The following is a 120727-nucleotide window of genomic DNA, read 5'->3' on the forward strand; positions in this document are numbered from 1 at the left end:
CGAAATGCAAATTTATTTAGGCAGATAGCCTCCTTCATATTAATTTGCGAACTCGAACAAGCATAAGTAAAATGAATTCAGAGTTGTGACCGCAAATACAGCGAGCTGCGTTCGATTTTTCTGGCAAGAAAAAAGAAAGAGAATTCAACTGAAATTTTGTTCGCATCCTGCGAAACAGATTTCTCGGTTATACGACATCAATAATATTTTATTCTAGACGCTGAGCATACGTGAATCTATTGACACATACTGGAGGGGAAGACTTCTGTGGCGCCGGACGGTAAACGATAAACGAAACATTGCAACTTAATCATATTCTACGCCTGGCGGTAACATACAAAATGACTCTTTCAAAATGATGATTTTATTCTAATACGACGCTTTGTCAAGACAGCACACGAGGCTCGACTTCTACAATAACAGCAAATATAATCGACAATAGGGATTTTAGAAGCGCCGGCATTATCCGTTTTCCTGCTGTCGCATTCATCAACTTGGTTCTTTGGGGAAAGAGAAACGTGCCAGGATTTGGTTTTCTTTTTAGGATCAGCGCAGGAAGGCCTACCTTGAATAATTGTTTTGGTTAAAAGAGGAATACTGTCTGCGGCCATAACGATTCGCAATACAAGATTCATAAGACGTCAATTTATAAGGTGAGAAATCAAGGTGATGAGATATTACTTTCATAAATCTCAAATTCTAGTAATCTAAAGAATACCCGCATTCATACGAAATGTCTTTATTTCACATCATCGGGAGGAAAAATTCAAGTTTTACTTCCATAGCGCGCGCTTAATTTTCAGATATGTTGTTGGCAGTAAATAGCCCGTGGCGGAGAATTAAAAACGATTTGAAAAAAATATAACCCCGCACTATAACATTTAAAAGCAACAGAAGTTTAAATAATTGTTCTCGGAGCGCTTTTTTTTTTCAGTTATCAATCACGTTGGAAAAACATAGATTACGCTTTACTAGGTTCTAAAAAAATGTTTATGCAGTTCGGTAAGGTGTTTATGTCAATATGGTCGTCTGAGTGTACTTAGTATGCATACAAGCTCGGCATACATACATATGTTGAAGATCGTGGCGTTCATCGTTTCCAGCTGTGGGACGTGTTTTATCTTTAGGTTTTAGTAGTTGCTGAGAGGAGCGGAGTCAATTGACAAACTCAGCCGTTTTCATTATGAAAGTTTTTAGCTTGTATTTCGAATGAATTTAAGGTTTCTGCGTCAGCAACATTTTTTCTGAATTTATGGTTGCTAGGGTGCTCTGTTGAAAGAGACTGAATCAAAAGATTCTGTGAACTAACCTAAAAATTCGGTATTAGGCAATTAACTTTTTCATTCATTCACTTTCAAGCCCGTGCAAAACCTCAGATAACTATTTATAAATTCACTGGTCAGCGGGATTAACAATAAGGGCGTTAGGTCGTTTATGTATGGAACACATATTGTATAGTGTTTCTTCAGCCGACGGAGGTCCGCCCGACTAGGCTTGACACTGCCTGTCTCATTCGCTTTGCGCATTCACGAGTTTAAAAAGAAAATTATTTTTATGATTAGCTATTAACAGCCACACCTTGTTATTTGGAACGATGCAGAAAATGTTGTTGTTCTGGTATCAGAAAATCTGTCAGGCCTTTACCGTCGACATCTCTGCAAAGTTTACTTTCGTTTATTTCCCTAGGAAATTTTTTGATTGGCGTTCAATTTTTAGTCTCAAACAGCTAATCTCTGATAGGACTAAGAGATTCGCTTAAGGAAATAGAGCTGATACCTGATTTATATGATTTAAACTGAATTACCTGCCAAGTGGTGGTTTCTATGTGACGATGCCCGATAAAAATAATTTGGTCCCCAAATATGCCGTTCGTATTTGTCTGTTTGTTTGTTTTCTTTCTTTTTTCTCTTTATTTCTTTCTTTACTTGTTTTTATCATTTGTTATTGCGATCGAAAGGTGTCTCTTTTAAATGAAAACACAATTAATGATTTAGAAGTAACATATCAACGACGTGGAGTGCGAGTGCTTCATCAGACGTTCCAAACACTGAGAAACTTGATGAAAGTTTTACTGTTTCCAGTGAAAGCGGGTTACGTAGTCATTGGTAAGACTTCGCATAAGGATCTGACAAGGGAATAAATAAAACAATGCGATTTGTTTTAGAGAGAAACGTTAAATAAATTCTTTGGCACTTTTTACAACTCTGCGTGCGTACATACCTGTTATGTTTAATTTGATTATTTGTTGCCAGTTATTTCTGGGTGGAGTGCCTGTAAGCTAACTTTGGGTAGCTAAGTGCATTTCCACTATAAACAAAGCATTTGACATTTTTGACATTTGGCACACATTGTGTAAAGCCTGAGAAACAAAATTGCTTGCACATTGTTAACGTTGTTTGAAAGTGCAAAGCTACTTTAAGCTACTAGAAACCAAGACAGCAGCCTCAAGAAAAGCATGACTTATAAAGTGAATTTTCTGTGTTTTTGTTCTCCTTTGCGTTTAAAATAGAGAGGGAAATAGAAAATTTTCCCATCTTGTGCTCGCGAGGTGGTCCCACCATGAAGCCTGAAATTTGGTCCCTTTAAATTGTTGTTCACTCACTCGATGTATTCGCCGTTTTGGTCTTTTTAACAACTTTTTTAATAACTCACTTTCAACTTATCCCCATGGTTTCACAATGGTGTATCGTGGCGTCAAATGTTCTTCATGGAGCAATTCTACAGAATTATCATCAATTCTCAGTCTAGCATCTGCGATTAGACAACTAAAACGTGTTTGCCCCTTAGAGCTCCTTGGCTATTCTTAGTAGTTTTTCATTAGAGAAATTACACCATACTGAGTAGCAACAATAGAAATGAGTTGCAAAAGTGGTATGAAAATCTATTTCCTTCCTCGTTAATTTAGAAAACCGTCGAGTGTTTTTGGTTGATAGGCTGTGGTTATTACTGGAGTTGCTGGATAATGTCAATGAAGATTCTATGGCCTTGAGGCTAGAGACATTTCTTTTTGACAAAGACGGCTCCGGCGCCTTCTTAACCATTTCAATGCATAATTAAATTAAACATTAGTGCACCCCAAGGTCTGTCAACCAAATTGGCTCCAGTACGAAAGTGCGATCATTCCATGCAATCAGTCAATGATCCAAATTCCCTTAATCGTACTTGATCATATCAGTCATGCTAAGTCAAGTTGTGTTTGTTCTGTAATTTGACGTTCATCTACATGCAAATTATTATTCTAATGTACTGATATTTTCCCAATTAATCTTTCCACATTCAAACTGGTAACAGTAGGGTTAATACTAGGTTTCACTGAACTTTGTGTGTTGAATGTGCGACGCAATTCGGTCGAATTTTGCAATGCAAACCAGTTTAAACATTAATTTCTTTAATTTAAAAGCAAACGTTTTGATTGTAACGCCACGATTCATTTTCTTACAGTCTGGGTATACATCAAAACAAAAACCTCTAGCTTACTTTTGTCTTAATTCTTACAAAAGCCCCAGTTTAACAACGTATGTTTTGAGCCAAGAGAAAAAAAATGCTCACTTTTGGCGCTACACTCAGTATACGCCCGTAAATTATTTTCTTTGTCGTATTGTGGGGTTCGATTGCCTCGGGCAGTGTAAAATATTAAAAACATTGCTTAATTAATGCAGACTCTTTCTAAGTTCTTTCTGAGAACCAAGCAGGTGTCATTCTTTTAAATTGTGGGTTTGATAAAACATTTCCTACATAATAGACTGTTTCCTTTAATCTGTCTCGTCTTCTTGGTTTCGCCAGAAACAAAACCGTTTTAGTATAACAAGAAACTAATTTTGCCACTAAATTAACAAAAAGGTTGTGGAATATAAATAAGGCTTGAGGTAACTCTTTCAGTTTTAATTCAAAAGTAAGCGACATAAGTAAATAACGCTTCGACCCTGAACTTGACAATGACATGTCGAAAATCATCGAAACGTTAACGTTGTTTGATTATTATCTTTGTATTAGAATAATATCATGGGTGACAAATTACTCCTTAAATTTAGCGCGAAATTTTAGCTTTAATTTATAATTTCACATTTGAAATCAGTACAAAGTTGCTATGGCAACGTTCCTATATCTCAGTGCCAAGATGGCGTCCAGGTTTAAAGACGTTACGAATGAAAGAAGTTACCGTCATAAAAAAAAATCGGGGAAAACCTAATTACACGAAAGAGCCGATTAACTGGGTAAGTGTTTTTGAGAACTGGCGTGATGAAAATGGCCTTGAGATAAACCCTGAGACGGTTCGTCCTGAGCAGTTGGAAAGTACTCGAGCAGTTTCTTGCCTGTGTGTGTAAACAAAACGGAACTGACCGCGATTGTGAGCGTAATTTGTCACCCATGATATGAAAAGGAAATCAAATGGTATTCTCGTGAAATTAGGAAATGATTTCATTTGCGTTTTGTCAAAAAGGCGCGTGAAATTATTAGAATTTTGTTTTTATTTCCTAATTTTTCCTAATGTTCTTATTTCCGATCACCCATGATATTAAAAGGAAATCAAATGGTATACTTGTGAAATTAGGAAATAATTTCACTTGCGTTTTGTCAGAAAGGCTCGTGAAATTATTAGAATTTCACTTGTCACCACTGATTTTATTACATGGACAAATTATATTTGTTTATAATTAATACATTAAGAACCTTTATGGTATTATATTTATTAATTTTTAGGTTGTAAAATCTTCGACAATATTTTACGTGGTTTTAAACTCCATTTTTAGGTGTAAGTCAATGGACTGATTATAATTTCAGCTATATAAAGGAATCCATTATATATTAGTATTTTATTTCGTTTTACCTCTTTTGCCGTTTGTGTTGACTATTTTTTAAAAATATTGCATACATAGCCGGAGCAAAATAGCTAAAACGGAACAATTCTTTTCCCAAATCATTGCCCAAGCGTTACGCCTTTGCGCCCTAAAAAGGTTACGTTTTACATTTAATAATAATAAGAATAAGAATAATAATAATAATAATAATAATAATAATAATAATAATAATAATAATCAAAGATCTCGTAGCGCTTTACAGAATAATGGAAAGTGAGTAGATATGTAGTACAAGATAGTTCTACTTTTTTAAGTCTGTGGATGACATTGAAAACTGTATCCACTCGAATGAAAGGCAGTGGACGGTACTTTTCTAAAAGAGGAGCCCTTCGGACCGCAGTGAAAAAATCCAAAAATGTATCCATTCAGATAAAAGCTAGTGGACGGTAAATTTTTAAGATGTGCGCTTTTAGAAGTTTTACCAAACTAGTCAAACAAGGGTTTTCTCACTACCTTGTATTTTACGTTTCCTTACAGTGTCACTTGTAAAAGAAAGAAAAGAAAAACACGCGATGTCTTCTCCCTCAAAACAGAATAGTTGTTCAGTGCCTACCAAGAAATCTGCACTTAAGGAAACTGTAGACCTTCTCCGAAGACAGGCAAAAATGCAACGGATGAAAGTTTCCAGATCAGCCGAGGAGTTAATGAACTACTGCCTTGAAAATGCTCAGGACGATTGTCTTCTTCAAGGGATTCCCACGGGCGGAAACCCGTACAAGGAAGGCAAAAATTGCCCAGTAATGTAAACTGTTCATAGTAATAATTATTGTGCGGCCGAATCTTCCTCACCTGACTACCTTAGAACCGCGTCCAGTTAGATGATCACCGTAAGGGAGGTTCCCACTTAATGTAGGATAAAATGCATCTTGGGTTTAATCATTTCCATATACAGCTATTTCAATTAACGTTGTCGAATAAAAGCTTATAAAGCTTAAAGACATCTTCAAAAAGGCTGCCACCTCATCCACTTGATATCCTAACATTTTTTTCATCCAAATGGCTCGCCATCGTATATCTTCACTGGACGGACGAGTCATATAGCTGATTTTGATGAACTTATTCATAAAAAAATGCACAGAATCTTGATGTCTTGTATTACAGCTTTATACTTTCCGACAACGTTAATTGAAATAGCTGTAATGGTGGACTTATAGGAGTGCTCCGCCAAAGAGGGGTGCTTTTTTCACCGGCGAGAATGCGAAAGGGTAGCAAAATTTTAAACTTCAATCTTTTACGGGGTCGGAAAATTTTTTACCATAAACCAAAAGAGCAGCAATTAAATCTAATTATTAGAAGGGATACAAAAAACTGTGCTGAAATTCCCTGCATGGCAACTTCAAGGCAAAGATTATCCTTGCGTTGTGTGAATAGTCCTGGACCCGGTTGTTCGAAAGCCGATTAACGCTAATTAATCGCTCGATAAAAATGTTTTTCAAAGCTGATTTTCAGCTAAAGGTGAAGAAAATTTAAGTCAAAACTGAAGGGCAAAAAACTTTTGGAAAAATGCTTATTGATTTGTAACTAAACTCGAATCAAACTTCGCGTTAACCCAGGATTTACTTAATCGGGCTTTGAACAACTGGGCCATGATGTGCCAATGATGTTCTTCTAGCCGACCTTCGCAAATCTTTGAAGGTTGAGACTGAAAGGCTACCATTTTCTGCCTGTGCGCGTGAAAGGGGTACCATTTCAGAGTAGATGTTTCCATGTTAAATGGTAAAAGGGTTAGTTTCATATACAAACTGTGGTACAGCATAGATGGTGGAAATTTGGCAACCGTAAAGAGATTCGAGTTCTGACGTTTTGAGCGTTTGCCCTTCGTCAAGGCGAGTGGATTAACACTGCAAACGAAAGCACTCGAATATCTTAATGGTGGCCATAGTTACTAAAAGACAATGGTTATGTAATGAAGCCTGACAAACTTCTTTCGGATGTTTTTGCTAGATTTTTTGGCCCTGTCCGTGCACAAACCACACTGTTGGAACAACTCACCAACAGAAACGTTTCCGTTAAGATATTCCACTAAAGCGTGATTGTGCAGGGTCGCGGCCCTTTCAACAGAAATTGAAGCACAATTGTTGTCATGGCAAGGTTTCATAACCAGTCCCTCAATTAACTATGCGGTGGCTAAATTACTTCAGTTATCAGTTGGGTTCATTTAAATATGAAAGGTTCATGACTAGTTGGGCCTCTATCCGGGTGGAGCCTCCCAGCATGAAACTTTATTGAGCACCTTCTTGAAAAGGAGGTAGGACCTGTTCCCCTGAGGTGTCCGTTGGGGGAGGTTTGACTAATTCTTTAATAATAATTATAGATGAGTTTTTTCATGCTATTCTAGTAACTTATTTAGTGAAAATTGCAGTGAACTGACGATGAAAATGAAGGGGATGGTGGGCTTTTCATGATGCAGGAGAAATATGACAAAGGGAAAAAGAAATAGAGGCGTTACATTACTAATATGATTGATAAACACTCGATTGAAACAAACGTTGTATCAACTGATAAAGGGTGGTGGTTGTGATCTGTGAAAATATAAGTGCTGGAAACTGATGGAAACCTGTGCCAACGCTTTCCAGAAGACGTTGGGTCTTATCGTTCATAGTTTACAACTTTGACCTGACAACGTTTTTTTCAATGGAGCGTACATATTCGTTTATGATTCTAACCAGCTTAATGCATAACTGAGATATACACGGTAACATTGTGCAGCGTGTATTATCCGTTTACGTACCCGCTGCTGCGTGTGTAATTGAGGTTTCAACACGGGAAAGAATATTTCATCCGCTTTTCAAATGCCGAGAAGTGGGTTGATTTTTTTTTTTTTTTTTTTTTTTTTTTTGTAGCCAACTTCGAGGTGTTTGGAAATCGGATGAAACAAATTCCAGTGTTTGATATAGTTCTCAAACGATGAATAATTCTTGGAGAAATTCAACGCAAATGTTCACCAAATTTTGTGATAATTAAGATCACATTTCTAGATTCCTTTACGCCAGCGATTTCCCTTGTTTCGCTTCACGAATTATTAATGAGTTAAAAGGATAAAAAGTAATTGTCAGCCGCATAACAGTCTCCTACGCAGCCGTTATTAGGGTCGTTACGCAACGTAGGGAGAAGCGTTGTGTGACGACTCTCTTATAAAGGCTGCTCTGAACGACTGCGAAGGAGACACATAACAACCAGCTCGTCCAGCAAGTCTATCATATGAATAATCTCTTGCTATGTGCGTTGTTTTTCAACTGCATCTATGTAAATATTGATCTACGACATCAACCCTTAATCCTTTATGCCCCAGCAGTGACCAACATCTCATTTCTCCTGACAAAATCACTGCTTGGTCAAACATTTAGGTTATGAGAATAAAGAAAATGATCATGAAAGACGAAATTTCTTGATTTTGAACCAATTCTACTACATGGTATGAAAAATGAAATAGAGAAAAAGCAGCACAGGTTTGTCCCATGTTACACCCGCACTGCAACGGTCCGTGAAACTAAAGTTTCGCTCCATTATTCTAATTCGCACCACGATCTCGACATACGGACCATTAGAGGGAGATGTCAGTCCGTAAGTTGCATCTTGCATCTCTCTAAGCATATTTCACTCTGTTTCTGAGAGGGGGCATTCCTTTTGACCGCTCGGTACAGTTCGTTCGGACTGTGATCTTCAAAACTCGACCGAAAGAGAGAGATGACGGTCCGTTGTAGTCCTACGTCATTTTGTGCTCTTTTACAAGGTGTATTTGTGTAAAGCTTACAGTTTGCTCTGTTCCTCGGATTCTTTAGCTCAATTAGGGAAAGGAATCTTATTCCCCGAGCGGAGCTGCCCTTGCCTTTCCGAGAATGCTAGCTGGCCTTTTCTTCGCACTTCTAATGACGTATTGCCCCATCGAAAACAAAATTATGGGGTGAACAGTTTTACTTCACGATTCAAACCGATTGTATGAGGAGAGTAATGTCTTTCCCAATGGAAATTCTACCGAAACGAACCGTTGGGTGCGCCCTAATTATCGCGTCTTCCTATACAAATATAGACGATTTTGCTCGTTACCTATAACATTCCGCAGTTATCGTTTGTACCTCAGGCCCCGGTTCTTCAAAGAGCGGATAACTCTATCCAGTGGATAAATCGTTATCCAGCGGATAAAATGTCCTCCAGCCAATACATTTTATCTGATGGATAGCGACTTGTCCCCTGGATAAAGTTATCCGCTCTCTGAACAACTGGGGCTAGGTCCTTTAGCATTGGTTTTCGCATGGCTGGAATTCTGTTGGTTTTATGCATCGCTGGAAAGAATTCAGAACGTATTTGCAGCCGTTATTGTTGTTATTAAAACTAACGAGACTAATGTCGGTTATTTCAATTCTATGCAGGTTCAGCTTAATTTCTTGTCAGAATTTTCGTTCTTTCAGCAGTAATAAACCAACCTAATACACCAGTGACAACAATTACAAATCACATTGACAGTACAAACAGATTAAGAGTGCCCTATCGCAACCATCATGTTGATTATGTCATCGTATTATTTTGTTCTGATACCAAGTTATCCGTCTGGCTAAAGAGTAAAACGTCATATTAAGAAGTCTTCTTCCTAGAACAGTGCAAAACCGTAAGACAGTATCATCGAAAGGTAATTCTTTGTAGCTTTCAATTAAAAGATCATACTTAGATTTCATCCGCTTGAAAGGCGTTTAATACAGCTCAATAAACACCAGCACTAGAAGCTAATGCTCTTTGAATAGCTTTGACTAAATCAAAGCAGATATGTTCAGGTGACTGACTGAATATGATTGTAACCGCTGGTGCGAAGACGGTGTCTCACAATTAAGAGGTCAAGTAGAAAAATAAATTTCCACTTCACTAGGGCTAAAGCAGTAAGAACTGTGAACAAAAATACTTTGAAAAAGAGACCACTGAATCGGCTTTTTAAGATATTTTTTAACAGAGGGACACCTTAACATTGTCCTGTAAGGGAATTTTGAAGCAGAGAAGCGATGATTAAAAATTCAAGAGTTGCCAGGTGATTCATTTTGGTTAAACGGGTACTTGCCAGCTTAGTCTGCTAGGGTTTTAAGAAAAAGTCTTCAAAACTCCAATGGTTTGCTCTATTCGGAGAGAATCGGTGAATCTTTTCCACAATCTGCGCACTCAAGAAAACGTTTCGTAGTAAGACCTGGATTTGTTGGATATTACAAGTAAGTTATTGCTATAAGTAATTAATTGTTGAAAAAAGCGTTTTATTGGTAAACTCTATTGTTGTGTTGGATATTGCAATGTACTCTAGAGTAATTGATCTGCGCAAATAACGAGCAAAGTTTAAGTGTTTTAAAAATTACGGTCTAGAAATCCACTTTACGCGGACAAAAATGTGCGAAGAGGTCAAGTTCTTTTAAATTGGCAACTTTCACCGTGTTAAAACAATTGACATAAAACCAGCAACATTTGACTTTAAAATAATTAAAATTTTAGACTAATGTCGGAGGATGTATCAAAAAGATACAAATAAAAATATAAATAAGGGCGTTAATTTGGTTAACCCTTTACAAAAACATTCCTCGATGTGCAATGTGAAATAAAAAAAATTGGGTCATTTTCGCTAGAAGCGAAACCAGATTAAAAAGATTAAAAATGTCAGCTAGCTACTAAGATTTCCCAACCGGAACGACAAAAGCTTTGAAAAATGCTTGATATACATGTCCCAGTTCTTCACTCTCTTGGTGCATCACAGAGAAACCTCGTTATAATGATCGAATGATTGTAATGAACAGACTGGGTGGAACCTGTGGCATTATTCTAAAAAACATAAACGGGGGATTGTTACTCTTTGTAAAACTGACGTATGTCAGTAAGCCAATTTAGCGAGCTTGTCACATGAAGTGAAATTAACGCGTCGCATTGTCCAATGATCACTGAAATCAGTCAAAAGGAAATTGTTCTGTGATTAAAAATATTAGTGCCAACAGGTTAACAATAGCTCGTCAATCTATAATGAGAAAACCTTTTACTGTCAGCCTCAAGCGAAAGTATCATCAACAAATCGTTGAGAATTTAACCCTTTAAGCCTCGACAGTGACCAGTGAATCTCATTTCTCATTTCACAATCACTACTTGTCCAAACCCGTAGCAAAATTAGAATAACAAAAATAATCACAATCACGAAAAAGGTTTAAAATGTTTTGATGTTCAACAAATTCTCTCAACTAGTAACATAACTAAGATGTATAAACAAGAACATTAGAAGAGAATACACACGCTTACAATTATAAACGTTGCACGCTGATATTTCTCCTCGAAGCTGGGAGAAAATATTGCCATATTTGATCATCACTGTAATAGTTGCCTTGAGGTAATCTCGAGGTTGTTTGGTTTTAAAAAGTGAACTTACTAACCCTCAAGAATCTCGAGCTCCATTGAGTTTTGTCCACTCTTCAGGGAACTTGTTCATTTTGCATTAATGTACTCTGGCCGCGCGATTGTGAAAAAATTCAGGACCCACAGAACATTATTAAGGGCTAAATAACTTCCGTAGGGATTTAGGTGAGTTCTGGAAACAGGACAACTGCAAAATGTATCAGGCCGCAACACGAACACAAGAGCGTTACAAGAGACCCTTCCAACACTAACGGCGCTTTCCATTTGTCAGAACTAGTGGGCAAAATCGATCTTTCGGTCTTTTAAGCGTAAACTAAAGGCGTTTCTTTTAAATTAGTTTCTATCGACTTGAGACGTATATAGTATTTTATTGAGATCTTCTTTTAAATTGAGTGAGTGAGTCACTTTTTAGTATTTTAATCAATAGTTTTTACATTTATTTTTAGTTTATTTTAGGTTTTAGATTGTTTTTGTTTGTTTGTTTGTTTGTTTGTTTAAGTTATTGTGACTGAAAATCCCCCATTGGATTTGTCAATAAATGTTGTTTGTTTTGTATTGCATCTTTTCGCAAACAGAATGTCCCCTTTTGAACGACACTTTATACGCCACTTTTTGAAATTCTTCAAAATAGCGCACACTACTCTCCGAATGTGCCATTTTGAAGAATTCGAAGAGCCAGTCCTTCAAATGGTGCACTCAATTTCACTTCATGTCCAGTAATGCACCTAACCCTGAATTTGGGTACTTTATATAAAAAAGGCCTTTTTGTCGTTTTCATATGACTTCATGTTTGACGGAATTATTTGTGTTTTAGTGAGAATTAAGATTATAGGGGACACCTTGTGATGTCTATCATACAGTTCATGAATCTCATTAGCGTGCATTTCTGGACATATCTCCGTATTTGTACTTAATCTTATTTTACAAGTTAAAATCAGACCTTGCTGTGCTTTCAATATCAAATATTCAAGTAGAATTACACTGACAACTGTTCTTTCAATTTGGACGGAGTTTTCTTTCGTCTGAAAATGATATGTGTGAGGGGAGCGGGGGTGCTCCACGTTCCACTTCTTGATAATGTTCTCTCCTCTCTGAAACTCCAGCATATCAGGCTCTGTTTTAGCAAGGGAGACAAGGGGTGCTGTACCATCTGCGGGCCTGGTCTCTTTCTTATGACAAAAGTGTAAACCTTACTGAAGTCACGATGTAACAACTTTTATTTATGGTAAATGAAGGGGGTGAATGCCAACTACCAACGTGCCATTCAAATGACTGCAAATTTCCAACAAACGCATGTCCGGTACTTGGGACCTTTTTCTCTTTAATTCTTAGTTTTACTTTATGGAGGTGAGTCCCAGTATTAAAGAGGCCGGCAGTGTCACCGATTTTAGTGCCAATTTGAACAACTAAAAAACCTATTTTTCGGAATGGAAACGTTACAATGATGTTACATTTACTCAGTCTATTAGTGCAACGGAACTAGCATTAGTTATCTTTGGCTGACGGATGGCCAAGATGGAAAGGGATTTGCAACTTGAAAAAATTGGCCAATTTTTTTTCAGTTATTTCTTTATGTGTACTGGGAAAAATTACCAGGAACTGATGACGGATTGTTCCTCCTTAAATGATTACTATATTGAACACTCCCTGTGAACATTTCTGGTCATTTTACAGGCAATGCAGAAATACCTGATATTTTCGTCTAGCTGCTCTGAGAGCAATATCATTTTTGAGCAAGCTACTTTGTCAGACATTCGTGTAGGTTTGACCAAAACATGCCAAAATTCCCATGACATTGCCCCTTTAACCTTAGCTTGACTTAGTCATTATCAGGCTTTTGATGAAATAGGTAAGTGGCCAACGCTTCCTTAGACAACAAAAAAAAAAACAACAATAGCAACAAAACTTTATTACGTCAAAAGCAAATAAATATATACAAAAATTCTTCCACCCGCATGTAGCTAACTAATCGAGGCGGAGGAAGAAGACGCGCTATGGAAGCCTGGAAAGACCTCCAGCTTTGGCTGAATGCATATCTAGTGTTCTCTTACGGCGTTTGCTTCGCTCAAGCAAGGACTGCAGGTACGATTTATACCAAAATGACTTTGAAAATTTTTATTTGGTGCTGATGATACAAAAGAAATGCGTGCTACACCATAGTTTGCTCTTGTCACTTCAAATCGCACTGTAATACTTTAATTTAAATACAAAATTCCAAATTTTCTACTGGCTTATTGCAAAATAAACCATTGCTGTTTGATCTCATTAGCCACACTTAATAATTTCATTCACAAAATCAAAAGATACAACCGTTTTTAACAACATAATAAACAGCATCACAGGAGGAAAGTACTGCTCAGTACCTTTCATTTTAGTTGTCATTCAGGATTTAGGCTTTCGTTGAAAGAGTATAAAGCAATTTCAATTGACGTTGTCGGATCAAAGTATAAAGCTACAAGACAAGACCTCAAGATTCGGGGGAATTTTTGTATGAAAAAGTTCATCAAAATCAGCTATGCCTGATCTCTCCAGTGAGGATATAGGATGGCAAGCCATTTGGATGAAAGAAATGTTAGGATATTAAATGGATGAGGTAGCAGCCTTTTTGAAGATGTCTTTATTGAAATAGCTGTATGCAAAAATTAGAATCACGTTTACAGTATAAGTAATAAACAGTACAACAGGGATTTACATTGGAAAGTTAACAGTACCTTTCCTGTATTATGCAGGTCACATGAAAAGGAATCACACAAGGTTTAACCTCCCCTATCAGTATGAGGAAACAGGAGCGAAAGTAGGTGCGTGTGTGAAATCAGATGTACATAGAGTTTTGGTTTTTAGCATTACAGGTTTTAGTCGCTACAATTTTAGGGGGAACATTCCTTCTTGAGCCAGTGTATTCTCGGCTTTGTAATTCTGCAGAAACTTTACAGGACTCGGCTGCTCGAAAGCCGATTGACACTATTGCAGAAAGACTAAATACATACATACTTTATTTAACGTGAAAAAACACACTTAGCTATTCGTTAGTTTCCAGGTGCTCCACGATTTAAAATAAAATAATGTGCAGTAACTATAAAGAAAAAACTTATTTGCATCGAACTTAAAATTAAAATTCAAATTTAGAATTTAAAATTAATCATAAAAAATATCAAAATATCCGACGAAATAAATGTGATAAATTATACGTCAATGGGTATTAACATGAAAATCAGTTTCTCGAATCTTCTTCAAAACGTCTTTTGATCGAACCTGCCATGGAACGAATATCTCGAGGTAGTGTGTTCCAGTACTTTGCTGCAGCATAACGCCACGACTCATTTAGAAATTGTTAAGCAAATCGGGATTTTCGCTGAAAAAGTGGCCACTGTTTCCTGATGGAATTGGAATCTGAAAATGTTGCTTTAATATACGAAAGGAGGAAAACAGGAGTAGCCGGGGAAAAAGCTCTAAGGCAAGGACGACATACAGCGTCAACTCCGGGAATAGAACGCGCGACATATTGCTGAGAGGCGAGTGTTCTCACTGCGCTCTTCCTGGTCCCCTTCCTCCCTTTGATCGTTGGCCACAACTAAGTATCGTCTTACCAAAACGTCTTGTCTAAACGGTTCGAAAAAACAATATTCCGAAACAATTCCACAAAGTAAAGTTGAGTTTTTTTCAAATCCTCAGTCCTTATAGAACAATTTTCGAAATTTCGAGAGTTACAAGACCAAAGCCAGAGCAATCACTTTAGCGGATCACAGTTAATTAAGCAGATGTGTGTATCTGGTGGACTGCTAACCAAAACACATGACACCAAGAGAGAGTTGATTTTGGATCTTGGTTTTTCCTTGCTTCGTTTTCGTATAACTTTCTCCCAGGCCTTCTCGGTCAATTCAATTCGGTGTGATTTCCGAAGCGGAAAGCCCATTTTCCAGTGTGTGCTTAGTGAAAGAGAGGCTGGAGCTGACATAATTTGGTTACAAGCCTGGCCATATTTTATATGAAAACTGCGTTGCTCTAATGTTAACTAGTTGTATTTACATTTGCAAAGCCCCGAGTTTTATATCAAATCCAGCCTCGCTTTCACTCAAAGGACAGGTGCTATGCACGCGACTATTAAATTTTTATCTAGCTGTTCGTTCTGGAGAAAGGCTTAGGCACTAAGTAAGGTTTTTTGTCTTGCTGGTTGACAAAGCGGCCCAATTTTTATCAGCCAGTCACAAAAACAAAATGAATTACTCACGGAAAACGCATCTTGCTGTTAACAATTTTGGTTGCATATTACATTTTCAGTTTGTCTATCATCATCATTGTCATCATTATTATTACTCTGATTATTATTATCATCATCATCATCATCATCATCATCATTATTATCATCATCATCATTATCATCATCATCATCATCATCATCATTATTATTATTATTATTATTATTATTACTATTATTATTATTATTATTATTATTATTATTATAATTATGATCATTATTATTATTTTATATTCTCAGTGTATACTTTGACGGGAAACGCTAACAACTCAGCTTGCGTTTTTCCTTTCATCTACATGGGTAAAACGTACACGGAGTGCACGTCCATTGACTGTAAACACCACAAGACATGGTGTGCCACCACCAGCAACTACGACAAGGACAAACTTTGGGGGCACTGCCAGACAGATGAAGACGTCATGGACTGCATGGACCGACACAGCAGCTGCGGAGAATGGGCACTAAGGGGGGATTGCGTCACCAACGCTGCTTATATGTGCTCTAGGTGCCCGCGAAGTTGTGGCTTGTGTACTCATGGTGGAAATGGTCAAGGAAGAGGATGCAGTTTCCCTTTTTTCTTCAACGGCAAAGTCATTTACGATTGTCTGCCTTTCAACAAGAAGTCTTGGTGTGCGACCACTACAGACTACAACAGAGACAAGAGATGGGGATACTGTTTTCCTAAATGTAAGAATTGAGATTTTTAATCGTAATGTTCCCAATGTTTATTTTGTGAATGTTGCTGTTTAACAAAAAAGTTCTCGAGTAAGAACATTCAACTGATTCATATCAAGCGACGGCTTATCTTTTTTATTGTTCACACTATTTTATTTCTCCTAAATCATATTTCGAGTGGCCAAGATAACTTACTTTTTTTTTTTGTATAACCTATGAGGTAACTCGTATCTCCTATATATGAACGGGGAATTGGATTAAATAGGGCTCGAGTCAGAAGCTGATTTCGAGTATCAAATCAAGTTTTCAGCTTTGCTACAGTCGATTGTTAATCTCAAATCAACTACCGACCAACTGATAAATGGAAGTTTAATATAGCCGCCATGGTTCGTTGCATCCTTGGTTGTTCGATTACTTAAGGTCCGTTTAAACGGTTTCAACATTTGACCAACATTCGTTCAAATAAAGTTCAACGGATGTTGGGCAAATGTTGGATGAACGGAGTGTTTACACGGTTTCAACGCCGTTCAACACTTTCAAGAACAAAGGAAATGTTGAACGATATTGAATGAAAATTTAAACCAATTCAAATTTGATTTAACACACTTTTAACAAGCTTTCAGCATTTTTTACGCTCTCAACAATGTTGAACGATCTGTTCAACGCCCCCGATATTTGGTTCAACAACTGTGTTGAACGCATGTTGAAGCAAATGTTGAAACCGGGTAGGAAACGTTGATCTCTATCCGAAGAAAGCACAAGGCCATCATAGTTTTCAAATCTTTACATAATGTAATCTCACTCCAATGTATCTTTACAATACGTTTCATAAATATAAAACTAATTATGGTCTTAGAAACTCAGTTGACTAACTTATATTGCCTAAGCCTAGAACATATTACCTGAAGCGCAGCTTCTCCTTTAGTGGTGCCGCCTTATGGAGTTCTATGCCTCAGGATCTCAGGCAATGCGACTCTCAAAGATCAAAACCTACTTTTCTTGTTTGGACTCCCAAACGGCAATCATGTAAACCAGTTGATTTTTTTAAACTAATACTACTAAATTTTTATAGCAGTTTCTATCATACTTGTAACTGATGATTTTTCCGTGTATAAATAAAAAAATACTGAAAAATAAAAGTCGTTATCATCATCATCATAACGTGTTAATTGTCTGGTTGCAGTGTTTAAAGACATGAAGGCGGTTAACAAAATGCATTTTAATTGGGGTGAGTGCGACGACCAGAACAAGAATTGCGAATCTTGGGCAGCGAAAGGCCTTTGTACAAGTGAGCCTCAAGACATGGACAAAATGTGCCCTTGGAGCTGTCACAAGTGTGCCCCTGAAATGCTAGGTGAATACTATGCGTAAATTTTTTGACTGGTTTTATACTATAGAGACATTTTCTGAATGGGAACGTCTTTGGCAATAAGCGTTTACTTCATAACGGTATAATAACGGTTCAAGATGAATTTTGCGTCTTTGCGCGCCCTTTTGAGCTCAGACAATAGAAAATGCACATGCGAATTCTTCATCTTTCAAACTGAATGCAAATGGGTATTAGCTTAACTGGGATCCACATCTTAGCAAGTCCTTTTTGGTCACTTGGTAAGGCGTGCTTTCGAAAGAACTGATCCTAGCCGAGTACTCACAGTGGATGCGTGGCGTGTTCTTGGTTAGACCCTTCTCCAAAATGGTGGCCGAAAATTCAAATAAGTTAAAATTAAAAACATATACCAGCACTAAAAAGAGCACATTAACTTTCGTAACCCTGCAAAGTTTCAGCATATCAGGTGTAATATCAGTTGAGAAAATGTGGGTTGAAAAATGAAAAATTTACAGACGTTTGTATGACTGGGGTTATGACGTATACCCCCACTCACACAAACGTCTGTAAATTTGTCAAATTTCATCTCACATTTCCCAAGCTGATATAACACCTAACATACTAAAACTTTGCAAGGTTACTAAAGTAAAGCTGCTCTTTCCAGTGCGGATATCAGTTTTTCATTCAGTTCAATTTTAACTCACTCAAATCTGTTGCTGCCGTTTTGGGAGAAGGGTCTATTAGTAGCTTACCAAGCTCGCTGCCAGCCCCGCTAAATTCCCACACTAAAGTGACCAAAGTTCTAATCGTAGCTCTTAAGGCTCAAAAATTCATAGCTTGGCGTCGCTTATGGCTTCAATCTAAATGTCAGACAACCACCATTGCTAGATTAATCCTTTTAGGGATGGTCATGAAAACCATGACGAGAAGCGATAAAACTTCCGTGAGCCTGGGACTACGAGCTAACTTATTGCTACAGCCTTCCTACCCCACCCGTACGAAGAGAAGCAAGCCAAGCGTTCGAGAGCGGGTCCCCTCACTTACCTGAACGTCAGGATCCACTACTGGCTCTAACCACTTCTCAAAAACACGTTGCTAGTTTATGTATCTTTTTAGACTTCTTTATAAAATTTCAGACAAGCACCCCGCGGAACTTTTGTGTGGGAGTTCCTTTGGCGGGGTTATAGGAGGAGGTGTGTTTTTCCGATTAAAATCCGTCCTGAAGATACGTCCATGGACTGTTGGGGTTTAGCATTACAAGAGTTTGTTTGCTTTAAAATGAGGTGCTTTTGTGGGAAACTTTCCATTCATTTCACTTGGAAACACCTAGCGAACAGTCTTAATCCACTAGGGATTACTTAACACCGGAAAGATATTTTCTATACTATTTGAGCTGAGGCGCTAATTCTACTTTTGTGGGGAGAGGGAATCTGGTGACATGAGTGCTGGTTTTAGGAATGAGTTACATTTAGAATTTTACAGATTTTGTGTAGCCTCATACGCAGTCATTTGTAGGAGAGTCGGAAGGAGGGTAATAGGACTCTCATATAAACGACTGTGTGAGAGTGCTGGACACACTTTGATCTTTTTCTCCCAGTAACACAAAAGAAATGCAAGGATTATAGCTCGATGTGTGAGATGTGGGCCACAAGAGGTGATTGCTTCAACATGCCAATCTTCATGTTTGCGTTTTGCCGCTGGACATGTCGACGGTGTGCCAAGTCATCAAGTAGGTTATTCAGAAATTCAATTGACATTTACTTAGTTTCACATCTAAATGTGGTTCAAAGCCGCATTGCTAGTGGTGAACAGAATTCAACAAAAAAGATGAAGCGAAAATTTGATCGTCTGAATCAGATATGGAATTTATTAAATTTTCAAATAATCATATAGCATAACTGATCTGATAAAAATGCAGCATCAATTCTGCTTTGTTTAATTACAGATATCACTAAAAGGTATTGAATTACTTTGGAAGTTCGTCATAGTCGTCGTAGTCATAGTAGCAATAGCAGAAGTAGAACATGTGACAGCAGCAGTGGCGGTGGCAGTAGCAGTAGCAGTAGCGGTAGCAACGGTAGTAGCAGTGGCAGTAGCAGTAGCGATAGCAGTGGTAGTGGCAGTAGCAGTAACAGTGGCAGTAGTGGTGGAAGGAACAGTAGTAGTCAAGAAGTAGTAGTAGTAGTGGTAGTAGTAGTAGCAGCAGCAAGTGAAAGTGGCAGTGGCAGTGGCAGTGGCAGTGGCAGAAGCAGTCGCAGTGGCATTAGTAGTGGCAGTGGTTGTGGCAGTAGCAGTAGTTTTTAATAAGTGGCATTGGCAGTAGCAGTAGCAGTAGCTGTAGCAGCAACAGTAACAGTATTAGTAGCAGCAGCAGTAGGAGTTGTAGTAGCAGTGGCAGTAACAGTAGAGTAGTAGCAGTGGCAGTGGCAGTGGCAGTGGCAGTAGCAGTCGCAGTAGCAGTCGCAGAGGCAGTGGCAGTAGTAGTGGCAGTGGTTGCGGCAGTAGCAGTAGTTTTCAATAAGTCGCAGTGGCAGTGGCAGTAGCAGTAGCAGCAGCTTTAAAGCAGTGGCAGTGGCAGTAGCAGTAGCAGTAGTTTTCAATAAGTCGCAGTGGCAGTGGCATTAGCAGTAGCAGTAGCTTTAAAGCAGTGGCAGTGACAGTGGCAGTGGTAGTGTTAATGGTAATGATATTGGTAGTAGTTCTCGCCATGTATGCGGCAGCTTAATCTAAGCACCAATCGTCTCCCTCCTTTCCCCTCTTTACAGTTCAGAAAACAGCGCATGACAGAATGCCAGACCAATGCCGTTCATGGGCGGTCAATGGTGATTGTTTGACCAATGAAGAGTTTATGATGCAGAACTGCAGGAGGTCTTGTAAGGCGGGAGGTTATGTGCACGGTGAGTGAATATAATTCATATCACATGCCAGTGAAGATCTCTCTCAATCTGTATTGCAGTCTTTCAGTGTATTTCAACAAAATTTGGTGCATTGTCCCTTGTCAACGCCTGCAGTACAGATGCTTCACAATTTTTGCCGATTCGGCCAATCATAGCACGCAAATCTTTTAAACATTCATTACAAAGGTTTATCATGATCAATTACCTTAGTTATATTTTTCGTATTTTTGTTTTTATTTTCGTGCAGGTCGAATGTGCCTGGATAATATCGCCAAATGTCCTGAATGGGCTAGGAAGGGCTACTGCAATGATCGTTATAAGAGAAACAACATGAGAAAATATTGCCTGTATAGCTGTGGATGGTGTTCTTATCAGAATTCCCCAGATAATAACCTCTAAAGTAGGGCTAGCTCGACTCATTAGGTTATAGATTACGTTGCTTGATTTGTAACCCCAGAAACAAGCTGCTCACTTTTGTTCTGCAGTTTTTAATAGGTGGACGCTATAAACAGCATAAATCTTTGATTTAAGGGTGAGGGTTATTGGGAGGTAAAAAGTGGTTTCAAATAAACCCCAAAATTAACTGCCTTGAACTTAAAATTTTTACTCTACTTCTGGAGCTGAAAGACAATCCCTTCATGTACATAAAGAGGTGTCCACACCGTAGACAAGCGTTCTCTTCTATAATCAGGAATCTAGAGCCCCTGGGTATCATTTTCTGAAGTGCTCAATGACCGATAAATTTTACTTTATGAAGATCTTAAAACATACATTAGAAGATGCTATTTCCCAAAGCCTTTTACCATACTTAGTGATATTCTTCTAGTAGGAATAGAAAATGTTGTGTTGGAAGCATTTTACCTGCTGATTCTACTTGTAGGATAGTATTTCTATATTCCATTTCATTCTATTCTATTCTATGATTTTCCCTGATTTTGTCCCCACAAGCCATTTTTGAAGTTTAAATCATCTCGAGCATTTGAGGCCCTTTCCTACAATAATAGGGAGCTTTAGCAACGACGACGGCAACAACAGCGAAAATGTCAACCACTAAAATGAATTTCAGTTTTTTAAAACGTCGTTACGGTTATTCCAACTCCCTTTAAATGTCAAATGTAGGTGAAATTTCCTGGAGTTGAATCCTTGGAGACTGCACCCAAGTTTAGAAAGGGAAAGACAAAATCGTCGTCGTGTGCTTACGTACTCTATAAAACGTCCCGTCAGGAAATTTCACGGCCTAATCGTGCAGTGACGGCAAAAAAATTTACCAAAAAGTGCAATGCACGTACAGAGTTGTTCTTTTGGTTATTAAGTATATTGTTTTTTTGTTTTTTTTTTTTTTACTTTCTCGTTGCCGTTGCCGTAGTCGTTTCCAATCAGCAGGCGGTTCATTAATAGGCACATCCCGCCATAAAAGATATGGCACTTGCTTTATTTCAAACCTTTCGGATGTGAAATTGAAATTAAGACGTCTTTATGTAGCATGTTGGTAGTTGGAGCATTTTCTGAGATAAATATGCTTCAAATTTTTATTTGAAAAAATATCCCCAGTAGTTTGTTTGCTTCGTTTTTTGCTGTTGTTTTATTTTTATTTAATTGTTTATTTACCTGTTTGTTTGTTTGTTTGTGTGTTTGTGTGTTTGTTTGTTTTTTTGCTTGTTTTTTTCTCCTATAATCGAAAAGTAATAACGGAAGAAAAAATCCTTGCTTTCTTGCAAGGGTCGCTTGACTAGTTGGTTGACAACTAAAAGTCAGAAATGGTCAAACTTGGCCGCTTTCATTTATGACGAACGTCTTTTTTAAAGTAAAATAGTGTTTCCGTTATAGGACCTATTTTAAAAACCGAGGTGTTGACACGTTTCTCTTTATAATTTAAATGTCTATATAGCTCTTACAGGTCATGTTGTTCGTTAAAGTAAACCATCTCAAGTTAACATGGCAAAATTATTATTGTCCTTTATTGTTGTTTTGTTTATGAAATAAACTACATATTAGCAAGGTGAAGGGTTAAAGTAAACCACCTCCCTCTTCCTCCAGCCAGTGCTACCCTTCTTCTGTTAAAAAATAAGACCGGATCAAACAAAAAGAGCGAAGCGAAATTTTTCGCAACGTAGGTGCTTTTTATTTTATTTTTTTTATTTATTTTATTATTATTATTATTATTATTATTATTATTATTATTATTATTATTATTATTTTATTTTTTTTTGTAGTAGTAGTAGTAGTAGTAGTATTAGTAATAGTAGTAGTAGTAGTAGTAGTAGTAGTAGTAGTAGTAGTAGTAGCAGCAGTAGTAATAATAGTAGCAGTAGCAGTAACAGTAGCAGTAGTAGTAGCAGTAGAAGTAGCAGTAGTAGTAGTAGTAGTAGTAGTAGTAGTAGTAGTAGTAGTAGTAGCAGTAGCAGTAGCAGTAGCAGTAGCAGTAGCAGTAGCAGTAGCAGTAGCAGTAGCAGTAGCAGTAGCAGTAGCAGTAGCAGTAGCAGTAGCAGTAGCGGTAAGAGTAGCAGTAGCAGTAGCAGAAGCAGTAAGAGTAGTAGTAGTAGTAGTAGCAGCAGCAGCAGCAGCAGTAGTAGCAGCAGCAGCAGCAGTAGTAGCAGCAGCAGCAGCAGCAGCAGCAGCTGCAGCAGCAGCAGCAGCAGCAGCAGCTGCAGCAGCAGCAGCAGCAGCAGCAGCAGCAGTAGTAGTAGTAGTAGTAGTAGTAGTAGTAGTAGTAGTAGTAGTAGTAGTAGTAGTAGCGGTAAGAAAAATTAGTACGAACAATTTTGGTTTGGATATGACGTCACTTTCGTCTGTCCGTACGTTCGCCCGTCTATGTAAGCCAATGTGAATTGCCACTATCAATTTAACAATCAATTTAACCCGCGTGTCTTCTGCAGAAAATGGGATGGCCCAACTGCTTTTAGAAAAACAAACGAGAACTTTGAAGAAAACTAATTCTTGTATTCGTTGAATATGTCAACAAACGCGGAAAGAAGAGAAAGCGAGAGAGAAAGAAAACGAGAAAGCAGGCGACTGATAAGCAAATATGATACCAGAGAGCGACGGAGAGGACGAACAAACAGGCAAAATATCAAGTGAAAACAAACCATGTGGTGAGTGGACAGCTAGCAAGTTGCTTAGAAATTAAATGCATTTTGCAGTCAACTGTCGATAATTTTCCATATTTAACGTATTTCAAACTATACACAGATACTTAAATCGTTGCCATACGACAAATATTCGTGGATAAATGAATTTTGACATTCACAGAGTTATTCACAGAGTTGTGAATTGTTTTGAACAATTTCTCATGGACTTGTGTAATTTAATCGCAGCACATACTTGTAAACAGGTAGTAATTTGAAACGCTCAAATATTTCGGACCACGACCAAACATTATTTTTCCTGTATTCTCCTTTTGTTAACGTTTACTTAGACGCTAGAATTATTTCTGTAGGAGAAACATTCACAGAGTTATGAATTGTTTTGAACAGTTTGAAAAAAAACTTGTGTAATTCATTCGCAGCGCATATTTGTAAACACGCCCTAATTTTAAAGTAAACGCTCAAATATTTCGAGCTATAACCAAACATTATTTTTCATATTTCTTTTTTTTGTTAACGTTTACTTTTGAGACTATACATATTTTTGTACGGGGAATATTGACAGAATAATGAATTTTCAAATATTTTTATCTGAGCGGCCAAATAGCACAAATGAAAAACATCACGCGGGTGATGAGCCAACTCACAAGCCGTTTACAAATTAAATGCTTTCTTTCCGGCAACAATTGATAATTTTTGATCATTGCACGCATTTCAAGCTTTACGCAGATGCATTTATCATTTCCACAGGACAAATATTTGTGGAGAACTTAATTGTTTTATCCACAAGTATTTTATGGTCTCAAACGTCATCGGAATTCAGCACTGTGATCTCGGCGCACGAACGATAAGAAAAGCTGGTTCAAAACATTTTCCGCCGACGCGTAAACAGTTTGTAAGCAGTTTGCTTTATATGCACTTAGAATACATATAACTCCAGAAAGGTTGAGGAATCTGTAAGGTTTTTACGTTCATACAATAAGCAGACCTGCATGTATACAGCTGTTTCGACAAAGGTTGTCCAAAAAGCGTAAAAGCGTACGCGACAACACTAAATTTCAATAAAAGCTCAGAAACCATAATGCCTTGACCGTAAAGCAGACTTGAAATGGAGGGCAATATGGATTCTGGGCTTTTATTGAAATTTATTAAGTATTTCCCTTACTACCTTTCGGCATTGTCGTGTACGCTTTTACGCTTTTTTGGACAACCTTTGTCGAAACAGCTGTATACAGTAGAACCCCGGTAACTCGAACTCTGAGGGGAAACGAAAAACTGTTCGAGTTAGCGGGGTTTCGAGTTATCGGGGTTGATTAAAATATTCAATTTTCCAGGTTAATAATTAATAGTTTATTGATTTTCAGCAATTCGGTATACAATACAGTGCAAATTAAACTTATTTCACGAGAAACTAATACATTTTGTATCTGTTCGTTGCACTAATTAAAATCAAATTGCTCCAGTCTTTGATCTAGTGTTAGAAGTCGATCACACGATAAGAAAACCTAATGGGATATCTCAATGGGCATCCGTGGCGAGCTATAAAAACCAGAAATTCGAGTTATCGGGGTAAATTTTGATAAAGGGAAACGAAATTTAGTTCGAGTTAGCGGGGTTTTCGAGTTATCCCAGTTCGAGTTAACCGAGTAAAAATGACTGAAAAGTTGGGTCAAATCCGAGGGAATTGAGACTCAGTTCGAGTTAGCGGGGGAGTTCGAGTTATCCGAGTTCGAGTCCCCGGGGTTCTACTGTAAATGCTATTAAAAAGGAATTGTGGAGCTCCGCTTTTAGGCTTGGCTAAATATATAGTAGTAGTAGTAGTAGTAGTAGTAGTAGTAGTAGTAGTAGTAGTAGTAGTAGTAGTAGTAGTAGTAGTAGTAGTAGTAGTAGTAGTAGTAGTAGTAGTAGTAGTAGTAATTGCTTTATTTGCATGACCACAAGATTTACAGTATTGCAAAAGCTTATATAATCGAATTACTAACAAAAACAGTGTAAAGTATCATAACAATATATAATTAATTCTAAGTTACATCATCAATATCCAATAATAGCCTGTCACGTATAATCATACATGAGGAAATAAACTTCATAACCAGTTTGTTTACATTATAGTCTTAAGAGTTCATCAGTAGTTTCACAATGTCTGATGTCGATTTCGTTGGAATATCAGGTATCATTTTACTTATGTCTTCATAGAATGTCTGCCTCTGTAAAGAGTAGCAACTACATTGAAACAAGAAATGAGTTTCATTTTCCACTTGATTTGATTGACACAACTGACATAATCTTAACTCTCTAGGAAGATGATCTTTCTGATATCTACCAGCTTCAATTCTGAGTTTGTGGTTACTTAATTTAAACTTAATTAGGTTTCGTCTATCAGGAAAATTTCTTAAATGAGTTAAATAATTAGACGAAAAGTATTCATTCTTGAAAATCTTATAGAACTCTAACTTTTTTGAGTGTTCAAGGTTGTGTTGCCAGAAACGTAGATACTTGTTTTTCATATTAGTTTCAGTTTGCCTTATTGTCTCATTGCTAAAATTTTCAGGATTTAGATCAGATGGATAGTATTTTTCTAACATGCCCATAAAATTGGAGTAAAAACCAGAATTATTAATGGAGTGTAAATGTTTTGACATCAGAAAAGATTGCTTAACGATAGAGTCATTCTCCTTATTGTTTAGGTAAACAAAGTATTTCATAATTTTTTGGTTTATTGCAATAAGTAATGGATATCGCCCTAACTCAGCCCTACATGCTAGGTTAGAGGCTTTGTTGTTTACCTCCAAATAGCGTTTGCAAAACTTTAAATGTACTTTTTCTAATGGGGAATTATCCCATGTTTTGAACTCCTGCTTCGTGTACATACCCCAAACCTCACTGTTATAGCTTAAGATCGAGAATATCATCGTGTCGAAGATCTGAGATGCTGTGTTGGGATTTAGTTTACTGAGGAGTGTGTGTTTTTGGATGTTAGAGAAGGCGTGCATGGCCTTTTCTTTTAAGTGATCTAACGCAAGAGTGAAATTTCCTGTTGGGGTTAAACGAGTTCCTAAATAAGTGTATTCCTGAACAATTTCAACAGGTTCGGTGTAGTAGTAGTAGTAGTAGTAGTAGTAGCAGCAGCAGCAGCAGCAGCAGCAGCAGCAGCAGCAGCAGCAGCAGCAGCAGCAGCAGCAGCAGCAGTAGTAGTAGTAGTAGTAGTAGTAGTAGTAGTAGTAGTAGTAGTAGTAGTAGCAGCAGTAGTAGTAGTAGTAGTAGTAGAAGTAGTAGTAGTAGTAGCAGCAGCACAGGCAGCAGCAGCAGCAGCAGCAGCAGTAGTAGTGGTAGTAGTAGTAGTAGTAGTAGTAGTAGTAGTAGTAGTAGTAGTAGTAGTAGTAGTAGTAGTAGTAGTAGTAGTAGTAGTAGTAGTAGTAGTAGTAGTAGTAGTAGTAGTAGTAGTAGTAGTAGTAGTAGTAGTAATTTCTATAGACTCTTGGAATCTACTTAAGGGCCTGTTCACATGGATGTGGGGGACCCCGGGTGGAAGGTGAAGTAACCCGCCTACCTGTAGTCAAAAAAAGCTAACCTTCACATGCAACCCCGAGGCACTGGGGTGAGGTTTAAAACGCTCTCCCGTGTTCATCGCCGACAGGTCTTGTTCGAAATTTTTTCCATTTAGGTCGCATGCAACTTTGTATCATTTAAGATATTTCAATAGAAGTTACGTTCCATCCGTTCCGGAGTCCATGCCCTGACGTTTCAGTTTTTGTTGTTGTTGTTTGATTTGGGCTCGCAAATTTTTAGATCTGATGAAGCTTTTCGTTTTGTTATTGTTTCGGCTAAGACCCAGCAGAGCAGCTTGATTATCGGACTCCACGCTTAAACTGTCGCTGTCACCGTCAACTTCTTCAGCATTTTCTTATTAAAAGTGTTTTTCTCGGCGTTTTGAAGATGGAATCGACGGAAAAGCACGCCAGGCTTGTAGGGGTTGGCAGCCAAGTTGTTCTCGGGTAATTCAGAATTAACTCCAGCTAGGCGGGTTACCCCACGTTCAACATTCACATGGAGAAAAACTCATCCCAGCTTAGCGGGTTACCCGGCCCTGCTGACCGGGCAACCCGCCTTGGTGGGGTACCCCACTTCTCATGTGAAGGCAATCAGCAAAAGAGAGATGGTATCAAGAAGTTGGTTACCCCACCGAGGCGGGGTACCTCACCTTCCCGGAGTCCCCCACCTCCATGTGAACAGGCCCTATGTCTAGTTTAAAGTCGAGGGAATAAACTCCTTGTGAAATTGAACGAATTGTTCATTTGAACGTGGACAGCGCGGGCTACCTGTCTATTGATCGAGTGTTATCTTGATCTCTACCCTCACTGAACTCGTATTTAAAGAATATCCCGTGGCTAGCAGTAAAGGTCACAGAAAAACACAAAATTCAGTAATGGCTAAAAAGTAAGGTGAGAATTGCATATCCAACTAGCGCGAGTGGAATAATTGTCTCATTAAAAAACAATCAAGAAATATTGCTAGATCTTGCTCATTTCGCTTTGCAAGAACAACCAGAAGACAAATTTAATGGTCGCTATTTCTTGGGCATTATTTGGGTATAATGGCTTATATACCAAAGGCCGCTAAGCCAATCAAATGCCTGAAATTACATTATACAAAGATCCATTTTTTAATAAGGACTATTATTAGGTTACTTCCTTACAAGTTCAAAATTGGAATCAACTATTGGAAACAAATGGCCTACAATATATTTGATAGCTGTGCTTTGTTTTCACGGCAGCTCTTTCATAACACATGATGATGCCACAAAGTAAAAATATGTAATAAACCGCATATTTTAGAATATGCGTTTATTAAAGATAGCTGTTTTCATATTGTAAGCTTTTATACAGTTTATTACAGACTGGGAACTGAATTTAAAATTTATGTCATGATTAAATACTAATGTTTTCTGATCCTAGAGTCAAATCCTAAGAAATCTTTAAGTATGACCGTTGAAATTTAAAACTATTTTAAGGCCTTATTCTCCCCGTGGCACTGATTTTTATGCTGGATTAGCTAGGTAGTTTGTGATGGAATCCTGACCGCGACAATTCAAAGGCAAGCTACTAAACACTACTTTTCTGAACAGCACTTTATTATGTTTTACATGGATGGCAGTGGTGAGGGTAGAAGGCGGACTTACTTCAAAATTTAAAAGCGAAAAAGCTCTAGCACAAAAAAGCAGATGACAAGTATATGACTAATTATCGACAGGTTATGTGAAACTATTCTTATCACAAATGCTTTTTTTTGTAAAATTGACGTTCAGGATCTTTACTGAATAGGGGGTTTTAAGGCCTGGCTAAACTAGGAAATATTGTTGCGGAAACACTGTTGCGGAGGCAAATGTTTTCCAGTTTAGCCGCGCGGGAAACATATGTTGCGGAAACAAATTTTGCCGCTCGGAAACAAGAAAATATTTTTGCCTCAGGTCAAAAACATTTTTGTAACCTGGACACAAATTTTGCTTCCGAAACATATGTTTCCCAGTTTAGCCACCATGAAAGCAATGTTGACTAGTTTCCAGTCCTGCTCATTAAAAATGTTTCCTAGCAACAAAGTCAGTTTATTATTATGCGCATGCGTGACCCTCTGTTTTCCGAAACAATGTTTCCTCGTTTAGCCACCGGAGCAGCAAAACATTTTGTTTGCCTCCCGCTAATTTAGCCACCCTGGAAACATAACAAGAAACAATGTTTCCGCAACAATGTTTCCTAGTTTAACCAGGCCTTAAGAAACGAGGACGGCAACGGTAACGAGAACGCCACAAAACAATGGGCTTAATGAGCGAAAACAATCGATTTGCACGTGCGTTTTACATTTTGGTACATTTCTTTGCCGTCCTCTGCAAAACAACCACGTGAAATGACCAAAATTTTAGGTTTTCTCGAGAATGGGAGCGTATGACGCAAAATCTTCGTTATTTTTCCGTACTTTGACGTCGTTCATACTAATTTAGTTCCTGGAGAGTTCGCCAGCATTTTCCAACTTCAACAAATTTAAATGATTGCGAAAGAGTTACAAAAACGAGAAGTTATATTTCTAAATGACGTTCCCGTTACCGTTGCCGTCCTCGTTTCTTAAACTCCCTAATCTCAATATTTGTCATCACAATTTTCCGGCTCATGATAAATGAATCATCGAGCATACAGGGTATGAGAATTGATCCTTTACCGAGGGTTAAAAAGAAGATAAATAAACTAAATGTTAATTATTTGTCCTCAATAAAGGAACAATTTTTTGTCCTGATAAGACTACACGATGCCAAGTTCTTTTTGTCAACCGAAGTCGCAAAGAAAAAAGTGAACATGAATGCGAAAACTATAATCAGTATTCATTGATTTTTTCACCCTCACTTCTTCTTAACCAGCGATCAGACATTTTCTTTCCCAGGCTTGTATTTTCTCATCCTCGATCTGTTGTCTAGTTGTTTAATATTCGCCAAGAGTCCGCAGCATCAAAAAAGCTGCTGCTGTTATAAAATTGGCGCGATAACAGGGCGCACTCTTTAGTTAATTTATTCCCCGCATAAATCGTATCTCGCATAATTATGCCATTCCGCAAACTCATTCCGCCTCTTACCCTCATCAGCTTTCAAGGGCACTCGCCGCGGCGCCAAGAAAAGAAGTGAGCGACACCAAAAAACAAAACGTCAGCGGCGCCAAAAAAGTGAGCGGTAGGAAAAATAGAAAGCGACGCGAAAAAAAGTAAGGAACGAAGACACTGAGAGATGGAATGAGAGGAGGGAAATGGATGTGATTTTAAGGGCACTGTATGTACTCAGTGCGCAGCTTGCGCCCAACCACCGTGATATATTTATTGTAGGCAGCCGTTCTTTATTAGTCCTGAGAAGAATAAGATTGAAATAACACCATCCAACGTTTTTGTATGCGGAATTTAATTGCTTTGTGGGTCTGGTTAAATCGCCTGAAAGACTCTATGTAAGATGAAGAGAAAACGAAGGGACTTGATGTTAATTTAACTAAATGAAATCCAATGATGAAAAAAGCTCAAACAAAGGATTCAATAAATATTTATCTTAGTATTTCAGTGCGTGAATGAACTCCCAAAAAAAAACCTTAATTAATTTGGTTTGATTGAGTCACTCTTTAGAAGTCGTTTTCCGTGTTGCATGCAGCTGTTTTCCGATATCTTGCACAATAAGCTGTCTGCTGTCCGCAATATTTCTTTGTTGTCCAACGCCATAGGTTCTACATGTACATCAACTTTTGAGATTTTCTACACTAGAAACGGAGGAAGCTTGACTGCCGCTGAATTAGTTTTCTTCAGTTGACAAAATTAAGATCCAAATTTATTTTCATCTTGGTATAGACTACAGTGACGGTAAATGTGTTGAAGAAACTTAGTCAAAAACAACAACCTGGGTATAAATAAAACCGGAACAATACCGACATTTCAATAAACTCTGGCCAACGTGAGACTTTCACGCCCTACACCAACATTTAGCCTGCCCTGTAGACGTACTATAACACCCGGTAGTTTTAAAGTCCGTTTTCGGCGCAAGCTAACCAACACTAATAACCTTTATTTTGCCTCAGAAAGCGCCGCTATAGCTGTTCCAGCTATGATGATTTTAGAATAAAATGAGTTCATTTAGTAACACGTCCTCGAGCGCCTTTAAACCTGCCACCAGCTGCTTTTTAATTAACTAAGATTAAAGACACATTAAATTTTGTCAGAACACGTTTGTCCACCTTTTTTCACCCGTGACTCGAAACTTCAAAAAAGTGTTTGAGGAGAGGGGAGAGTCCTACAACACCGCGGTGTTGTTATCGTTAGCCAAGTGTTACAAGTTTTCTCAATTGCTTAATTGAGATATGCCGGTGTAGTTTTTCGACGATAATAATAATTTAATAATAATTTATTCACTTATATTGCGCATTTTTCATGACAAGATGATCAAATGCGCGATACCAAGTGATTGCTTTATTTTCAAATACTTTGTCATGCAAACAAAATTTTACCCCACTTCAGCTATTTATTTTTGAGCAAACACTATTGCCACACAAATGAAAAAAAAAACAAACGCTTTATCTTTCCAGTCTGCATGCAGTTCCTGTGGAAAACGCCTTGACATTTCTCGATCAGTTGACGAATTGCTCCCTTTATGAATAAAGTTCATTGACGAAAGCCAAGTGTGGAAAACAGATATACTGGTCAAACAACAATAGTATTAACAAAGAAAAAGACCAGCCATGCTGTTGTGAAGGTTTATTAACTGTTAGTTGGCCAGTAATTTTATATTCCATTATCAGGGGGTCCTTAACTGGGAATTGACTTTGAAGGGTAACGGCATAACAGTTTGACAAGAGAAGCAGAGACCGATACAACGAAGCATAAAGTGTGCTATATTTCTGCTGGCCAAACAAGCCTTCTTCAGGGACATGCGCTTCTATTACAAGTATCTGCGCAATAATGGGACTACATAAAACTAAAGTGATTGACAGTGTTAACGATGAAGCAAACGAAATAATAATAAAACAGGAAAAAAAACTAGTAAATTTCTTCGCGAATATTCAGGCCATATGGAAGAAGTGTTCTGCTTTTTGAGATTAGAAAGGCTTCCCTGGCCTTAACCCTAACACTAAATCTAAGTGCTCGGGTTAAGGCCAGGAAAGCCTCTCTAATCTCAAAAGGGGGAACACTTCTTCCATATGGCCTAAATATTCCCGATGAGATTTACTAGCCTTTTTCCTTTTTCTATTTTTTTATTTGTATTTGTTAAGCCGATCAGATCAACAATTGATCCAACATATACCAGCAGGATTATCGTCCACGGCTTTTGCTTAGACATCATAACAGTTCTAGATTTTTCCATGATTATCGAGACCGATATGGGCCAAACACAGTCTGTCTATAAAGACGTGGAACTGCAGCATCCATTTGATGGCTTCTTGTGCCGTCCTTAATTGACTTAAGGTTGGTCACAACGACTTCTAGCATTTATAATTTGATGGCGGATTAGTACTACGCCTTTTTATCATTTGATAATGCAATAATGGTACCAAAAAAAATGCCTAAACATTGGTCAAGAACTTAGGGTCATTTTCTTCACTTAAGGACGGTGCCTACTATTTTTACTGCGCATGCGTTCTGCGTATCTTGAGATACTCGGATTCCCTATGGGTGGTGCCTGCTAATACAGGGATATTTTTGCGCGGTTTAAAACTATGCAGAGAAAGCAGAACTTAGCAAGTGCTCTTAGTATCCATAAAGAAAATCGGGGGTAACCATGCATTTTCAGAGATTATAAAGCTTCAATTTGGAAAAAAACGCCATACATTGCTTTGTCTTTTACTGCTTTTTAGAATAATTGTTGCTAAATTATTTCTAAAAATTGCGTGGTTCCCCCTAAATTTCTTTTTGGATTTCCATAGTCCTTGCTAAGATCTGCTTTTCCCGCATAGTCATAAACCGCGCAAAAATACTTCGGTATTAGTAGGCACCGTCCTTAACAGGTTACGATAGCAACAATATGGCCTTTTGAAACAAGCCCTAATTTTAGCCTAAGTTTGGGGACTCCTTTTTTTATTACCAGTCAAATTGGGATCAACATGATAAGCCGCAACTTTTTGCAAAGTTGAAAAAATTTGTAGGGAGGGGTTCAGATCGAGCCACCTTAAATTTTTTTCTTCGTTTTTCTGAAATGAATGGGAAGGACAATTGTTGATCATGAAATTTAAAAAGATCGAAGTCGATACTATCCATCTTTTCAAAATGTGCATTCAATCCTGTTGTTGAGTAGTTTCGTCTTTTTGTTAATGTCCATGGCGCTCTTTCGCGCCCTATACCTATTTCCAAGACCGATGGCTTATTTGGAGAGTATATTACAATTACAAAATTTAAGCAAAGAAGAATTAAATGGCTCACAATATTATATTTCCATTTTTATTTGCATTCAGTTGTTTCACATCCTAACATTTTAACCTCATTTTTCCCTTTTTTATATAATATGTTTATAGAGCATTTATCATTTCATTTTAACCACTTCATTTAACTATCGTCCTTGCGTCTATCACGTTTTCTTTACAACAAATCGCAGCCCAGCGCTCGGGCAGCTAAGCATATATTCCTTCTGGCCAATGGTTTCCCATCCTGAAAAAAAAAGAAGGAAAGAAAATGAACTTTAACAAGTGTACAGGAACATTTTAGAGCGGGGAATTAAATTGCTATGTAATGCTAGTGGAATCTCTAAAACGCGCTGATTGGCTGTGAAACGGAAATTAAAGTAACAACTATGTATATACTATTCCTATCAAAAAGCCAAACAAAGGAATAAGAAATATTTGTCTAATTATATTTAATATTTTACTTTCTTCGATGAACTTTTTTTTTGGAGGAGGGGGGGGGGCACAGGAGAATCTTTGCTGACATCATTGTCTACGACATAAACTAAAAGAGCATGTCGCAATCGGAGTAAGTATCGGTGTGATCTGTTGAACATTCTCGAAGGAAGTAGCCTTCAAAAGCTGTGCAATTGCTATATGGCAAGAGTTGCAAACCAGCCGTACATTCTTTGTAAAATCTTGGCGCTTCTAAAGTTTTCCGGCGGCAAAAACTATTTAAATTAAAAAGGTTTGCTGAACTGAAGTTTTCAATTTGTAGAGTGCAACTACTTGTAGTTGGTGCTAATGTCTTCTAATGAGCTATTCACAACACTTTGTTCGATAATATGTCCCTATAAGACTTAAGCTTACCTGAACCATTCTTTTGCTGCTTAGCGGCATAGATTCTTCAGGTTCTGCAAATCTGAAAATTTTCTTCTGTCAAAAAAAAATAAAGACTGTTGTAACAAGAACTGAAATATTTATCTTCTATTACTAAAATCTAGAAACAAGTTTAGTTCCTAACTACATCTATGTCGAAGAATTAAAAAACGCCCTAACACAAAATAAAACCCTAAAATATTACACAGCCCGTATTTACCTTTATACACTCGGAGTTTTTTCCGCATTTTTTGGGACCTACGCCTTGAATCTCTAGCACTGAACAAAGCAACAACAAACCAACACCAAACACTGTTATAGCTGTCTTCATCTTGATGCTCTTAAAATAAAATAAGTCCTTTTAGTAAGAATTTCTCGCTTATAAAGACTTCAGATTTTGAATTGTTGCCAGCTGGCAACTCCTATTGATAAAGTGGCCATTTGATGACCATTCACTGCCTTATTTGCAATTTAAAACTCTTGTTAATAAACCATCATTTCGATGTTAATTCGCCGCCTTATTTGCAATATTTATCGATATCCTGTTTTGCAACTTCTTTATTCTTAGCGAACAGTCAGTTGCCCGACAAACGGATGATTCAAGTTTCCAATTTCAATTTCAAAGACCCACTTCAACGATACATTCCGGTTGAAAATTTACGAATTTCCTCTCATTCATTGACTAGCCTGACTTACGGACAATTTAAATTGAAAAAAAAAAAAAAACAGATGATGAATGAAAACAGATGTGAAGTTCCTCAAACAATAAGAAACAAAGAAAAATCGTCCGGAAGTTCAGCGCAATACACGTCAGTTGGCCAAGAATTTTATTACCAGCGTCAATTTCCGTGGCGAAAGCAAAATTTCTAATAATCGCCAGTCTATAGTCTACAATAGTCGTGGGTTTACCAACGGTTCACCTCATACGAAAGGGAAATATTCCCTTTTTTGTCAACTGACGAGTAAACTTCCTCATTCTCTCTTTAGATCAAGAGCTTCCGACACTTAAATTTTGCTTCCCTTCTTTCCGTTTTGAACATCTTGACTAAAATTTGCGACGATTTATTTTCTTTGCAGTTTCAGTAAAGCAAGCTAGTTCAGCCTCCTCTTTCGTCACGCGCCATTTATTTTTTCCTTTCATTGGTTTGTTTGTGTTTCCTGACAACGACAATGTCACTTTAAATTTAGACTATCAAATATATTTTCCCTATATCCGGAACTAAGCCTTGCTGTTTATTATGTTATTTCAAATTTTGAAGGTGATTAGAACCTTTGCTACAGGAACTGGTGGTTGTCCGTGCGAATTCAGCAAGATCTAGCGATATTTCTTGATTGTTTTTAACAAAACAATTATTCCTTGCGCGCGCCCTTAAGCCTGCTACCAGCTGCTTATCAATTAACTAAGACTAAAGACACATCCTTCATAACACGTTTGTTTGCTCCTTCCTTCACCCGTGACTCGAAACTTCAAAAAATGTTTGAGGGGAGGGGACAGTCGCGCAAATACCGACATGCTTTTTTTTTTTTATCGTTAGCCAAGTGCGCCAAGTAATTCCATAGTTGAGACGAGTTTGTGTAGTTTTTCGACGGTACAAAATTGTTGCTTTATCTGCAAGTACTCAGTCTGGAAAAACCTGTACTAAAGTGTGCTTGCATACATAATTTTATCCCACTTCAGCTCTTTGTTTTTGAGCAAACACTATTGCCAAACAAATGGAAAAGACAAGTGCTTTTATCTTTCCAGTCCGTATTTCCTGTGGAAAATGTCTTAACATTTCTCGATTGACGAAAATTGCTCCTTTGATGAATAAAGTTCATCCACTGTATAAAAGCGCAATATGGAAACAGCTGCACCGATCGAACAACAATGGTAAACAAAGGAAAAGACCAGCCATGCTGTTGTAAAGTTGGATTAATCGTTAGTTGGCCAATAATTTTATATTCCATTAGAAGGGTCTTTAATTGGGAATTTACTTTGAAGGTTAACGGCATAATATTTTGACCCTTAATTCTAAATTTTTTCCATGATAATCGTGACCGATTGTCGCCAAACGTTTACTATCTGCAATTGATTAACAGTCAATTCATTCGATTCTTCTTGTTTAAGGCCTATAGCAGTCTCGGTGTATGTTAGTATGTATACAGATGACTGTCGACACAAATTTGTTTTGTATTCGATCTCCTAACGTTTTTTCTAACAAAACAGCAGCAAGTCGTTACTTTTGAAACAATTCAATTCAATTCAATTCAATTTTAATTTTCACACGTACAACGAGATTCAATACAATACATAAAAAACAATAAACATTTATATTGCAAAGGAGGATTAAAAGAATTGGGATAAATTTTTTGGTTTAGTGTGAGCAGTGCCCAAAGGAGCATGCTGCTTTCCAGTTGGTCAAAACTATTTCCCACAAAGTCAAAACTGTTTCCCGAATCAACACAGTTTTGATTCAATCTTCTGGTCAAAATTGTTTACAAAGACGCGAAAGAGCAAAATCCATTTGATGGCTTCTTGTGCCGTCCTCAATTGACTTAAGGTGGCTCAAACAGTTACTTGTATTTATAATTTCAAGGATTGATACTTCAGCATTTTATCAGTTGATAGGACAATAACGGTATCAAACAAATGCTTAAACTATGGTCAACCTTTCTTTTTTTCTTTTCTTTTTTTTTTTTTTTCTTTGTAGGTCACGATAGCAACAAATTTAACTTTTTTTAAAAACAGCCCAGATAACACAAGAACGAGCACAGTGAACCCCGTAAAACTGTAGTGTAGGGTTCAGAGCCACATTAAATTCCCATCTTTTGTTTTTCCACAAATTAGTGGGCAGGAAAATTGCTGATCATGAATTTACAAAGATCAAAGCCGCTACTATCCACTAGTGTTTTCAAACTGTGCATTTAACCCCTTTGTTGAGTAGAGCCGTCTCTTTGTTTGTTTCTTTGTTTATCCATGGCGTACGACAGTATATTGGACAGTATATATGAATGCCAGTTACAAAATCAGTAAGCAAAGAAGAATTAATTATAAATGCTCACAATATTCTATTTCCATTTTTATTTGCATTCAGTTGTTTCACATCTTAACATTTTAACTTCACTTTTTCTTTGTTTATATAATATTTTTATTAAGCACTTATCATTTCAACCATGTTATTTGACTATCGTCCTTGGGTCTATCACGTTTTCTTTACAACAAATCTTCAAGTTTTTTATCGCAGCCCAGCGCTCGCGCAGCTAAACATATATTCCTTCTGGACAGCGGTTTCCCATCCTAAAAAAAAAAAACCGAAAACAAGCTTTGACGAGCGACAGGAACATTTTATAGCGGTGGTAGTGGATCGCTATAACGCCGATTGGTTGTGAGACAGAAATTAAAGAAATAACTCTGTATATACTACGGTATTCCTTTCAAAAATTCAACCATAGCAATAGGAAATATTTGTGTAAGTATATTATTTTACTCTTTCAGATGAAATATTAAGCTAGTTGGGCTACAGGAGAATCTTGGCTGTCATCATTGTCCGCAGAGGAGGGTAATTCGCGTATATGAATCAAAAGCGAGTACTACGTTTGCTCAAAGTTAATATAGGAGAATGGTTATGAAGCTAAACAAGTTTCATTGTTGTATGTTTTTGTTAACATTTTTGGCCTTGACCGTGCACAAACCACAACAGATTTTGAAATGTATTGGAGCAACTGGCCAATAGAAACGTTCCTGTCAAAATATTCAGTTGTAGTGTGAAAGTTAAAACACAGGATTGTGCACGGTCGCGGCCCTTCCAACCTAAATTGCAGCACCAATGTTATCAACTTTGAACATGGCAAGGTTTCATAATCAGTCCCTCAATTAATTATGGTTTGCTGAACTGAAGTTCAATTATTTGTAGCTGGTGTTAATGTGTTCTATTGAGGCTGAACATGTAAACAAAAATCGTCCTATTAGTTGCGACTGCGAACTTTTTACCGGCAACACTTTGTTCGATATTAATACGGCCCTATAAGACTTCAGCTTACCTGAACCATTCTTTTGCTGCTTAGCGGCATAGATTCTTTAGGTTCTTGAAATCTGAAAATTTTCTTCTGTCAAAAAAATAAAGATTGTTGTTAATAAAGACGGAGATATTTATCTTGCATTACCAAAAGTTAGAAGCAAGTTAAGTTCCTTTATCTTAATATGAACTAACTACATCTGTGTCATAGAGTTAAAAGACACCCTAACGCAAAATGAAACCCTAAAATGCTGCACAGCCCGTATTTACCGTTTTACACCCTTGGCATTTTCTGCCAGTGACTCCTTGAATCTCCGGCACTGAACAAAGCAACAACAAACCAACACAAAACACTGTTATAGCTGTCTTCATCTTGATGCTCTTAAAATAAAATAAGTCCTTTCAGTATTAATTTCTCGCATATAAAGACTTTAGTTTTTGAGTTGTCGCCAGCTGGCAATTCCTATTAATAAACTGGCAATTTGATGACAATTCACTTTCCGTTATTTGCAATTTAAAGCTCCTGTTATTAAACCATCATTTCGATGTTAATTCGCCGCCTTATTTGCAATATTTATTGATATCCTGTTTTGCAACTTCTTCATGATTGTTAAGGAACAGTTAGTTGCCCGAGAAACGGATGATTCTAGCTTCCAATTTCAATTTCGATGACCCACTTCGGCGATACACTCCGAATGAAAATTTACGAATTTCCTCTCAGTCATTGACTTGCCTGGCCTATGCATAAGTGAAAATTTAAAAAAAAGAAACAGATGGTAAAAGCAGGTGTGAAGTTCTTCAAACAATGGGAAACAAACGAAAATCGTCCGGAAGTTGGTATACTAAACGTCAGTTGGCCAAGAATTTTATCGTCAGCTTCAATATTTCCGCGGTGAAAGCAAAATTTCTAATAATGGCAAGACAACAGTCTACATATTCATGAGTTTACCAACTATTTACTGTTCACTTAAGGCATATATAAAGAAAAATAATCCTTATTTGTCAACTGACGATTGACCCCCCCCCCCCCCCCATTCTCTCTTTAGATCAAGAGCTTGTGGCCTTTATTTATTTTGATATAAGACTTGACACTTGAAACTAGCTCAACTTTTTTCCCTGACACAATCCCCAACGATGAACATCCAAGTTTGCTTTAAAAAAGCTGGGTAAGTTTCATGAAGCAGTGGATTAATATTTCATTTCCCCGCAGGGCCTAAAATTAAGAATTTACCAGGCCAAAATGCTGCATAAATTATGCCTGATCCAGAAACCGTACTACTCTTGTGCCAGAATTAAGTCCGACAAAAGAGCGGCGTCTGAATCGGTTTGGTACGGCAGTTTTATTTGCGTGCGGCAAACATCGTTTTGTTTGACAGTCTCCCGCACTATGCGACACTGAAGCGGCAGCTGATTCAGACGCCGCTCTTCTTATGCGCCTTACATAAGCTTAATGCATAAATTACCCATTGTTTGCCGGCGCTTGTGATTAGCTCAAAGCCCCATACCGTGACAAGTTACGCATGAAGTTTTAACCGTCGAATAAGGACAAACTTGACCATCGCTTGGTCCGGCTCCCTATTCTCGTTTTCTTCGCTTTCAGCTCGCTAGGTTTTGTGTTTTATTTAGAGGGAATTGCTTTGCTACAAGTCTGTTTTGTCCTCTTCATCCTGACACAATATTTAGAATTGAAGGCGTAAAATTATCGGAAAAGGTCAAAATTACCGTACCGATAAAGTTTAGTTTTTCTTACTGAATGACTATTTTAGCGATAACTAAACCAGATCAGCCACATGTACATGTTTGTCCTGAATTCCTGATTTTGTGTATCGGTGAAATTATTTTCTTTTTTCTGCAAGGTTTAGCGAATTAGCTGCGGCAGAAATTAGTACGCCGTCTGAATCAATCGTCGCTCAGAGTCGAACTTAAACGAATTACGTTTGGCACATTAGGGGAGCGGCGTCTGGAACAGGCCTTATTAATTTCTTCTTTTTACCTAAGGGTGATTTTAAGCGGTGTTGATTGCTTTTGCTATTATTTTCAATCCAACGAGCCGACTATTAAATTAATTTTACAAAACAAATCATCAGGTGAAATTTGGAATTATCGGCAAAAGACACGGAGGTAAAAAAAACTGGCTAATTAATCGCTGCAACTCACAGATAAACCAAAACAATTTTTCTAACGGTCTCTTTGTACTTACTGCTCTGTGTTTCCAGCCATTTCCCGCCATAACTTGACCTCGCCTTAGTTTGCGACAACATCCAATTTTTTCCTCGGCCTTACCCCACAAATCAATCTGGCATCTCTATAATTTAGTGCCCCTCTCGTTTTTTATTGCGATCGATCTTTTGTTTCTCCTTGAGGCTTGTCCTGTTACCCATGATAAAGACAAACGACCGAAGAAGTTCTTTGTCGGTGATACAAAACTTGAGTAAACAATTATTTGATGAAGTAGGGAGGAATGAGGTGAATAAAGAGAAAAACTGGAATTGGACCATACCGAAGAAAATATCCCCGCACTGTAAACTTGGTTGCCTTAACATAACTGCATCACGACCACTTACAAATCATGGGACTCGGGAATCCACAGAGCGGAACTTAGTTTTTCAGTGTCTGTCAACCGGCTTTGTCCGAGTTCTCAAAATTTGCCATCCTCTTAGATTACTTTCTCACAGTCTTCTTCGTTCTGTCTGCAAATGGTCACAAATTCTCCGAATCAGGCTTGCGCCAAACCGTCCGACAAGATGTTGGTTTGTAACCTGGCTCCAGTTGTTCAAAGATTGGACCTGATAACCTTATTCAGCAGATAGGTCGCTATCCAGCGGATAAAATGTAATGGTTGGAGTACTAACACTTTATCCGCTGGATAGTGATTTGTTTAACTAAGAGAAAATAGTTTCTCTTGGTGTCACCTGCTTCAGAACGCCATGAAAATGCTGCAAACTAAACTGTCAAGTCTCGTTGAAGTGGTCAACAAACCCTCTCCTACACAGCAATCAGGTAATATGAGCTGAAACTAATGGTTTTGTCATCCCTGTTCACAGATTTTGAATCATAATCGTTGTTACAAGCTAAAAACCTGACGGGAATCAAGGAAGCGATGAGCGCGATAAATATCTCTTGGCGCCATGAAGGTCTAGCCATTTCTGCTTTAGATACACGATTCACGTCTCATACTTTGTGGAGTACTTACGTGCGTTTTATCTTATTCACGGACGTTTTAGCATCGTTATGGAGGGAACAGAATAAAAAAACAAGTAGAAAATAAGGTCTTTCCTGATAAAATCCGGTAACTAACAAGAATACAAAGTCTCATGCAAGTAAATATTCTGCTTTCAAATTTTACCTACATTTGACTTACAAATTTTTCTTTTCCAAAGCTTCAACAAAACCGAAGAGTATACGTTTTTCCTGTTTATTGTCACATAGGCAACATTGGTTGTAAAGATGGAGGGTGGACACTGGCCATGAAGATTGACGGCACCAAGGTGTGCACATATCTCCTTGCCCAACGATATTCACATAGTTTACAATAAACTAATTTTTCTCGTTGTATTTCAGAAAACTTTCGCTTACAAGCAACTGATACAAATGCCTATAACCTTGCAGGAGGAAAAACTGGATTCGACTCTCAAGAGACCAAGCTGCCTACCTACTGGAAGTAGGTAGGCAGCTTCTAGGTAGGAAGGTAGGTAGGTAGGTAGGTAGCACTACCTACCCTTCTCCAAGATCTACCTCGGTATGATGATCGGCCATCAGATCAAGTTCCTCGTCATCAAGAAGCAGGTCAACTCACTGTACGCACTGATTGCTGACGGGAAATACCGCGCCTCCTCACTACATTGAAATTCGTGGAAGACGTTGATTAGATCACAAACCTCCTGGCAGGTCAACTGCAACAAAAAAGGGTCCAATGTTGACAGTGGAAACAAGATTTGTTCGATGTCAAAAGCAAGAATCGTCCTTTTTGCAAACAACGAGAGTGATTGGGCAACCACTAATTCCAGAAACGGCTTTGATACTGATGAATTATCTGATGACTCCAGCATGTGTGGAAATAATTGACACGATAAAAGAAAAACAAAGATCAAAGCCATGGGATACATCTTGGCTCAGCAGAGTGGAAATGACTCGTACATTACTGTACGAAACATCCACTGGTTGAGAGTCAAATTACAAAAGTTTTTCACTGACTCACTGAGTGAGTAACGTTGTACAGAGTATGGGCAAGTGCATGAACAGTGGATTGTTAGCAGTCCCTTAATTTCTGATTAATGCGTTGGGTGAACTATCTTGCGGGTGAGGGAAAGAATCGAATTGGAGCGAACGAGCCAAGGGGCAGGAAGCTAGGCCACACTCCAGTCTTTTTGGCGGCTAATTTAAAACCTTTGCCCCTTGACTGTAATTCCACTGCTGTGCTAGTTTGTTATATATTATCGTAACTACATTCACAGCTTTAAAAGGTACACAATGTTAAATATAATATTGACTCGTATAATTGTCGGAGACGGAAAACCAGCAATTTTGTGTCCAAGTTTTCGGCGCGAGGGAGGTATAGTCAGTGTTCTCTATCGTGATGTCACTGACGCAGTCAAAAAGAAGATTGGACGCTTCAAAGTCCAATCTTTACATTTTTTTTTTTTACTCCTTTAGAAGCCGGTAACTTTCAACGAGTCTTGAAATTGCAAAATTTTCACCTTGTGCCATCCCGTAAGAGGTTAAGATTTACCACAACGGTTTTCTTCCACACTGAAGAAGTGTTAGATAGCAGCAGTTAGCATAGCAGCAGTTTATTGTGAAAATACGCTTAGCTTTTGTGAGACCAGCAAGCTAGGCTCACCAGCTAGTTTACAGGTATTTCACACTAAAAGATTAAAATAACTAATACAAATTAAAAAACATCAAATGGCATACTAGGTAAAATTTAAATTTCTAATACAAATTAATCATCATACATAAAACAAAAATTTACAATAAAGAAATAAATGGATATAAAAAACTACAATAATTCGTATTGTGTGAAAAGCTCACTCGATCATAGTAGACCTGCCAGATCTAGTGTTCCGAAACGTCTGTGTTTTTTTTTTTAAACCATTCCTGGCACTTTTTGATATTTCTTTTTTTATCAATCCAATCAGATATGATTTACCACTACGAAGATAACACAATCGTTTAACTTAGGCCGCTTGTCTAACCGGTAACCTTCGTCACAAAAACAGCTTTTCGGTAATTCCCCCAATTTTAATAGCTGAAAATATCATGGTAATGCCTGATCGATCATTTGCCAACATCTCTACAAATTTTAAGAGCAATCGACTTCACAAATTCAGAGATGTTAAAGTTTAGGAGTGAATAAACATCTACCACAGAAATTTCACTAATGAATTTATTTAAAGGCAATGTTTCTACGCGACCTTAAGGTGACGTCATCCAGCAGCTGCATTACGTATCCTTACCGCGCATGCGTGGGCGTGCTCCTAAACGATCCCGGTGACCTCTCATTTTTCATCTCAAGCTTGTTAAGGTATGGTTCGTTCTTTACTTAAGGCCTTCCGTGAAGTCATAGAAGTTAAAAACAACCTCTTTTAAATCCCCAGAGTGGCCATGAATTTATAGTTGAAGAATTGCTGCTGCCTTTAGTTCGTTAACGCTAAAATGTAGTAGTCAGGTGTTTTATGACGTCACAATTATGCTCAAAAGAAGTTGTCATAAGGACTAGTAATCCGTTAACTAAATATTCTAAATGATATTCATCAAATGTAAGGTCGGCGCGCATTTTCAATTTTCAGTTCGGGAAAAGATATAATCATAACATGTCACGTGACATATATTTTCAACTACGTCGTATAGTTCTATTTCACTAAAATTAAAATAGATAAATGGATTTTTTTAACTGCAATGTATTTGGCGCAGAGCACTTATTCGGGACACTCTCCAGATCGAATTGGAATTTGGAACTGTTTTTTTTTTTTTTTTTTTTTTTTGAGGGGAGGTAGAAAACTTGAGTATTGACCCAGAGAAAAACCTCTCGGAACAAGGACGAGAACCAACAATTCACAACAGACTCAACCCACATATGAAGCCGAGTCGCGATTTATCTTCAATTTTTTTTTGTTTTTGAAATATTACCTTTATCTTCCTTACATGTTCTTACGTCGCTGGAAATTCTGTTTTTTCTCTGTAAATCCTGTTCCTCAGTAAGAACTAATTGGCTCATAGACTCATATTAACTGACGGTATATTAAAAGCCTGAATTGTGGGCTAACTGTGTGAATCGTTTTCGGTGTGCCGTGACCGATTCTTTGCATTGCATATTTCGAAATATTACATGGTACAAACAGAATACAGTTTTTCACAAAATGACAATTTCTTTCAACAGTACGTATTTGCAGTTAGCTACTGACGGATCTTGGAGGAGGCCCCGGAACCCCTTTCAAACAGTTCTGTAGCAGCTTTCTTAAGCTTGTAGTTGTTTTAATTGTGTTAGGGATGGGTGTATTGTTCTGTCGTTTGTTCTATTGCTTTCTCAAGCCAATCACATGAGTAGAGACCTTATGAAAGCTAGCTGTTACGTGTACCTGCCTGTGGTGTCAATTCAAACTTCACTTTGCCTCCATATAATGAAGTGTATTCATACTGAAAAACAACAACAACATGCCAGACCTAGGTTACCAGGAAATTTCATCGAGTATATTCTAAATCCCTAAGTGAGTAAACGACTGCCGCTAGCATTTGACAGGATATGCTTTCAGTTGATTCATTTACAGATCATGTCTTCAACACTGATTTTGACAGATTTGTACATTGTAGGGAAGCTAATTTCGTTTAAGACGCCAGGAAGCGTGAGAAACAGTACAGCTATAAAATACTTTCTGTTAAGGGCTATTTGAACGATCGAACTAAGGAATGACTTAGATAGGAACCACCGCTTCCATTATTGTCCAATTTTTTACAACTGCCCGTCGAAATGTGGTTTCCATGGTTACTTTAATTCCCATGAACAATGGCATATAGTGCCTAATCTGTTCCTGGGAAAATTTCAGAAAAGGTCGTATAATTGGACTGCTTAAAAGCTTGCAAATTAAAACGGATTGAAGTCTATTCACGCAGATTACATCGGCCGCTCCCCGCATCGTAGGAGCAACAGGTGTCATTTTCTAATTGTCATTTCTGTGAGTTTACTTGTAATACCATGCGATACTTTCCACTTTGACCTTACAACTTGTAATGTCTTGCAGTGCTTTGCAATCTCTTGTGGTGGCCTCTATTACCTTGGGTTACCGTGTATGGTGCCTTGTAATGCTTTCAACTTGTACTGTCTTGTAGTGGTTTGCATTGTCTTGTATATGGCGCCTTGTAACGCTTTCCACCTTGACCTTTCAACTTGTACTGTCTTGCAGTGTTTTGCATTGTCTTGTATGGTGCCTTGTAACGCTTTCCACCTTGACCTTTCAACTTGTACTGTCTTGTAGTGCTTTGCATTGTCTTGTATAGTGCTGTGTAACGCTTTCCACCTTGACCTTTCAACTTGTACTGTCCTGCAGTGCTTTGCATTGTCTTGTATGGTGCCTTGTAACGCTTTCCACCTTGACCTTTCAACTTGTACTGTCTTGTAGTGCTTTGCATTGTCTTGTATAGTGCTGTGTAACGCTTTCCACCTTGACCTTTCAACTTGTACTGTCTTGCAGTGCTTTGCATTGTCTCGTATGGTGCTGTGTTATGCTTTCCACCTTGACCTTTCAACTTGTACTGTCCTGCAGTGCTTTGCATTGTCTTGTATGGTGCCTTGTAATGCTTTCCACCTTGACCTTTCAACTTGTACTGTCTTGCGGTGCTTTGCATTGTCTCGTATGGTGCTGTGTTATGCTTTCCACCTTGACCTTTCAACTTGTACTGTCCTGCAGTGCTTTGCATTGTCTTGTATGGTGCCTTGTAATGCTTTCCACCTTGACCTTTCAACTTGTACTGTCCTGCAGTGCTTTGCATTGTCTTGTATGATGCCTTGTAACGCTTTCCACCTTAGCCTTTCAACTTGCACTGTCTTGTGGTGCTTTGTATTGTCTTGTATGGTGCTGTGTAACGCTTTCCACCTTGACCTTTCAACTTGTACTGTCTTGTAGTGCTTTGCATTGTCTTGTATGGTACTGTGCAACGCTTTCCACCTTGACCTTTCAACTTGTACTGTCTTGCAGTGCTTTGCATTGTCTTGTATGGTGCCTTGTAATGCTTTCCACCTTGACCTTTCAACTTGTACTGTCTCGCAGTGCTTTGCATTGTCTCGTACGTTGCCTGTGTAATGCTTTACACTCTTACCTTATGTACGTTGCGATTCCTAGCCTTGCTAGATGTCTTGTGTTGTCTATTGATATGTTGCAGTAAAACCTTTTTCCTTAATTTTTTTGTTTGGTGACATCTTATGATATTTACTTTTGACCTCATATCCAGCGATGCCTGGAGAATTTCAAGAGAATTCTACACTTTTGGCCCCTCGGAAAAGAACATTAAAGATTCCATTATTATTTCTAGCTCTGGGTGTATAATATCACTGATTTGCTGCACTCTTAGTATTGTAGTTGTGAATATTTCCTACTGGACCAAATACAGCTCTAAAAGAAAAAGGTAATAATCAGTATTATTGAAATTTGAACGTCCCGGAATGTGTTATGTAACAATATCTTACAACTTTTAAAATAACATTTAGTGATTTAAGCGGTACGTGGGCTTGAATATTCATCAAATCTGGAAAATGTCATAATTCTTAAAGCTTTTGCATTTCCCCAAATAATTATTCCGTAAATCAAGAATGGGTGGATATCTCATAGTTACATAGTGTCGTAGCTTAGATAAAATACCCACACTTTTCTTCAGCTTGAACAAAAAGATTTATAACGTACTGATCTTGTTGTAATTGCTTGTAATTTAGAATTGGTTAAAAATTCAATGTTAACTTTCTTTGAGGAGGATTAAGAAATTTTCTGTGCTAAGAGAAAATTTATTTTACTATAAACAACACTCATAGAACCACAGATATCACAGGTAACTTGTAAGACCATGTGATACTTTCCACTTTGACCTTACAACTTGTTATGTCTTGCAATGCTTTGCAATGTCTTGTGGTAGCCTCTATTACCTTGGGTTACCGTGTATGATGCCTTGTAATTGCGGTGTTACACTATGACCTAATACCTTGTGATTCCTAGCTGTGCTTACGCAATATCGTGTGATATCTATTGATATCTTGTAAAACCTTTTTCATTTCATTATTTTGTGATATCTTTTGATATTTACTTTGACATCATAGCCTGTGATGTCTATTGTTGTCTGTAGTGATATCTTTTAATAGCTTTCTTATTTGACCAGCTGATAACTTGTGAGATGTGCTAGAGCAGCTTACATCTTGTGATGTCTGGTGTTGTCTAGTGATATCTTGTGATAGCCTTTTCCCTTTAACCACTTTGTGTTATCTTTTGTTTACTTTGAGAGCTTATATCCTCTGGTGTCCGTAGTATTGATATTATTTCCGTTTTAAGGCTGGTTCAAGTTGTCATGCTTTGTTCTTTGTCCCTACCTGTAATATCTTGTGATAATTCTTACTTTGAGTTTTTTTTTCTTTTTACTTTTTTTTTGTTTGTTTGTTTTGGGGGGCGGGGATGGGGAAGGGGGTTATCGTTTAGTCTTCCGTTTTATGGGTTGGTGAAAGGACAATGCTATCAGGGTACAGTCGTATTTACAACGCTTTTGTTGTTGTGCAGAAACGCGACAAGCTTAACAGTGCTGGTATGTGTGAGTTTACTAAAAAAAATTCATACCTAATTCACTCGTTGATGTTTTCTTACTAATTCGATTTTAAGTGTTTATTTATATGATAATACTCAGATCATTGGTTATACGAAGACGACTATAGATCAAAATAACGAAACAACTCACTGGCGTAGAAAAGTGTACTTTAAAAATCCATGGGAATGCATCGGCAAAAACCACATATAAAGCAAGGCAAGCAATCAAAAAAAACAAACACAACAAACATCAAACAACTTTGGCGTAAAAGGAAGACGCAACAAACTTACTTAGGCATGTCCAAGTGGGTTGGAAAAACTCGTGCTTTGCACTGCTTGTAAGATTAGGTCATGGTTTATCATAAGACAGTGGACAGAAGCTTCCCGAATGTTTCTACAGGCAATTCAAGATGGCGACCAATTGGAATTTTTAGCGAAAAAGAATCTATGTATGCAGTCTACTATTTGAAACAATTCCAGTCCGATCCATTCCATCCAAGTCCATTCGAGTGCTATACAGTTTCTTGAACCAGTTTTATTTATTTATTTATTTATTTATTTATTTATTTATTTATTTATTTATTTATTTATTTTTTAAACGTTTCTAACATGCTCTACGCCTGGTTTCATAAAAAAACAAGGGTTTCTAGTCTTAAATCCTTTTCTAGGCGAAAGATATAAAAAGTTCTCAGTTATCTTAAATAATATGCGACTGATTAATAATCAGAAAAGTAATCGGTTATTTAATTGAAGGTAATTTCAATGCAACATGCAGATCGCACTCTTGGAGTGGATGCCAAAACAACAACTCTCAGCTCTCACAGATAACAATTTTCAACTGATTTTTTTCCATAGGGGAAAGAAGGGGGTTACAAGAAGGGGACAATGAAGGAAATCTTTCTGAGGCCTCGTGTGTCCATTCAAATGAAGGCTAAAAAATATTACAGAGGTTCTTTCTAGTTTTTGTCAATTGTGCTGTACGCAATCTGTCTCTGTCTAGCATGGAGTGATTGACCATTTTAATGAAAAGCAGTGAACAGCAATTTCATGTGGTGCAACAGTCTCATGAATGTGGTTCTGTATAAATGATGTTCTAACGCTTAAGATCTTTGTTTTGGTGGAATTTCAAAGGGTGACCATGCATTCCAATGAAACTGTGCGCGGCATTTACTTGTGGTGCTGTTTACTATGCAGCGCAAGGTGGTTCTCATAAGACAGTGGGCAGAAGCTTCCCGAATGTTCCTACAGGCAATTCAAGATGGCGACCAATTGGAATTTTTAGCGAAAAAAAATCTATGTATGCAGTTTACTATTTGAAACAATTCCAGTCTGATCCATTCCATCCAAATCCATTCGAGTGCTATACAGCTTCTTGAACCAATTTTTTTATTTTTTTATTTTTTATTTTTTAAACGTTTCTAACATGCTCTACGCCTGGTTTCAGAAAAACAAAGGTTTTCTAGTCTTAAATCCTGACGGTTTTTTCCAGGCGAAGGATTAAAAAAGTTCTCGGTTATCTTAAATAATATGCGACTGATTAATAATCAGAAAAGTAATCGGTTATTTAATTGAAGGCAATTTCAATCCAACGTGCAGACCGCACTCTTGAAGTGGATGTCTAAACATCAGCTCTCAGATTTTCAACTGTTTTCCTTTTTTTTTTTTTCATAGGGGATAGAAGGGGAGAATGAAGGAAATCTTTCTGAGCCCTCAAGTGTCTATTCAAATGAAGGCTAAAAAAATGTTACAGAACATTTTCTTTTTAGTTTTTGTCAATTGTGCTGTACAATCTGGCTCTATCTAGCATGGAATGGTTGACCCTTTTAATGCAAAGCAGTGAACAGCAATTTCATGAAGTGTAACAGTCTCACGCATGTGGTTCTGTGTAAATGATGTTCTAACGCTTAAGATCATTGTTTTGGTGGAATTTCAAAGGGGTGACCATGCATTCCAATGAAACTATGCGCGGCATTTACTTGTGGTGCTGTTTACTACGCAGCGCAAGGTGGCTCTAGCTTTAAGGTCTTTGTGATTGGGTTTTAAAGTGCAACCTCTCATATAAAAGCTATTGCTAATCACTTTCTTGTGTTCTGTCTATCATGATGTGTATACAACGAAGGTGTTTCTAACTTCGAATGTGGGTGGTGAGATTTCAAAGAGAAGGATTCAAACGTATAAGCTTTGGAGAAGTACCTTTCGTGTTGCTGTTCGTAATGCTGAAGGATGCATATCTAAATATTGCGTTTGAGGCGAAATCCTAGAACTGTATGTGTATTTTTTATTAGGTTTTGGTTTTTCTTGGGATCAAATGGATCAAAAACTTGAAGTACCTCTCAGTTTCTACGCATTTGAAACTCACGACTTAACTGTACTATGTTTGACCTGCCTGTTCAAAACTCTGATTGTACGTGGTTTCGAGTCTATCCAAAGTTCGTTTCTTGTAATCCAATAAGTAGAAACATTCATGGTTCTTAAAATAAATGCATAGCATACCACTGGAAAAAATTTGACAAAACGTTTTCCTACAAGCATAATATGTAAGTTACCACTTTGACGCCCTAAAAATACGCTTTTTGAACCAAAAACTGAAGTACTTTACTGGCAAAAGTTTGTCTAAATTTAACGGGACAAAAAATAAAACAAAAAGAAAAAAAGTGGGCAACTAATCTTTACCTGCCGTTTCACATAAAAAGAGGAGAGTAAGTATGCCGGTAGTCTCAAGGGTCTGAAGTTCGTTTCCTTTTCTAAAAAAAGAAAACAAAAAAACATGTTAATGAACACTCGTTTAATTCTTGTTTATTTTACCACAACTCTTTTCTTTGTAGTCAAATGTTTTTGTTTTTTACCATACTTCCGATAATCCTTGTCTGCAAGCTGCAGCTTTATGAAGGCTATATCAGGTGAATTTGTAAAGTTTTACTGTATAAATGAGGGAAAACAAACAAACAAACAAACAAAGGCAGCTGTATAGTGATACGTGAGAGTATGCTTAGGTTTTTTTCCAGAAATCTTTATTTTCTTTTATCTTGTCAAAGGCAGATATGTCAATCATCCATAAAGTGGTCTTTATCGGTCCGTTTTGTGTAAGATGGTTTTAGGTCATCAATCGTCAATTGAACAAAAATGATTCAAATCTGTTTTTAAATGAAATCTATGCTTTTCGAAATAAAATACAAAATTTCCCTGTCACAAGCCCGTATTACGGATGATAATTAATTAAAACCAAGGACAACTCAATTGTAACCTGCCTTTGCAAAACAAATAAATGGACTTGCTTTTATCAACTGAGATTTGATAACGTAATTTGGCCACCGTAAAAACATTTGAGTGCTAACGCTTCGAGCGTCAGTCCTTTGTCAGAGCGATTCCCTGTGACGAAGGGCTAACGTTAGAAACGTTAAATTACGGCATTCGTTTCCACTCTCTTACCGACGCAGCACCACAGTTTCTTTAGAAACTAACCCCCTTATTTGCAAAGCAAACGCTGAATGTGGGTCATCTTGAGTAACAGTTTGCTTCTCAGTTTCCTCTCAAAAATTATTGGAAATAAAAAATACTTTAAATTTGCATGTGTCTTGTATAAAAAAAAAAACTGATGTCATCTCTATAGCCCAAAGACTTTTTTTGTTGTCAAATTTGTGTAAGTTGATTTTTCCTTTTTTTCCTTTAAAGTTGAATTAAAAAAAAAAAAAAACCAAGCTCAGATGAACGCAATGGTTCGTTTCGGCAGATTATCTGCTTCGTCGGAAGCTAAGACATCAGCCGGCTCAGAAATTCGGATTAAACTGTGAAGTTTAATTCGGATTAAACTGTGAAGAAAAACTAGTGTTTACCTTTTGTTTTTGGTTGAACAAATATTTCGATGAAAGAGCAAAATAAGGCCAGCCCATTGTAGCATTTTGGGAAACCAACAGCAGCTCCACCGGCGGAAATTCGGACGGTCAGGTTTTGTTCGCTAAAAAAACTTTCCGCGATTTTAATTTTTACCAAAGATTTATTTTCACCTAAAGAATTCGAACACTGAGATCAAACTGCGTTAGCTTGCACACATTTATCTTTAAAAGGGCCAAAATAGTTATCTGGAAATACTGGACAAAACGTTTTGAGCACTTTTGTTGAAATGTTCTCGTTGGATGTTCCTGAAAGATGTGCCAAATCTTCTTACTTTAAGTTACTCTACTTTACTCTCTTCTTACTTTACTCTTTTTACTTTGCTTCACTCTTTCTCATACTTATATCTATAAGAAACAATTTTATTGCGATGCTTTCTTACAAATAACAAAGAAAAAAGGCAACCTGTATTTTACACAACGAAGTATAAGTAGAATGAAGAGTCTCAGGATCCACAATTTGTTTCTTTACTTGATTTATTAGAACTATAGAACCGTGGATTTGGATTCATATAATGCCAAATAAACAACCACTTTGATAAGTGACTTTGATAGACGTTCTTATATCCAGATATATGGAACCCTTTTAGTTACCGTTAGGTAGGAGCGTTCATTTCAAGAGAAGATGGCAAGCTACAGTTTACTGAGATGGCAGCCAACTCGCGTGAAAGGGCATGTTTCTGTGATTAATCCCCACGTGCATTTTGCCAAGGTAAGAATTAGTCATTCAAGATTGTCTTGTTGATTGGCGACTGGTTGATTTTTTTGTTTTTTTCAAGTAAGTAAAATCAATTATCGTACCGAATGTAAGTTGTTTTCCTTAGAATTTGGGTGGTCCAGTTACCAAATACGCAATATGTTTACTAGCGCCCAGCGATTTTCTTGAAAACTGAAAAATAACTCGGGAGTGAATGGGTTAACACTTTATGAAATCAGAAATTTTTCGCTCTTGTGCATGAGAGAAAAATCATTAAAACATTGCGCCACCTAATTGTAACCAATTCGCTGAAACTAAGTTGCCTGATGAGTATCTCTGAATTTCCTTTCTTTTCTTCACATTACGGAAGCGTTTCAAAATGCAATATAAACTATCCCGGGTATGAGATCAAACCAGATAAAATATCGGAGAAAACAACCATACACTGTGGTTAGTCAACTGGAAAATTCAGTCAAGCTTCAGCGTCTAAAGATTTCATTTTCGTCGAAAGAGCTGCGATCCTCTCAAAGACGTGAGACTACATATCCTGACACACTTCAACTCGCGCAGCTTAGTTGATCTGTGAGCCTTCTGAAGACCATCGTCAGTGAGCTTTTTGGTGCTCAACTTAATAGCTTTTATTTTACCTGTTGAAAACGTAAAGATTTTTTCTACCGGTTTTTCGAAATGATACATTCATAAACATACAGACATGAACTTTACTTCGATTTGCCTAAGATAAGTCAGTGTCCTTTTTCTTAATGATTTTCGAGAGAGCTTTTCTAACGCCTGCTATTTGCAGCAATGCCTTCGACTTGACCGTAAAGGGTTCTCGACCCAAAGCAGCGTCCAAAGTCCAAGGTCCCATTAGAACGTTTACGAAGGACTGAACATCGTGGCTAGATGATAGACTGCTGCATGCTGTAGGTCTTACCACTGTAATATCACCTTGATTAAACTTATTTTTACTGATTTGAAGATCTTTGAAAGGCAAGGGTCAAGCTTTGCCGTTTGTCCAAAACCCACAAAACATCTTTGGGCCCCGAATGAATCTTGTGCACTCGGCATAGTAAAAAATCTGGCCTCAACTGAAGTTTTATTGTTTTTTGAAACCGCTAAATCATTTTTAAATGAAATATTAAGAGTGAAGTTTCGAAGAGTCTACATGTCATTATTTTCAATGCAATTGTGGGAATTGTCGAGTTTGACCGTTGATACTGTAAAAATACCAACAACACAGAGGAGCTGTTAGACTGTGCGCAAAACTATCTTTTATATCTTTGTAATTCAATTTAAAGTTGCAGTAGTTTTAATTTGCCATAGTTGGTAATATGAGCTCCTTTCTCGTGAGAATGCTCAACTTCTCCCTAAGTTAGATCTGCCTGACTTTATACTTTTATCGCTCTCTTTTCCCTTAAAATGGTTGTCAAAATCTTTTGTTATTAGAAGTCTAAAACCCTTCCACGCGATAATTTTAAGAACTGAAACTTAAGACGAGTTTACCCTGAAACTACCGATGAATCGTAGCTCAAAAATCGATTTGAACAAATTCCCCTCAGGGGGCTCGAAATGTTGTCGGGGCTGACCCGAGACGCACCCCGCTAACCACTAACAGACGAAAATGGGGGCCAACTGAACAAGCAAAGAACGTTCTTAGCATTCTTAACGTTTTTGTCAAAAAGTTTTTTCTGTTTTTCATTTATTTACAGGGAAAGGAAAACTTGTACGAAACATTGATTAAGAACTGAATGTAATATCTCAGAACTTACTACTAAAAAAATTAAACAAATGATTTTACGAAGTTTTTCCCGTCTCGGTAGACAATACTACCGCTAACACTCGTATCTTCAGAAAAAAACTATGTCAGTATTTTGCGAATGAAATTCCAAGCTTTGACGGATTCCCTGTTATGCTTTGTTGTACGTGCTCGTACTTATGGATTGTGACATACTCGTGACGCTCTTGCTATGGCTCAGTTAAGTTGTGTTACCTTATGATAGATCGCGTTTCAATGTTGTGTGATGGCTTGTGTTATCCTGACCTTGGGATGTTTGACGTTGTGATGTCTGATCAGATTTTTTGCTTCCCTTTGACATTTTCCTCTCTTACGAAACCAAATTCGGGTCAAGTTTATGTCACGAGTAGTGAAGTTCGATTGAGAATAATTATTTCACTTTATTGTAATCTATTCCCTCGTTTTGCGTGATTTTTTCCTTTGTAATACGTGAATTCGTTTTGGACATTTGTGGGATTCGCTTCAGTGTGACACGAGCCTGACTCGTGACTTTTTCATTGACTGGCGAGCTTAGTTTTGGCAGTCGTGACTTGCCTTTCGTTTCGATCAAATTCCATCCTGTGATGACTAATGAAAGGCTTGTGATACCTTCGTGATTTCTTATGAAGTCTTGTATCTGCAGAACCTTATAAATAAACCCTTGCTCTCTACAATTTTGCCAAAGGTTTGCTTGGCTTTCATCGTGAAGGGAATAGAAATAGTCACAGCGAATTCCAATCTTATGTGAGAGAAGCGGCTAGGGAAGATACCCGACGGTGAGGAGAAAAGGTCACGGTCTTTGCTGAAGGTTTTCTGCCGTTTCCACGCAGAAGGGTTTTTAAAATCTGCAGAAGGAATACTTTGCAACTCTGGAATTTGCCATCTCCACGTTCTTTGTAATATCCAGGTTAGTTTCAAACCATCGTGTGCTTCTATTTTCTCTCCTAGAATATGATTCGAACAGCTATTGTCATGGTGACAAACCAGTTTACAATGCCTTGCAGTATTGAACAAATTTCACCTTATAGTTTTGACAAAACCTTGCCGTTAAATCGAATGTTTTAGGTCAATTTATTTTTTTGGTTTTAAATATTGTCTACTGATCATATAAACATATGTAAGCTTTAAATCGCTGAGTACGTAGAACTCTGGATCAGTGCATGGAACTGATACGGGAAGGCGCAAGATGGCACAAGATTTCTGCAGAGCGCCATACAAATTTTGACTAATAGTTTGACAATTCGGCACTGCAAAAACCTTGGCGTAAAATCGAATGTTTATTTAAGCTCACTTTGTTTTGGTTTTACATTGTCTATCACGTAACACCTTTTAATTGCTGAAGGTTCAACTAGAATAGTAGAACTTTTCTGGATCATTGGAAATAATACGGGATGGCAGAGCACCATACATTAATATTGCACGCATTTTTTCAAGCTCGCAGTTAAGTATGCCTAACCAATCCATGGGGCCGTGACGAAATTTTCTCGATGGAAAGGCCATGGCTTAAAGCCGGCAATAGTCTGTTTTTGCACGCAGAAACGTATTCAAGTGCTTCTCTTAAAACAAATCATAAAGCAGCAAATCAACTCATGCAAAGCTCTGGTCTCTTCATAACGTGCCAAAGCGGGATTGTTACACCCTGTTATCACATGCACCCTCATGCTTTTTTCGCAGCTCAGCCGTTCCCCCCAAGCACTTCATGTAAGATTAGCTACACGTTGACAGCCGTTTCTACTGTTGCGCGAAATTTACCTGAGGTAGACTCCCGCGATTTAGATCATTTAAGTGAAAAACAACAGCAACAACAACACTCACATAGATTCCACAAGCAAATTATATATCCTATGAATACCTATTCGGGATTGGAAAGCCACACCCTCGTCACATGCACGCGCACGTTTTCTCGCACGTTACCGAGGTTACTCCTTACCGTCAACTGTTCATATCATCGACACAGAGCTGACAAGTTAGCTGTTGTCTGCCGTGGTATAGCAATGTTTCTTGACCCTTTAACCCCTAGTATCAAAGAACGAATTCTCCTATCTTGCCCCCATAGTTTTCTTATAAAAGTATTAGTACTGGGGAGAAGTTATCAAACTATCAAGAAAATTCACCTTGGGTGATAATATCGTTAATTCTCATGACCTCAGCGGTTGCATAAGCATTGATATTACAAGGAGAACTTTGCTGCTGATCACTGTTAGGGCTTAAAGGGTTAAGGTCCATTTCTTCGAGAACGGGGCCGGGGAGTTCGATATAGACCGTAGTAAGGCCGTCATTGCAAAGTGATTTTTGTTATAGATCTCAAAGTCGTTTTAAAACATTAACTCAGAGAAAGGCACAGGCAATGGATAAGAAACTGTTCAGCGTTCTGAAACTTGAACGTATAAATTGGATTTGTCGGGCGATGAGAAACAAAGCATTTTTGGGGGTTGCATAAGAACCGGAAGGAAAACGAGGTTTGGTTTTTCAAATTAATGAGAGGTTGGAGATGTATAAACGAGATAGCCAAAGGTCTAAGTGAAATTACCGGTTTCCATAGTGTAATTCCACCCTCAATTTATTTATGGACGTTTTGTAACGTAAATTTATGGGCAAAAGTGGAAATTAACCGTGTTGAATAGGCCATGGCAGGAGCGACTGCCCTTGGCCAAGGTCTTGCCTTGGCGCGAGACGAGAAGTAAAATCACTATGGGGAACGCCGAAATACAGGAAATCGCTTAGCTCTGATCATGAGCCGAGCGACAGCCCTATGTACTCCAAACTATCGTCAAAATTCGCTTAAATTGTGACTGAGAAGTGAGTAAATTGATGTTGTATGAGTAATCACCAGATTTTCGTCTTGTGCCGTTCTTCTGAGTCACCTCGCACGTGTACCACTCTACTTCGCTTTCTTTGTTTGTTTTCTCTGATTCGACTGAACGCAGAGAAAACTTAAATCTGTTTGCTAAATAACAGCCCAGACGTGTAAGACTATGATGATTTAGCTACTATTTTATTCAAAAGCCGCTCTTGCGTGGTTATACATTAATCCCGTATTATTTCCTTTGATCCCTAAAGCTCTCTTCTTCGATTTTTATCACTTGACATAAACAACAAAAACTTAAAATTATAATGCTAGTTAAAAGGTACCAAGAGGTTAAATATCTTATGAAAAAGCAATAAAGAGTGGTAATCTTTATAGAGATCATATCACTTTCCTGGGGAAACGTCCCGTTTAGTGACATGACCCGAGGGAGCTAGGGCCGGGAAACCAGCCGTGACAAAAATAAACAATGACACATTAAACATGAGCGAAAGTTCCCGTATTCACGTGGGGTCCAACTTCATTTGCAGCCGTAAGCAGTTTCCTCAGCAAGGGAGCGAGTGGTTTGAAGCGAGTGATGCGACCAATTATTGCTGTTCGTGTAGTGGTTTTCGGATGTTTTTTCCTTATAACGGTGAGTTCTATGTCACTGTTGTTTTTGTTTCTTTGAGTTTTAATCCACAGCGACGTGTTTTATAATCCTTTGGTTGAGTATGTTTGAGGTCCGTCTCAACACGATTGCTTCGAGCGACCGTATTATTTGCGTGTTTCTTCGTACACTTTTCAAGCCGGTTTTGAACAAGGGCTTGTTGAATTCACAAAACCTGTATTTACTGAAGTTTTAAAGCAAATTCTCTAAGCAGTGAACGCCTAACCCGGAGCTGTAATTATTCATTTGTGATACAACTTGTGGTTGCTATTTCTCATGTGACAGAATGAAACGAACACCACGTTGTCAATATCAGGCACGCTGACATAATAGGTTTTAAATGATTTTAACAATTTTATTTTCCGTTTGGAAACTTCCTGTTCTTTTGGCGTGAATTCTGTGCTCCGTTTTGTGTTCGAATGTTATGTTTCCGTGCGAATTACGAACGTGCACATGGCTTTACGTAATTTAATCGTGTCCTGTTCAATACTGGACCACCATGTTGTGTATAGTGAATCAGAAAGAAACCAAATACGGCTTCGAGCCGCGAGGCGCCCTGTAAATTAGCCGTCTTGAACCACTTGTTTTCGATCAACTGGGGGTTTTTTATGCTTTTTTCTTTGTATAGAATAGACGCAATGTTTATGTAGTGTAGGAGGGCATGTTTTGATTCGCGATTTGCATTGATTAACCATCAACGCGCCTTGATCACAGTGTAAGTGACAATTCACAATTTGCTATAACAGCTGAGTTTAATATCTGACTTGTTTAGAAACACAAACTACGAAGCGACTGAACTGTTTTGAGAAGCAACGCAAAAGCCGTTACTCGAAGCAGATATTAAACGGCCTTTTAACTTTGTTCGAAGTTGCCCTCGGGACAAATACATTTGACAAATCGCTTTTAGACTCGCTTGTGACTTGTGCATGCATTGGTGAAAATAGCCGAGCCAATAGCCGGACTTAGGCTTTGGAACAACCTCCTGTGTCTATTGTCGAGTGCTTCACGTTCTGCACTCGAATTTTTCGCCTTCAGTGATCCCAAAACACGTTAACTTGTCGCTAGTACCGGCATTTGCTCGAGTTTAATACTTCCAAACTGGACCCTCCCACTCCGCATAAGTTTAAACTTGTCTGTGAAAAACAATGCGTTAATAATAGCACTCAACAATTAAGTCTTTGAATTCTTTTCATTGCTTCTCTTGTCGGCCTCAGCTGAGTGAAAATTACACAAAGCAAACCGAGGAGCGTAGCATGTTTACTTTTACCTTGTGCTTTGAAAACTGAACCTGCTGTGCTGCTCGTGGTTTGTTGCGTGCCGGGCGCGAGACAAACAGTGACAGTTAATACACTGTAATACAAAACAAAATATGGTGCACAATCAGTCGCAAATAGGAGGTCGAAATTGCCTCAGCAGTGGAAGTCGCAGTGGGAGCACAGCTCGAGTTCAAAAGGTGGCAGTTTGTTGTGAAGAACAGAAACGCTCCAGCATAGTTGAAATAACACACCTCCCGCTCGCAAGCGAGAAGTGCTGCCCAGTAATTATGTTTTCGTCGCTTCGCTGCCCTTTCAAAACATAATTAAATTTTTCAATTTAGCGTGAATTACAAGCCATTTTGATAAACGAAGCTCCAGGCCGGCCGTTGCTAGCCAAATTGAAAGTGTTTTTGGTTTACCTTAGAGATTAGCTGTCGATTTATAATTCTGACCAGACATATATCCACTTTAATATACGAGATTATTACTCTCGAGTTGAAAGACAGACTTGACGGCCGCATATTTTTAATCAGCCATGTTATTAATGGATCAGTTTACTTAAGAAAGACGCGGAAATTTCAATTTACCTAACGAAAAACCTTCATTTCCCATCGTAGATTTCATCACTATAATGCGAATTTTACAAATATGGCGATTAATGCAACTGAACCCCAAATTAATTAGCAACTTGACAATTTGTTTTTGTTTTTCAACTTCGAGTTCTATGCTAATTTACTGCGCTTTGAATTGTTTTTATTCCTCAAAATTAGCATCTTTATAAATTTAAACCCCACAGACAACTTGTTTTTATATTACAAAACAAGCCGAACATTGCGTGTTTGCAGTATTGAATTTCATAACCGGAAATGGTCGATTTGTGATTTGCACAGTAGGAATTCAGTTTCCCACAGGAATATATTTTCGGGTTAGACATTACCGCCAGCAACTTGATCGGATAGTATGACTCAGAGGAAAGTGCTGTACTTTGACTCCAATTTTTTTTGGTGTGTGTGTATATATATTAACAGTATAAAAATTGCTGTTCTCGTTGGCACGAGACTAAGGAACAATTTTCCCCGAAGGTACTGTAAACACAGGAAACCGCATACTGATTTGTGTAAATTGAACAAATGGATTACTGACTTCAATATGACTTTCTGTCCGACGAAGACAGGTATCAAATCGACGCCAGCATTAACGGGAAAGCGGCCTAGAAGTAGCATAATGTTTGTAATGAAGCTACGATTTTCATTTGATCATTTTCGACATGCTTTTGGCACCTCGATGGCTTCAAAGACGGGTGGATATAGAGCGCGTAAACCTTTATTCCTTTATTTATTTAGATTTATTTGGTTAATGCATTTAGCATTCTATCATTTGATTAACTTTCTCAAGGTTTGAACCAAGGATTTTGCTCAGTATGGAATTAGAACAGGGCGTAGTTTGCAGACTACAATGCAACGACTAGAACCGTGCCACCTTGAATAAAATTAACCATCCTCAGTGCCACTTCAGAACAGAAAACAACAAACTTTGTCAAAAATAGACTGCCGTAATGGCATTGACACATGTACACTACAGATTAATTTGAAACCGTTCTCTGGCGTATTAAACCAAAGCCCTCCGACCTTTCGTCTCCTTAAAGGCGTAAACAACCAAATTTGGTCAGATTTATATAATTTCCCCTTTAGCAAACTTACTGAAATGAATCGGCGCCCCAGGAAACGTATAACATTCTTAACGGCTTTTATTTGACTTTTGAGTCGGTGGATGAAAATCGTACTCACGACCATCTTGTACAGCATAATAAACAACACCACAGGAAAGTACTGCTCAGTAGCTTTCATTTGAATGGTCACAGTTTAGGATTTGATCCACAGACTGAAAAGTAAAACACCTTACACAGCATAATTAACAGCACCACAGGAAAGTACTGCTCAGTAACTATCATTTGAATGGTCACAGTTTAGGATTTGATCCACAGACTGAAAAGTAAAACACCTTAAACAGCATAATTAACAGCACCACAGGAAAGTACTGCTCAGTAGCTTTCATTTGAATGGTCACACTTTAGGATTTGATCCACAGACTGAAAAGTAAAACACATTACACAGCATAATTAACAGCACCACAGGAAAGTACTGCTCAGTAACTATCATTTGAATCGTCACAGTTTAGGATTTGATCCACAGACTGAAAAGTAAAACACCTTGTACAGCATAATTAACAGCACCACAGGAAAGTACTGCTCAGTGGCTTTCATTTGAATGGTCACAGTTCAGGATTTCATCCACCGACTCAAAAGTTAGGACCGCCTTGTAGCGCATCATAACTGGTTTCCGAATGGTCACACTTCGGGGTCTCTCATCTACAGACTTAAAAGCCAGCTAATAAGTAATAACAGTTTCATAGACAAATTCTTCCCAACAATCTTCGTAGAGTGTACTTCATCTTCAGGCTTCCATAATTCACTCCCTCCAGGTAAAGCAATTTATGTTTGTATTTTCAATGCAAATCGAAGCCTTTTTATTTTCTTCACGGAAAACACCACGTTAGAATCATCTTGCATGGCACAATAAAACAGAACCGCAGAAAATTTCTACTCGATAGCTTTCACTTTCAAGAATGGCCATAGTTTACGCCATGATTTTTGTCCACCGACTCAGTAGAGGTAGAACCACCTTTGTACATCATGATAATAAACAGCACCACAGGATAGAACCTCTCAGTAGCTTTCACAAAGGCCATAGTTTATAGTTTTGTCCACATGATAATAAACTGCGCCACAGGAAAGACCTCGGTGGCTATTCGATTTGAATAGTCACACACTTGACAACTTCATCGATCACAGACTGAGCAGCAGCTTGTACAGCATAATGTTTTTTCATGTAAACAGGAATAGCAAACAGTCCGAACAAAGAGCACCGAAGTGGTTTTGAGGATGTCTCTATTTATTATCCATTTGTTAAGCTCAACTGTTTTACCATGCACAGCCGTATAAAGACATGCAGAAATTATTTTCAGTAGGATACAAACTTACTTTTGACGCAGCTGTTGGTGACGAGGCATGAAAAGTTAATGAAGTATTTCGATGCAAAGTTTTCAGGTAGTGACGTTTAAGGATTAATTCGTTACAGGAGGGAATATTAAGTTTAATTTGGGACAGCGCTCTCCTTGTCAAAGTAACTCGTTATTCATCTGTTTTTGAACAGTAGCAGACTTTTTCACAAGGACAGTATAGCAGACTGTTTAGGAAACCTTTGAAGGGACAACACGACGCACAAATAAACTGTTCTGAATACGTTTTGTTGTCGGATCTCTTGTAGTAGAAACTGCAGTGTTGGCACTGGCGGCAAAGGGAAATTTATTTGGGCCAATATTTCAAGTAGTCTTCTTCACGGCCATAGTTACAATACACTAGCAAATCAAAACATTGATATGGCATATAAGCAAAAGCATTATTTACAATACTTGACATTAGGCTTGCAGGAATAGAAGTTACAAATGCCTGAAGCCAAAAAAAAAATAAAGAAATAAAGAAAGAAAGAAAGAAAGAAATAGAGGAAAGCAATAAACACCGGCGGAAAATTTAATACGGCTCCGTTATACTTCGTCTGTTTTGTAACGTTACACTCGACTGAAAAAAAAAGCGAGTTGTCAGGTGAAAGGTATAAACTGTGAACAATAACACCCAACAGCTTTCAAGCAAGGGTTTGACTTATGAACTTATTTGATTTTTTTTTTTTTTTTCGTAGAAAATAAAAGCAGGTCCAGTTTTTAGGGATTAAAATCTACATATTTGTCGCGGACGAGGGAAATAAACGCGAAATTTGTGCATGCTAATTTAGATCATTTCATAATTTCATCAGGTCGCATCGTTCACACTTTGCACGGGACAACGCTTTTTTCAGTCGAGTGTTATGCACTCAACTTTTGACATGTTTGCTAAGCCCGATAACTAGCTTGTGTTTTGTTCCATATATCCTTTTACGGTTCGATAGTTTTTCGTGGTAAAATAAGGCCGTCAAAGCACGTAATTGTATCCCACCTTTTTTGCGTATTTTGTGTGTCTTGATTGTTGCTGGTTTTCTTGAAGTTTGAATTCGCTTAGCAAAAACGATGCACTAAAACGACGTATAGCGCTAAATCGCTGCACGTACGTGTAGACGATTGATTGATGAAGATGTAACCAGTTGGAAAGTTTCAGCCAGGGTACGGAAAATACTTGGAAATACGTATCTTGGGTAGCCTGCGAACGCAGACGTAGTTCGGCGGAGAGAAGCGACAGCCGGTAATACGTCTGTGTTCGCAGGCTATATCTTGGGTTGCCAAACAAACCGTTCAACGGTGAATAAAGTTCAATCTTTTTGGCGGAAAAGTTGGAGAACAGGGGGCAGGCTCACGATGCCCCCTTAAAGAGGAAGTATCATGGGGGTTTTGGTATCATTTGTTAAAATTGATGAAATAAGACCTTCAATTAGCTGCCAAATAAGTCTAGAATGACGAGAGGAAAGGAATCAACTCAATTCTTGAAAGGAACAACTCGTGATCTGTTCTAGTGCATTTTAGAAACAAAAATGCGAGAACTTGAAAAACATTAGCCTAACATTTTTCAAGTTTCTATCCATTCCGACCTACTCTGTCGCTGGCCAGAGGCACTAATCGACAGTTTTATTGCACTGGGGTGATGATTTACAACAAAACTAGACAATTATTTTATGTTTCTGCTGACAGACAAACATTTTTGGGTTTTGAAATGACAGCAAATTTGCGTGATACTTCCCCCGTAGGTTTAGATGTCTCCTAAGTATTCTTCTTTAACAAGTCTATTGTTGCAAAAATAATTGAAAAACCCTTGAATATTTACAGTACAGTACATCTTAGATTAAGAGGACTTTGAGAATCTGGTTCCAGGATTTTATCACCTTTAATATCTCCAAACTGCTGTTGTCTTCCCAAAATCCCTAGCTAGCATTCGTTTGTGCTCTGAGGCTCATTAGTTTATCACTGAAAACTGAGAGCGTTGATTTTCATTTCATTCAAAATGTCGAGGTTACATTTTACTGTAGGGAACTTCAGATTAACGCAATGAAATTCTAGTGTCTTGGGGTAAACAGATCCCTTTTGAATTTGAAGCCAGTGATCGCAAAAAAGGTGAAGATTCCACAAGGTTAATAGACCATTTCCGAGTTGCTTTGAACCTCATTATCAAAACGAGGCTAAGTGCAAAGTTTTTGTTATGAAAATTAGTTTTAATTCATATGCAAACAAAACTAATTTTCATGTGAAAAGTTTTGCACTTAGCCTTGCTTTCATAGTGTGCTTCACAGCAACTCAGAAATGGCCTATTCAAAGAAGTCATTTGCGAAGCAGCCGAGACAGAAAGGTCAGCCGGTTTGATTCGAAGTTGTCAGAGTACAGTGTATGCCTTACGGGCACGAACGTTTCTTGGCAAACCCCAAATGAGGAAATCTAGCATTTATTTTGTTTCGCGAAAGTTTTAAAGGATTGTGTTGAGATTCCAGGTGTTTTTACCTCAGGCCAGTGCATGGCAAAATCCCCCGAAACAGCGCGACTAGGTCCATTCAATTTACAGAATATCCCTGATACTATAAACAATGCAAAAGATTTGATTCCTTTGTCCTTTCAGTTTCCATTTATTCCTCCGTCAACAAATGCTCTGATTAGCGTTACGGTGCGGACATGGTAACTCAAGAGGTATTTAATACAAATTATAAAAAAGAGAAGGAAATAATGGTTTTCCATTGCTTTTCAACTTCAAAAAGATACCCTAATGCCCTCTGCTTGGTTGAAAATACTCGGTAGGGATTAACTGTGAGAAACAATTGACTTAAACAGATTTTTTTTACAAATCTCTCGCCAAGTTCAGGTGGCAACTGTTTTATTAGTGACTTGCCTTGGCATGCCGTATGTTAATGAATCGTAATCAACAAAACGTCCAAAAAACAGATGTTTCTCTTGAAAAAGTGATTGACAGAATCCTCTCGTGAAAACAATAAGTGTAGACAGGTCACAGCATTTGGCATTGGTTTTTTTTCGAGGCTCAGTCAATCTATCGCTACAACGTCGGTTCCAGAAGTGCACAAAATGTGTCCTCAAAGGTTTGGATGTCTCTACCTCATTGTTATGGCACTTTGGCGTTTCTTGTCATGTTTTGACGACGTTGAAGCTCAAGAAGAGGTTTGTGTTTTATAATTTCCGGCATGCAGTTAAACTGAACAGAGATTGCATGTGAGGGGGAACGTACTGGCCATGTTTTTGACACACAAACGCCAAACTTGAATAACCGTGCAATTCTTGTGTACGTTTCTCTTCAGTTCGCATGTAACGCACGTACCGATAGCTATCTCTGTAAGAACATCATTCGGACTTCGTCCTGCCTTCAGTAAACTTGGACAAACATCAAATTGTCACGTTCCAAGATCTATTGGCTTCTTATGAACATCATTTAGACATCGACGTTCAGTAAAATATGAACAATGTACTAAGATTAAACGAAGTAGAATTTGCATTTTATTACTTTTATATTTTTAATGACCAGACGCTCTGTTTATCTCTGGCGTATCTATGACTCGAGACCGACGAGGAAATCATGACATGTTCTGTCAAGTATGAAGTAGTCTGCGAATATCCCCGCTACTGAGTATTTGCGAGAGGTTAGCTTTTGTTGTTGTGTTTCTCAGACGAACCGAAGGCTTCTTACGGTTATCTTGAGATTCTTCTTTAAACTTTAAAAATGTTTGGTTAATTTTCCTTTTAAAATGTTTCTCAAAATCGATCTTCACCTGAAAAGTTGGTCCTTTAATTACCTTTTTTCGATAAACACCGTGAAAATGACGTCCGTTCTACCTGAAGTCTCGTATCAGTTTCACCTAATAGCTCTTTACAGTTGATTTTCAGTAAGTCTTGTGTTGGTTTGTCGTCTGTTTTGGTCTGTCTTTTGCATTTACCAGTGTTATGTTCGTGACCTGGGTATTTTGCAACTTCAGCGTCTAGCCGGCCAAGAACATAATCTGCACTGATATCTAATTTGAAATGTGACTCGCCACATCATAAATTATTTGTTTTCCCGGGTTTGCATGTGCGAGACATCCTGCAATAACGTAAACGTGATTGGTTTAAGTAGCCGAAAGCCCTACAGTTCGCTATATATGCGCCATGTTCACGCGACGAATAAACTTTCAATGAAGATGCTGCACTGGACTGAGCACGTGTTATCTTCGTGAGTAACGCATGGTAACGGAGAAAATAGACTCGGTTTCAAAGATACAAAATTACATTCCCGATGGGACATTCTCGAACAATTACATGATGGTTCACGCCTCAGGTGTTTTCAAAGTTTATCCGCCACGAAAATAAGTTAGAAACCCTAAGCCAGTTATGTTTTACGAACACTTATTAAAAGGGACCATGTGAGCTAATTTTAGTGACACTTTAACCAATGCAAACCAAAAAATAATAATCAAGTTTTGCTACAAGTTTCTAAACTAGTGAACTCAAACCATTTAACCATTTAGGGACTTTAAGAAACCACGACGGCAACTCCAGTAAAAACGGCGTCGCTTGAAAATACAAGTTCGCGTTACTGTTCATCAGTGCAACTTGTACAATACAGCCGAACAATCCAGTAACAGCTAAGATGAGAACGGCGTTCACGTTGCGACAGCGACGCTTGTTTTTCTCATTAAATCCTATTGTTTAACCTTTGCGACGTTCTCGTTGCCGTTGCAGTAGTAACTTCTTAAAAGAGTCCCTTTTAACTGTCTTTGGCTCATTTTGGGCAGGATAGAATGGACTGAAATGGCCAACGTTTTCAATATCCTACCGTTGTATCACTGGAAACGCACCAAAGCTTGTTATTCCTCCAAGAATTTACTAGAAATTGACCCCTTAATTGCTTGCGAATGAGGGTACGCTATTCAAAACAGCAAAATGCCCTTTAGATATCAAATGCACGGTAAAAAGGTACAATTTCGGCACGAAAACGACCCGGAAAGAAAATACAATTCAAATTCAATATTTTGAAAGACTGAAAACAGCTACCACCTCGGAAAAGTAAATTTTAGTGGCGTACGGCTTATCTACGGTAGAACTCACTACAGTTGACTCCCGATAACTCGAACCTTCAAGGGAAATTGAAAAAGGTTCGAGTTATCGGGAGTTCGAGTTATCGAGGGTAAAGTGTATATAGAAAATGAGCTGAAAGGAAAGGAAAATTGGTTTGAGTTAACGCGAGGTTCGAGTTAGCCGGCGAGGGTTCGAGTTATCGGGAGTCGACTGTATTTAGAACCAGATGACGCGACGTAAGGGTTTTGAATTTTAATGTGGGAAGAAAAGGATTATTATAGTGAAGGAGTGTTATTCTTTTTATTTTATTATTTTTATTAAGGAGTTTTGAAATTCATGTAGTAATGCCATGAAGTGTGTTCAAATGTTAATTTTTCCAAACTTCTGTTAGTTACGTTCAAAACAAGACGGTGCACGGGGTCATAAAGGGCACTATCACAGAGATTTCTCTGCGCTTTGGCCAAAACTACTCAAACCATTGACACGGTACCTTGTCTCTAACATCAAATTATTCTTACAGCGCCGAGAAAAAAATCAATGTTGAGTGGTTTCTCTTGGGAAGATTACAAACTGTCATCAGATTTAAGCGATTTCGCAAAAGTACACAGGAAGAAGGTTAAAAAAAGTGGCCATTTTTTTCGAGTTGCAGTCCATTTCAATCCTGGCCATCCAAAGCCAAAGATGATCAATACTATTCTCTGTGTACTAGCATGTTATGCTTTTGTTTTGCAAAACAGAAACATTAGTTTAACGTTTTTCAACGGTACAAATAAGTTTTTTGGACATTCAAAGTAACACTACAAATGGAGAGGTTTGCTTAATGTTTTGCAAAAAAGAAAAGTAATGCGTCATAGCTTTTACATGAATTGTCGCACTAAAAAAATTTCACATCCCGGAGAAGTTTGAGCCACTTTCAGTGAAAACTAGTTTTACCACCTGAAAAATGTCCCGTTACAGAGCAGCACCGAAGGAAAGCATTGAATCTCAAACAAGAAAAATAATACAACTCAAAAGTTAATACTGTGCCAAGGAAAGTGCTGCTCAGTTCAAAATAGTCACGCTTTATGCGACATGCTGACGACAAGCTTACGATAAAAATTGTTTCGTGTAAATCAAACTTTCACTGTCGTAGCAGTTTGAAACATGTTTTAAAATCCTGCCACAATCGTAGGCGTAGGCAAATGTTGAATGATAAGCGTTGTGTACGATTTTATTGCATGATCCGAGCAGTGAGCGCTACAGAAATTCCATAATCACACGCGACAGTCCTAAGTAAAAGTTGAACCACTAAATCGTCCTTTGGGGGCATATTCATATCCACCCACCTTGTACAGCAAATAAATTACGCTTAGTAACTTTAATTTTTAATGAACCTCCTTGCACACTAATAAACAGCAACCCTTTTCCTTATGCAAGCTACAACAGCGCGCTCAAGAGGCAGGCATTCCCTCTCTTTACGACAGACGAGCGTCTTTATCGTTTGATCTTTTTAATGACATTGGTCTTGACACTAATCACAAGCTCGCAGATCTGCTCCCACCTAAAGCTAATTACCATAGCCAGCTGCGCAGCGATAGGAAGTTCAACGTGCCAGTGTGCAAAACGGAGCGCCTTAAAAAATCTTTTATTGTTAGCCATAGCCTAAGAATGTAAATGTAAATATGTTCTATGCATGTATATTTTCTTAACATAAGGTCATTCTGAGTGATTTGATTCCATTAGATTGTACTTGTTATTATCATAGACCGTTGTGATCAATTTAATTATAGATTTTGATTCTTGTAAATTATACACGTAATTCAGTCTTCGGACTGCGAGGTGTTCTTTTCAATAAACGATTTTACTACTACTACAACCCGGCAAAGCGCGACTCAGTAGCTTTGAGTGGCTATTCTTTAGGATTTATCCACAGACCTGAAATATTAAAACCATTGTAAGGTGCCGTTCTGACCGCTGAACATTTATTTATTTATTTATTTATTTTTTATTTATACCTTTATTTAGTATGTATGTATGTATGTATGTATGTATGTATGTATGTATGTATGTATGTATGTATGTATGTATGTATGTATGTATGTATGTATGTATGTATGTATGTATGTATGTATTTATTTATTATTCATTTGTTTGTTTGTTTGTTTATTTATTTATTTATTTATTTATTTATTTATTTATTTATTTATTTATTTATTTATTTATTTATTTATTTATTACTCCCGGAGTGGACTTTTGTTCATTCCGGCTATTTTTCGCTCATTCTTTTTTTATCTCTTGCAGAGTATATACGCCGTTAATTGTCCAAAAGGAACATTTATTTTAAAATCGGCCGCATCAGGCTGCCAAACGTGCCCAAATGGGACATTTTCAGACAGTATAAATAGCACAAAATGCCGTAAATGTGAGGAATGTCGAGGAAAACATAACCAAGTCACTGAGGCTTGCACTCTTACATCGAACGCTAAATGCACATGTGCACCAGGTTCCTATTATTATAAAGGAGTGGTCTTCTGCTTGAAGTGCAATACATGCAAGAAAGGATGGGGAGTCAAAAACAACTGCAGCGCCAATAGTAACACCGTCTGCGAAGTTTGCGCTAAGGTAAGAAAAGCATTAACTGCCACTGTGTAAACATTAACATGTAACATTTGCACAAAAATTTCCCGAGAGATCTGGAGAAGAACTGCCCAGTGCCTGTCACTAAAATGGACACGCTCTGTGTTTCTCAAACATAGACCTTTGTCACGCGGGCCCATGTTGAGTCTCATACAAAGTTTTGTTTTGGCACGGCAAGCCTCGCCCAGACGCGAATTCAGTAGGAGGCTTTACGTGTAAAAACAAAGCTTTCTATTCTCCTTAGACTCCGCCGAGTGTCAAAGGTCTACTTTCACCACTTTGTGGCGCCAGTGCCTTGTCTTGAACTGCCAAACCATCATCTCCTCTTTATACTCATACTTTATGATTACAATTTATACTTATTGTCACAGTTTATGTTTTCACTCATCGGACTCAAACGTTAAAACCACTTTAACATTGTTGGACTTCTACGTCTATGTGTTTCCCAGCGCGCACTTGGCAAATCCCACTGAGTTCTGGCTGTTATGCAGAGTTGTGGTCTCATTCTCTTAGAAGCCATTCAGAGAATCACGCCAAGCCGACCACAAGCCTGACACCGCGAGTGGTCACGGCCACGTTTCGTTACGTTCTAAGTGGTTCTTTTTACGTCGCTCAAATTGGAGACGGGACCGCCATTTCTATGTGGTTATCCGAGCCACCTGGAGGTCGGACCATTTGTAGCTGTCAAGGCTGCAAATGGTCAGCATTGTAACAATGTGGATCGACCCTTGAAACAATCAACATTGTAACAATCTGGAACCTTGTTACATATTACGCGCTCGTGCGCAAAAACGAGTCCAAGAAACATTGTAAGAAGTCTTAAGTGATAATTAATGAACTCGTTTTTGAATGTTTCATTGTTTCTGTTTGTGTGTACGTGTCTACCCAACGGCCTAACTTGTAAATAAAAAATAAATCACTTTATTTAAGTGTCGATGAATTTAGCACGGAGAAGTAATTGGGGACACTTTTCAGATCAAATAAGAATTTTGAAGAGTTGGTTTTTGAGGAGAGGAGTAAACTGGAGTACCCGGAGAAAAACCTCTCGCAACAAGGACGAGAGCCAACAACAAACTACTTGCATGTTTCTATTACTTAACTAACTGTTCGTTTATTTTTTCTTTAGGGATCATTTTACTCGGACACAAAAGATTTAAGTGCGTGTAAGCCTTGCACAAAGTGTCAAAAGAATGAACTTGTCAAAGAGGAATGCACCAGAAGAAGCGATGCTGTGTGCATAAAAGAGAATGATCTAAACCTTTCGAAGAGGTTCAGGGGCAAAAACATGCCTCCTTTAGGGCCAACAACGTCGTCATTTATAAGAGTTACCACTCAAAGGTGGAAGCCAACGTCAAAACGTAATTCAACGGAAGCTAGTAAGTTTTATTTTTTTTTCTTTGTTTACTAGGTTTTGCCCGGCACACACAAAGGGACAAGTCCCCAGTCACAGGGCCTTCTTCCACCATGTCAACAACCCATTTTTCTTAAACAATTCAGTTGATGGAACCAAATTTTGGTCCCTGCCACTGACCCAACGAATTCAGACTGGTTTGAAATTAGGGGACCTGTCTCTCAAAATTATGCTGGTCCCGTTCTGTGCAATTTTCGTGGGACAAGGCACTGGGACCAGATTCCTTGTGTAAGCACTATAACGGACTTGTAGCCTCGTGTGTTCCGCTCTTTTAAGCGTTGTTAAGGTGTAGAGTACTTCACTACCAATTAAACAAGGGATTTGGAAAAGAGGGTCGGATGTTAGAATCGCTTCCTAAGTGTTTTGCATAAAGGAGGCGGCGTGGTAGGGTGGCTAGGGCGCCGGACTTCCAATCCGTTAATCCTGAGGTCTTTCACGATAGACTCAGTTTAAGAGGTCAATCAATAACCTCAGTTCGATGAGCTGCGAGGCCTGTATTCATAATTACCAAAGTCCATTTTTTAAAATACGGGAAAACAAACATTCCTTCTGGAAGGCTTTCATTTAAATGGGACATAACTTCAGAATTTCATCCAGATATCTAAGATAGGGAGCCACTGTAATCTGAAGCAGATTTCAACGCGATAAACAACACGCCTAGAAATAATGCTTGAGAAGTTTCATTTTAAATGAGGATCTCACTTTAGGATATCCTCAACAGTGTACCGGTGACATGTCATGGAGATTTTTAACTTTTGGGTCTAAACTATGTGGAAATGAAAATTGGCCACTAGAACAGCAAGAGGAAGATATCACGTGACTTTCCCCAGGGGATAGCAAACCATAATCAGTTTCTAACGTGATGAAATTTATTAGCCCAATTATTTCCAAGTTGTAATCCACTTTCATCCTTCTAGCCAAAGACGCATTTATACCTGAATTGGAGGAGTTTTAAAGAAAACTGAGTTATATCATTGGGTCTCTTTTAACTTCAATAGATGACATAGCCTCTTCACAAACATGAACGTTACACAGCTCAGTGTTTGACTATGGCAATGAAAGGGCTTACATTTTATTTGTTACTCTCTTTCAGCAAGTCCGCAGGTCAATTACAAAATGTCGGAAATAGCTGGTGACACAGATGTTTACATTATAATCCTTGGCGTACTAGGGTCCGTGTCTTTTGTTCTTGTTGTGGCTTTCTCTGTTGTCGTTTATTACTGTAACAAGAGGCGCTCCAAAAACTTGCCAAAACCAGGTGAGACAATGGTTCTTTTAGAGCATTCGAGTATTCCGATAAAAAAATGACTACAATGACAAAACCTATCGTTTCCCATTGCCGAGAATCGTTTTTCGTCTGTTGGGCCTTGAAACAAAAATGCAGTTAATTTCTCTAGATACTCAACTTGTGAATTTTCGTAAGGACATTTTCAGTTTCTACGTTTAAATTGGGGTGGACAGGGCTGCACGAATTCTAAAACCATGTTTGTGATTGCCACCATTTAAGTTCGGTTTTTTGACCGATCTAACGTCTTGTAAATGACGATGAGTGAGTGGGGAGGGGTGATTAATCAAGGGAGGAGGCTTACTTATATTTAATTTATGGATCCGATGGGGAGCTGATAAAGCGGAAATAATAAGAGGCCGTGGAGGGGGCTAAGTAAAGGTATTTTCCACCATTGTTGCCGGTAAGCGTGATGCTTGGCCTCCCTAATAGAAGTAAGTTCCATAAAACGGTTGCTTTCTTTGATTGCAGTTAGTTTAGGCATTAAGGAAACTACTAAGCACGTAATGATTAGTCCCTTGCTTTGATCAAATATCGGGAGACGTGGATGATGTCAACAACTGAGTCTAGAGTCCAAGGTCCCCGAAATGGGAAAAGTTAATGCCAAACCACCTTGCGCCATCGAGGATGAAAACAATGTTGCTGGTAGAAAAGCAAAATCGCTAGCTAAGTAACTCGAAGCGAGTATTGTTTCGGATACATTTTGAAGCTCTTGACGGGTTTCCAAGACAACTACATGTTTGATTTTTCTGTCAAAAGTTGATTTTTTTTGGCGGGGGCTTTTTTGATTGCTTTCTTTCCGTGTCCGGTCGACTACTTAAACTGGTCAAAGCATTTAACAACATAGTCCAACGTACTCTTACCAATTGTGAGAAATATGCAAAGAAAAACTTGTCCTTGGCTAAGCTTACGCTTTTTTTGCGCATTTCATTAAATGTCTGATGTCTGTTTCTTCAGTAAGAGCCATGTCTCCTTACGAGTTGGTCATTTGCATTTAATGATGATGCAAAAACAGTTCAATTTTTGTCATGACCGATTGCTTGTGTTCATTTCGCTTTTTTCATTTTGCAGCGAATGGCCACGTGACTACCGCTACCACAGTTATTGCAGCCCAGGAAAATCCCTATACCTCGCTTCCGTTAATAGGAACCCGCCAAGGTTCGTGTATACTTGAATTTTTACAGCGGTCAAACGTACAGCTCATGCGAAGGGCCTGCCAAAATGTGAGAATCCTTGACATTTTACTAAAAAGTAACTTTTAGGGGGAAATCCCGTGGTTAAATTACCATAATCTGTGCGCAACAAGTTCGCCAGTTTTCACGATTTAGTGGAGCAATACTTAAGTAACTTCGTTTGAAGTTACGTCTTTTTCGTTTCCGTGTGATATTTGCACGCCTCCCCAGCGAATTGTTTACAGGTTCGTTGCAAAACGTGGACAGGCGATATTCGGAGATGGCTTTCATTTCGCGTATGCTAAGACGCTTGACCGCTGTAAACCTTTATCGTCTCTGACGTTTCCCTTTGAATTTTAAAGTGCGTTCAATTAGGAGTATTCAGGAACAAGAATAAGTAAAAAGTCTTGCCATATAAAGTTCATGGTACATTTCGTTTCTTGGGATGCGTTTTTTTTTTTTTTTTTTTGAGAATCCGAAAACGGATTTGTGATCTGAGATCATACGGATTCTTCACCAACACAAAACGGAAGAACTGAAAATGGATCATCTGCCATGACAATGCGGGATTGGGAACAAGACACAACATCAGTCACAGTCACTCTATCACGTGGAAATATACTCACTAAAAGGAGTACTAAGGGTCATTTGGTTGAAAATACGCAACAAGAAAAGAAAAACCGTAGTGATCGATAAAAACACCTGATAAAATGTTACAAATCGAAGACTATCAAGGGTGTTTTTGCACTAAAATTGTTTAGCTGTAGGTAAGGTGCTTCCAATTGCTGTAAAGTACCTTTTTCATCTAGTTTTTGTGCGTGCAATTTGCACAGACCCAACTTTCTTGTTATAGGAAAATCAAAATGGCGCGAACAAAACTGTTCAGTCACGTACGGTAAACTGTTGTGTACCAATTTTTGCATGGAAAACCGCTTGTCAAAATACGTTTTTCGAATTCTTTTCCAAAAAAAAAAACGCTTAGGTGTTGAACTTCAAAACTCTGGATTTAGATTTGATCTCAAGAATCCACCTGAAGTGTGGATTTTATCGATCATGATCCGTTTTTGGATTTCACCAAAAAAAAAAAAATGCAAAAATCCGTTTTTGGATTTTCCAAAAAAAAACTGCACCCCAATTGGTGGCTTGACTTTTAATTGCAAGCATGTATTCTTTTTCCGGAATACAGTCAACTCTCACCTTGCGAGCACCTCGATATTGCGAACACCTTATCATTATAAATACAGTAAAAACCGGCATATAAGAACCTAGAATTTTCGAGGTCAGGCTGAACAGGTTCTTACATTTTAGGGTAGTTTTTCACAATTCAGGCTGATTAGGTTCTTATTTTTCAGAAATTGTCGTAGTGTAACCATTGGCAGAAATACTGTACTACTAATAAAAAATGGTTTAGCACTAGTGAAAATCCAAACAAACGTAAATCAAAGAAAACATATACACAATAACTTTTTGTCAGAAGTTTGTCACACAATTATAATCTAGAATTTTGACCATCAAAATTGAAGTGATTGTTTTAGTATAAGAACCTATTTTTCTTTGCCAGGCTGAACAGGTTCTTATATTTTGAGGTATTTAAATGCCAAATTTCAGCCTGTAGGTTCTTATATGCGGGTTTTTACTGTACAGAGCAGTGGAGATCCCAGCAAAATCCACGTTAAGATGGCGTTCCTTTTAAAGGGAGTTGACTGTAAGGCCAATTGAACGCACTTTAAAATAGTCAATGTAACCAACCACTGAGTTCGGAGTGGTTAGCAGCTCCTGTTGGCGTTGTTTGTGGCAGGCGCTTCCTATGTCTTGGGGTCTGGGTTCGGCTTCCAGGTTCCAGTGTCTAGCAACAGTCAGCCGGCCTAGCGTCATGTGGTGTAAACTACACGAAGGTTACTTTTTTAAGTCTACCTAAATTTGGCGATTTATTGACCATTTGCCATCACTTCGTTAAGCGGCTGTGAAATTGCTAAATGTGGTCACTTAAAAGAGTAGCCTTATGGCATCTGTGTGCTTGACGTTGTGAGCAGACGTGGGATTTTGTTTTAGCTCTGTCGCTTCCTTATTAGTTTGCTGTGTATCTAGTCGTATTACTTTGCTCTTCTCGTGGATCGTGTGTTTCTAAGAGGTTGCATCGTCATGTCATGGCCAATCCTTCATCAACAACAGCTTGGGCATCTCGACCTTTCTTCGTCTTCTGCATGGTCGTCATGGACACAACTTTTTCTACAGCTTGGCCTGCATCTCAGCTTTTATTTTTATCTACCCACGTGATCGCCGAAGCCTGAAGACTTCTCGTTAGCTGTTTCTTCTTCTGACACTTTAAAACTAACAAGTGCCTTATCGTCCACGTCTTCACCTACTGCGTGGTAAACACTTGAACTCCATCCTTTTGTGAACAAGTTTACACTAGTGTCCTAGCTCTCACTGCTTATAATTGCTTCACTTGTGTTGCCTGTTTTGATGGAAAGGGATCGTGGCTGTCTTTGTTGTCTTGTTCTTGTGAACATTATGGAGTCCTTGGCCAAAAATTAAAGACTTTAAAAGAAAGGCAAGCTCGTGCCTTTCACTTTATACTCATTCAGTAGTATACGACGATGCTACCAAAGAAACACCAAAAACAAAAGGCAAACAAGGAAGACCCAGATCGACACAGAGACGAATGGTCGAAAGGCAACCTAAGTAAGTAATGGCTCAACTATTTGCAGTTGTAATATTATTACTCCAAAAGTTTCTTGAAAGTCAAGTACGTTTGTCAGCCGTTACAAACAATACCTTGAATTTCTGTCGTACTTGTTAACCCTTTTCTGGCGAAGATCTGTCAAGGCTGGTTTGCGTGTACGATACAAGCACGAACAGGCGTATCCTTACAGGGGTCATGCCACCCATTTTTTGTGTTACAAGCTAAGGCATGTTTAATGAAAAGGGCAACAAAAAGAAGTAGTTCGGTTTCTTTAAAATAACATTCCTGGTTTTCTTAGTTGTAAGTAAGTGCCCTTTTTGGCAAACGATTACCAGGATGGCAACGTGACATTCGTAGGCACAGATTGGCTTTACAATTAGCTGCGACTCCAATGTGATGAACGCTTTTCGTGCTTGTGCTTATTTCTTCCGTTGTTCCAGTCTTTATGAATGCTAATACTTGAATGCTACGATATAACAACTGGTCTTTCTTTTCGAGTAAACGTTAACATTAATTCAAATACTATTTCTTTGACTCACTTGGTGAAATGTTTTTAGTAACTGTGGTCGTACTCCAGTGAAACATACTTTATCACTCAAAAGTCTCGTGGAATGCGTGTCCTTACTAGTTCTGTGCTTCCTGAACTTCTGTCGCGCCTGAAGAACACACAACGCGATTTTGATCGGTCTTTGACATGCCGCTGTTTTCTTCATGTTGGAAAACCAAACTAAACAGAATTATCGGCCGTTTGGTGTACCTCACCGACCACTTCGCTTAATGGAAAATTGTTCTTCGTAAACTAGATGCAAACATCGCGGGTTCTACACACCCATGACGTGCTTCAGTCGTCAAATACTATTTGTTTATAATCCAGATGACCCATCAAAAAGGATGCAGTGGAAGTTGGGTGAATCTGGATGTCTACGCATTTTGTCAGACTCCACACGTCAACGACGTTTACGTCATCGTCTAGTCCTGAAAAGCTGTGGAAGGATTTTATTCAGAAGGGTTTCTACATTAGTTGTGTCAAAGTTATAGGAAGGAATTTTCGACGACAGTTTCTTTTGTCACTTCGCTGGGACCAACGCTTTTAGGACTGGACCTGAAAAGGAGTACTGTGTTAAGGTTTTTGTTTTGACGGTTTCGCCATTAGCCCTGTCCAAGGTCTAAAAACGTGCAATCATCCTGATAGACGAGGAACTCTTCTCTGGTACAGTTGATGCCCTATTCTCGAGCCAATCATACATTAGCCATTTTAAACAAGCAACTTCACAACCTGTGTTTATTCTTCGAGACTCAAAGTGAAGGATGGGATCCCAAAGCTCCCTTCCTCAATGCAGTATATGACGGTTGATACCGGCTTTTCCATGGCATGGCGTTCAGAGGGCTGGTTACTCTATAAATGGTCAAGTCTGCTGTGCTGTGAAGAAAAGAGACGTGTTTTAGTCAACGTAGGTAACCACTTGTACAAAAACAAAGGATATTTTTTCTTGGCTACTTTAGCTTCTTGGACGACGTCCTTACTTTGGGTCTACCTGCTTCACGTATCGGCTTAAACATCTTGCTTCCTGTTACACTCTGATGAGTTTGAGGGTCAATATCTACCTCAGCTAAAGTTCCCTGGTATTGAACTTTGCTAGTATAGGCTCAGCTGTTCCACTCCGGGTTGTCGGGTTGTTGGTGAAATGTTCGATGACCACTGATTCTCTGACGGCTAGTGCTTCTTTTGTGCCTGTGCCACTTATCTATTGCCTACAAGGAGAACTGTTTTGAGCAGTTGTTGTTCGGGTTCTCCCCTGATAGTGAAATGATTTTGTCACCACTAAGAACTCTAATTTACCGTTAAACCACGTTAATTTTCCGTAATGGCCATAATCCACTCCTTCTCTCAGTCGATGGTAAAGCAAACCTAGTAGCTGACCTCTCCGTTCAATTTCAGGGCCTCGGGAAACTGGCCCCACAAGCAGTTCAAGAGGCAATTGTGCTCCCTCCCATCGTCCTGACCAAGATGCAGGTACTTTAGCAGAGAGATGCCTTTTTTACCTTTCCCACGGATTGAACATGTCATCCCGCCACATTTATCTATCTGCTCAACGCCGATATATTGCTTTTTGCAAGGAGGATTTAAAGACCGCTCCCGATAGCTCTGCACTCCCAGCTGATGAGAAGACATTGATGCGTTTCTGTACAATGCTGGCTGACAGTATGGACTATTCTTGTATTAAGATTTACTTATTTGCAGTGCGCTCACTCCATATTGACAATGGCTTACCCGATCCTTTTATCAACTGCCTGCAGTTACCGCAACTTGTTAGAGGCATTAAGCATGCTAAAAATAGAAGAAATCCAGCACGCCTCTTTATCACACTTGAAATAATGAGGGCTATCCACCAGTCCTTGGATTTTAGCGAACAGGACAATGTAATGTTTTGGGCTGCTTGCTGCTTGGGTTATTTCGGTTTTTTACGGATTGGCGAGTTCACCGTTAACTCATCGTTTAATCCAGACATTCATATGACAGTCAGTGATGTTGAAGCTGATTCTGAGGTTAATCCAACTTTCTTCAAAGTCCACATTAAATGTTCCAAGGAGGACCCTTTTCGTAAGGAATGCCACATTTACGTGGGTCGTGGTGACACGACCATTTGTCCTTTTGTGGCCATTAGCAATTACTTGGAGGTGCGTGGGTCGGTGTCAGGGCCCCTATTTTTGAATCGTGATGGCAGTCCATTATCAAAACAGAAATTGTCGCGTACGGTGCAGTCCATTCTACACTCAACTGGTTTATTGCCGCCGGGTAAACGTTCAGGATGCAGCTTTCGGAGCGGTGCAGCCACAACTGCATCTACACGTGGACTTCCCGGTGATCTCATCAAAACGTTATTCCGAAGGTCCATTGATGCTTACGAGGCTTATAGCAGGACTCCTGTTATCTCGATTCTGCGGGTTACCAGTCAGTTAGTTTAGCAGGTATGGTTATTGGTAGGGTTTCAGATGGTTATGTGCCCCGAGAAACGAGCTCCATTGTTCTTAGTTCGTCTCCAGCTAGGAGATTCCATCAGCACCAATAGCTCACTGCTTGCTCGCAGATTCTTGCCGGTAATGTAATGCCTTGTTCTAAGAACCCACAATTCACTAGTGCTGACTGTCGCTAGACTGAACAACGAAAAAGTGACATCTCTCGAATCTTACTGAGTTCAAGTGGGTTATTTAAATGGATTTATGGTGAATAATAACACTAATATATCTACTTTTTTTTCAGCTCCAGTAAAGATGCTGCGTGATGTGCCGTATACGCTTATCAACGAGCTGGCAAAATATCTCAACCCTGGAAGCCGTTGGAAGATTCTTGGGGGACACCTTGAATTTAACAATACTGACATTAGCAATTTCGCGCTAGTTAAAGAAAATGCAACGCAAGTCATGTTAGAAGAATGGGGCCAGAGAGACTGCGCCACGGTGGTGAATTTGCGGAACGTTTTCGCCATGATGAAATGGCAAAAGGAAGAGAAAATATGTGCAGAATATGTCTAGTTTTGTCCCTGCCTTAGAGGTGCTCTTATTGGTGTTGGCCTTTCTCCGTTTACTGTGGTGCGTACGTGTAGTGTTCTGGCCGTTGCTGAAGTTTCCGTGTGTTTATCGTCGTTTGTCAAACGGGTAATTGAAAATGTCTTTCACTCGAGAAATCGACAAGATAAAAGGCATTTTGAATTATTGTATCTACATGAGCAGAATACGTTTAAAACTAAGGAATTAATCTGTGCTGGAAACTCTCAAGGCTCATTTAAACGGTTTCAATATTTGCTTCCGGCAACATGCGTCCAACACTTTGTCAGTTGAACCAAACATCGGGGGCATTTGAACAGGTCGTTGAACATTGTGGAAAGTGCAAAGAAATGTTGAAAGCTTGTTGAATCAAATTTAAACTGGTTTAAACTTTCATTCAACATCAACTTTTCCTTTGCTCTCGAAAACGTCGAATGGCGTTGAAGCCGTTTGAACACTCCGTTCAACATTTGTCCAACATCCGTTCAACGTTTGTTGAACGGATGTTGAAACCGTTTAAATGGGCCTTCAGATGTTTCCAGCTCGCATACTTTATATGCAAAACCCTCTTACAAATCGGTTTGGGGCAGGGGGGGGGGGGGGGCCTTTTTTCCTTTACAACCTTTTTGCCAAAATTCCACACCGTCGGTTCGTTGAGATGTTTCCAGTGTTAGTCATTAAAAAACAAAGTAACTGACTGCGGTTACTTTAAGAACGTCGGGGATGTGTACTATAAAGTATGTATGTATTTTGGGGGAAATTTGTATTTCACATCAGAATTCCTGAACATGCACTGTTTTTTTCTACAAAGTTTGCCCCCCTTTCCACACTTGTGAAGTAGGCTGTTTATAAATTCGTGATAAATTAATTAAATGCCTTTGTGTAAGCCGTAGTGTCGTGTTCCATACTCGTAGACAAAGTGTATATATTATGCTTAATTTATTATTGTGGAGTTACTAGCTAAGGTATGTTCCAACAATCGATGTAAGAGATATTTGTAGTATACGCGAGAAAAATAGTTGTCTAAAAAGAATTGAAGAATTTGGACAAAAGAGCTTTCTATACATACGCATTTGGTAAAAGAGCGAAAATATTCAATTGGCATACGTTTATGCCGTGGGTAGTCACGTGGTTGACGATTTTAATTATTATAACTATGAAATGAAAACCACTTTTTATTGACAAGTTAGGAAACTGATCGTTTGCTTCATAAAGGGGGGTTCCGTATGTCCTCGTTTCAAATTAGTTCATATTGCTTAAATTTTTCTTCAATGTATTGCCCTTGGTAGTAAATGCGAAGAAAATTCAACCACCTTTTACCACTTTTCAACTTCTTGTTGGTGAGCGTGGTCGCTGTTTTAGCGTTTGACACTCGGTCAAAGGGGAAAGGGGAAATTTGAACAGTTAATAAAAGGGCAAGTATCACGGGGATTTGGCATCATTGCAAAAACACCAATTGAAAACGTTTTTTCAATTATAATTGTTATTATTATTATTATTATTATTATTATTATTATTTATTATAATAATGATAATTTATTATTATTATTATTACTATTATTATTATTATTTTTTTTATTTTAAACTTCCAAATAATAAATAATGCTCCAGTTTGTTATAAATTATCACCCCAGTGCACTTAAACTGTTGATGAGATGGACTATTCGCTAGCACCAAGATCATGAATTATTGTTCCTTATCACACTTTCGAGAATTCGGGTAATTCCTTTCTCTTAGTGTTTCAGAATTATCTTGTAACTTAGTGTAGGTATTGTTTTACCATTTTCACCAGAAAAGTCAAAATCCCCATGAAACGTACCCGTTCAAGGAATACGGTATTCTGTAACCTTTATGCAATCGGAGAATTTTCCACATTGATTAATAATGAATTATTACTTTTAATAGATCTTAAATTTTTGGAGCAATGTTAAGAAACGCAAATTGTTAATAATATTCATGAAGAAAAGGTATTTTCTTTTATTTTATTATTATGAACTTTATTTTGTTTACAAAAGGATCCTGCAGTGCAAAGTCAATACATGATTTTTTTTTTTCGAAAAAATTAACCCCACAACCATAAAAATAGCAATTGTACAGAGTCTATTTTGTACCAATAACAAATATTTTTCCACAGAATTAAGTTTTATCTTCAAAGTCGTGCACGGAGCAAATTCATGAGCATTACTGTTGGAGTGCGATATTTTGAAAATTTGAATCTTGGTGAATGCTGTTACCTAAATGAAATTCTATTTAATTGCACTGAGGAAATTGAACTTTGTATTGGATGGTCTTGGCCATTAAACGCATGTGAAAAATATGCCTCCAGGTGTATTTTCCACATCCTTTGAAGGCCAGAGAGAAATATAACTAAAATTTCACTCACTCTCCTGGCATGTGAACTCCCTGCTGAGACACTGTGCAGCGCTGGTTTTGAGTTCATAGATGCAGGTGAGAATGAGTGGAACCGTTCCAAGATAATATACTCAACCACAGGATAAAATAACAATACCATGCAACCCTTTCCTCTCCTGAGGCTCCTTTAGAAAACACAGAGTGAAACGTTGGAAAAGGGATCCCCTTTCTTTAGTGTCTGCATTCATTGTGCTCCTTTTTCTTACTTCTCTGGGGAGGAAAGAATAACTGCAATCCTGTGGGGAGTACAATATTAAAGAGAGATTTTTGGAAGAGAAGAATGACATTTATAATATTGTTGGTTACTCACCACCGTTGGGATGAAGTTAAAACATAAGGAAAAATAATAAATTTAAGGGTATCCTCTGCAAAACAATGTAAAAAAAATTGACGAATTTGTTTTGTAATGGAACAAAGTTAATGAGTAGAGGAAAAGTGCAACTGACTGGCATTCATCGAATTTTTGCCGATGAAGCTAGTTAGGCAAAATGAGTCAAGAAATTGTCTCAGCATTAGATTTTTTTGCCAACATTCTATCTCACACTTTCAATATTTTTTGGGGGGGAGGGGGGTTGAGGATTCGGTCATCATGCAACCCTTTAACCTCTTTGAGTGTAACAGTACACACGATTATCTTGGGATAAACGTTCAAAACCAACCTGCATTCTAATCACGTTCTGCTCAGTTAAGCTTACATTTGGAGAATGATTGCTTTTGAAGATTTCACCCAATGGATATACTTGAAGATCAGGCGAAATAAAAAGCACCAAAAAAACTGTCAAATAGCCTCCATATGAATGGGGATAAGACATTTATCCAGAGACTCTTTCAGTTGTAGTGACCTGAAAATTACAACCAGTAGCTTTCATTTGAATGTTCCAACTGAACTCAAATGTTAGAACCAACTTGAAATTCAGTGTACATCATTGCAAATAGCACTGCAAGAAGCTTTCAATTGAATGCTAACACTAGGATTTTTTTTAGTCACATGACTCAAAGAGTGAAGTAAAGGGTTAATGAAGACATCTTTTCTCTCCTGATGGCCTACCATGAATAAAACAGATTTTAAGAAGGAAAGGTTTTATTTATGTATGGCAGATTTAAATCATATTTAATATGTAACTTATTTACCAGGCAATTTTTTAGCCTTTTTCCATGCAGACGTTTTTGCAAAAGGTAACAGTAACTTTTGGTACACTTTTGTAATCAGACAGCAATAAAGAAATGTTGGTAAAGTTGGTTTACATTGTGAGTTGACACTTGGTGGGCTGAGGGCATGGGAGGTTCATAAGTACTTTAAGGTTCCCTCTTATCTGGGATGCATTTTTCAAATAGCCCATTGCACAGTCCATTTCCCCGAATACAATGATTTTATGGGCCAGTTATTTTTATGCTTAAACCTGTAAAATTTATTTCTAATAGGCCATTTTACAGTACTTGTGTGTTTAGTGACCTGGCCTAGGATTGGAAGCGAGGCTGGGGGTGACCTTGTTTTGATACAAACCTCACTGTTTTTCATAAGTAAATGCAAACTAGTTAGCATAAGAAGAGAATGATCTACATTTGAAAAGCAGTGAGGTTTGTATGAAAACAAGGTCACTAAGCACACAACTGTAAAATGGCCTATTATTGCTGGTTATTGATGATGTAAGTGCAACATTTTTGCACTTTCTGCAATTCAACTCCAAGTTAATACCTACAGTTTTCAGCTCATCACTGATTTAAATCAGCCAGACCGCACTTTTAAGCTCCAGTTTTGAACATTTCAGGGGAACATGCCCCCTGTTCCACCCTAATAGGTTAGGCTTTCATTGCTGGCTAAACAATTTATTCCTAAGCGACATCCTTGGTGTTGTGCAGCTGTGTTTCCCTACATCCTCTAGGTTAAATTGCTGCTCCCTGGGCACCTCCTCCTGTTTCTTTTCACCTTTGATACAAACCTGTCAAGCATTGCAAAGACTAAAGGCTTTACCTAATTTTCTCAGACAAAGTCAAATAACAAAAAAAAGATCACAGGTTTTTTTCTCCTTGAAAACAGAACACCCTGCAGACAAGATTGGCCAACAACTTCAGTCTACCAGCCCTCTAACGTGTACACCATCAGGACCAGTTCTCTCTTCTCCTCCTTTAAGAAAAGTGTCCATCTTGTTAAGAGTTTAATTACAGACAAACAGTGAAATTCAACCAAGTCAGTCACCCTGGTAGTGTTTATTTTAGGCCCTACTGGCACTAATCCGGATAAAGTCAAAATCAGTGTTTTTCCCCTGAAAATACATCAATGTTTTCCATCCACACAATTCCGGATAAATTTGGAAATAGCATCCCCACTTCCCAGAGATGCTAAATACACAGTGGAGTATTCACACCTTGCTGTTGTAATTCCACTGTTTTCCAAGAAGCCTTGTTTCTTTTTTTTTTTTTTAATTATCTTTATTTCTGATAACTAAGGATTTGGAAAAAACATCTCAGAATAAAAAAGTAGCGATATTAAAACATGACATTTCAGCGATGACATTTCATCATTATCAAAATAATGTAAATTATAATAAGATTGGTAACGTTAATGTAATTTCACACCTTCCTTTCTTTATATAACATTACCAATCTTATTATAATTTACATTTGATAATGGTGACATGTCGTCGCTGAAACGTCATGTTTTAATATCGCTACTTTTTATTCTGAAATGTAATCTTTATTAATTTTGTAATTAGCAATTCAACATATTAGAACATTACAAAAAAGAAAATATGAAAATACAAAAAGAAAAAAAACAAAGAAAATAAACAAAAGGTGCTGGTTACAAAGGCTTGTTTTCACCACCCACACTAAACCACTTAGCTGGAGTTTTTAAATTTATACCTCCTGAGGAGCATTTTCGAGGGGTTTTGTTTTTGGTGGCCAAAAATACTGGGTTAGTGTGGGTGGAAGACCAAATCAGTAATGTATTTTCAAATTCAACTGGATGAATGTGGACGGAGCCTGTTAGATGAGTGTCTGTCTTACAGGGGTATTAACTGTATGCAAATTGCCTTGAGTTCCCTCTTAATAGAGATTATACAACCTACCGGTACTTGTATAAATGATTACAGACAAACTTGGGGGGGGGGGGGGGGGTAGGGAGAGACTTACAAATGCTGGGGTAAACTTGTGATGGACCAGCACTCCAACCAATGTGAGTAGTAATACTTCTCATTGCTTCAAGTATTGGCTGTCTGTGGCCCATGTACTGCTTTCCTATTCCTTACGGATGGACCATTTTAGTTTTGAGGGGAGGGGGGGTTGAGCAATTTTGTCTTGTTAAGAATTTTTTTTTTTCACCTTTAGGCTGTGCAAAAAATTTTTTTAGCACCTTCAGATTGTGCACAAATTTTTTTTCTATTGGTTTTCATTTAGTCTTCATATTTATCAAAGTATCACCAAAAATGAGCATTTTATGAGGTATGGGCTATACAAGTATGGAACACTATTTAATAATTTTGTTTATTTAATTATCAGATCTCAGATATGTTGATGATAGCTGAAAGTTATAATTTAATGCAAGAGATGGAAAGTGATGTTTTATGGAATGAATTTTATATCATACCAGATTCAGTGAAAAGTATACAAGAGATAGATGGAAATGATGTATTTATGATATGAAACACAAAGAGGGGAATTAGTATTAATACAAATAATAACACAGCATTTCTGTCTGTCTAAATTAAATTATGACAAAAAATTACAGATTAGTTTTTCATTTGGTCTAACAGGATCCTACGAGTAGAAAGGCTTGCTTGACTTTTTTTTTTCCCCTTGGCCCACTGTGCATGATTTTTTTTCTCTACTTTTGCTGTGCAGGAATTTTTTTGGTAATTGCCCCCTCCCCCCCCCACCCCCCTCAAAAATAATCTGGTCCATCCCTTAGTTTAGCTTACCTTATTCAGTTAGCTTGGCTTACCTCACCAGGTAATGCTTACCTATCTACCTTCACTTGTGGCAAAGTTTCCTCAGGCATTTAGTGTGCTACTTGTTTAATGACAGAAAGAATGGACTAAGGTGTATAATGTAGAGAGAAAATCTCAGCTGTTAGCATACTACAGCTCTGTAGTGACACACAGCATGCCATTTAGATAATCATTGAACACTTCTCCCAAATGAAGACCCAAACAATGCAAGATAAAACTTAGAGCTTTTCCGTATCTTAAAAATGACTCTTCGGGTGATTTTCAGCGTTCTAAACAATTTAAGTTTGAGGAGAAATATTAATCTAAACATTCGAAAATTCACAAGGGCAAACAAACCTCTTGTCTGGCAAAAGTGAACTTTCATATTTCCGGCCGCCATGTTTGTGCCCCTCAGAGGGACACAAACATGGCGTCTCCATACTAAGCTCTATACATTTATGTGGAACATTTTGTCAAATAACTCAGGTACGGAATGCCGCACAGACCTGACACTTGGACAGATGCCTTATTTATCCTCTATACCATGTCAATTTCTTGACCTCATTTATGGAATTGTTTCGATTTTTTTTTTCAATGGCATGACAGTGAAAACCGAGAATTCTAACACTTTTACACAGACTCAACACTATCTGAACATTTGAAGTCTAATTTTGTCTTCATTTAATGCTTAGTTAAACTTAATTTTAGACAGAACTGAAATCAGAACTGCATCTGCTAAGAGATCTGATGCATAGAAACCAACACTATGACACAAATTTGGACAAGGAGACCTTAACAAAAACTAATATTTAGGGGTCCTTTCTGTGGAGCTGACCTGTTGCCATGGTAACCTTTATGACGTCATAACTGGTCTTAAAGTAATGCCAACCGACAGGGCTACAAAGATCGATGTTTGTATATAGTTTGCCCATATTATCAGTTACAATTTTTTGTCCACATTTTATCACTTCACAAACTCTACAAAAATGAAAAACCCTTACGAGCCACCTTAAGACAATGAACTTCTGAGCAAAGTTTCAATGAAACAAACTTACGTGAAATAAGCTTACGTGTGAGAATATTTCCATAAGCGTCACCAAGCTTATGGCAGTTTGCCGACACTAAAAACACGAAACAACATGAAACCAACTTGCTAAAGCATTAAATGTAGCGATAGTGGCCCAGTAACAACTTGTGCCGCCCTTCCGTTTAAGTTTTACGTTTCAGCTTACGTTTTTAATGAGTTACAAGCTTACGTTCGTGAAAGAACTTCCAGCCAAGCTCCTTTCAAACCGAACCTTGTCAGTATGCTTTTTCTTTGGTTCCGTCATTTAACCCGTTACGTCACATAAAATATGAAAAAGACAAAAATATGCTTCCAAATAATAGTGGCAAAACGATTCAAAACGTTAACAGCACAGCACTCACCTCTAAAATTGCTCCATAATATTCAAGAGATCTCAGTCCCTTTCCTTGCATTTTGGGGTCCACTTTAGATGTCTTCTCCCGGCCGGCGGAAAATGGCGGGAAACTTTCTAATCCCGTGGTTGTCTACGAGATGACGCAACACAGATTATCTTAATCCCGGATTAAAGTGAATTTTGACTCAAGTTTAAGTACTAATAAATAAAGATTCTTCCAAAGATTTTTGTCTGTAAGTTATGACTTACGACTTTTCTTTACCATTAGCCCAAAATTGGCTTTTAAAAACATTTTAACGTGCGAGATAAGAACCTCGGTTAATTTTTAATCGGGGATTAACGTTATAATCAGCTTTCGAACAACCGATCCCAGAGAGATTTTTTAGTGTTTCATCTATCCCATGGCAGCCTGTTTCAGGCTTTCAGATAGTAGGGCCGGTGAAAGGCTAAAGTCAAAATTAAACGCCGGGAAACTAATTCTCTATTTTGTGGCCTACATCTCGTGATCCCCGTTTGTGTGCTCGCAGAAGAAAAAAATTGCACCTGGATTTTTTTTTTTTTTTTTTTTCAGAAATATCATGCTACCAAAGCAAATGTTGCGTGCTGGTAGAGACTGTTGGCCGGAAGCGGTTTGGGAAATAATACCGTAACATGAACAACTGGACTGTTTCCTAGTACTAGATATAAAGAGGTATGGATAGAATGCGACTAGAGAGGGGGGTCAACAGAGAAGGAGGGAGGGGAGGGAGGAGCAGATTAGGCTCGATTACCAGCCGCTGTTCGGACCAGAGAGAGCAGCGGAAATCGAACCTAGGAGCAGATTTGTATGGAAGGTAAAGTATTTCCTGGCATTAAGTCAAATCCGATTTACGTCATTCATCTTAAATCAGGGCCTCACCAATAGGTGTGCTGCAAATTATTAAAAGTCTGTAGCCTTATCATCCAATTATTCTCTCCGTCTGAGATAATTTTTTTTCCGTGCACAAGCTTTCATTCATAACAGCTTTAGGTACAAATCGTGTGGAAGGGCAAAACAGAGGCATAAATTCCAAAGAATTAACGGTGTTATGAGTTGTGTTACAGCCTTTCGTGATTTCCGGTGGATCGCGTGACATTCTATGATTCGTTTTCAGACCCCTCGGCTGTGATTAGTCGAACGCCTGTCAAAAGAACCGCTAATCGATATTATATGCCAGGGAAACTAGCCATTTCAGGGTTAAAATGAGCCGTTCCCATATGCTTTATGACAATAAACCCTTGGAGTCAATTCCCGTTAGTCCTGTCAGATGGGAAAAACGCTGGGAACCCGACAAGGTCTTTCGTTTGCACAGGTTTGTTTAAAATATAGGCTGTATTAAAGGTTCTAGAGGTTTTGACCTCCTTGTAGAATTGTCCTAAATATTTAATCTTTAGTGTCGATTTGTACTTCAAACACATGAGTTCTAGTAATAGGAACCCTTTCTGTTCGTTTACTTTACCGAAATATAATCTTATAAGCTAAAATGTAACATATTCTTTATCAAGTAGGAGAAAAATAATCACTGATTATACATGTAAGTCTTCAACCCAATTTGTATGTACATGTAATAAAAACTGTTTAGATATATATTTTCTCGCGATCCACGCCCAAGCTTGGGATTATTTCTTGGCAAAGATAAATGAAAGCTTAAATTTAAAGTGCTTTATGGATGACTGTAAGATCTGATAGTTTTATAGCACAGGGGTAATGTGACAAGAATCTGTCTCGGTTGGACGTGTGTGGGGTAGGGTTGGGGTGGGGTGCACTTGGAAGTTGAGATCATGGACCCAACTCCATGCCGATCCATTGTCAAAACATGAACATAGTGAAAAATGACTGACACTTGCAAAATTAGTTTATTTGTATGACTTTGTCTTTTCACTAATTATAAAGCAAGTCTGACAATTAATCTAGGGGGAATGATCCAGCTGTCCTCTGCTTTGTAATTAAATAGTTTAAGTAAATACAAAGGAGCATACTGATGCAAAACATTTGTCTTGTTTTCCTTTCAAAAGAACTGGTGGTGTTATTGTAGAGGGTAAAATGCATGGCAGGTTGAGATTTTCTGTCACAGATCCTTTCTCAGAATCCCAAAAGGTAATTTCCATTTGATGTGTAAGGTTAAGTCACAGTATGAGCCTAGGTGGCCCACACAGCCAGATCAGCTTTAACCGATTTCTGTAGTATGAATCAACTAAGAGTACTGCTAGCACTACACTTCCCTTGATCAGAGGCTGAAGTCCATCGCAGGATTTCAGCCCCAGCAGTATGCCACAGGTACCTATTTATACACCTGGCGGAAGAGAGACAATGTGCAGCCAGGTTTCTTGTCTAAGGAAACAACTAAGCAATGACGTGACCAACTTAGCCTTATGAACCATAGACCTTCCAACCCTCTGAAAGTCCAATGATTATCAAAAGTCTGATGCATTAACCCTGGTAGAAATCCTATGAATTGGATCCTATAGGATTTTATAAGATCCTGTAAGATCTTGTAGGATCCGCAGCTACAGGATCTTACTGAGGATCCTGAGTACGATTTCTACCAGGAAACCACTACACCACCACACATTCACATATTTGTTACAATACAACCTAACATTTTAAATATTGAGCTGTACATTTTCTTCATTCTTGATAATGATGTTTGATACATCAAAATGTCGAACAATGTTACTTTTAATTTTTCTTCTTTTACTTCCAACACATTAATATCTACTGTATTTCAACACAGTGGCGTTATGTAGTCCTGCATATAGAGATTTCAAAAGCATTCAAGAGAAAGTTTGATGCAGTTTCTGGAAAGGAAATTGAGCCAAACTATGGAAAGGATAAAAAAGTCAGCACTGGTTACTTGATGTCCTCCTACAGTAAGTCCTGCCCAGTATTTATGAGACTAGCAATAAATTTTCTTATTTTCCAAAAAATAAAAAGGGGATGGCCAGAGCTGCCCAGGGTTGCTGAGGTTAAGGTATCTGTCAAAAGAAGAATTAATTGGTCTCAGTCTACAAATTATTCAGAGATTAAAATATCTCTACATTGTAGCTCAGGTAAGGGAATATATTAAGACATGTAATGTTCTGACTCAAACATGGCTGAAGATATGAGATACATAAAAATAGAATGACGGTTTGTAGAATGCTATTGCATGAGTTCGACCTTTCTTAAGTGCTAAAGGGAACATTGCTTTAACAGTGAATGTGGAGAGTTAGAGAAGGGAGTTAAGGCTGATGTCAATTAAAGGAAATGTCTTGGATGCAATAAAAAAACAAAGTTACAGAACATATTTTCCCAGCTATGATGACAAATGGGGAAGACAGAAAATTTGCATGGCACTAATTAAGATACATAATGTTACATGATTTGCATATTTAAATACATTGCATTTGCATAATTATGCTGCAGTCAGAAAAATGACAGAGCATTCATAAAAAGTGCTGAACATTTATAGCAGTACTTTTTAGACCTTTATGTTCATATTTTGAACAAGCTTATTTTAGCTTTAGAGTAATATTGTAGATATAACAATTACATGGATAATAAACAGTTGATTGACTGACTGACTGATTGATTGATTGATTAATTGATTGATTGATTGATTGATTGATTGATTGATTGATTGATTGATTGATTGATTGATTGATTGATTGATTGATTGATTGATTGATTGATTGATTGATTGATTGATTGATTGATTGATTGATTGATTGATTGATTGATTGATTAGGTCTAGCTATGATATTAAGAATAAAGCAACTAAATTTAGGGACTTATAATTTAAATCATTTTCTAGAAATTATCCTTTTAAGATAATTATTTGGAAGAGGGTCAGAGGGCCCTTAAGGAATACATTTTTTGAAAACCTGCTGCCAATTTGTAACATAAAGGGCTCAACCCAACCTCGGCCTTAAACTTCTTTCTTCAACTTTCTTAATTTGTGTTGTTCTCTAGAGACCACTGCTGCACCAGATTCTGATAAAATAATTGCAACTGAGGCAAAGAGGATCACAACAGTAGCAGAGTTGGAAAACCTCACAGAGAACAAACTGCCTGAGAGAGGTAGTGCGAGTCAGGCCTTCTGGTGTGAAGAAAAGTATATAGAGAAAATGGAACTGATGCAAGGAGACCACGTTAGGCTAAAGACCAATGGAGAAGGCCCACTTATTGGTAGGCTTAACTTCTACATGAACCTCTCAGGGTACACAGAATGACAGGGGGCAGATTATGTTCTACTTTTCTTTCCCACCTTCTGAAATTTGGCTGTCAAATTTGCAGCTGTTACATGCCGAAGGGAAATAATGTGGAATATTAAATAAATGAACATCCCTTGAATATAATGGTCAGATTCCTTTTGAGGAAATATTTTAAAATAACAATTATTGTTCGACCCAGTAAATTACTTTGAAGTGAGTGAGAGACTAGATAATAATGTGCCTGTAGTTGTTCTCAAAAACATTCTAAATACAGTATCCTGAACCCCCACCCCCCTCCCTCCCATGTCTCCTCCTAAAAAGCACCTTTAGTGATCGCAGGCCTCCCTTTTACGATTTTATATTATTACCAGTGTCTTTGAACATTATAACATTCACCAAACTATTCCTAATAATTGAGAAATTAATTTCGTTGATTACTTTGTGCATTGATTTAACACTTTATCTTTTTTCCCCTTGCCATTGTTCTTTCTGTCAAGAGTTTATAGTGAAACTCGATGATGAGACTGCAACAGTTACTAACTACACTGGAGGAGAAGCTGCTGGCAGTTCATGGACAGACAAGGTGATGTCATTTAAAGCACAGCAAGGGACACCAGAAGAAGAAGGAGATGGAGCTGGTGATGATGAATGGGTGGGTAACTTGCATTGATCTTCTTGCAACTTGTCACACAACAAATGTTGTGTTGCAAGTCTTAATTGTTTGTTGCCCATTTTACCACCTCCCCGCATGCAACAAATTTTCATGTAGCAAAAAGGAGACTTTCTGCAACATGAAAATTTGTTGCATGCGGGGGTGGTTATATGTGGCGTGAAACCTCTTAGCATAATAAAATTAACTGAACAAAGACTAATCAAAAAGTGATATCACACTTTTTACGTATTTTTTTTTTAGGATGACTAAACATTGCAACAATCTTCGGCTGGTGAATAACTCACAGCTAAAAGTGACAATGTTATTCTGAGGAAACCTCATGCTTCTCCACCAGAAAGGAGGCTGAATGGTATGCCTTTTATTAGTGAAATTAAGAAGAGAAGGTGGCCAATGATGAAATACTGTTTTTGTGGCTGAAATAATTTTTTTAAATTATTATACCACTATTATATCATTTCACCAACTAAAGTCAAGCAAAATACAAGACCGTAATACACTGTAGTGTCCCGGTTTCACCAGTTTACAACAGAGCCAATGCAGGCAATGACATTTCACTGGCTCTCTGTGTTGTTTACATTATTCAAAAAGCACAATATACTGATGGGCAGATAATGAGGCCATATTTCAACACTCTTACCAGAAAAGAGAAGCCAAAATAGCAAAATCTTTTTGTAGTGGAATAATAAATCTCTTATTCGATGGTTTCACTTATAATATGCGTGGACAATTTGCTCAATGCTCATATTTTTCCTCGCCTTTGGGGCAAAGAAAAATACTTTGCAACTCGCAAAATATCCGTGCGTATTATGTAAAACCATCAAATACTGTTAGATATATAAAAATATAGCACTGGTAAAGATATCACAACAGTCTTTGTTTGTTTGTCAAGGCGTATTATTCTCGTCATCACAGAATGTCAATCATGTTCTTCAGGACATGCACGGTCCCAATCATACACAAAAAAATCTGACACAGTCATCTATGAAAGCCACCTTCTTTATTGTCAAATTAACAGTGTTTGAGAATATTGTTTACACTCAGTATAATTTTAAATACAATTAATTATTATAATACAGGCATATAAATGGAACTTAAGACCCTCTGATTGCTTAAAATGAAATAAATGTTGATTTTGTACACTCAGTTAAATTTTAATTCCTTCATGTCCAACGCAAACAGTTTTAGAAGTTCTAAGGCTGATTTAGACATGCTTGTCACTGCCAACGTTGAACGATGACAGTTGTATACAATTTTTTGCATAATGCAAGCAGCACATACCACCACATTTGATAACATAGAGCAAACTTTTCACTGACCAAACAAATCTTTAAAATATTCCCTGGAGCACTCATGTTAGTTTAGGTGTTTTCAATATTGTGCGTTCTTACACTCAAAGAGACCCCTCCCCCCCTCCCCACCCATCCAAAAACTCATCAATGGAATTTTTAACATCATTACAGGGATCGAGACAAATGGCCACCAACTAGCCGCAGAGTAGTAAAAATTTCGGTTCCAGCTAGCAAGTTTTGCTCTTTCCCTACTCATTTTGGCTGGTAAAAATTGTAAAGCGCTGCAAGGTCAAACAAAAATGAAAATAGTTTGCGCAAATCAAGGGACAAGAAGCTAAATAACAGAAAGACTGTTAGCAGATTTCATAGACTTGCGGTAAATTAGTATTTTTATATTTCCTACATGAAATAAAGCAGTTTTCAAATGAGTAAGCAACTGAATCAAATGTATTGCACACTGTAACTGAGGGGACAAGACAAGTCTCTTATACAAATTTTAGATACCTAAAAGTCACAAATGGTGCCACGCACATGAAAAGGTATACAACGAAGTCATGGCAGGTTTTGGTTTGATGCCTAATTTGGCAGGAAAACAGAAGCAAGACTTTTAACCAGTCAAGTGATAAGGCAAAGTAAAGCAAAACCAGCTGAGAGCAAACATGAAATTTCAACACTCAACTGAAAACCATTCTACACTTGTACTTTATTGTAACTTGTCGGATTAATTGGATGTCAATTAATACCATAGCACACGTACTGTTAGTGATAATTTACATTTACACGGTACTGTATTTCTTGTCATGAAGTTAATTATAGTTAATGAAATCAATCTATTAACTGTAGCAGTACTGAGCATCAAATTTCTCCTTGTAATAACAATGCTTATTCAACACCTAAGGTCATGAGAATTACAGTCAATCCAGGTCACGCGTGAACAGTATTTCCAAGAATGAAATGAACATTCGAATTTCTCTTCGTAATGTCCAACGTGTGAATGGAATGTTGGCCATTTCTCTCGAAATCATTCCGAAGCAGATGCATTGACTGAAAAAAAAGATTCAAAATACTTGGGAAACAATTGTTATTCTTAAAATATTCAATTTTGCAATGTAAAGAAAAATTCATAGCTTTATCCCGTCAATAAGCTAGGGAAATTTATACGATTTTACTGACATGTAAATTTCAAAACTCTGTTCAAATTTCAAAAATATCGTTCACGCGTGACCTGGGTTGACTGTAAGGATACAATCACTTTGGAAAATAAATTTTCTTGATATCTTAATAACTTCTCCCCAGTACTTTTATAAGAAAAGTATAAAAACAAGATACAAGAATTTGTTCTTTGATATTAGGGGTTAAAGGGTCAACTAACTGCAGTAAAAGGAAAAGATTTGTACAGTACTGATATTTGAATTTCAAGATGTGATAGCGAGAGGTAAATTGACACTCAGTGGCTGTTAAGAACAAGCTTTTCCCCATACAAAATCATACATAATGTTTAAAAACCATTTCTCCATCATGAGCAATAATTATCTAATTGTTATAATCTAAAATAAATTACATACAGTAGTAAAGATTCCTAGACAGTTGCTTAGAAGGAATGTATTGATGTTACTTGAATAGCAAGTCCTCATCCTCTGCATCATCCAACAGGTTTGAAGTTTGGTCTGTAAACAAAAGAAATAAGACATGCTATTTCAGTTTACTACCTGTGGAGTTCAAAACTCAACCAGCGATAAATTAAAGTTTGCATTATATAGTATGGGTTGCCACCTCTAGGAAAAAAATTCCCTGACTTTTCACTGACTCAGAACTAAATGTTATTTCCACTAACCACTAAAGACAAATCCCTTTATAATAAAGCCAACTATAAAGTGAAAGAAATCAATTCCTTAGTTTGTAAATACCCTTTGCAATGACAGTACATTTCCCAAAAAAATACTCTCTTGCAAACTGAGTGGCTAGCCAAAACTAAAATACCCTGATCACTTTTCACTGACTTTGAGATAGAATTCTCAAACTCATTTATTTAATAATTCAAAAGCCAAAGACAAAAGGAAATCATGCACCGTGACATGTTTGGATATCTGATGAAAAACTCCTCGTTTTTGCATCTTTAATTTCCCCTTCAAAATCAGTTTGTTCGAGAAGTTATATCAAACACTCATCACAGTGTTTCATCACAAATATACATCAAAAACCTCGAAGTTCGTCAAAAATACTCTGCTACACGTTGTATTAAACTCTCTCCTCATTGTTTGATATGTTACTTAAGAATTCCCCCGACTTGATGCAAAATTCCCTGACTTTATCCTGACCTTGAAAAAAAAATGTTTCCCTGTTGGCAACCCTGTGACTAGGTATATGTATCTCTCCTGGCCTATGACACCCCAATCCCCCCCCCCCCCCCACCTACACACACACACCACCCCTACTTCAACAAATTTAATGTTTCAAAACTGTTACTGGGAACATTAACATGTGGTTCCAGAAGGTAACATCTACTGTATATCCCCCATAATTTCCCATGAAAGGTCATTGGAAATTCCATATCAAATAACATTTTATTGGGAAGGACATGAATACATGTATTTCTGGAACAACACAATGAAGAATGCCAGATGTAAAGCCCAATTTTATTTTCCTCTACACCATTTTTAATTTGAAAACATGAAACCAATCAGCTTGTAAAACACTTGGCTGTTAATGCAAAGTTTGGCAAAATCACTTGAATCCACTAAAATTTATTTAATAACCAACTGAAGGCATTTATTCCCCAAATTGGTGTAATCTATCACATTCACAAACCACATCACCATTTGTTATTCCTTTTGCTTTCTTCGCAGCTTCTGCCTTCTGTTTAATAATTTTCTTCTTTTCTTGAATTTTCTTGAGCCTACGATGTAAGTTAGAGGCAAACAGTAATCAGGATAAGAAACCATTTCAAACATTTAATATTTAAGATACTGCTTGATTAAACATTTAAGTCAGGAGAATAAAGAAAGTACATGTACATTGTAATCACCAAAAATGAAATGCCTTGATTTTTACACAAAATCTCCCAACTAGTAGGACAAGAAATACATGGAGGACAGTAAGGAGAATAGACATGTTGATATTACATGTAGTGCTGAAAAGTTAAGTGAAAATCAAGACATATTAGCGAAAGAAAACAAAACAACCTCGGCTTCACAAACCTGTAGAATTCTTCCCTCTCTCTTTCATCCAGTTCTCCTATGATGTATGATATTGTTGCCTCAATCTTGGGAATAATCACTGGAAAACAAAATTAAAGGGCCAATGCATTAACTTGGAATGAAATTTTTGTGAGTCTTAAACTATTGCAATTCTTGCAAATACAGAAAAAAAAGTCCCTGTGAAAATTTGTTCCTGAAAATTTGTAACACTGATGTTGAATTCTCCAGTATCACTATAGTATAATTATTTTATTGAAAGGAATGCAGGAACCCCAAACAAAGTGCACTGGTATGTGTAAACAGGGGAATGACAGTGTTTGAGAACTGGAACAAAAATAATTATTTTTTTTGCTGGGTTCCACTGTTCCTCAGTTTATATCCCAACATATATGTACATGTATAATTTCAAAAGTATGCACCCAGTTTTTCCTCACAGAAAATGTTCTTACCATATTCTATAGCATTCACTCTCCTGTTTGTGATTTTAATAGCCTCATCCAGTGTAACAAAAGCAGTCTGTAAGAATACAGAATAACTGTAAGATATGTAAAATCTGCCTGCATCGGACACGAGAATTCATCTTATTCTTTCATTTGGCAATTTCTTTGTCACTGAAGGTTTAATGATGCAACAATGGAATCCCAACCCAAACAAACAAGTCCACAAACGTCTCATACGTTGCAAAACTGTTCCCACCAGGAATCACTTTAAAAATGCGAGAGTAAGGTACACATGCATGCAGCAGATGATGATTACCATGTAAGAGAAACATGTTCACTTGGATAGTTTGTTTCAAATTGCTTCAATAATTTTTAACCACTGTCAATTTTTCAAACATCAGGGGAATATTATCGACCAACACATGTACAAGTAGGTTCTAAGCTCAGGTGAACAACTGCATCACTTTAAAGGATGTGGGATGGGATGGGATTGCCTCCAGAAGATTCTGTTATTAGTAACGAGCCTCTGGATGGAGAACCACTCTCCAGAGCAGCAACATCTACATGTAACTCCTGGCAATACTGCGGAAGTCATGATGCCAAGGGAAAATGAGCACCAACCATACTAGCAGGAACGTGGAAAGAGTGGCAGAATGAAAGCATGGGAATTCAATGCTGAGCTTAGGGTGTAAAAGCATTGCCAACTGAAGTAAAATGCTTATTAAAATAATTATTTTATACCTGAAGGGATGCTAGCTCAACCAGCAGTTTGACAGCCTTGGCGTAGACTTCCTGGCATTTACTGACTTGTTGGCCACCACGAGACAAACCAGTCAACTCGTAACCTGAAGTGCAAGGATAAAACAAATTATGGAACAAAATAACTCATGTACATGCATGTACCTTCATTTTGCAGTGATGTGAAAATTAAGCCTGCCAAATGTTAAATTAACTATCAAGTTAGTAACTTCTAAAGTCAGTTACTTTAAATTAAAGTTGGTTAGTTTTAAAGAAAAGAGATCAACCAGACATTGTTAAATAATCAGTGAATGGGTTCTTACAGTATGCACATCACACCAAACCAAATCAATAGGCAAATTCTTTGAAATGAACGGTTTTTACATGATATGTATGAAAATTTCGACCAGATCACCATTTACTTACCTCCTTTTTTTTAATAGACATAGTAAGGCAATTTGTAATATTATAATTTCCCTTCTGTGAAGCGTTTTGGACCACTGGGAAAGGACGCTATATAAATGTATTATTATTATTTATTAAATGTACACATCTAAAACAGTCTTACATAAAACCTACCCATCTTTATCCGAAGTCCTGATATTGGCAAGAATATTCTCCTCATTTTTGTTCCCATATTTCTTTGGTAAAAGTTACATATAGGAGTGTTTAACCATCAAGAAATTTTATCTTTGGTGAGCATTTCAATATTATTCTCATAACTTGTGTGTTTGATCATGCACAGCTGCAGTGTTTGCAAATAAAAGTATTAATAATTTAGATGCTGGCCATTATTAAACATGCATGTGAATTGTTAAATAAGCTGGCTTCCATGAAAAAAAAAAACGGAATGGTGCAGACTTTAAACTCCACATTTAAATTATTAAAGGGGGACAACTTACTATTGGTGCCATCTGCATAGGCTTCAAAGATCGGTAAATGAACACCTACAACAAACACAATGAAACAAGTCAGAAATATTAAGTACTCCTTCATTGACAAGTTAGATTTTTTGGTATTATTGACTGCTGTAAAAACAATGGTCACTCTTAAAGGCTGTAATGCGAAATGTAATCTGCACACCTTAATGGTAAAACTAATCTGGAATATTTCTAGGTTTTTAATAACCATTTACTCAAAGGGCAACAAGTCTCATTTGAGATAGATAACAGTCAAGATGATACTAGATAGCCAACAAGAGTTGCCTATTATCATCTCCTATCCAATGTGTGCGAGTGGAATAAGTGTTTTATTAAAAACAACAATGAAAAGTCGCTAAATCTTGCTGATTTAGTAATATTTTCTTTTCTCCTTGACGCATACTCTAACCACATTTGTGGGGCACAGCTTATATATACCATGGCCGCTATATCCAAATAATTATGAGTCAGTTTAATTTTTAATGATTAACAACGACACTACCATTATCATTATTATTTAATGCAGCAATAATCGCTTTACCAGCAACATTGTCTTTCCTAAGACGAATCTTTGTCTGTGCCTTGTCAACATTCTCCAAAACCACATAGCTGGAAGTAAAATAATTAATTGACCTTTAAATTGCAATGACAAAGAAATATCAGAAAATATATACAAATTCTGTTATGCTGAAAAAGAAAAAAGAGAATCAGTGGTAAACTGCCAGGAATGAAGACTACAGTGTACATGGTGACTGAAAGATACACGTACAGTTGAGCCTCGATTATCCAGCCTCATTGGGACTTGAGTAAATAGTCCAGATAATCGAAAATATGAATATTAATGAGACAGTAATGTGAACAAAGGAAATAAAGAAAACAGAATTAATTGTGAAATAGATCAGAATTGCATATTATTAGCCTGTATGTTATGTTATATTTACAAGTGTTAGTGTATTCAAAGCACTCTGAAATGTTCAAGCATCAGGCTTGTTTGTTTCAAGGAACGACAATGTGATCGCATCTTATTAATATTCATGAAAAAATTGGGAACTGGGAAGCAATTCCGGATAATAGAGGTCCGGATAATCGAGGTTGGACTCTACCAGGTAAAATCTGAAGTTAATAAATAATTAATGGTCACCAAAATATAGTACACTGTTATCATATCAACCCAGATTGTGTTGATAGCAGTCTCGATTGGTGTTTGTACTTCTTTATTTTTTGAAAAAAAAAAATCCACCTATTATATATCCCTCCCCACCCCCCAAATAAAATGCAATACCAACAAATATTTCGCATCACGTGACTCAAATTTTCAGTCGTATTACTCTTTGGACACGATCAGAAAATCAAGAATTACCTGAAATCGCCGGCAGCAAAGTTTGCCTCAGCTAACGAGAAAGTTGCTTCTCTCATTACATCACCCATCAAAGTTTTGGTCTGTGTACAAGTGAAGACGAAAAGGCGAAAATCAGATTGTTACATCGCGCTTTGAGATCTATAGTCTGCTATGTTCAGTAGAGGCGGATATTTTTAATACTTACCTCAATGATCTTTCTAAGGATTTTTCTGAAGCGCATCGTTAGTGCATCGGATTTCTTTTTCAAAAGACTATGTCCCTTCTGCGCACCTTTCAGTCGAGCTTTCATCAATGTCAAGGCCCTAAATGTAACGGAGAATAAACACAATTCCCGTCAACACTTCCCCGTAAAAAACCAGTAAGTCTTCAGCGAGTATGTTAAGCTTACATCCTAGAAGGGAAAATGTTCAATCGGTCCTTTCCTCCACCCGACATTGTGCGAAAATCGCAAAAGAATTGCCCTAAAAATTTTCGTCTCTTCTTGTGGGTCAATGTTTGGCTTGGTCACCAGGCCAGCTTCCTCTGTTTGCCCGCGCTCCTTCAGCGGTGTATCGCAAAAGGAAGAATTCCCGGATCTTCTTTCTCTCCTCCTAATGCCACGTCGCCGTCCATTTTGAAAGCAGATTGATGCCAGAAAAGCCCGCTTATTTCCAATACTGAACGCTCCACGTTTTCGAAATGAGGCCTTTAGCATTATACATAGACTTCTCCATAGTTTTATTGAGTTATTTAGCCTTAGTTAGCGCTCTTTCATTCACGTTACCACCCGGACAGGAGAAGTGTTTGCGAGAAGAAGTCCACAAAGATGTTTTAGTCACTGGTGAATACCGATTGTCCGATGCTCCACAACAGAAAACGCACTTAACGGTAAGCCTTTATAAAGGATGCAATGATGGGAGATTGATTTAGCCCTTTTTTGTAGTTTTCACGGTGGAAATGGCTGTAATTAAATGTTATCATTTGTACATGAGCTTACTAGCTAATATAATCTCGATCTTAAGTTTGAGTTCATTTATGGTTATTTCTTTTGTTAGGTAACGGATTCCACCGGCCATGTCTTGTATAAGAAAGAAGATGCTACTAAGGGCAAATTTGCTTTTACAACTGATGACTATGATATGTACAAAGTATGCGTAGAGAGTGAAGGTAGGACATGCGTGAATGACTATTCCCAGATTCTTAGCTAACAAATTACAGTACATGGAGTGGTTTTAATTTGAGCATCACAGAACCAAAACCAAAGTAGTTACTCTGACCAATAAAACAGATACAAACAACACAATGAGCTAATCAGATTAGTCATGTAACAATTGTAAAGCATGGCACGACTCAATTTTGGTTTTGCTTCTCATTGGTTGAGAAAGTGGTACGAGTTTTGCCAACCAATAGACCTTTATCACTCTGCGGCCATGTTGAGTCACAGGAGAATAAAAAGCTTTGTTTTTGCACGGCAAGCCTTGTGCTGAATTTGCTTCTGGCCGAGGCTTGCCATGCAAAAACAAAGCTTTTATTCTCCTGGGCCCAGTTGTTTAAAGCCCGATTAAGCTAATCCTGGATTAACGTGAACTTTGAATCAAGTTTAATTACTAATCAATAAAGATTCTTCCAAAAGATTTTTGTCTCTCGGTTTTGACTTAGAGTTTTCTTTACCTTAAGCTTGAAATTAGCCTTTAAAACCATTTTTAACGAGTGAGGTGAAACCCTCGTTTAACTTTTAATCCTGGATTAGCATTAATCGGTTTTTGAACAACTGGGCCCTAAGTGATAAAGGTCTATCACCGAGCACACAAAGTAAAACCAAAGCAAATACAGATCACTTTCAAGATGCAGGTGAAAACTGCTCTAATAGGACTTCATTATAAGAAATTTATCAGTTATAGTGTCCTCCTATAAATGTGGAGTCCTAATGCACCACATTACGCCCTATAATATACCGTGTTTAAGGACGGTGCCTACTATTGTTACTGCGCATACGTTCTGCGCATCGCAAGATACTCAGGTTTCCTATGGGTGGTGCCTACTAATACAGGAATATTTTTGCGCGGTTTAAAACTACGGAGAAAGCAGAACTTGGCAAATGCTTTTGGTATCTCAAAAGAAAATTGGGGGTAACCATGCACTTTTCAGAGATAATTAAGCGTCAATTTAGGAAAAAATCCCATACATTGCTTTATATTTTGGCGCTTTTTAGAGATATTATTGCTTAATTATCTCTGAAAAATGCGTGGTTACCCCCAATTTTCTTTTTGGATTCCAATAGCCCTTGCTAAGATCTACTTTTCCCGCATTGTCATAAACCGAACAAAAATACTTCGGTATTAGTAGGCACCGTCCTTAATACATATTTCTGAAAAAGAAGGTACACGTAATAGTTCATCACACTAACAGCAATCTTGGAAATTTACATTGTTTGAGCTTCATATTCATGCGCTAAACAAGGGCTGTTGAGTAAGAGTTATTTTACAGATAAATGCACAAAAAATTATCCAGTCACAGTATTATCCACACTATCTGAGAGATGTGGTACCATAGTTGCAAAAAATAATGCCAGGCGTAGGACAACATCTGGCCAAAATTAGCCTGGCGAAATCCTAACTTTTTATTGGACGTTGTTTAGTTAATTTAATGAGCAAAAAGCCTGCTTTGAGAATGTTGTGTCCATGGCAAATTCTGTAGCTTGGTCAAACAAAATAACTCCTCTTCAAGGAAAGAAATATTTAGGTACCACATTACGCAATAGTTATTCAGAAATATTAATTTTGATGCAAAAAGCTTGTATGAGCTAGTGATACAGCCATTCTGTCTCATTTTACCTACCTGTAAACTAAACCTTTTAAATTATGTCGGTGACATTTCAGTTATTGTTCTTGTTATTGCTGCATTTTAACTCTTCATTTGTATTTCCTAAAAGTTGGTGCCGAACAAACAGACTTAGGATTGTGGAGGGGTTAACACTTCAATAACAATGAAAAAATAATCATGTGTTGCCAAACTCTCGAGATATGTCCAGAAATGCATGCTAATGAGATTCATGAACTGTATGATAGACATAGATAATTCTCACTAAAACACACATAATTCTGTCAAACATGAAGTCATGAAAACAGCAAAAAGGCCTGTTTTAAATGAAGTACCCAAATTTATGGTTAGGTGCATTTCTGGACATAAGTGAAACTCTCAACCTAAGATTACCTGCATCTCTGTAATGAGAATTACTCTCGTCCTTTCTATGTTTTACTGTAGGTCAAGCAGGAGGTGGAGTTGATCGTGAAGTTTTCCTCAATGTCAAACATGGTGTAGAAGCAAAAAACTACGAGGATGTAAGCTTTTATTAAAATAACAGAAACTGGTGTTAACTTTTTTTAAAATGGCAAGTTTTATTAGCCTTTGTAAACATTAATATTAAAATTCCACAAGCAAGTACGACATCTACAGGGATGTAGCTAAGAAAAATCTCAGCAGGCTCATTAATAAACCCAGCTATCTCTTTTGGACTATGTACCTTTAAACTTAGACCCAAGTATTTGTGTTCTGCATAAATTTCAGCTGGTGATAAGGTCTCTTTCAGATGGTGTAATTCGCTGGTAGCCGGCTGTTTGCAACATCTCTGCATCTGCATGGTATAGGGGAGAAAGTTATAGTAGCAATAAACTAACACATGAAAAAAATACAAGTAAAATGCAAAACTAATAATACAGGTACAGCTGTACAATGTAACACTGATGTCCATGTTAAGGAGTACAGCTGTACAGTGCATGGTAGAACTCTCGAACTGTAAAGAAAGTGTTAGTTGTCTCAGACATTTTTGTTAGCATCATTTCAAAAGCAAAATAACCTTGCTTTATCTTTGTGTGCTTTTTTAGTTAGCAAAGGCTGAAAAGCTTAAGCCAATGGAAGTGGAACTGAAAAGGCTGGAAGATTTAGCAGATGCTGTTGTTAATGATTTTGCTTATATGAGACAAAGAGAGCAGGAAATGAGGGACACAAACGGTAAAGAAAATTATCATGTTGATATTACAGTTGAACCTTTACTAATGGATGTACAGTATCTCTCTGTTTTGGCCAAACGTGACTTTCTACAACAGCAGGGCTGTTGCTAATTTTGAAATGGGTGGGAAGTAAAAAGGCGCTTTTTTCCCATAGAGGTGTCAATGCTTTGTTCCTCTGTCAGAGTAGCTAGGGTTCCCACTCATAATAGCTAAGGAAAATTCCCAGCTTTGCCCAGCTTCCTTTAACATCTTGGTCTACTTTTTTTTGCAAAACAAAAAGCTCTTATGTGTTAACAAGTCTGTAGGCTCTACTTTGGCTAAGAGAGTTGTTGCATGTCTCAAATTAGAACTTTTGTTTAGTATTAATCAGAGAAGAAAAGAAATCATTTCAAACATCACAGTTGATTCAGTGTTTAGGCTTAAGGCGTAAGATTCTTGGGCGAATTTGAGCCCCCAAATTACAAAGGAAATATGGAACTAGGTTTTTGACACAAGAATCCGTCTGTATTCATGCCAAATTAGAACGAATTCAGATAAATATGGATGCAACTTGGCCAAACCATCACTTGAGTCCTTTTGCAGCAGGCCCTCCAACCGCTGGGATTGTTGGCAAAGATAAACTGCTGGCCGTTGCTGTTGGCTGACAAATCTGAGCAGTGCATAATTACGTAATGTTCTTCACCGACAACTGATGCTCTTCAATGTACATAAATTTTGCAGTTTTTTGAACTGTAGATATTTCATGAATTTTTTTTCTGAACTACAAGCATTCTGATTGGTCTTCTCTTGTTTTGTTGTGTTTTTCAGAGTCAACGTACTCCCGTGTGCTGTATTTCAGTATTTTCTCCATTCTGTGCTTGTTTGGTTTGGCCACATGGCAACTCTTTTATCTGCGACGATTCTTCATCGCCAAGAAGCTCATAGAGTAACTTGACAAAAACTACCAACATTTGATACCTTTACATAAAGCCAGATGCATTGAGATCTGTGATCTATTACTGGCTATATGTACCTGCAGCTGTAGTCTATCTTTTGGGGGTTGGATAAAACCTCAGTTTTATGATAAATAATATTAACCCTTCTACAACCGCTTGTGTGTTGCCAAGATTTTGCTCTTGGTGTAAAATGGCAATTTGTTTGTGTAAATAGGTTAACAAGTACACACTGGTTTTGCCTGTGGAAGAACACAGGAAAAAGGAAGTTTTCAGGGATTTGACTGTTAAGGAAAGGAATAGTGTTGCTTCTTTTTGAAGGTTGTGTGCATTCTACAGCAGCTGATTATAATTTTATTTCAAATTATATTTTTCAAAACCTAGCTAAGCGTATTAGAGACAAATCAAAATCTGCTATAACTTTACAATGTACCTTGGCCAACCAAAATAACGTTATGTACAGTATCTTTGGGGAGGGGAAAAAGGACTGTCACTACTTTGAACTTAGAGTTTGAAAATGACTTGAGTCCTTGTCATAGCCATCATTCTTTCCTTTGACAAGAAGTATCACTTCTCATGTCTGCCCTTACTCTGAGGTGCTTAAATGGGTATCTGCAAGCCTGTGGGTAAACCTAAAAAACGGCTAGAAGGGTTCTCATTTAGTGCAATTGTTGAGCCGCCTACTTTTCAGCAAGAAGACTGACATGTTTAATAAACCTGTATACATTTAAACACTCATTTTCTAGGCTTCCTAGTTCTAGACAGATATTTGTTCCTTTCGTAGAAGTTGCTTGCAAGTTATTTTGATTGGGACTTCATGAAGTTGGAGTTGAGCCGTGTACCCTGTATATATAGCTACATCTCAGGGCCCGATTGTTCGAAAGCAGATTAACGTTAATCCACAATTAAAAGTTAACCGAGGTTTTCTGCCCGCTCGTTAAAATTGTTTTTAAACTCTAATGTTAAGCTAGTGGTAAAGAAGAGTTAACATAAAACCGAGGGATAAAAATCTTTTTGAAAAATCTTTATGAATTATCGTTGTGTAATTAAACTTGAATCAAAGTTGCTGTTAATCCAGGATTAGCTTAATTGGGCTTTGAACAACTGGGCCCAGAATGTAAGGACAATCAACAGTTTTCTTATTATTTTGCCCAATGTTTTGGGAAAACTAAGAAAAAAAAGCAAATCCTGTTTATGCGTTTGTTACAACCTCTTTCTGTGCCGTTTTCATATTTTATGCTCAGTGAAAGAAAAGTAACTTTCATTTCCAGTCATTTTCATGGAGAGTGATAAAAATCAAACTCACAAAATAGCTGGAAGTGAAGCTTGAAAAACCTACTGACTGAGAAAAATGTCAAGAAGTATTGATATTTTGCAAAGTATTGTTCGACTTGATGTGAGATGTTTTATTGTTAAAAATAAAAAAATTAACATCAGAAAACAACATGTAGTGGAGACATTTTCCGTTGTACTGTATTCATCAACATCTTCATTTTAGCCCCTCTAAGGTTCAACACCATCATCTAATATGTAACTGTAATTTTCTCACAAAAGTTACCGTTCAGTGTTGTTTTACATGTACATATAACCCCAAGAAATGAAACTAGATAATTAAACTTTTCAATGGTAATTCCATTGTTCTCTGTTTACTTCTACAAAGCTTTAAAGAAATCACTCTTTAATATTACATTAAGACTGCTAAAGCAGAAGTAGGACAATTTAGCAAGACAGCTAAAGTTGACTTAATTTTCATAAATTATTGGTTTGAGAAAAATTTCACACCTCTTCCCTACATTTTCACTCACGACTTCTTGAGTAAGCAGCGTTCTATGGCTCAAGTGCTTCAAATAAGCACCACATTATTGTTGAGGGCAGAGCAATTATTCAAGCGCAGCTCTTAATGTCTACTTGTTTTGCTCAAGAGTCAGAGTGGCACAATTACCAAATACCCTAACCACAATTATATCACAGAAGCAGCAACTCTCGCATAGACGAGCGGTTGGGAGATCTTCAACTAACAATACATGCAAAACATTACAGCGAGACCGACTTTGAAAATCACGATTTCAAAACATTTTAGTTATTATCGTTAAGCGTTGTGGTTAATTACAAAACTTAAAAACGAAATTCAGCTAGAATTTGAAGGCAAAATTTTAATCCATCGCAGCCGACCACATTTAACCCTTTTAGCCCCAGTGGTGATCAACACGTAACTTCGCCTTACAATGTCACTGCTGAATTAAACATTTCAGTCAGGAGAATAAAGGAAATAATCTTCAAAGATGAAATGCCGTGATTTTTAGACAAAATCTCCCAACTAGCAGCATAAGAAATATACAGAGGACAGTGAGGAGAACGTACGAGTTGACACTGGGACTGAAGGGTTTTAAAAAGTCCATCTTCGTTCCCAGTGCCAAACATTGGGTCTAGTACTCAGTCCCTGCCGGCTGAAATGGTTCCAAAAGGAGGGTTTGCTAAAAAGGAAGCTCGTTCCTCAAATCCTTTTTCCGGTGGCTGTTTGGAAGGCAAAGAGGACAAAAGAAAAGGTGGGCCAGCTAAGTTACCTTAGCCAAAAAAGAAGAAACTTTCGGACCGGTTGTATCGTGTGGAACCAGCGCTAGCCTTACTGGTAAAATTCACACACTCTTCGCTTTGTTTAATTTTGTTTTGTTTTGTATTGTTTGTTTTTTTTTTTTTTTTTTCGACGTATTTGACCAGATTTTCGTTGTGTTTCTATCACAGACAAAAATTAGAGTTGTTCAACAGCTTCCATAATTTTTTTTTTGTGTGTGTGTGTGTGTGAGATCTACTGCAGATGTAAATCAAGTAATTAGACAGTGCGTCATTAGACCAATTTACATTGTTGTTTTGCAGTGGACGAGTAAAACGTGCACCAACATAAGCGCACGTGCAACCTAGAAGCACGTGCATTTTGTCAGCTTGAAAATTTTTCATTTTTTCGCTAATCCTGTAAGCGGAGCCTCCCTCAACACTGCTTGCAGGCTACAGCAAACTAAGTTCCGTTTCAAGTTTCAAATTTTGTGTTTTTCGTTACGTCCCTAAACTACAGTTTTCATTATTTTTTGTCATTTCCACTCAGTCGTTGTATCTTTCATTCTACTTGTCTTTGTAATCTGCATTTCTTATCATACAATTTGAATTGCAAATCTCATACTGCCAAAAATCATCCTCAATACATTCTTGCACATGGCGCCGTTCGCAAAGTTAACTCGGCGTCCAGTATCTCAGAAATCCTTGATTGTGAACTTTTATGGAGTATTATCTCTACCTAAAGAACTTCAAGGCGACTGCAAAGCGCTGGGGAACCACAAGCCTGTAAAAACATGCACCACTGAAGATACAGCGACACAGAGAGCAAGGCTTTGACGTTCATCAATGCTGGATTAACGAAAATGAAACTTCAAGGAACATTCACTCTGATGACAGGTAATTTCTCTACGACGTATCAAGTTCTAAAAAGTTAATCTTGAAATGAAAGTCAAGTTGCAAGATAATTAGTTTAATTTTCGTGGCCGGTCATTCGTTTTGGTAAAAGTTGTTAATTAAAGGCAGATGATGAGTCACAGTTCAATTAAGAGCGACTCCCCCTAAGAACCTCATATCTCACTCTTCACTCTTCCATCATTTTCTCTTGGCAAATGATAGTTAACAAATATGAAATATAAATGGAGAGATTTAATTCTCTTAAAATTTTGTGATTCGAACTTTTCGAACCCCGTACTGTGCTCGAAACCCCCTGGCGAGATAGAGATGATTCAGTTTGCAAGACTTGCAGCTGTTAGTTCTGGAGATCTGGAGAATACAGATCATTCAAAACCTACTAATTCGCTAGTTATAAACGATGACCCTTCACGTTTATAATATGATGAATTGCAATCATAATTACTGTAATAAATCTGAGGGCACAAAGTTTATCTACTTCTAGCTTTGAACATTCATCGCAACATGCGATTTAGGCCAAGTCCAGAGGAATAAATTGCAAAAGTGTCTCGCCTCACAGGCTCTTCTGCAAATCAATGGAAAGTTCCATCCAATATTTGTGAAAATCTATTTGCTTCTTGCATAGCTGTAATACCCTGGAGGTGAAGGGGGGGGGGGGGGGGAGTGGCATTGCTGGTGAGAGGGAGGCATCCACCCAACTCCTACCCGCAAAGGTGTAAGAAAACCTCAAAGCCCCATTAATGATCTTTTGATTAATCCCATCAATTTCTACCTATTTTTTTCTAAACTATTAGGATAAATGTTTACAAGAGATTCAAGAATTTCAGTGGAGCTATCAGCATATTACCAGCCCTGTTTTCTCAGTGCAACCCACAAGTTGCTAAGTCAGCACAAATGGTATGCATCAGCAATGTTAAATGGCCCTACATTTGAAAATGATTTATTAAATTGTGGACATGCGAAGTAACTGATACTCCTTACCTTATTATTTTCTTATGTTAGCAAATCCGGGGCCTGGCATAGGTTTAAGTGAAATAAAAATCTTTTCTTTTGGTTTATTTAGTGATATAACCAATGTTAGATTCCGGCAAAACTATGTATTGAGCTGCGAAGCGTTGGGATTTTTGTCGAATTATGGTTTGATGTTTCTATACATTCAGCAGTTTCAAAGCTTGTCTTATATAGCACGGATATGCTCCATTTAGAAGGAAAAACGATAATGACAACAGGTGTCACTGTGATCTTTCCATGGCAGCAAAAAGTCACTGGATAGATAAACCAAATGAGCTGAGATTGGTTGCCGTAGACGCCTTTACACATTAATGTTTGATTTTACTTGGCATCGGAAGCTGACTGAGCGCACGTTGTTTCAGAAGCATGCTAAAGCAACGCTGCCTATCTGTTTGGAATGCACGAGTGAACAACTGGGTAATTTATCCCAATTGAAGTGAGGCTGGATAAGACCTGAACTGAGTGGGGCTGCCATAGGCGCCTTTAAATATTAATGTTCTATCTTACTTGCCTCAGTTACGCACAAATCCAATTGACATCGAAAGCTGACTGAGTGTCAGAGGCTCCAGTTGATACTTTTGAGGTGCATTACAACTAAGCAGTTTGTCCAGGTTACTTTGACCTGTGCACCATATTAACCAAACTTAACATTGCAACACTGAACATGATGCATGGGATTGAAATTAAAGTGGAAGTTCAATACAAAGCGTTAACAACAGGAAGTGAGATACCCTTTCTTTTATTTATTTAGATTGCTTGTTTTAGGGTAGTAGAAATATTCGCCGATTTTAATTGCCGTTTAAGTTTCTGGTACCAAGTATCAACGAGAGTCTGCCATCTTGGTATGCAACTCCTCTGCACCCCTTTACAGCCCACCCTGCCTATAAATCAACTCTTTAAATCGTCCTTAAACATGTTCTCTGCCACTAGAATTTTGATTAGTCCCTCACAATAACAAATTATGCTCTATGATAGCGATTGAATTCAAGCAGAGAGATTGACGAGAAGGAGTTAAGAGGAAAATCAAAGATATTGCTGACAATGGTGAGTTTTGATAAGTTGTGTTTGTCTTACAGTGCGACGCGCCTTACTGTGGCCAGCCAACAAACTTATTTTTACAAGTTAGCCAATCAAGATAAGCGAATTTGATTAACGGTCACGCCTCCTTGCAAAGTCCAACAGGCAAGTGACGCAACGACGGATTATTGAAAACATGTCGATTTGTATTTTATGAACAAGGAGGAAGATATCCTGATTGGCTAACTTGTAGAAAACGTTTGTTGGGCGGCCACGGTAAGGCGTGTCACACTGTAATATGAATTGAGTTGAGTTGCTGAGGATGGTTTTCGTAGCTCACGTCACGGCCCTTGAAAATTCGAAGCATAGGAATCTTACATTAAGCTTGCCGATGATCGTGATTAAATATTAAGTTACTCTATAATAACTCTTTACGCTTTCACCTAGTAAATGACTTCCGCGCTTTCTTGTCTCGTGACCAAGTACGATATTTATTTTCTTGTGAGTATCGATGCCTAATGTAAATGACATCGAATATTTGGTATTGATATCGGTCCATTCTAACGCGTACTGTGACACTGCGCGTAGCGTTGCACATAACACGGTGTGTCCACACCAGAAAATGTTGCACGCAACATTTCCGGCCAAGGAGAATGATGAAGATGTTCATATGGTTAAAGAGAACTTCCACTCTTCCAACAAATTGACGTTTAATTGTTGGAAATGGTGTCCAAATTCCAAAGCTTAGTTGAAAAAGTGGAGATTTTATTGCTCTACAAATCGGATTTTATTACAGCGTATTTTTGCTTTTAAACCAGTTTTCTTCGCGCTACCAATTTGGATTTCATGACGTCATACGGCTGCCCAATTATTCTACACAAAAGAAAATCTGCTTCCTGACAATGGCGGCAACCGTATGACGTCATAAAACCCAAAAAGGTGGCGCGCAGGAAATTTACGCACGAAAATGGGCGGTAATCATTTCCGATTTTTAGAACAGTAAAATGTTATTTCCACTTTTTACATAATTTTTAGCAATTTAACGTCGATTTGTTTGGAAGTGTAGAAGTTCCTTTCATCACACGCTCCAGCTCTCTCGCGAGCGATATTGTGCCAATGTTAGCCTCAGTGTTAAACCGTGTGTCTCGGCCCTAAAAAAAGGGGGAAATTTTCGAAATCTCGTTAGTATGAAGCATCATGTAATGTCAAAATGAAATTTTAAAGGAACATTAAATAAAATGAAAATGAATTTTTATAATGAGGAGCCCAGAATTCACAGCGAGTGAAGTTCCATTCAAGCCATGTACAACTAACTATACATCAGCAACCTTATGTAGTTGCATTCATTGTTTCCCTGTTATCTTCTCATTCTCGTACGCTAGAGGTGAAATCAATTAACAATTGTGATTTGAGATACAAACTTTTGATATGTAAATGTTGAATATTTTGTTTTTTTAAATGGAGCATTGAGCTGAGTGTGACGAGCTGAACTAAACTAAGCATCGAAGGTGGACTTGTGTCAGGTCTACTCTCTGGATTGCTATCAAAAATCCGTGGCTGGGGCATTTGTTCGTTTTTCTAAACTATACAGTGTGAATGGGGTTTTTGGATCAGTATTGGCCGACACCACTGTCGGGCATTTTCAGTTCTCCGAAGCGAAAATGGCAAATTCCCGACAACTACCAGGGAGGGGATGGGTGCGTGGTCACGCTTGGTATTCACTGAGCCATAACCGAAATTGACTCCAAGCAATCAAGTAACAAGTAATTACCCGGCGGGGGGGGGGGGGGGAACATTATCGAGGGTGGACAGGGTGTAAGGGTGAGAACATATTTTCGTGTAAAATGTTTAGATCTCATCAGCGATTCATTATTAACTCAGAGAGGTTTCTTTTAAAAAGTCCCTAGCTATGATTGATTTTGAAAGTTTGATTTTAATATCGTTTTAACTTTAGGCAACATATTGGCGGGTTTGAACTAATACTCAACACCAGTCGATTCAAGACGACATTTGAAAAGCCCGTTAAGTTTTGGGACCTTCGAGGAACGGGCCCCAGATGTCCTTCGGTTCGCGCTAAAATGGATACTGTTCATTGTTGCCTATAGTAATGAGGACTCTGGCTCAACTAACTTTGTGCAACATAATGTTTTGGGGAGACCTTTCTTTTTCTGACTTTCTGCCATTCTTTGAAAGCTTGTTGAACTAATAAGTCGACAGTAAATACCCTATCTAGGACAAAAAATATGGGGAGATTTTTTTTCCCAGAGTATTTTGTGTTATTGCGGTGAGAGGAGGTTAGTTTATCATTGTTGTGTCAAAAATCGTATCTTGTTATATCGTTCTAAAGCTGAGACACACGGTATAACATTGCGCAAAATTTGTAGAGTTCATTTTCTGGTGAGCGTAAGAATTCCAAGGCTTCTCTCTCTTCCTTTAACAAAGAAGGTGCAGTTAGATGCTGGGAACAAGGTTATCAGTACAAACCATTAAAAACACTCCACATACCCTTCAATACCCCTACGCACACAGGAAACTATACCTGAACAATGACAGTTAAAAAGAGAGCTCTTTCATGATTGCTGGGACTCCAGGGTTTATCCTTAGCTACCCAATTCAAATGTAATTTGGCCGTGCGCATATCAAAGGTTTGCACGTAGTTTAAACAAGTGTTAAATGCATTTAATTGCATCCCTGTTGAGAAAAAAATAAATAGTATGTCCAACAGACTAGTTAGTTTTTAATTTTTTATTTTGTCGCCAAAGCAAAACAATTGAACCTTAAATGATTGACCTTATAGACTGAACCGATATACTAGTAAAGGTGATTAAAATTTAACTTTCTAATTGCAGATTTTGCTTATTTTTCAGGACACTTTAAAGATGACAAGCCTTGACAAGACAATCAAGGGAACAAGAGCAAATCGAGGACTTTTTTTAGTCAAGGTAGAACATAAGTATTAATTATTTTCCAAAAGCCGACTTAGATGGAACTTTATTTTCTTCGGTGAATCGAATTTTCTGTAAAAACGAAGACGCACTTTATCAAAGGGCCTCGATTAGCATTTTTTATATTTTTATCGCTTTCAAGAAATTTCACTCTTCGGTAAGCCACCTTGTTAAGATTTCGTAACAGGATGGAGAGAAATGTTATTTTCTACGTTAAAGAAACTATATTAATTTTATAGCTGCATTATGTTCGGTTTAACTTAAAATTATTGCAATTGTCTACAGGTTTGGTTTGAAATCCTCTAAATCTGCTCGGTTTTGTCGGGTTTGAAAGCAAAAATATATTTTAAAACAATGACTTGATATCTTATGTAAAACAATTTCATACCAAAGCGATCGTAACTGCTAGCAAAATTCTACGTGTCGATGGAAACTGAATTCAAATTTTCTTGCAATTTTTGGCTACTTTACAGGCATTTCTTGTAGTCTAATTTCAAATTTTACTTTACAGCCGATTTTGGTGGGAAAAAAATCGTGAAAAGTTGTACTCATCGGTTTTTAATATTTCATTTTGCTTATTTGCTAGCGGGCCAAAACATTTTCAGCTACAATCTCGGTTAAAACTATGGCTTTCAAATGAAGATTTCGACTAAATCACATGCCAATTTATTTAATTGGCCCTTTATAATAACAAAGAAAAGAAACTACATTTTTCATGGAAAGTTCTTGTTTATAGCGCGTCTTCGTGTTCATTTTGCATTTGCGAAGTTTAGAAAACTACCAGTTTTTCCATTAATCAATTGCAAGACGTTTTTGGCAAACTAGTTTGTCTAGAAATGGAAATTTTCGGCAAAGTTTAAGATACCACAATCGTCCAAATTTTAATCAAATTTGATTGACTAACGCATGTTTAAAATTAATAAATTTATGCACAATTAACTTTATATTCTTTTGGCTCACGTTTCTTGTAAGGGTAAATGCTGTTTAATTTTGTCTAATTTTCCCGCCAAAATACCGCCGCTTAAAATACGCATGCGCGGTTTTTTTAAAAAATTTTCCATATTGTTACCATCTGTTTGAAAATTTTAAATTTTCCCGCCAAAAGACAAAAGCCAAAAAATACGGGCGCCAAAAATACGCATGCGCCGGTTTTTTTTTTCAATTTTCCATAGCCAATTTTATATTTTTATTCAATATTAATAATATTGCTTAATAATACCATTGTACTTATTTATCTCAATAATAAAAGTCACACTCAAGCAAACAATTGTTTCAATTTCATTGTCCTTTATTTTCTGTCTTAAATACAATGAATACTTTTAGTTGATTAATTAAGAATCAATTAATTAAATAAAAGGTGTGTACAAACTTTTTTCCTGTATATACTAAGTCTTTTGGCGGGAAAATTTGGAAAAATTTGCACAGCGTTTCCCCTAGCAACAAATTTAGCAAAAAAAATTACGGGTACTCTTTGAACATTTCTCGCTCGCAAAAAGCTCAAAGAGTGACCCTACAAAATTTGCCCGCCAGATAAATATAAACCACCTCGGATAGAAACTTAAGGCAACCGTCAGGATTTGATCAATTTCTGCGTAATTTAAAAAAGCGAAAGTTTTAAAATTTTCAAAGAAACGTTCGTTTTAGTGAAGTTTCATTTCCGAGGTGGTTTATGTTTTAACAATCTAAAGTCATCTTCACAAGGCTAAATAAAGTTTGCAAACTTGGGTTGTCAAATACAAGTTGGCGTGAAAGGACATTGCCGAGAAACTGTTGTTGTTTTTGTTGTTTGTTTGTTTGTTTTTTTTCCTTATTTTGGGGTTTTTTTGCAACGTTTTAACACGCCAAATCCCAAATCCCTTGACAACACGAGATTGGAAACCTCAGTTGTCCGAGTGAAGGAGACTTTAGAAATAAACAAGCGACATGGCAATTCAAGACAAAATTTTGCAACAGAAGAAGAAACGTTTTTGAATTGTCGCGAAATACTGGTTGGTTTCAGTAAAGTTTTAATTAACTTTAACATTGAATTGACACTTCCATGTCTTTTCTTTCAAACTGTTGCAAAATTTTCTAACTTGCAATGTCGCTTTTTGTGACCTTGTTCAACCGGCAGAGTATTAAACTCCACGTCCATATACAGTGTTACAAAGGACACGGCATTTGTGGCGAAAGCATCTAGAAAATGATACATGTACAACCCACACCCAAATTTGAAAACTATTCTGGTTTGTAAGTATCAATACAATTTGTCCTAAGTGATGTTCGAAATCTCTTTCGCTCTAGTTTTCGTTTCTTTTCTCAGATTTTACCTTTGTGATCGATAAAGACAATTTTCATTGGTAATCGCTTAATTAACTTCTCTTGTTTTAACTCTTTTGGCCAAACTATTAAAAAAAAGTTGAGTAATTCCTTGGCAAACAATCTGTAGTTACGGTTATTTAATTTTCACTGATCGAGATAATCCATACCTTGTTAAAAGGTTGGCAAATCGATCTCGTTTTAGAAATTTCTTTTCAACTCTATCAATCAAAATAATTCTATTTATTCTTTAGTTTCAGCCAAATTTCGTCCAATTTAAACACCAATGTCCCTAGTAATGTTTTGTTCATTTCATTTGTCGCAATTTCTCTTTGTCTTTTGTCTTTCGTTTCTTTGCCAATGCTTATTGAAAATTAATAGCTTGAGCTTTCACACATTCTCTCCTTGTCCAATGCAGCACTGATATAGTTAAACAAGGTCTTAAATATCAAGTAAACTACTTTAACTAATGTCTGGTTGAGATAATGCAAAGAATTCAATTCAATTTAGACAGAGAGGGCCAACGCCTGAACGCAAAAACAAAACAAAACAAAACACAAATTTTACATATTTCATTTCTGTAAGTTAGAATGGTTGTTTGTCTATAATTTTTTAAGTTTATTTTCTCGATTTTCGGGGTAATGGACCACAAAAACATAACTAAAATCTGGTTCATCCGAACATCAAGAAGTTCCTTTCATGCAAGCGATCGAAAGGTGTATATTTTGTGTGTAAAGTTATCATCATTTGTCCTTAGTCTTCCTTTCAAATCATAGTAGTTAAGAGAGCAAAACGGTGAACGGCATAAAGTCCATTTTAATTTCAAAGAGTTGAATGACTAGATGTTGTCCCTAACCGATTTCTGAATATTTTTCGAGGAAATATAGCACTTTTGAGCCAACCTTTTGCGGTCTTTTAAGTCTTTTTTCCCGCCTAATTCGAATGCCGAAGACGAAAAACGAAAACGTTTTTGTAAAAATTACTTCAACCAGACACTAGTTTACTATCTGTTATAATATGTCAAGAGAACATAAGGTATTATTTGCTCAGAATGGAAATAAATTATTTGGTTAAATTGCTTCAATTAAGTGCTCATTAGGTAATTTTGTACAATGATAAATATAGGAAGAAATGCTCGTGCGTTCTACGACGAATTGGTAATACAGTTTTTGTCCTTTTCTTTGGAATAAGTATTCCCTTTGGAGCCTTATATTCCCTTGACAACTACAAAACCTTACAAGATGCAACTGCCAAGTGCCATGTCTAATGGTCTTTTATGATTCATAGCTAATTTTGACAGCCACGATTAGAAAACATCCAAAACAGAAGAAATATTTTCAACGCTGATGCAATCGTTATCTTCCCCCCCTTAGCCCTTTGAAAATTTGAAACTAAAGGTCACAAAATCTTCGTGTCAAAACTCACAATGACTTTTCTACACCCTTGATTACCCCCAATCTAGGTAATCCAGTTTTTAAGCGTAGAGCGAGGTAGTACCTAACACTAGCCAAATCGAGAACAGGCTTGAAAACCCCATTTAAACTGGGTAACCCACCCACACCTCCACCGCACCCCTAATCAATGTATCCTAAATTCCACAAAACGTTTATGACACGAAATAACCAATCAGCCAAGAGATACCGGGAATCGTTTTTCACCGTAGTGGAATTTAGTAGAAAAAATGTTGTTGTTGTTTGAATGGGAAAAAACTTTTTGATTTTGACAGCAAGACCAGAAAAAATATATGTTTGTATTTTGTCAGTGTCACCCCAGGTCATGTTTTTCCACTTCTTGTCGTTTTTGTAGTTCATAATACACTTTGATGAATTTTGAGTCGCACTCTTCACATTTTGAAAAACTATCCTTCATAGAACCCTCCAGTCGTAGACCCCGCTGATTTAAGGGAGGGGGGGGGGGGGTGCCGCCTACCACCCAGCCCTCACCCTATGACAAATCTTTTTGATGATTAACAGTCAGAGTGGTTAACGCGATTTAGTATTTCAATGCTTACTTGAGTTTTGAAAAGTTTTATCCTGTTACGTTCGATATGACAGTAACATTTTCGTTTTCGTAACCATGGTGTCTGGCAGTTTAACCTTGTAATATAAGTATCTGATAAACAACCCAACTTGGAGCGATCGCTGTCTTATTTATTAAACTTTCGTTGTCGAACTTTAAAATCAGCCAAGATAAATAACATGAAAACATTTATCGAAGTTTCAAGCTCTATCAAACGGAAACATTATGTGAATGTATGTAGAAAATCGCTCAAAGTTGACGTTAAGTGCTCTCAATAAAAAAAATATCTCTTAATGGACGATTCGCTTGTACATTTGAACAAAAGCAAGAAACACAACCCGCACTTACAATTAACAACAACAACAACAAGAAAGATACGGTTAACTTTGCGAGCTGAAGAATTTTGGCTCAACTACACGAGTGTATGACATCAATTTGCTTCAGGGGCCTAGAACCTCCCCGTTGGCGGTCAATATAAAAACAAAATTTTAAGTTTCATTTCCCAAAAACTTCCTTTAGCTTTGTCACATATGATCGTCCATCAGAGGTATTTTTTTAGCAAAATAAAAAATCAATTTTCATAGCTTATCTTTAATACCGTTTCTGCAGTCCATTCCTTGCTCTGTGATTCTTTTCGTATTCTTGTGCATTGTTACTTCCTCTGATACTTCACCTTTAAGAAAGAAAGAATAATAATTAAATCATGAGCTTTTTTTTTTTTTCAGAAAGTACACGCATTTATGCTAAGGTTTAAAGGGATCCTTTCCTTCCTAGCTGTCGAGATTACTTAGTTTGCCTCTATAGATAAATTGAATTTGACAACTAAATTTTCAGTGAATCCTTTAAATTAGCTCAAAGAGATATTCCTGGAGTATATTTTCAAGCTTTCAGAACGTCAGAGAAACTGACTAAAATACGAAATATTTTCATCGCAACAAAGCCCGTGAAAGGACCAAAGGTGCCACGTCAAAGCACGTGCTCAGTGTTTCGAACAAGTTCAGATCCAAAATCGCTTGAACATTGAACGACGAACAAAATCAACTGCCTCGCAACCTTTTCTTTTTTCTCCTTCTCTTTATCAGGATAGAATTTTGTTTGTTGAACGTTCGCGAATTCTGATATTATTGTACTTCGGAAAATACGTTGAACTGAATCTGTTCGAGCTAGCAGACCAAAATAATTCCAGGTTCTGCTCGCTTACTAAGGGTTCAAAAGTTTGTGGGCGGAAGTCCTATGAAAATTAAATATATACTCACCATGTGCATTTGTTTGTTTGAAGCCAAGTCCTCTTACTTCCATTTTGGTACATTTTCAAGAGCAGAGTTCGTCCTCGCACGTCTTCACTTGTCGGCAAGTTCGTTGCTTTGACGCGAAGTGAAGAAGATGTAATGAATATGCATTAGATGCTGGAACCAATCAACAACTGCTAAAAACGGCACCAGTGCGGATTTTGACAAGAATGCATGCTTAATTATGAATTAATATCCTATCGGCTCAGTCGTGCTAAACGCAGGCCTATCAAAACGGCGACCAGTTTTGGAGGCCCCTCAAACCGGGAAAAATTCGATTCATCGCGGAAAGATTGGTTCCCCGCTCGCGGGCGCAAATTAATTTCGATTTTGGAAGTGAAATACTTCTGGAAAAAATTCCCAACAGCTGTCGCTTCTAACAGTTACTTTGCGTTGTCAAAAAGATCAGCCTATTTTCATCTGTACACGAAATAGAATTAGCCGTATGCAAATCCGACTGTGACTCCTGAAGCCAGATTTACAAAGCGCTGTGGCAGGTATAAAACCTATGACAGCGAGAGTAGGAGGAAAAGAAGTCTCCTTCCAGGTCCGCAGCGCGAAGTGATCACGTGGTAATTACGTAATAATTGCCAAATGGCGGCCATCTTGGATCCGCCATCTTTAATTTCTGGATTTCCTCCAAGACTTCAGAAAAGCGCCGAAATTGAACAAAAAGTAATCAAAACCAATAAAAGAACATCAGATGAACTAAAAACCTAACCTTGCAGTAAGGAAAGTAATGTTTATTCATTTTGAAAAGAGATTTTCCATTTCCTGAAAAAGCTGTCTGTCAATCTGTCTGTCAATAATTGGTTGTCATGGTAACATCAAAGCCAATGAACACTAACCAACCACATAACATTTTTTCCAGATACGTTTTTGAAAAATTCCTGAAGTTTCATATCGTTTGCTTAAATACTAAAAAAAGTTTTTTTAGGTTCAAAGAATCTGCTCTCCCGGTCTAGATAGGGTTAAAATATAATTATCTAATCTGTATTAAAATTATTATTTCTTAATAATAGAACAACGGCAGGCTATTGTTAAGGACGGTCCCTACTAATACTGAAATATTTTTGCATGCACGGTTTATGACTATGCGGAAAAAGAATTTAGCAAGGGCTATTGGAATCCAAAAAGAAAATTGGGGGTAACCACGCATTTCTCAGAGATAATTATGCAACAATAATTCGAAAAAGCAGTAAAATCGAAAGCAACGTATGACGTTTTTTTCCATACTGAAGGTTTATTATCTCTGAAAATGCATGGTTACCCCAAATTTGCTTTTTGGATTCCAGGAAGACT

At 37.7% G+C, this 120727-nt stretch overlaps 5 protein-coding genes and 2 long non-coding RNA genes across 17 annotated transcripts; 4 read left to right on the plus strand and 3 right to left on the minus strand.

The window, feature by feature from the left end:
* Positions 1-9868: 9868 nt before the first annotated feature.
* On the plus strand, positions 9869-21866 carry LOC146467165 (uncharacterized). Its single transcript, XM_085126085.1, has 8 exons — positions 9869-10051; positions 13190-13310; positions 13958-14026; positions 15724-16170; positions 17342-17512; positions 19083-19214; positions 20251-20382; positions 20630-21866. The coding sequence occupies exons 2-8, from the start codon at positions 13223-13225 to the stop codon at positions 20779-20781; spliced, it is 1191 nt and encodes a 396-aa protein (XP_084982211.1). The 5' UTR covers positions 9869-10051; positions 13190-13222; the 3' UTR covers positions 20782-21866.
* An 11530-nt stretch (positions 21867-33396) lies between these two features.
* LOC146467166 (uncharacterized) lies at positions 33397-34580 on the minus strand. Of its 2 annotated transcripts, none has more exons than XR_014867802.1 (3): positions 34449-34580; positions 34220-34285; positions 33397-33617 (listed from the first exon to the last, which is right to left on the minus strand). It is a non-coding gene; the product is annotated as an uncharacterized LOC146467166 (long non-coding RNA). The 2 variants fall into 2 exon arrangements; XR_014867803.1 differs by having other exon boundaries at positions 34220-34282; positions 34449-34573.
* A 2694-nt stretch (positions 34581-37274) lies between these two features.
* Positions 37275-38673, minus strand: LOC146467167 (uncharacterized). 2 transcript variants are annotated; one of them, XR_014867793.1, is made up of 3 exons: positions 38494-38673; positions 38249-38311; positions 37275-37505 (listed from the first exon to the last, which is right to left on the minus strand). It is a non-coding gene; the product is annotated as an uncharacterized LOC146467167 (long non-coding RNA). The 2 variants fall into 2 exon arrangements; XR_014867792.1 differs by having other exon boundaries at positions 38249-38314; positions 38494-38671.
* A 16314-nt stretch (positions 38674-54987) lies between these two features.
* LOC146467168 (uncharacterized) lies at positions 54988-81205 on the plus strand. Of its 8 annotated transcripts, XM_085126246.1 has the most exons (8): positions 54988-55267; positions 57697-57800; positions 69440-69760; positions 70902-71151; positions 72280-72444; positions 73543-73629; positions 78269-79299; positions 79598-79735. In XM_085126246.1, exons 2-7 carry the CDS (start codon positions 57744-57746, stop codon positions 79294-79296), a joined length of 1908 nt encoding a protein of 635 aa, XP_084982372.1. In that variant the 5' UTR covers positions 54988-55267; positions 57697-57743; the 3' UTR covers positions 79297-79299; positions 79598-79735. The 8 variants fall into 8 exon arrangements, with proteins under 8 accessions (XP_084982372.1, XP_084982373.1, XP_084982371.1 ...); XM_085126247.1 differs by lacking the exons at positions 54988-55267; positions 57697-57800 and adding an exon at positions 64936-65272 and having other exon boundaries at positions 73582-73629; XM_085126245.1 differs by lacking the exons at positions 54988-55267; positions 57697-57800 and adding an exon at positions 64957-65272 and having other exon boundaries at positions 79592-79728.
* A 7592-nt stretch (positions 81206-88797) lies between these two features.
* On the plus strand, positions 88798-93662 carry LOC146467169 (arpin-like). 2 transcript variants are annotated; one of them, XM_085126265.1, is made up of 6 exons: positions 88798-88965; positions 89669-89750; positions 90388-90523; positions 91605-91820; positions 92344-92498; positions 92760-93662. In XM_085126265.1, exons 1-6 carry the CDS (start codon positions 88856-88858, stop codon positions 92766-92768), a joined length of 708 nt encoding a protein of 235 aa, XP_084982391.1. In that variant the 5' UTR covers positions 88798-88855; the 3' UTR covers positions 92769-93662. The 2 variants fall into 2 exon arrangements, with proteins under 2 accessions (XP_084982391.1, XP_084982392.1); XM_085126266.1 differs by lacking the exon at positions 89669-89750.
* On the minus strand, positions 93498-101049 carry LOC146467170 (V-type proton ATPase subunit D-like). The gene is made up of 10 exons (XM_085126264.1): positions 100852-101049; positions 100648-100765; positions 100464-100543; positions 99645-99712; positions 99086-99130; positions 98187-98290; positions 97455-97521; positions 97006-97084; positions 96625-96704; positions 93498-95475 (listed from the first exon to the last, which is right to left on the minus strand). The coding sequence occupies exons 1-10, from the start codon at positions 100896-100898 to the stop codon at positions 95420-95422; spliced, it is 744 nt and encodes a 247-aa protein (XP_084982390.1). The 5' UTR covers positions 100899-101049; the 3' UTR covers positions 93498-95419.
* A 92-nt stretch (positions 101050-101141) lies between these two features.
* LOC146467171 (transmembrane emp24 domain-containing protein 10-like) lies at positions 101142-106830 on the plus strand. Its single transcript, XM_085126267.1, has 5 exons — positions 101142-101330; positions 101498-101609; positions 103707-103783; positions 104327-104453; positions 105260-106830. Exons 1-5 carry the CDS (start codon positions 101142-101144, stop codon positions 105379-105381), a joined length of 627 nt encoding a protein of 208 aa, XP_084982393.1. The 3' UTR covers positions 105382-106830.
* The last annotated feature ends 13897 nt before the right edge of the window (positions 106831-120727 follow it).

The sequence above is a fragment of the Pavona decussata genome, unplaced genomic scaffold (assembly GCF_977016875.1).
Source record: "Pavona decussata unplaced genomic scaffold, jaPavDecu1.1 SCAFFOLD_137, whole genome shotgun sequence".
Taxonomy (NCBI): Eukaryota; Metazoa; Cnidaria; class Anthozoa; order Scleractinia; family Agariciidae; genus Pavona; species Pavona decussata.

Excerpts from the sequence above, each read along its gene's own strand:
- LOC146467168 (XM_085126245.1), top strand. The coding sequence starts at position 65,180 with ATGTGTCCTCAAAGGTTTGGATGTCTCTACCTCATTGTTATGGCACTT. Across the intron at positions 71,152-72,279 it reads ACGTAATTCAACGGAAGCTA|CAAGTCCGCAGGTCAATTAC; the intron begins GTAAGTTTTATT and ends ACTCTCTTTCAG. Across the intron at positions 72,445-73,542 it reads CAAAAACTTGCCAAAACCAG|CGAATGGCCACGTGACTACC; the intron begins GTGAGACAATGG and ends TTCATTTTGCAG.
- LOC146467169 (XM_085126265.1), top strand. The coding sequence starts at position 88,856 with ATGAGCCGTTCCCATATGCTTTATGACAATAAACCCTTGGAGTCAATT. Across the intron at positions 90,524-91,604 it reads TTACTTGATGTCCTCCTACA|AGACCACTGCTGCACCAGAT; the intron begins GTAAGTCCTGCC and ends GTTGTTCTCTAG. Across the intron at positions 91,821-92,343 it reads TGGAGAAGGCCCACTTATTG|AGTTTATAGTGAAACTCGAT; the intron begins GTAGGCTTAACT and ends CTTTCTGTCAAG.
- LOC146467171 (XM_085126267.1), top strand. The coding sequence starts at position 101,142 with ATGAGGCCTTTAGCATTATACATAGACTTCTCCATAGTTTTATTGAGT. Across the intron at positions 101,331-101,497 it reads AACAGAAAACGCACTTAACG|GTAACGGATTCCACCGGCCA; the intron begins GTAAGCCTTTAT and ends TTCTTTTGTTAG. Across the intron at positions 103,784-104,326 it reads AAGCAAAAAACTACGAGGAT|TTAGCAAAGGCTGAAAAGCT; the intron begins GTAAGCTTTTAT and ends GTGCTTTTTTAG.
- LOC146467170 (XM_085126264.1), bottom strand. The coding sequence starts at position 100,898 with ATGTCGGGTGGAGGAAAGGACCGATTGAACATTTTCCCTTCTAGGAT. Across the intron at positions 100,766-100,851 it reads AACATTTTCCCTTCTAGGAT|GGCCTTGACATTGATGAAAG; the intron begins GTAAGCTTAACA and ends CGTTACATTTAG. Across the intron at positions 99,131-99,644 it reads TAGGAAAGACAATGTTGCTG|GTGTTCATTTACCGATCTTT; the intron begins GTAAAGCGATTA and ends TGTTTGTTGTAG.
- LOC146467165 (XM_085126085.1), top strand. The coding sequence starts at position 13,223 with ATGGAAGCCTGGAAAGACCTCCAGCTTTGGCTGAATGCATATCTAGTG. Across the intron at positions 17,513-19,082 it reads GTGTGCCCCTGAAATGCTAG|TAACACAAAAGAAATGCAAG; the intron begins GTGAATACTATG and ends TTTTTCTCCCAG. Across the intron at positions 20,383-20,629 it reads GGCGGGAGGTTATGTGCACG|GTCGAATGTGCCTGGATAAT; the intron begins GTGAGTGAATAT and ends ATTTTCGTGCAG.